Source organism: Lissotriton vulgaris, chromosome 9 (assembly GCF_964263255.1).
Source record: "Lissotriton vulgaris chromosome 9, aLisVul1.2, whole genome shotgun sequence".
Taxonomy (NCBI): domain Eukaryota; kingdom Metazoa; phylum Chordata; class Amphibia; order Caudata; family Salamandridae; genus Lissotriton; species Lissotriton vulgaris.
Genome location: NC_141697.1, coordinates 1016396545 through 1016540723, shown reverse-complemented (window position 1 = coordinate 1016540723; position 144179 = coordinate 1016396545).

Here is a 144179-nt window from a genome sequence, read left to right as displayed (position 1 = left end):
ATAAATAACGGTGATGGATCAAGCCCTGATCTTTGGACTGGGTAAGAGTGGTCTGTTTAACTCAGACACTCTGTTCATCACCACCCCCTTTTCTAAATCGTTTTTGGCCACTATAGGTGTGGCAGGGTATACTCAGACATGAGTCCCTTTCTCACTGCTCCATCAGGATTCAATCAAGCAGGGTCGAAGAAGGCTGAAATGCCAGAAACCGGTCCCCGGTAGCTTGTCTCCTTTCTGGTGAAGAATTGGCTTGGTAGTTTAGTCTGCCCTGTTCCCATGATGCACTGGGCCAGGAACAGACTGATTTGCATATAGCCAGGTTCTGAGCTGGGATGGGGCAGTGAGATAAATAACGGTGATGGATCAAGCCCTGATCTTTGGACTGGGTAAGAGTGGTCTGTTTAACTCAGACACTCTGTTCATCACCACCCCCTTTTCTAAATCGTTTTTGGCCACTATAGGTGTGGCAGGGTATACTCAGACATGAGTCCCTTTCTCACTGCTCCATCAGGATTCAAGCAAGCCGGGCCGAAGAAGGCTGAAATGCCAGAAACCGGTCCCCGGTAGCTTGTCTCCTTTCTGGTGAAGAATTGGCTTGGTAGTTTAGTCTGCCCTGTTCCCATGATGCACTGGGCCAGGGACAGACTGATTTGCATATAGCCAGGTTCTGAGCTGGGATGGGGCAGTGAGATAAATAACGGTGATGGATCAAGCCCTGATCTTTGGACTGGGTAAGAGTGGTCTGTTTAACTCAGACACTCTGTTCATCACCACCCCCTTTTCTAAATCGTTTTTGGCCACTATAGGTGTGGCAGGGTATACTCAGACATGAGTCCCTTTCTCACTGCTCCATCAGGATTCAAGCAAGCCGGGCCGAAGAAGGCTGAAATGCCAGAAACCGGTCCCCGGTAGCTTGTCTCCTTTCTGGTGAAGAATTGGCTTGGTAGTTTAGTCTGCCCTGTTCCCATGATGCACTGGGCCAGGGACAGACTGATTTGCATATAGCCAGGTTCTGAGCTGGGATGGGGCAGTGAGATAAATAACGGTGATGGATCAAGCCCTGATCTTTGGACTGGGTAAGAGTGGTCTGTTTAACTCAGACACTCTGTTCATCACCACCCCCTTTTCTAAATCGTTTTTGGCCACTATAGGTGTGGCAGGGTATACTCAGACATGAGTCCCTTTCTCACTGCTCCATCGGGATTCAAGCAAGCCGGGCCGAAGAAGGCTGAAATGCCAGAAACCGGTCCCCGGTAGCTTGTCTCCTTTCTGGTGAAGAATTGGCTTGGTAGTTTAGTCTGCCCTGTTCCCATGATGCACTGGGCCAGGGACAGACTGATTTGCATATAGCCAGGTTCTGAGCTGGGATGGGGCAGTGAGATAAATAACGGTGATGGATCAAGCCCTGATCTTTGGACTGGGTAAGAGTGGTCTGTTTAACTCAGACACTCTGTTCATCACCACCCCCTTTTCTAAATCGTTTTTGGCCACTATAGGTGTGGCAGGGTATACTCAGACATGAGTCCCTTTCTCACTGCTCCATCAGGATTCAAGCAAGCCGGGCCGAAGAAGGCTGAAATGCCAGAAACCGGTCCCCGGTAGCTTGTCTCCTTTCTGGTGAAGAATTGGCTTGGTAGTTTAGTCTGCCCTGTTCCCATGATGCACTGGGCCAGGGACAGACTGATTTGCATATAGCCAGGTTCTGAGCTGGGATGGGGCAGTGAGATAAATAACGGTGATGGATCAAGCCCTGATCTTTGGACTGGGTAAGAGTGGCCTGTTTAACTCAGACACTCTGTTCATCACCACCCCCTTTTCTAAATCGTTTTTGGCCACTATAGGTGTGGCAGGGTATACTCAGACATGAGTCCCTTTCTCACTGCTCCATCAGGATTCAAGCAAGCCGGGCCGAAGAAGGCTGAAATGCCAGAAACCGGTCCCCGGTAGCTTGTCTCCTTTCTGGTGAAGAATTGGCTTGGTAGTTTAGTCTGCCCTGTTCCCATGATGCACTGGGCCAGGGACAGACTGATTTGCATATAGCCAGGTTCTGAGCTGGGATGGGGCAGTGAGATAAATAACGGTGATGGATCAAGCCCTGATCTTTGGACTGGGTAAGAGTGGTCTGTTTAACTCAGACACTCTGTTCATCACCACCCCCTTTTCTAAATCGTTTTTGGCCACTATAGGTGTGGCAGGGTATACTCAGACATGAGTCCCTTTCTCACTGCTCCATCAGGATTCAAGCAAGCCGGGCCGAAGAAGGCTGAAATGCCAGAAACCGGTCCCCGGTAGCTTGTCTCCTTTCTGGTGAAGAATTGGCTTGGTAGTTTAGTCTGCCCTGTTCCCATGATGCACTGGGCCAGGGACAGACTGATTTGCATATAGCCAGGTTCTGAGCTGGGATGGGGCAGTGAGATAAATAACGGTGATGGATCAAGCCCTGATCTTTGGACTGGGTAAGAGTGGTCTGTTTAACTCAGACACTCTGTTCATCACCACCCCCTTTTCTAAATCGTTTTTGGCCACTATAGGTGTGGCAGGGTATACTCAGACATGAGTCCCTTTCTCACTGCTCCATCAGGATTCAAGCAAGCCGGGCCGAAGAAGGCTGAAATGCCAGAAACCGGTCCCCGGTAGCTTGTCTCCTTTCTGGTGAAGAATTGGCTTGGTAGTTTAGTCTGCCCTGTTCCCATGATGCACTGGGCCAGGGACAGACTGATTTGCATATAGCCAGGTTCTGAGCTGGGATGGGGCAGTGAGATAAATAACGGTGATGGATCAAGCCTGATCTTTGGACTGGGTAAGAGTGGTCTGTTTAACTCAGACACTCTGTTCATCACCACCCCCTTTTCTAAATCGTTTTTGGCCACTATAGGTGTGGCAGGGTATACTCAGACATGAGTCCCTTTCTCACTGCTCCATCAGGATTCAAGCAAGCCGGGCCGAAGAAGGCTGAAATGCCAGAAACCGGTCCCCGGTAGCTTGTCTCCTTTCTGGTGAAGAATTGGCTTGGTAGTTTAGTCTGCCCTGTTCCCATGATGCACTGGGCCAGGGACAGACTGATTTGCATATAGCCAGGTTCTGAGCTGGGATGGGGCAGTGAGATAAATAACGGTGATGGATCAAGCCCTGATCTTTGGACTGGGTAAGAGTGGTCTGTTTAACTCAGACACTCTGTTCATCACCACCCCCTTTTCTAAATCGTTTTTGGCCACTATAGGTGTGGCAGGGTATACTCAGACATGAGTCCCTTTCTCACTGCTCCATCAGGATTCAAGCAAGCCGGGCCGAAGAAGGCTGAAATGCCAGAAACCGGTCCCCGGTAGCTTGTCTCCTTTCTGGTGAAGAATTGGCTTGGTAGTTTAGTCTGCCCTGTTCCCATGATGCACTGGGCCAGGGACAGACTGATTTGCATATAGCCAGGTTTTGAGCTGGGATGGGGCAGTGAGATAAATAACGGTGATGGATCAAGCCCTGATCTTTGGACTGGGTAAGAGTGGTCTGTTTAACTCAGACACTCTGTTCATCACCACCCCCTTTTCTAAATCGACAATTCAAGAAGGGCATCAAGGTTGTTATTGGATGTTCGCTTCTTGGATAGACGTGTGATTCGCTCTGGATAGTTCTTTTCCCGAAGTTGTTCTGCTAGTTTAGCAGAGTGTACCTCGAAGGCCTCTCTACTGGAACAATTTCTCTGGACCCTCAGGAACTTCCCAAACGGTAAATTGTTCCTGAGGGCCCTAGGATGGCAGATTTCGTAACTCAGTAGTGCATTGCGGGCCATGGGCTTCCTGTACAACTCGGAACCCAGTCCTTCTGCCGTGGCTCTGATTGTAAGGTCTAAAAAGGCCAGGTATGTCTTGCTGTATTCCACCGTAAATTTGAGATAGATGTTACGTGAGTTTAGCCACTGGTGGAACTCGATCAGATTCTCCACTGTGCCTCGCCAGACAACAAATATGTCGTCTATGTATCGCTTCCAAACTCAAAGCGATACAAAGAAGGGGTTAGTAGGTGTAAGAATCTCAGCTTGTTCAAAATGATGAACATAGAGATTAGCGAGACTAGGAGCGAAGACACTACCCATACTGGTCCCAGATGTTTGTAGGTAGGTAGTGTCTTCGAACCTAAAGTAGTTCTCCTTCATCGCTATCTCTGCTAGATTCATAATGAATGATATTTATTTTATTTATTTATTTATTTTGAAAGTTTTATATAGCGCGAACAAGATCTTTGCAGATATCAGAGCGCTTTACAAAGAATGGGTACGAACAGGAGAGTGAATAACAGTCCAATAGGCATAGCGGTAATAATTGGGGTGGGGTAGGTACATGAGGGAGCATAGTCAAACAGAAACATCAATAATGCTAATAGCTCAAATAAGTGGGAGCATAGACAATCAGGTGAGTTGCTAATACAAGTAATACAAATTAGCAAAGAGATCGAACAAGTAGTACAGATCGGTGCAGAGTCTTTAAGAATCCACAGTGATAGTTCAAGTACATCTAGACATGAGTATAGCTTTTACTTCTTTTTTAAAAAGTGTTGTGGAGGAGATGAGCCTGGTTTCAGGAGGGAGTGAGTTCCAGATCCTGGGTGCCATTCCTGAGATGGAGCGTTTATAAGTTTTTTCCTTCCGGAATCTTCAAGGCTTTAGCTGAAGATTGTTTGTGCCCGTAGTGTTTCTTGAGCCACCAGAAATTGTCAGCTTCTGAGCGAGGTATCCGGGGGAGCTCAGGTGTACAGCCTTGTGCGTCATGCAGGCGATTTTGATATGTATTCTGGCTTCAAAAGGCAGCCAGTTCAGGGCTTTCAAGTCAGGGGAAATGTGTGAGTGTTTTTTTGACCCAGTGATGAGTCTCGCTGCAGCGTTTAGAGAAGCTCTGAGGGGTGCAGTAGTAGTTAGAGGGAGACCGCAGAGGGTGACGGTGCTGTATTCTATTCAAGGAATGACTAGTGCTTGTACTGCAGTTTGGAAGTCTTTGGCAGGGAGCAAGGGTTTAAGTTTTCTCAGGGTATTGATTTGGTAGTTCGCTCCCTTAGTTGCTTTGCTGATATGTTGATGCATGTTGAGATTGGTGTCAAGTGTTATGCCTAAGGATTTTGCTGAGTCCACGATGGTGGGTTGAACATTGAGTGCAGTTAGGTGTTTAAGCCAAATTTGAGTGGTGGAGATCTTCGCGGGAGGTGAGATCAAAAGGAACTCTGTTTTCAGAGCATTGAGTTTGAGATGATTATCGGCAAGCCAGGATTGGGTGTTTCTGATCGTTGAATTCAGGAGCAAAATGTCTTTGGGGGATTGTAATTTGAGATATAGTTGGGTGTCATCGGCGTACATGTGAAAGTGTACATTGGATGCTTGTAGCAAGGTGGTGAGAGGCTCCATGACTAGGTTGAACAAAGTTGGGGATAGGGAGGATCCTTGGGGGACGCCTAACGATACAGGTACTGGCGAGGACATCAAGTTCTTGCTCTTGAATTTCTGTGCCCTGTTGTGTAGAAAGGAAGTAAACCACTTGAGAACAGTCCCAGATAGGCCCATTCTTGTGTTTAGCAGTTCGAGTAGATTCTCATGTTTGACGGTGTCGAATGCAGAAGAGAGATCAAGAAGGATGATGAGGCAAGTATCGTTTTGATCTAGGATTTGAAGGGCGTCGTCAATTATGTGAGTCATAGCAGTTTCTGTACTGTGTCCTGCTTGGAAGCCTGATTGATGAGAGTTGAGGAGATCAAACTGATTAATGTGTTTAGTCAATTGTAGTTGAGCGCATTTTTCCAACAGTTTGGCGAGAGTGAGAATATTGGTAATGGGACGGTAATTGTTTAGATCAGAGGGGTCGGTTGTAGGTTTCTTTAATAAAGGTGTGACTTGTCCAACTTTGAGGGAGTCAGGGATGGTTCCTTGTTGAAGTGAGCTGTTAATAATTTTAGTCCAGAGTGGGAGGAGCAAAGGGGTAAAGTTTTTGACAGCGTTCGCAGGGAGGGGGTCCGTGAGGTGATTGGATAGTTTCAGGGTGTTGAGCAGTCTGCCAATTTCTTCTTTCGAGTAGGTGCAAAAGGATGACCATGTAGCATTGTTTTTGTTTCAGTGGGCGCTATGCAGTGGGATTTGGAGTAAAGGCTTGCGTCAATGAGGAGATTGCTCTTTATGTTGTCAGTTTTTTGGATAAAGAAAGACGCGAAGTCTTCGCAGGAGGGTGCTTCGCGCATAGTGCTGAGTGGTTGGGGTTGTTCCTTGGATTGTGTTCTGATTAGCTCAAACAGTTTTCTTGGCCAGTTTTTTGCTTGGTCGAGCTGGAGGCTGAAGAAGTCTGATTTTGAGCATTTTATTTTCCTGAAGTAGGCGTTTCTCTTTTTCTTAAGGGTTTTTAGGTGCAGTGCAGAGGGAGCTGATCTCCAGGTGCGCTCTGCCATTCGCATGGCTCGTCTATCCTCATTGAGACTCCCGTCGTACCATGGATTGGAAATTTTTGTGGAGACTCTTTTTAGCTGCATAGGTGCAGCCTCATTAATTATTGTGGTCATAGCGTTGAGATAGTGGTCAGTCAAGGATTGGACGTCCGTAATGCTGGTAGGAGGAAGAAGGAGGTTGCAGCTGTTAGGGGGTAAAGAGTTTGGGATGAGTTTTTTCAGGTCTCTTTTCCAGACTTTGGGCTTGGAGGATTGAACCGGGTTAAATTTAACTTTTTCATTGATGAAGTATGTGACAATATGATGATCTGACCAGTCACAGGGTTGGATAGATTCGAGTTGGATAGAGTCCTCTTTGGAGATGATAAGGTTGAGGATAGAGCCTTTCTCGTGGGTCGGGCTGTTGCATATTTGGGTGAGGTCAAAAACATTGAGGAAATTTTTAAGACTATTCACCACCGCGTCATTGTGATCGTTCCAGTGGAGGTTGAAGTCACCAAGGTATATTTGTGTGAGCTGTCGTCCGGAATTGGTTGAGATCATCTCCATGATTTGTTGGGATAAGGTAAGGTTGTCCCCGGGTGGGTGGTAAATGCCGTGAAGAGAGCATATCGATTTGCCCTCACTGATAATATTGAGGCAGATGTATTGACAGGAAGTTGGGGAGGGTAGGGAAGGGGAGGTAACTTTCAGAACAGAGAGGTTGTTCCTGTATATGCATGCGATTCCACCACCTATTTTGCCAGACCTGTCAAGCCTAATGATGTGATAGTTGGGGGGAACCAGAATGTCCATTATAGGTGTAGAAGATTCAGTTAGCCAGGTTTCAGTCATGATGATTAGGTCAAGGTCCAATGTTAAGATGAGATCAGCGATGGCCGAGGAGTGTCTAGAGACTGATCTGCAGTTGAGGAGAGTGCATTTGAGACGGGGTGTGTCGGGGGTGGTAGAGGGTTCTAGAGAGAGGGGGACTTTTCTCAGATTAGGGATGGAGATTATGTTGTTTAATGTGGGGGTCTAAGGGGATTTGAGTGTATCGTGGGTATGGCTAGGTGTGTGGTGGTTGTGTGGTTTAGGGGAGCTGGGTCGTAGGAGCGGGGGAGGGTGAGTGTGTCGAGGTCCGAGAGAGGGTTGTAGGGGCGACGGGGCGGCTGTTGCGATTGTGAACAGGGATTGAGGTCCAGTGTGGGGGGTGTTGAGTGGGAGAGTCATCCGGAGGGGTGGGGGACCTGTTTGTAGGGGTGTTGGTGGTGGTGGGTGAGGGGTGTCTGGGGTGTGTTAAGAGTAGTTCTTTGATGGCATGGATGTCTTCTTTGAGCTGGAGGAGGGTGGCCATAATCTTGTCCAGTGTGGGATAGGTGTTGGTGGTGGGGATGGAAATCCGGGGTGGGTGACTGACCCGGGGATTAGCGTGCGAGTGGGGGGGTGGGCTGGTGTTCGTGCAGGGCTCCGTGGCGTCCGTGAACGTGTTGGTGTTAGGGAGGATAGAGGGTTTGGGAGGGATGGGTGTGGATGACGAAGGGAGGAGGTTGGTGGTATAGGTGAGGGCATTGGTGGTAGGCGGGAAGAGCAGGGTGGAGGATGAGTGTATGCTAGTGGTGATGGGGGTGCAGGTAGGGAGGAGGTTGGTGGTATAGGTGAGGGCATTGGTGGTAGGCGGAGAGAGCAGGGTTGAGGATGAGTGTATGTTAGTGGTGATGGGGGTGCAGGTAGGGTAATGGGGGCTGAGAATGGGGGGGAAATGGGATTGGAGATGGTCCTTTTTTGGGGCGGGGGAGTTAAATTAAAGGAGGTGGTGTGTTCAGCGTCATTAGTTAGAGGGTGGTAGTGGGGACTGAGAATGTGGGGGGATAAAGGGTGGGATTTGTCGTTGTGCGTGTTGTTCTGGTGCTGAACTAGGTTAAACGGGTTGTGGGTGAGAGCTGTGGGGTCAGGGGTGAAAGGAATGGGAGTGGTATGAGTGGAGGTCTGAGTGTTAATAGGGGGGGTGGGGGTGCGGCTGGTGCATGTGGGGGAGAGATCTGTATCTGTGATTGAGGAGTGTGGGGTAGCTACAGCCGGTGGGTGATTGACTAAGGTGCTGGGGGTAGAGTTGAGGTGCGTGTCGTTCTGGGGCTGAACTAGGTTAGAAGGGCTGTGGGTGGGGGCTGTGAAGTCAGGGGTGATAGGATTGGAGGCGATATGAGTGGGGGTCCTAGGATTGGAGAGGTGCTCTTTGAAGGTGGGGAACAGGTTGTCTAGTAGTTCCAGGTTCCTGTCTGTGGATTGGATTAGGACAATCCCGTTATTGTAGATAGTAATGGTGGTTCTGCCTGGGAAGAGTTGGGATGGTGTGATGGAGAGTGTTAGTCCATGAGCGGATTTCCTGGTGATGGAGACGGTGAGTAAGGTGAGGAACGCTTTTCTCCATTGAGCTCTGCGTGTAGTGTGGAAGATGATATCAGTGTTCAGGGATCCACTGACCGGTGAGAAGTAGGTGTCTGCAAAGGGGGTTTCAGGTGTAATTGATTGCAGGTCCCTTTGTTGTAATAAATTACCGACTACCTCAAGTGTCTCTGTTTGTGGAATAGACGTGTACAATGATTCCACGTCAAACGAGACGAGGAGATCGGTGGCCATATCAAATTCTATCTCAGGGAGCATACGTAGGACTTCTTTGGTGTCCTTAAGAAAAGTAGGCATTTCCCTCACCATCGGGTTCAGGAAATGATCCACGAAGGTGGATAATGGTTCTAAGATTGAACCAATTCCCGAGATACTAGGTCTCCCTGGGGGAGGTCTCTGAGGTTTATGAACCTTCGAGAGGCAATAGAAATAAGGGATGGATGGTTGAGAAATTTGGAGGAATTGACCCTCCTGAGATGTAATCCACCCTTCAGATGTAGTTTCCTCCACTAGATGGCCAATAATCTTCTGCAACCTCTCTGAGGGGTCCTCTTTTAGGGGACGATATGATTTTTGGTCCTGCAAGTGCCTCAAACACTCATTATGATAAGTTACAGTGTCTAAAACAACAAAGGCACCACCTTTATCGGCAGGCTTCACTATGATACTTTCGTTTGATGTAAGTGAACGCAAAGCTTGTTGTTCCTTTCTTGGTAGATTGACATAAGAGTTCTTCTTTTTGGTCTGGAAGAGGTTATTGATGTCGTTCTCAACCGGCTCTTCGAAAGTAAGCACCTTTGCAGGAAAACCAATATTTGGGGGATTAAACGTGGAGGTTTTTTTTAAACCAGTATTTTTGTCCACGGATCCTATTTCTATATTGGTTTGTTGTGCAAAAAAATAGTAAAGTCTAACCTTCCTAAAAAACTTGGCCAACTCGATCTGTGCCACAAATGGGTCCCCATTTTGAGTGGCTACAAAGCCTAATCCTCTATTCAGGAGATTTTCTTCATCGCTTGTTAGTGTGTAAGAGCTTAGAATAATCACGAGACTGTCGCATTTGTCCCGCTGCTCGTCCCTGCTGTCTCTTGGGGTATCTTCTTCCCGCTCCGTAAGTCCATTGTGGCTTGTGATGATACACCCCAATGGACCCGTTGTGCCGACCCCTGCCTTCTTCTGCCCCTTGTTCTTCTCGGGCCAAACCCTAAAAAAGGCGGCATACCGGGGCCCTGCTGCATCTGTGTGGGACAGAAAGGTCATATTTGTTGGGGAAAATTGGGACCATACATCCATGGGTTAGGCTGCCACCATGGCTGGAATTGATTCTGGTTGTGAAAATTCCCTCTTCAACCTCTTTTGTTTCCTGGTCCTCTGTTCTTATTTAATATGTTGTCATTCTAAGAGGTATCGGAATCACTGGAGATCTCTTCTGAACTAGAGGTAGCATAAGTAGACCCTCCTCTTTGTCCGTTTCGGTTGAAGGCTGGTGCGACGTACGTCTCGCTCGTATAAGGGTAAATTTTCTCTGTGGAGAACTTAGCTAGATCTTTCCTAAATTTTTCTAGCATAGAAAATAAGATCGAATCTTTAAATTTGTTGTTCTTCTTGTTGCTGTCCTCCTGACTATGCTTAAACGGTGTAGATTTAACTGTTGTTTTTATTTGGCCCTCCAGAATCTGTATTTCGACCATTATTTTGTCTGCCACTCGTTTTGCAGTTTTGATAATCAGGACTAGCCAGTCCCTTGTGCACCTCCAGGCAATCATTGACCAATCCTTTATAAACTCTTTGTCATCCAAGAAAAGTCTTGGGGCATTGGTCACGAAAAGTCCTGAAGGTGCACAGTTGCTACCTAAGTATTCTGCCATGCACTATAGTCCTAGAGTGTGATTTCTTCAGCACAAGTACCTTAGCCCACCCATCTTCATTACTACTAACTACCACTGGAATACATTCTAAAATTCTTGGATTTTCATCCAAAATATTCTGTACCTCTGCGTCATCAAAAGACAAACCCCAATTGGTGGCCATCCTTAGGTAGGACAGATGTAGGGGAAGTTGGTTGATCTATCTGGTCTTGTCTTTCTGTTAATGGGGGTATCGTAATCATAAACAACTCCTCTGGGCAATTCAACAAAGCTCAAGGAATGTCATATATGAAAAATCAGTTGTAAGCGGTTTTGAGACTAATCCATATGTGGACTCTTTAAAACAGTTAACGGACCCGCAGCCTCAGCTGCTCTATAAATACAACACACAATTTTTAGAACGGGGGTCCAAGGGCAAGTTTAGTGACCCAAAACCAGATACACGCCCCCACTACTATCTTCAACAACAAGAAGTATCTAGTGGTCAAGAAAGGAAAAAGGAAAAAACTCAACTCACAATTTATCCTCGATGAAAACCCATTTTTTTAAAATAAAAAATAAAATTGTGAAACCCAAGTGCTCAATTGTGCAAGATTCAATACACATGGGCAAAAACCTCAAGGGTAGATGAAGTTTTCCCATCAGTTGCCGATCTGTACCGCCCTTTTTACATCATCTGGGGACTCCTTACCCAGGAGTAAATGTGTCCACAGTCTAAAGTTGTAATAAAGGCTGTGGCAACCCAGTTACCAGTTAGATTAACAAATGGGTGGTGCAGATGTAAGATTAATGTGATTAGGCAGCTGAAAAAGCAGTGCAAATGGTGTAAGTAGTGATACAATAAAATTGGATAGAGCTGGGTAGAAGTCTAATCTTTAATATTTTCTCTCAGCTCCTCCAAATCTAAAATTAAGTGAAAAGAGAAAAGAGAACAGATTTAACAAAATATCTGTTCAGCAATGGAGGTCAACATGTTTCTGCATGAATGGCTTTTACGCCTATGCTTTTGTCAGAACCTAGGTTGTTGCTACTGCTGTATAGTGAAATAGTAACAAAGAAAATAAAACTTATATCACCTGAAATTACAGGCTAAATAATCCACCACAATCCTGTTGTAGCGACATGTCCGAGGTAAAGAAGTGAGGAGAAAATAGAACACATTAGAAACATATCACAATACATTGCAATGTGACAGATATGCCATTCCCAAATTTGTCAAATGGTCATTACTACAAGTTTAAATAAACACTCACCAAATCTTTGTGAGGATAGCGCTTCACCCCACCTGGCTGCAGCTCAGGTTTAGAGGATCACCGCTCTATTTAGAAACAACATAAAGACATTCAATATTTTATTGAGTTCGGATTTAAAAATTACCCACGCAATGTTTATGACTGGGCTTGATATATTTATAAGCAATGGTTTGGTGAGTCACAATTTTGCCTGATTCCATTGAAAATGAGTACTTTAATGGACATTTGTTTATTGTAAAGAGGTTCCCTTTGCCCCCTGGTACACTCCTAATTTAAAAGCTCAGAAATTTATTTGTAAGCACTCTGAACGGGAATGGAGGAAGGGTTATAAGGCAGAGGATAAAATTAAACATAAAGAAAGTATACGGACCTATAAGCAGCTGCTGCTCACGACTAAGCAAGAATACTTTGCTAATCAAATTGAACTAGCGGAAAACTCCGCAAAAGAACTTTTTAAGAATGTCTGTAAACTAGCCAATCCACAAACATCACAAGTGGCAGAGAGCCAGGAACTTTGTGATAAAATCGCCAGTTACTTTTTAGACAAAGTTGACAATATTTTTTCAACCTTCAACAATGCCAACAATGGTCTTTCATATGAATCCGGCACGGATAGGAATACGGCCTCTGCTAGCTAACATAGACACTACCATGCTTTTGCAAAATTTGAAATCATGCTCCCCTTATGACCCCTGTCCAATTAAAATTGCCAAATTGATCCCTAAAATCTTTATTGCAGCTCTTACCCCTCTTTTTAATACTGTACTGGAGGTAGGCAGCTTTCCGGCATATTGGAAGACGGCCTCTTTGATTCCTCTGCTAAAAAAAACTAATCTAGACTCAAAAGATGTTCGCAACTTTAGACCCATTTCTCGCCTACCTTTTCCGGCCAAAATTTTGGAAAAATGGATTAATAGTCACCTGAGCAGATATCTTCAGGATGCTGAGGTGCTTGACTGCACTCAATATGGCTTCCGGGAGGGCCATAGTACGGAAACCGCCCTCTTAAAATCTACAGATGAGATTAGGAAAACTCTGGATCAGGGTGGTAAAGCAGCAATGATTATGCTGGATCTCTCCGCAGCGTTTGGCACGGTCCATCATGATCTTCTGATGGACCGTCTGTCAGCCTGCGGAGTACAGAACTCCACCTGGAAGGTCTTAGAGTTTTTCCTCTCTTAGTGTCGTCAGATTGTGGCCCTTGGAGAGTTCTGCTCGGCCCCTTTCCAACTTCATTAATCTCTATTTAATGTCTACGATCATTCCTGGCTCCATTGATATGATCTTTTGGTTCCCATCTTACCTCCTATGTGGACGATACGCAGTTAGTGGAATCACTTCTTCCAGGATCAGAAGGGGCTGTGAGCCACAAGCTACACGATTGTATGGAAGCGGTTGGATCCTGGATGTCCAGTAATTGTGTTAAATGATACTCAGACAAGACTGAGGTCATTCTATTTGGGAATGATGTTAACTTGTGGACTCGAGAATGTTGGCCTGACTCTTTGGGACCCTTGCCTTCACCCTCCACACAATTGATAAACCTGGGAGTGTACTTAGATGACAGATTGGACATGAAAAAGCACGTTAACGCCATTGTGTCATCCACGATGTTCACCCTTAGAACCACTAAGAAAATTCTCCCTTTCCTGCCTAGGGAGAGTCGACAGACGGTGGTTACGGCATTGATTATGTCACGACTGGACTATTGCAACAGCCTCTATTTAAAGATCTAAGAGAGGCTGTTGCATAGGCTACAGATGCTGGAACACTGCGGCTAGGCTGATTTCTGGCATACCAAAATTCTCTCCAATCTCCAGTGAAATCCGTAGGCTTCACTGGTTGCCAGTGAGGCAACGAGTATATTTTAAATCCATGTGCCCCATTTTTAAGTCACTCCAGAACCAGGGACCACGTTATCTACAAGACCAACTTCGATGGTAGCTACCAACTAGGCCTTTACGCTCATCAGCTCAAAAATTGGTGAGAGTCCCACCAGCGAAAAAAGCCCGATGGGGTGGGAAAAGCTTTGTGGTAGGTGCCGCAAAATTGTGGAACCAGCTTCCCTTTCACCTGAGGAACTGCACAGATTTGTTACCATTTAGGAAAATGCTCAAAACATGGATGTTCTTGTCTCACCCTCAAAGTCCCCCACTCTCAGGATAGCAGATAGCGCCAGGACACCCACGGGTAACAGATGCGCTTTACAAATTAATTAACATAACATAACATAACTTAAAGATGTGCATGTGGAATTTGAACGGAGCTTGTTTGACTATAGAAAGCAAATGGAGCTCACGAAGGAGTGGGGTGATGTACATGCAATGTGGTAGACTTAGTCCGATCTTAGCTGCTGAGTTCTGTATTGCTTAGAGATGCTTGGTCAGTTGCATGCTGATTCCAGCATAGAGGGTGCTCCCCTAGTCAAGCTTGCTTGCAATGAGGGCTTGGGGAATGGTTATTTGGGTGCTAATGGGGAAGATGTACTTCAGCGTCCTCAGGGTGTGGAAGCAGGAGGTGTTTACTTTGGCAGTTTTGGTGAGTGGATCGTCTATGATAATTCAGGGTTTCTTGAAATGTGTGGTGGCAGTGGGTGTGAGTCTGAGTTGTGCCACCAAGTGGAGTCTCACAGTGAGGAGTTTTTGCCCAAAATTGCAATCTTTGTCTTGTTGGTGTTCAGTTAGAGACAGCTAGTTTTCATTCAGTTATTGACTTTAGACACACAGATGCCGCAAACTTGATCTGGATGTTAGATCTGAGGAGAGGATGTGGCGTAAGGGCTAGAGGTGCCAACTTTGAAGTCAAGGATCCAGGTTCAAGTCTCAGCATTGGCTCAACATCCTGTAATTCTTGGCAAATCACTTAATCTACCTGTGCCTATGGACAGCGCCTGGATACCCTCACAGGTGATTAACCGTGCTCTACAAATCCAAGATGTTCGTCTGAGAGGGATGTGTGTCCTCGGCATAGGACAGAATGGTGATTGCATGGGTGCTGATGATAGTGACAAGTGGGATCATGTAGCTGTTGAGGGTGAGGCTGAGTGATGAACCTTGCAGTTTTGCACAGATGTAGTTGCAGTCGCACGAGCAGTAAGGGGCAAGGCTGACTAACTGGGATCGCCTAGGCATGAAGGCGAATATTCCATTGAGTATGGGTTCTTGGACTCCAGCTTCATTCAGACATTGGGTGAGGATGGGGTGGTATATTGTGTCCAGGAGGACTCCAGTGCAGAAGAGGGCCATATTTGTGTTGCATCTCCAGGACTTTGGTCAGGTAGGGTATCAGGGAAAATAAGCCTGTAGTTGCTCTAGCGTTGTTGGTTCAGCAGAGAGGGAAGTATTATGGTATGTTTCCAGGCATCATTGTAGGTGGTTGTAGGACTTGGCCCTTTTTGGCTAAAGTCCCTAAAATGTTTGCTTTCCCCCTAGACCATTTCCTGACATAGTGTTGCCAACTTAGATGCTTTGGACACTTTGCCACTGCTAACAAGTGTCAAAGTGTAAGTTTTCCTTGTATAAAGTAATGATAATTGGTATTGGTTATACATGATTGGGTTGTTTGCCTTGCTAGTGAAGTCCTTAGTAAAGTGCACTATGTGTGCCATGGCTGGGGATTCAAATGCTGCAAGTGGGCCTGCAGCACTATTTGTGCCACCCACACAAGTAGCTTTAAAAAGGGAACTCAGGCCTGTCATTGAATGGCCTGCATGCAGTTTGTGAAACAATCATGTTGTTCTGTCAAGTACACTCACTTGCCAGATCTTAACCTTCCCTTTCTGTGCACCTAAGGCACCCCTATGGTAGGTCTAGGATCCCCCCTGGACGGGGTGTAGTGCATGTGAAAGGTAGGACAGGTAACAGGGTGTGTGTCATGTCCTGGCAGTGAAATATTCTTCATTTCGTTTTTCACTGTTGAAAGGCTATCTTGCCCATAGGAAAGAATGGGAGGGCTATGTATTATGTTTTCCAGCCTGTCCTTCCAAAGTCTTAAAATGGAAAGGTGAAGTTTAGGATGCCTGAACTCACAATGTAATAACACATCTTTTTATGTAGGTGGTTTTTGCATTGTGTGTTCAGAAGCCACTCATTTGAAAGTGGCTGCGTGTTTGTGCTCTGACATTTCTGTATGTTTCTACTTGGCTGTGCATTGACTGCCTGGATTTGAAAGCGATAGGATCTGGGGAATGTCTTGACCCAGGGGAGGAGGTGAGACAGCAACAGGCTGACCTGCATCTGGAGTGTAGGGGGAGGAGAAGCCCTTAGAGGTGAAGAGGCCTGGGCTGCTGCTATAATAAAACAATTGTCCCGTCTCCTGCTGAGTGATTGAGAATCCAGTCCCCCACTAATCAAAGGAAGAAGGTGTCACTGGCAGGGAGGAACCCAGAACTGGTTTGAGCAGGGATCAGTGCCCCCTGAAGCACAAAGACTTTAAAGCCATTGAGGGGTATAACTAAGAGAAATGAAGCCCCTGAACTTTGGAGAATGGCATGATCAAGTGTGACCAAGACTGGAGCTACTTCGTGGTCAAGAGAACATTTGCGAAGGAAGAAACAACTGAAGAGACTGATGGATAGGACTGCGCTTGCTTTGTGATCTGGGGCTGGCTTGCAGTTTGCCGTTTCAACCAAGGAAAGGCTAAAGGGATTGTTTTAAGTACTGTGTCTCCCTGCTTCAAGGACTTTGCAGTGTGCTGTGTCCTGAAGTAACTATCCCCAAGGGCCTGAGGTGAGCTGGCACTCTGTTCGGAAACACAGGAACACAAAAGTTTCTAAAGAAGACTCCTAAAAACACTGTGTGCATGTGCTCTGTCTAGCCTGAGGCCTTCGTAAGGCATGCGTGGGATTGTGGCACCTGGAGTCCTATTGTGTATCTGAGATGCTGTGTGCGTGTGCTCTGTCTAGCCTGAGACCCTTGAATCGTGTGCACCGGAACCCAAGTGAGTCTCAACGCCATAGTGTGCAGATGTGTTGTGCACCATGAGACCTTTGTTAGGATTTGCCTTGTTATTGTGTGCACCTGAATCCAAGTGAGTCTCAACGCTGTTGTGTGCGGATGCGTTGTGCCCCGTGAAACTTTCATGAGGATTTGCTGTATTATCGTGCGTACCGGAGTAAAGTGTGTCTCAGCGAGGCTATACGTGTGATCTTCGTGCAGCTGGAGACTTGTGTGTGGCCAGTGATCATGCACTCGAAGTGAAGGAAAATTCAGCGACGCTGTGTGCGTGTGCTTAGTGGCAGCCTAAGATCTTCGTAAGTGAAGCAGCCCAGACCGGCAGTTGCGGGGAGCTGAGTTGCCGCCCCGAGCTGCCGTTGCCATTCCACAAAGCTGCTAGGAGGCCCAGCCACTGGACGTGGAGAGGAGAGTGTGTTCGTGCCCCCCAGGTAACGTGTGTTAACTCCTGGGGCGGAGCGTGGGATCGGAGGGAGCCGCTCTCGGCCACTCGCTCATGTTGGCAGTGCGAGCCTCTGCTTTGGCTCGTATTGCAGCCCGTATTGGCAAAGGGAGTGGTAGTACCGGGGCTGGAGTGCGAAGCTGCACTTTGGAATAACACCGTACTGTGTTGGGGACAACTGTGAGAGGCTGACTGAAGGTCAGAAAATGAGTCGGAGAGACCGCCTAAGGCTTGGTGATCGGGCCCTGAGTGTACTACGTAGTATTCCATTTCTGAGAGCAGAGTACTTGACTGATGTATTACACAGTGCAACATTTCTGTATAACGAACTACGTGATTGTCGCATTATCCATTGCCTTGTTCCTGCATAACGAACTACCTGATTAGTGTATTGCACATTGCATTAGTCCTGCATAACGAATTACCCGATTAAGTGTATACACATTGCCTCATTATTGCAGAACGACGTATCCAGTAGTTGGATTACGCATTGCATTGTTTTACCTTGTAAAAAGCCTGATTGCTGTGTTACCCACTGCATTCTTTTCATTGCAGAGTTTCTGATTGCTACGTTACGCGTTACAGTATTTTTTTACATTGCAAAAGTACCGGATTCTAGCATTACGAACTGTATGACATGTGATGAGGCCACAGGAGAATGTTTAGAAGTGCTCATTGACAATGCCAGAACTTACAAGGGCTGGCTGGCCTAACAGCCATCCAGGAGAAATATTACACAACCTCATATGTTGGTTTGATATTTTGTGGTCTTATCATATATCTTTTTACATACAGTTTATACTCGTTTTTACAAAACTCATCATTTGTGGTGTCATTATTGGGTTATTGTGAATCCTTTACATATTTGCCTTGAAAATAAACCAGGCTGCTCGTGCCTAGCTACCGAGGGGATGAGCGGGGCTATCTAAAAAGGTGACCTTCTGTTCCCTGACGTTGGAATGCGGGTCCCTACTTGGCCTAAGGAACCTACCTCAGTCAACAAGGGATCGCGAGTCTAACAGTGGTTATTGTGATGGAGGTGCTCAGGATCAGGGTGAGCACTTATCGTATGAGCCATAGTCCTTTGAAGATTATGTAGTGGTGAAATGGGTCTGAGGGTGCCCTGGCATGTATAGACTGCATGATGGAAGCAGTTCATTCTGTGGTAATAGCTGGGCAGGTCGTTGTAAACGTGGTTTCTTTGGTTGATAATGAAAGGCTCATTGCAAGGTTGGTGGTGTCCAGTTTGGGGTTGAACTTGTCATATATGCTAGTTATTTTGTTGCAGAAGAACTGGGATAGCTTGGCCCAGAACTCCTACTAGTGGTGATGCGAGGAGAGCAGGCTTAAAGGGGAGGTGAAATCTTTCATGACAGAGAAGAACTCTTTGCTGTTGTTAGTGTTTGCATACATGCATGTCTGTGAGTGCGGAGTGATTCATGGTGCTGATCCATTGGTGGTAATGTCTGAGAGCAGATTTGCAGGCATTCCTGCCCAGGTTGCCTGGCTCATTATCCATCCGCTCTCCAGTTGCTTGCAGTGGTGCTTAGTCATCCTGAGCTCCTCGCGGTACCTACTGTGCCAGCTACTCTCCTCTGAGCACTCTAATTGTTACCCTAATGTAGATTACAGTAATGTATTTTTCTAGACAGAGCTGGACTTTGTTAGGTTAGGAACCTGAGCGGAAAGAAATATGGCACTCCTGCTTCTTCTAGTGAATAAAATGAGGCAGCAGGGACCCCATTTTATATTCCCTAGTTAAACAGAGACTGGCCTCTGAACATCACCATCCCATTTCACAAAATCAATCACAGCTTAGCTCTGTCACACTGGTGAGGGTGTTGTTGTGTGTGTCAGCATGGGTGAAAGGGAGAAGGGAGACCAAGGTCTGTGGCTAGTGGGTGTTAAAATAATCACCTATCGAAAGATAATAATGGATTAAAGTCACATGTTACTCAATCACTGAAGCCAGGTATGTGAGAGGGGTACTGCTGTTGGCATAATCCTAATGCCCACAGCTCCATGCGCCCCTCTGAAGAATAGTGCCCAGGGCTTGGGGCCAGTTCGCCCAGGCCAAAAACCTGTCCTGGTCATAGTAATCGTTTTACTTCTGTTGTTTATGTTAGAATAGCACTCTTCTACACATAGGAAATGTAAGGTATTACTTTAGAAGTTGAAAAATGCAGGCAAGTGTTATTGCTCCAGCCGTAATTTTTATACCTACAAACAGGATCATTTGAACATACATTTGGCTGTTTCTTTTTAGTTGGCAGAAAAACACAACTCCGTTTTCCATCCTGTAGTTCACATTTGCCTATGCCTTCATCTGTGCTCATTTTAACTATGAATGCTAGTTATGGTACTTTAGTAATGGAGGTTTATTTTGTCCGGATACAATGTTTGCACTTATCCAAAATGCAGACAAAGAGCTTTAAGTGTTGAGCAACTCCTGAGCACATGTTCTGTATGATCACCCACTGTTACATTTCCTGGCAGGGGCAAGGTACAGCATGGCTCTTCAACAATAAAGTGAACGATATAATTCATAAATTAATATTTTTGCTGGTGGCTGTTCGACTTTTAGGAATGTATTATACAAGTAAATATATTTTTGCTCAACGGGTGGGCACCAGCACAGCCAGAAAAATGTAATTGTTGTCTTGGTTCCATTTAAAGCTGTTTTTATTTCCACCGAAAATATCTTAGCCCGGATTTGGACGAATTTAAGCGTCCCAAATCCAGGGACCTTGTGATTACGCCCCGTTCGTGATTTGCAGAAGGAACAGCTCGAAAACCCTGAGCGTGGTTACTCGCTATTTCTGAGTTACAATGTCTGGAGCCAGTGAACTACTTCCTGAGACCGTATCCTTATCCTATTTAGGCTGCACCAAAGCATAAATGGGTTGCTCTTTCCTTTTTTTTCTGTTTCAGCACATACATTAATTTGAAAATGTGGGACAGCAGGGGTGGTATCAGTTCAAATGCATAAGATGGAGTTTCTATGACTTATTGCATACACTTAAACAATGAGCAGAGTTTGCCTCGTTCTGTTTCCCAGTTGTTCTATCAGACCTTTGAACTTTAGACACCTCACTACGAAAGAAAGTGCTCAACCCATCATGATATTGCTCCACATCTAGAAAAAATGTAGAGACAATTACCACCCTGTGGGGCATATTTACAAGGTCCCTGTGCACTTTTACGCCAGAGGCGCAGTGTGTCGGCCCATATTTACAAGACCACACATAGCCACCTTGAGTGGCTTTTCGTGCACTTGAAAATACGGAGTAAGGCAATGCCTTACTCTGCATGGAAGGAGCATTCCTTGGGTATTGTTGTGGGTTTTCCCATGCAACACCCATGGTTTTTGACACTGCCCCAGATTTACAACATAGCAAAGATCTGGGATAGTGCCAAAACTAATGCCTTCCAATAGCAGGCATAATGAGGAAACATTTTTACATTTATTTACATTTCCCCTCGTTATTTCCTCTTTCCACATGTGCTGCAACACAAAGAGAATGAGGAAACTGCCTCCTTTGATTGGTTTTGTACAAGAAGGTGCCTTTTTTGCACAAAAACAATCATGCTAATAACACAGACAACCTTGCGCCATGCTTTGGCGCACAGCTACAGTGTGTGTGCCGGCAAAAAGGACTAGAATGCACCATATCTTGTAGATATGGTGTATTCCTGCCTTTTTCTTTTGACGTAGGGCAGTGCAGCTAGAAGACTTGGAGTGGTGCCCTATGCCAAAATATTATAAATATTCCCCTGTGTCTCTGAGCTCTGTCACCAACAGCACATGCACTAACAAGATTTTTCATGGTATTATGTGCACTGCAGATGGGAAAGAGAATGGCAAGGAACCCTTCTGCATTGCCACTGCAGACCTGCCAACTCACAGAGTGCCACCATTTGACACACCATATTGACTCCATTCACAGGGTCACACAGTGAGGAGCTGATATCACATGGTGGTAGTGAAAACGAAATGAAAAGATTTCAGCTAGTTTTCCGAGGCTTTGAATTGTCCACGTCCATTAATTGGTGTTAAAATTTCCCAGGACATTGGAACCAGCCTCAGCAAGCTTATTTCTGGTTTTTTTTTTGGGAGTTGTTTCTAAACAGCCCCCAAAAAGTTTTCCTGAAACTACAGACGCTGCAAAATGCATAATAACTGCTACTCCTGCGAATCCCTAAGTATCAATCTGTGTCCTGGGCTTGGTCAAAGTACATTGGCTACCAAGTGATAAAACAATCATGTTTAAATAATTATATGTAGCCTTTAAGGAGCTACATAACGTTGGCCCAAACAATTTGAGATATCACTTTACTTGGTATACTTCTTCATGAAATTTAGATCAATGGCTGCTAAGTTCTTTGGTGGCCCTCAGAACTAAAAGAGATTATTGGGGCGGAAGAAGCTTCCTTGTAGGAACAGCTAAGCTATGGAACTTTCTCCCCTTAACACTAAAATACAGTCCCAAACAATGGTCCTTTAGAAACATTGTAAAAACTGGGGGCATATTATCAAGGGGGTTTATCTCCACTTTTTTGGCTTTAAAAGCCAAGAAAGTGGAGATAAAATTATCTCCCTATTACCTAGTTGTTGCTAACACCAGTTAGCAACAGCTAGTAGGAGATAGCGACCATCTTGGGCCCCACTTTGCATGTCAGTGATATTTATCACTAATGACATGCAAAGTGGGCGTGCCAAGATGTTAGCGAATGAAAACAGTTGCTAACATCACTATCTCCTATTACCAACTTTTGGAGATATTCGCGCTAAGCACGAATATCTCCAAAAGCTAACACCTGCCCTGAGCAGTTCTTAGCCATGTTATCCAATGGGAGGTGGATAACATGGCTAAGAGCATTAGCTTGGTAATGCATGAATATCGCTGACTTTTCAGCGATATTCATGCATTGCGGTGATTTTTATCGCATTTGCGATAAACCTTGGTAATACCAAGGTTTATTTGCGGTAAAAATCGCCGCAGCTCAGCGGTAAATGTTTCACGCTAACCAAGCAATAGCGATAATTATCGCTATTGCTTGGTAATATGCCCCCTGGCCCTTTAACAACTAGTACCAACATCTTTTAGCATCCTGTATTATCCTAATATTAGAAGTAGTGCAAAGATGTCTCAGAGCATTTGAGCGGTATACAAAAATAAAAAATATTACAAAACTTCTTCAACATACATTAAAAAGAATAATACCTGCCATCCATTCCATTCTTATAGCTTTGGGCAGCCTGGATTAGTCTGACTTGTCAAATGTGTAGGATTTGGTTAATAGTTGTGTTGGTACTGTCATTGGCAGCACTGGCAGGGAATATGAGTGTTGTATACATTGACCTCTGGAGAAGGGCCCTGGCACTTACCTTTTTACAAATTAAACACTGTTGACAAGGTATTGTTCTGCTAAATTGATTGTGTGATTACCCACATGCAGTGAATTTCCCAGCAGAATTTGGCTCAGTATTAATTTTAAGAACACTTGTGTTTGAATTCCATCTATTGTTTCATACTTTGAAAATGGAGCCAAGAAGGAGCAACTTTCAGAAGATAGAGAATAAGCAATTGCTTGACGTATCGAGCCTCTTTTGCGAAGAAAACTGCATATTGTGGCAAACTGATACAGTTTAAATGCAAAGAAACTGGACACACAGTAGCCATCTGGACAAAAAGGCATTAGCTAAGTCAATAGTTTTGGGCTTCTCGATCACAAGCAAAACTCATTGGCTTGGAAATGTTTTTTCCTTATGCCTTTTATTCAGCCATGAACTGGAGAGCAAAATCATATGACCTGAATCACAATGCTAATTGTATAATTCATTTCAACATATGCTTGTGAAAAACCCTTTCATCAATACCCCTGAAGATACCATTGAAGGGTATCTACCTTAGTGAGCAAAAATGGTTCAAAGTGGACATCATAACTTGCATCACATTTACATAATTTGGAACCCGGTGACAATTCCACATGCCTAATTGTTGAACGTCTTGAATGCCTGAAAGCACGACTGTCGAGTTTTTCACATGACTACTCCTGAAAATATCTGAGCAGTCCATAAACAATGAAAATTTGCTTCAAAAGTAGCAGCAATTCTAGTACAGCCAAAGGTTGGCTTCTCTACTGGACCATTTGTGAATCAAACCCTAAGGCGGTCAATACGATGTCAGTCGGATGAGTTTCTGAATGACACCCTTGTGGGAATGGAACCGCCCGACTATCAGTCAGCAGTTCCACCCGCAGTATTAGGATGCAACTACCTTATGGACTTTTGGAAACATCCATTTTTCTAATGCATCTTGTGAGTTGGGTGGAAAAGCTGCAATAGAAAAATGGATGTTTCAATCATCCAGGCACCATTGCCTGCCACATGGTGCAGGGATGTTTAGGAGAGAACCACAGGTGCCCAGGCCAGGGAGGAAGGGGCTTTGCTAGGGACCCCGAAAGCAGGCCCGGCTCTAGAATGTTTTCTTTGGGAGGGCCTTAAAGAAGCATGGGTGGGCCATGAAGATGAGTGGGTACTGGCCAAAATAAAACAAAGTATGTAATCGATCTAGGAATTGGTATGTGTCCGCGCTTGCCATTTTTGACACAAGAATCAGAACCCAAAGAGCAACATACATTACTTCCTTTCATGTGTTTCTGAATTTGTAAGATGCAGAACTTTAAGACTGCAGCATGCTCCTGGTCATGTGCAGCAGTAGAAATGTGTCTGCTACCATACAGAGCCACTTCAAAACTTTTCATATTAAGGAAAAAAACGTTGGCAGTTTTTTACTTACCAAAGCATTGAAGTTTAAAAATTCGATGCAATAGGACAAGAATCATAATTCATTTTTCAGAAAATTCATGCTGGTCATTTGTGCATCATAGCAGCTAATAAACTCTTCTGACTTCAAACCTCTCCTCAGGCATGAAAGTAGCCTATATAAGAGTGTTAATCATTAAAATAAACGATAAGGGAGAGCCCACAGGACTGCATGTCCTGTGAAACATTAGGGTGAAAAACGCTTGTTTTTCCATTCTGAATTCCCTTGGGTGGGCCAAGGTATACTTTGGGTGGGCCTGGCCCACCTGGCCCATCATCTAGAACCGAGCCTGCCCGAAAGTCACTTTCTGCCTGTCTTTTCATCACGGTTGGACTGCCATGAAAGGGCAGGCGGAAAGTTGGAGTGTAATCCCCACGGTGGTGCCTGAGAAGGCACCGCCTCCAATGTTGGGTATGCGATCTGACCGACCACCATATAAGCGCCTTGATGCCATCGGAATCTGTTAATTGTTCCCTTCACATCTGCAGTCCGGCCAACCGCATCTTAATGCGGCTGTTTGACCACAGACTCAGATATAGTGAGACCGATACCGACATGCCATCGGTGTTGGTCTCACTGACATCGTAATGAGGCCCTTAGTTCTCAATTACGGGTGGCAAGGGAGTAGACAGAAAAATAAAAAAACCCCACTTGAACCATACCCCTTATCACACTAATTATGCACATCAAACAAACCTAACTCTCCTTTTTTCCCCAAGGGATTCTTTATTAATGTTTTTTTTTTTAATGGACTGAGTCGACAAACACTAATCGCTTACATAGAGATGTATGACTACAACATTTGATCAATAGCACATTCCCCCAGTCAATATTTTCAATCTGCTGATCTGCTTCTGCTTCTACCTAGCACTGGGTAGAAGAGGATCACTTGACTCAATTTTAATGTAATCAATCAGAAGGACCACAATTTCCGAACGGAAAGCTGTTTAACCTGGTGGAAGATAGAGTACTAGTGGTAAATCTATGCGATTCTTACTTGTTTTGGGTTATTTGACGGCATCCTTCCCTATTCACCCACTCCCTCGTCTGAAGCTAGGCAGGTGAGCCACTTCTGTCCCCACAGTTCATACCTGTCCGCCATCCTTACTCGGCTTGTGAATGTGATCCCTTACAGGAAGGAGCCCTTTTCAAGAATGTTCACGGTGGTCTGTCATCGGTTTTACAAACCTGACCCTCCTTTGGAGAGATCCATCCATCCATCTACTCATCAATATATCTATGTATTCATCTATCCATCCTTTCACTCTTCACCATCTGTCCATTTTTCACCCATCCATCCATTCACATGAGTGCTAAATGACGACCCCCATACAAGCCTCTGGTTGCACAATTACGGGATGTATGACGTTACAACGCATACTTTTACCACGCATGCCTTTACAACGCGTTTTTTACATCGCAAACCTTTACAACGCATAGCGCTTTGGGGCGCTGGATAGTGAAAAGTTTAATTTACTATTCCAACTCCAGTCCCCGTGGACACTAGGGACGGTGTTGGATAGTAAATTAAACGTATTCCCTATCCTAGAGCGCCCCCCAGCGCAATGCGTTATAATGGTCGCGTTGTAAAAGTTGCTTCGTAAAAGCACTGCGTTGTAAAAGTTATTCACCACAATTACGAATGGGTCGGACTTTTCTGAACATTCTAGAGTTTGACACATATAAATAGCAGCTCAAACCTGTATATATTTAAAAATGCAAAAGGGCCTGGTGAGTAGGGCAACTTGTTGATTTTAGTACAAGAACACCAGCCTCTGTATGGTATTTGTCATTAGAGATAAACTTATGAAAGGAGTAATATTTCGCACGCATTAAAGCCCGAACCCCAGGGTGTTGATATTCAACGTATGATATATAATTCCTGCTATTTGGAGGGTCACGTGATCAAGGACTTCGTGTGCTGAGATTGCCTCGGCCTATAAAAAAAATATATATTTTCTGTTTGTGAAAAAGGACTGAGCAAGAAACACAAGACACTAGCTGCTTAGCCATAAGCTGTTTCTAACAAAATATATTTATATTTCGGCCCACACTGCTGACGCCGCCAAAAACACACTCTTCTCGGAATATGATATACTTCGCACAAAACGCATTTAATACATTTTTCTGGGAGTGGGTAAGGAATCCTACACTTTGTTTTGACTTGGCGATGTGAAAGAAAGCTCATATAAGTCGGGATTGTTTTATTTTCTTTTAATCATTTCTAGAAAACAATTCCTCATCGGTATATTTTTCTTGCATCCTGATTCCTATTGCAATATTTTACACTACCCCGAAGGAAAAAGAATTCGTGACAGCCCCCGGCGCTAAAACCAAAAGAGCTCTGATTTCTATTGACTCCGGTCGAGAAAAGAGAACGTGATATATGCAAAAATATTTCAGACAGGCACTCCGATGAGGATTTCCACAAAATCTCGTCCTATGTAATTAGGTCGAGTTACTAATTATGCACATACTACTTAAATGTTAAATAGAGGAAAATGTTTGGTTAGCAATGGCTGAGCAATTCAACGAAATCAGCATTGGCCATGACCCTTTAAAGGCCAACAAAATCTGGATAAGTTTACATCATTTCATAATGTTTAATCAAGCATTTCGGGCCAAGCATGATTCTTTAGCGCACTCCAAGCTGTTTTTTATTAAAATGCCTGAATTATGAAGATGATAACCCCCGAGGGAACCCCCACGGAACGTCCTTCCTTATTATCTATTGTCTGGATTAATGGGGAGGTGCGGGCTAATAGAGCAGGCCGCTCGTCTCCTGCACTCATACAGTTTCGAAAACACTCCAGTCAGATATTGCAAACAAGTACATCTGCAAACGATATGGGAATGAAAAGAAAGCCTTTTTTTAAAACGCATGCTTCCATTTAGTACTAAATATCGAAATCGGAATAAAGTGGAGACTAAATATCGATGAAAAAACATTGAAAAAATATTGGCTGGTAAGTAAGTAGAGATTTTCTATAGCTAACCCCACATCCATGTACCTACCTAGTACATATATCATAAAGGTAGGTAGATAGATGGACGTCGATTCACCATAACAGTGGAAGTGACATCACACACCCTTTGACCTTGTTGACATCAAAGGAAGTGACATCATATGACTCGTGACTCTGAATCTTACCAGGGAGTGATGTGACTTGACCTTCACCCGGATGGTATCGCAATAATTGACATCACTGAAGTTAGATTATAACTGTGTCATTAATGTAAAAATACATCTCTAATATCTCTTTTGGACCCAGGTATATCAGGGCGTTGACATAACCTTTAAAAGTGGTGGAGTGTAATACAATACATGACGTAAATTGTATTGAACAAAGCAAATGAGCTAGAGATTTTTTTAATGGATTCAGGGATAAGGGGTTCTTCCCAGAAGAAAATGTTGAACAAATGGACCAAGAAGTGCTTTTTAAAGCAATCTTTTCACATAAATCTGCTAAAAAGCTGTGGGCACTTGTTAAATATATGTCTGTTTTCATGATGCCCCAACACTACCAAGAAGGGGGACCCCTGGCAAGATAGAGGGAGGCAGGTTTACCGGGGAATAAAAGAAGCACCAAAAGCAAAAAAAATGCTACCTGCCCCAAATTTTCAAACAAAGCCCCAGGACGGGGTCCTTCAATAGACACTCTATCACCGGAGGTATGGGTCTGTTTGGTGAATCTTGGGAATATTTGATGGATTGAATGTGGTGTATGCAACAGGGGTGTGGGACCTGATGAATTGGAGTATGTTGTTATTGATTCCGGATAAATAATTTATTACTATCCTAAGTATTCAACTATTCTGAAATGTTTGTTAAAAATTCAATAAAATTACTATATATTTTGTAAATCTTGATGTGATCAGTTTTTCCTTGCACTTGATTTGCTCCGGTGATAGAGTGTCTATTGAAGGACCCCGTCCTGGGGCCTAGTTTGAAAATTCGGGGCAGGTAGCTTTTTTGCCTTTGGTGCTTCATGATGTCCCAAGCCAATGAAACCGGACGTTCCACAGGAGTTGACCCCCCTTGTTTTGGAAATTTCCTATGGGTGCCTTTTTATGCCAACATTTACATACAATATTCAAGTCCCTGAATTATGTTATTATTGTTATCTATTTACCATGAGTGACCCTTATCTCAAAGTCTTTCTCTGGTATGATAGAGCCAGCATTGTGTCATGTTTGTCCCCCTCCTATATGCCACAGCCGTCATCCTTTATGCCAAGGATCATCTACAAAGTGTTAGCATTTTGCCATGTCTCATACCATACCAAGAATTACTTCCAGTATGCCTGCTCCAGCCTTTTTGCGTGAATGTGTCATATTGATAAGCGTGGCTCAAATCCACCCGAGTGACTTACCGCACTCACCTATAGTAACTCTGTAGGAAGTCAGCCGGACAGTGGAGAAGAATAAACAATAGTCTTTATTAGGCCAAACAACACTCATATGAGAGGGCCCTGTCCGACCTCACTCCTAGGAGTGCGAACGAGAGGACTGACTCTCTGCATCACAGCAATACATTATAATGCAACACAGTTCATTAGGGTACGCCCCTTCTGGAAAATTACTGAAACCCAGACCAGTGAACAATGCCATCATGCAGCAGGCATCTGCACCTGCAGAGGATACATCGCTATCTTTACTCAAGGCCATGGAGCTAGGCTTCAGCGTCTCTGGGGCATGAGAACATTACTGATAAAGAGACTTGTTAGTTTCGGCCACAGTAAGCTGAGAAACGAAAACTGCTGTCTTAGTGAAATTCTCTATTCCTGCGGGAGGGGCAGATGAGCGAGTGAGGCTCGCGGACACCAAGGGATACTCAAAATGGCGGCACACAAGCTAAGCTAAAGAACTAATATCGTCACACATACATTTGAATAATAAGATAGCAAACGAGAATAATTCAACATGAGTATATATACGCACTCCATTAGTTAGCCATATGATGCTAACTTACATATGAGAAAGGGGATGGTTGGGGCATCGGAAAGTGAATTCTATCAGACCCTCCTTTTAGCATCATTGGCTAACTGCGGCCGCATGTATTTGCCAAAAGGTAGCGCTGACACATCCATTCTAAGGGAAGAGCATCATTTTTATTCAAAAACATCATCTGCAATAAACATCAACCAATTTGCATCGGGAATATCAGTAATTATTGAAGCAGTATATTGACCCAACACCTTCTTGTGGGGTCGCAAGTTTGTAGCACACATTGAGCAACATGGAGGGAGGCAATATACACAAAGACAACATGTCAGTATTACGCTCACCACACCAACCAAACCTATCAATATTTTCCAACCCCAGGAGGAGAAAGCGCCCCAGAGCCACCCTTGCAAGGACCATGTCCCATTATCTTGATGGAGTTCAGTCGCTAATCTATGGAGTTTCTGTACTGCCAAGTTAACAGTCGGGGCTGAGTCTGGAATATACACGCAACAAGACGTCCCGATGACGCGACAGGCCCCGCCCCTATCTGCTAGGATGACGTCAAGCACCATCCTGTTCTGAATCGTGAATAATCTCATAGCCTGAATCTCAACGGACATGTTAGTCGCAATGTCAGCCTCAGTGAGGACTACCTTTTCCATCACCCTGGACAGTCGTCGAATGGCTCTACTATTAAATATCGGACCCCAGAAAGGCAGGAGACCCTTAAAGAAATCAGTCCATTGCTGTAGAGAGGTGTCCGTCTGGTCAACGTCATCTACCTGAAGGTCCCTCCTTTTACGCTGCTCTTGTGGACTGGGAAATCTACGATGAGTCTTGTGATAATCAGAAGGCGCCACATATACAGGAGGAATCATATAGGCTAAGTAACACACCCCACCCCAACCCTCGGGCAACCATAAGTATCCATTATCTCCGCACACAAAATAGATGCTGGGCGGTGTAACCAAAGAGGGGCTGAGAGGCAAACGTATCAATGCCGTCACATTACAAGAACTATTACCAACCTTGATAGGGCCCCTTCCCTCTATACAGAAAAATGGTGACGGACCCACTACAGCCAGAGGTATCAAAGACTTAACACTGTCATTTCCCTTTGGTGGGTGTCTGTAAGACAAGGAGGAATTCAGTTGCAGAAAACTTTCCCTAACTTTGTCAGTGTCATTCGGAATTAAAAACCGGTCCAACTTCTTCTCACACGTCTCTATAAATGTCTGATCAAAACGTCTGTCAGTATATATCCGTCCAAGGGAAGAGGGGGGTAGAGGACGTACTCGCATTGTCATTGTCGATCCCCTATTCTGTAGTCGAGGTGTCAGAAAATCTGGCTGCTGAAAGTACTTGACAAGACCTATTAGAGTATACCACCCCACACAACTATTCACAGGTGTCAAAGGAAGTGCTAGAAATCTATCTTTCTTGTAGGCAGCAGAAGGTAAGAGGCCACAGACCCAACAGTCAGTGATGTTGGTAGTGATATGAGCATGGTGCAAAGTCTTTATAAAAACATTTTCTTTGTATCCTCTCCTAAGCATTCGCTCACCATAATCCACAGTAATCATGTTATGTTCAGGGACAGCAGTAGGTGTGGGTGCAAACACATGGACAGGATAGGCTTTATCCAAAAAGAACAATATACCAAGGGTCACTATAAAGGCTATTAGTACTATAATGAGGAGCACTATTTTCCCTTTTCGGGAAAGGGCCTACCAGGGGGAATCAGGCACGGGTCTCGGAGGAGCCGCAAAGGGCTGCTCCTCATCAGGGATGGGGCGACCAAAAGGGTACATTCTTTTAAAATTGTTCAAAAATATATCAAAAAAATGAAAAAACACTTCTAAAAAAATTGTCCCAGACTGTCCACGAAACCGGCCAGAGGGGTTCTTCAACCCTAAAAGAAGGGATCTTCTCCCTGTGTCCTTCAAAGCCTCACAGGCAGGCTTTTACCGTCCATACCTTATTCCCACGTCGCTCAACACACAGCAATTGAAACAGAGGAGCACTTAATATGGGCCCTGCACCACTCTATAGTCTCACAGAATCGGCTAAACACCAGGGCTCTTACAAGTCCATCCCTACCACTAAATCTTCATTACTAGGATGTTCACTAAGCCCTTCTTCCAGTGTTTAGTCCATCACACTTGTCACCTTTTTTTTTTTTATTTTCTTCGGGGCCGCAGATTATAGCGAGGGCTCCCTCGCACTTCGGGGTCAGTGAACAAAACAGGTGTATCTATGGCAGGTGCTGGACTCTCTGATGTCTCTTCACTAGTAGCAACGGGAGTAGCAGAGCTCACTGAAACACTTTTTCCTGCACGTGACTTTGAATTCTCTGCGCAACTTTGCTCTTCTCCCATCAGTGAAGCATCTGAGAAGGGAACATATCTGGGTATTTGCTCATGTTCCTCATCAGCAATGCCGTCTTTTATCCATTGATCGTAGGGCAACGGCAGCGGGACTCTCTTCACGTGCGAGGCGTGCGTCCACGCCTTCCTGCCTTCCACTCGCAGCGCTGTACGGGTGGTGAGGAGCACCTGTCGCGGCTCTGACCACCTAGGCTCCAGACAAGACTTCCGTTGATATCTTCTGACGACAACCCAGTCCCCTGGGTTGATGGAGTGTCCAGGCCCCTCCGGCAACGGCTTCAGGGTGTCTGCTACCTGCTGATGAATAGAACGAAGATCTTTAGTCAAAGCATACAAGTAGTCTGTCAACAAAGGATACTGAATTTCGGAAAAGCACTTAGGCCTGGGCACTCCCCAGACATTGGCCGGGCGGCCAAATATCACTTCGTGGGGGGAGATGCCCGTTTTTGAATTGACTGTTACTCTCGTGGAAAGCAAGGCTAAAGGAAGGGCATCTGGCCAACGGAGACCTGTACTCTCCTGTATTTTGGCCATTTTTAGTTTGAGCGTTCCGTTAAACCGCTCCACTAGTCCTGCGGCCTGAGGATGTTGGGCCGAGTGGAACTTTTGGGAAATCTGTAAGCCTTTACATATTTGCTTTACTAATTCCGCATTAAAGGACTTACCGTTATCACTCCAGATCACCCTAGGTAATCCAAAGCGAGAAAAGTACTCCTTTATTAACACTTTTGCAGTATAAATGGCCAAGCAATCTTTTGTTGGAAAAGCCTCCACCCATCTGCTGAAAGCACATACAACCACAAGAACGTATTTAAGATTGTTGACCCTTTCCATTTCAATATAATCCATCTGAATCACCTCAAAAGGGAAAGAGGGAGGTGCAAAATTTCCCACTGGGACAGGGGTACCCTTTCCAGGATTGTGCCTCAAACACACCATGCACTGTCGGACCAAGTGAGTCGCCACTTTGGAGATATTTTTATTGCTCCACACTGGATCCAACAGTTTGCATATGCCTTTTGCGCTAATATGTGCAGGCCCATGGGCCATCGTCACCACTGGAAGAACATATGCATTCGGAAGTAACCATCGTCTCTTATCGGTCACGTCTGTCCAACATTCATCCGCATCCAATCGCCCCTCACCATCCTTCCATGTCCTCAATTCGTCTGCAGTCGCTTTCTCTTGTATATTTTTTACACTCTGCACAGTATCTGCAAACATGTTAACATCTGGGACCCATCTAGCTGGTCCTGCCACAAACATCCGTGGTAATTTTGTCCGAGCAGTCTCTTTTGCTGTTTCGTCTGCAAAGGCATTGCCTCGTCCCACATCATCCACTATTGTCTTGTGTGCGCTACACTTTATCACAGCCAATCTCTTGGGTAACGTCAGTGCTGCTAACAGTCGTAATATCAGTGGACCATGCTGTATGCGTTGTCCATGTGAAGTCAAAAATCCCCGTTCTGCCCACAGTCGCCCATAATTATGAGCCACGCCAAAGGCGTATTGGCTGTCAGTATAAATGTTCACGTCCAGCCCTTCACTCAATTCACATGCTCTCAGTAAGGCTATGATCTCGGCAGCTTGGGCCGAATTGTAAGGTATCCTAGAGGTCTCCACTACCGTCTGTAATGTCGTTATTGCATACGCTGCTGTCGATGTACCATCTGCCAATTTGAAACAAGACCCATCCACATACAACTCCCCGTCCGGTTCGTCTAAGGGCTTGTCTGTCAGATCCACCCTCCCCTTTGTCTCTTCCTCTGTCCTAAACAGACAGTCATGTATGTCATCATCCTTTGTATCTGTGGGGATAGGTAACAATGTGGCAGGATTCAATGTAGCACACCTTTTTATTGTCACATGAGGTGCAAAGAGGGTCATCTCATAACCAGTAAGACGAGCACTAGTTAAATGCTGCGTCTGTGTTCTGTTTAGTAAAATGTCCACAGCATGCGGTACCATTACTGTGAGGTCTGAACCCAATACGAGCCCTGCCGATTGTCTTATAGAGACCGCAGCAGCCGCCGTGGCTCTCAGACAACTCGGCAGCGCTCTTGCCACATTGTCAAGCATTGCAGAGAAGTAAGCGTAGGGTCTCTGTTTCCCTCCGAAACATTGTGTTAGTACAGACAATGCGCAACCTTCCGCCTCATGTACGTAAAGAACAAAAGGCTTCTGGTAATCAGGTGTTCCCAGAACGGGCGCAGAACATAAAGCGGATTTTAGTGACTCAAACGCTTCCTGGCATGCAGGGGTCCAGGGTAAGGGTTCGCACACTTCTTTGGTAGTCAGATACAATAGGGGTTTTGTTAGTAGCGCATAATTAGGTATCCACTGGCGACAATACGATGTTATGCCCAGAAATGCACGCACTTCTCGCTGCGTATTAGGTACCTTCATATTAGTAATCGCTTTTATGCGCTCTGGCGTCAATCTCCTCCCCACTTTCGAAAGGAGGTGACCGAGGTAGGTAACCTCCGTTCGACAGTATTGAAACTTTGGAAGGGACACCTTATGCCCCCTTTTTGCCAAATGGTGTAGTAATTTAATGGTAGCATCTCGACAACCCTGCTCGTCGTCCGACGCTATCAGGATATCGTCCACGTACTGCAACATGACGTTGCCAGGTGGAAGTTCCAGTTCATCCAATTGCGCTTTCAGTGCCTGACTATATATGCTCGGACTTTCAGTGTACCCTTGGGGAATTCTCTTAAACCTGAAGCTTCGGCCAGCCAATGAGAATCTGAATAGATAACGGGTGTCTTCATGTACTGGAATACTGAAGAAAGCATTTTTCAGATCCAGAACCGAGAAATATTTAGCAGAAGGGGGAATCATTGTCAATATCGTAGTAATGTCTGAGACCACCGGGTATTGGGGTTCCACTACTCTATTCACATGGCGCAGATCAATCACAAACCTATATACATCAGGAGTATTATCTGTAGCTTCAGGCGACCGTCTCTTAAGGATCGGTAGTATAGGGCTGTTACATATGTTCGAATCCGTTTCCTCCACTACACCAGACCTAATCAAATCTTGTATTATCTGTAGAAGGGCTTTTTCTCCCTCCCTAGGAATCCTGTACACTGGAACCCTGGGTAGTTTCGCTCCCACCTTTACCCTTATTGTTACCGGGGCGATATCCATTTTACCTACATCGGTATCATTGACAGACCTCAAACTGTTAGGTATCCCTTCAAATTCAGGTGGTAATGGGTCATCTTTAGAAAAACATTGTAGTGGGCGAGCAACAGTCGGGCCCAACGTGAGGTACACGCCGTCCGGGGAACAATAGATGGTGGCGTGTAACCTCTTCAGTAAGTCTAAGCCCAGTAAATTTTCTCCACAATTCAATGTCAATAGGAACGGTGAATCAACAGTGAAATGACCAATCGTCAACGTAAGGGGTTTAGAAATGGGGCTAATCACCGGGGTACCTGAAAAACCCACAGAGATATTGCTCTTGCCAGACAGAGTCGCCCCGGGGACCCGAGAATGAGCTACTGAACTTTTCGTTGCACCCGTATCCACTAGAAATTTTTGCTGAGACCCCAATAAGTCTGCCTCAACATAGGGTCCCCTCTGATCAACTTCCACAGGCACTGGTCCCTCGCTCTGTCCTACGCTGTCCTAGTTATGGGAGAACCCTGTCAAATCGTCTACGGAGTAATCGTCATTATAGTACTGACCACCACCCCTCTGCAGCTGTTGCCTGTCTGCACCATTGTCGAAGTAATTACCTCCCGGCCTCCCGCCTCCGTCTGACCGTGCGTTCTGTCTCCCGAAGTCACCACTACCTCTTCCTCGTCCTCGCCCTGAACCAGCATTCGACTGAAACAGTGGGCAATCCCTCCACCAATGCCCCTCTTGCTTACACTTCGCACACTGATTTGGTCCCAATCGTTCTCTACTTTCACCTCTCCCATAGCCGCCACCACCACGTCCTGGCGCTGCACCTCTTCCTCGGCCCCTCGACACTTGCTGTAACAAAACCCTAGTCTTCAAATCCTTAGCCTTCTTTTCCTGCTTGTCCTTACTCTCATTTTCTCTATGTTCATAATACTGCGCCATACTGAGGATACCAGAAGGAGAGGACGTTGTCCATGTGCTCTCTGACGCTTGCAATCTTGCTGAAATCTCGGGCAATAAGTTCATTACGAACCTATTAACAAAGAGTCGCAACCCCCCATCCTGTGACACATCCTGCCCACTGAAATCCATAAACGTCTCTTCAAACCTCGTGAAGAAGTCCGAGACTGCCTCATCCTTTTTCTGCTTACAAGCCGTCAACTTGTCCCAGGCTACCTTCTTCGTGGGAATGAGAGAGTGCATGTATTTTATTATGCGCCCCGGTAAGGCCAAAATTTCAGCTTTCGGCTTTTCTCCTGGCTTACGTTCTTTATCCCAATCCTGCAACTCCTGCCACGTACCCCCCAACTCTTCCGAATGATCTGTTCCTTTCACTTGCCGCCGCACATCAACTGGGACCAAAAGCCCAAAAAACAATTCAACATCAGCCAAAGTCATTACAGTGGAAGACGCGGCTTCCGTTAACTCTTTGTAGTATGCAGTAGGGTTCTTCCTAGAATCTGGCAACTGAGCCTTTAAGGCTAACACCTCACTTCTCTTCCAGGGTGTATACACCCATTGCTCCTGAAAATGTGCATCTACCCTATTCCTGGTGACAGCGTTCGTGACTGGATCTACCATCTCAGGAATCTCGGGATGAAAGATAGGATGCACCTCACGCATTGGATGTATACCTGGAAAATGGGGCATACCTGCAGAGGGCAATTAATTTCTGTACTGTAATAAAGCGCGTAAACTACGCATCACCTCCTTCACCCCAGTATTCGTTCTGAAGGCTCCACTCTGTATATCTCGCAAAGTCGCCGGAGCCACACCTCCATACCCCTGTTCCCATAGCGGTATCAATACATTTGACATATGCCACAAAGCGTGCTGTTGCATCAAGGGCTCAAAATCTTTCATTGTGGACCAAATATCTTCAAACGAATAAATATTATTCCTAGCCCACTGGCATGCCTGATTAGCCACCATACTCTTCTCATCTAAACCAACGGTAGAACGCGTAAGCAACTTCCGTACCTGTGAGAACAGTCCGCTACCTGCGCCTCGACTCGGCGTTAACATCTCCTGACTAGGAGTGGTGCTAGCTGAAACAGTAGGGAGTGCTAAAGAGAATTGGGAGGGTGCAGGCGAAGTGGTCTGGAGCAAGGAAACGAGAGGTGTCGGAGGCGGGGAAGCAGAAATCGCTGCGCCATGTTGGTGTGGGGCACTTGCCGATAGATCCGGAGCCCCACTAGTGGAGGCCGGAGCTGGCAGGGAGGGGTACAATGACTGCGGGGCATAAGGAGGAGGGGGTCGGGTACTCAAAATGTCCTCCATCTCATCTTGGTCATCCTCTCGCACTACATAACTTTTATTTTCTTTCAGCCTGCAAAGCCTATCTGCGCGCTCCAAACGCTGCTCATTCTCATTCTTAGTATGTTCTCTCGCTTTCTGTGCCATAGTCTGCGCGGACTTTTTAAAAGCCTCTTTCTCTTCTCTCATCTTACGTTTCCTGGCTTCTTTCTGCCACACTCTTAAAGAATCAAACATGCTTTGACGGCTACGCCTAGCAAACAATTTGTCCTGCAAATAATCCAATTTAGCTTCTTCGAAGGAACCTGTCAAGGGCCATTGTAAATCCACATTGTCAGCGGTGTACCGGTGCCATAAAGTGCCAAACAAAATCGGGGGCAATCCATGCTTGATATATATATATCAAAGCTTGGAGTGCCCTCAGGGGGTGCAGGTTGGCTCTCGGCCAGCCTAGTATCTGAGGGGCGACAACAGCATCCAAAACATCGTAACTTACTGAGACACGGCATCTCTGCCTTGGTGTGAAAGAAACACTTCTCCACAAACTTCGTTACCTTGAATCACTAGCTCGAGCTCATTCGTACACACATATAATTATATGTTGGGAAACCACACACACATATACAATACCTCCAAACACGTGTTATCAAATGGGACAAGGCCCGTCGACCAAGTCCTGGGGAACCTGGACCCTACCGCAGACCGAACAGTACGCTAACTGTTCTGAGGATGGGGAACAAATCCGCTCCCCGTGCGGCACTACGGATCACTGCGCACTTTACCACGGGAGACCCAGGACTCACCTCCACTGAACCGCCACTCTAGGAGTTCAGGGTAAGTACCGGAGTCCACCCGCAATGAGCCACGCCTTCACCACAGTACCACCCGGTCGGATCACTACCAACAATATATCTAGATATTCCCCCAACCTCGTCAAGTTTGTCAGAGCGCCTGCTCGCACTCTGAGTTCCCCGGAGCACACTAGCCCCAGGAGCACACCGGCTCCTCAAACCACTGGAGACACCCTAGTCTCCCGGAACACTACAGTTCCTGAAACAATCACAGGTGGACCACTCACCTTCCGTAGGCGGCACCGACCTCTACCGTTCTCCACCACCGGCTGCCAGGACCAACACGGTCAGCTTCGAGTTCCGCCTTCTGGACCCCGGCGTAAGATCCGAACCGGGACCTCTCCCGATCAGCAGGGTGGGGCAGCGCTGCGAGAACCAAGCTCGGCATCAGATGGGTACCCGGGCCCACCGTGCCGACCAGCGGGTCCCCGGTCTTCTGCTACCCACTTATGGGTGAGAAAGATCTTTATCGCGGGGTCCCTATTCGGGCGCCATCTGATAAGCGTGGCTCAAATCCACCCGAGTGACTTACCGCACTCACCTATAGTAACTCTGTAGGAAGTCAGCCGGACAGTGGAGAAGAATAAACAATAGTCTTTATTAGGCCAAACAACACTCATATGAGAGGGCCCTGTCCGACCTCACTCCTAGGAGTGCGAACGAGAGGACTGACTCTCTGCATCACAGCAATACATTATAATGCAACACAGTTCATTAGGGTACGCCCCTTCTGGAAAATTACTGAAACCCAGACCAGTGAACAATGCCATCATGCAGCAGGCATCTGCACCTGCAGAGGATACATCGCTATCTTTACTCAAGGCCATGGAGCTAGGCTTCAGCGTCTCTGGGGCATGAGAACATTACTGATAAAGAGACTTGTTAGTTTCGGCCACAGTAAGCTGAGAAACGAAAACTGCTGTCTTAGTGAAATTCTCTATTCCTGCGGGAGGGGCAGATGAGCGAGTGAGGCTCGCGGACACCGAGGGATACACAAAATGGCGGCACACAAGCTAAGCTAAAGAACTAATATCGTCACACATACATTTGAAAAATAAGATAGCAAACGAGAATAATTCAACATGAGTATATATACGCACTCCATTAGTTAGCCATATGATGCTAACTTACATATGAGAAAGGGGATGGTTGGGGCATCGGAAAGTGAATTCTATCAATATATCAAGCATTATCTCTAGTATACTAGGTCCCTGTCTGTTAATAACTGCTTTTAAGTACAGGGGCAATAAGTGATTTTCCCGAATCACGGGATATTGATCTGATGTCGAAACTATTACCTGGGTCCTCAGTTCCAAAGTCAGAAGCTTTGGCAGTTACGCCACATCTTATCCCCAGGTTCATGCTCCTGTATCCCATCTTCTGTTCCCAGCTTCTTAACCAGCCAGCCAACACCTACGTTTGGCTATCATTTGTAAACTAAACTCCACGGGCTGGTGGGGTACAAGCATTGTACAAAGCTCCTCCATCATTCCCTTGGCCTCTGACCTGGTCCATCCCATCCTCTCCTCTTTCAACATGTTGAGGCAGCCTAAGGGCTCCATAACGTTGTTTATAAATAACCAATAAAAGCAGCACACCATCACATTTACATAAGGTAACTAAATGTGAAGTGAAGAGACTTTTAAAGAATGATATTTCTTTTAGGAAAAATACAATATAACATACATGCCACGAAACAAAAATACGTAAAAATACTGGATAATGGTACACATTGTGCTATGTAATCTTCTTAGTCAGTGTCATTCACATAAAACCTACCTTTTTAATACCAGTTAAGAGCACAAAACATTCAGACTATGATTCTTAAAAGTATCTCAAAGTACTGTAAGACGCCACGTTTAGTGCAATGGTAACGAAACATGTATAATAGTACTGTACAAAAAACATGAGGTCATCCAGAATGATCATCAATGCTTTAGATCACAAAACAGGACACCATCCAGAAAGAGGTAAGGCAATGCAGCCCTTTTGATACTTTCAGTTTAGGTCTGGCTGAGAGATGGCTTTCTTGGCTTGCCTGAATTATGCATTTCTACTTTGTATATGCATATATAGTACATAAGTATTTAAGTACAGTTATGGTGGTTACAAATTAAAAGCACTAGCAATGGCATGTAAAGAGACATGAAAAAAGACATGCAAAATGTTGCAATTTTAGGTCTCGTGACCTACAATGCACGCAAGCGCATTGAGGGAGCGAGAATTCAAGTGCTCAAAATCCTCGTGAAACCACGGGCTTTTTGCTGCGGTTTCATTAAGTTCATGTGGCCACAGGCATGCGCTTTTGGGCCATAAACTTGCATTTCTCCTCCCCCTCCCCAGCCAGCTTCCCCCAGGCCGTAGCAGCACTCCTCCCACACCTTTGAAGTGAAGCTTAGCTTCACTTTAAAGGCCCCTGCTGCTTCACACCGTGTCGCATTTCTCCTCCCCCTCCCGTTCTCTGCCTTCCCTCCGTCTTGTTTTTTTTCGTTTCTCTTAACTCACAACATTTTCTTATCAACACAAAGGCTATAGGTCCACAACAATAAGCTAGGAAGAGCAGTGGAGAAAAGGAAGGAACAACAGGCATTGATACAGCTTTTGAGGTGATACTTTCACTGAAATATATAGGTTGGTGTTTTACTGAGTGTCCATTGAATATGCGAGTTTTCGACAAGCTTCCTTATATAAAGGCAACATTAGCGTGAGAGTCTCTTCATTACATGAAACACAGTCATAAATAAAACAAAAATAGGACACTTTCTTCTTCTCTGAACCGTGCGCAATTTTAGGACTCGATAATAGAGACCAATGCCACAATACTTTTTTATAAGTAACCCCTATCGTTTGAAGAAAACAGACTAAATCAAAAACAATACTTTATTTAAACACAATCACAGACTAGGTCTTCTGGTCCTTGCAGGCCACCGCCCCTTTGATTGTTTACCATCAAATTGAGTTGCAATTTGCAACTAACCAGAATTTGGTGAGCCGACCTTACCGTGCATAGGTCCGTTTACAGATTCCATACTGATCAAGAGAAATACTTGCAAGCAGACTGCCACCAGTTTTTGCGATCAGTATTATAGTACATCTGGCCCCCCATGCAGGAGACATCCAGTCGGCGGCAGGTCACGCGACGTCGTGCAAAGCCCGGACCCGAGGGTGGAGTTCAAGTGACATGCCATGGTCATCCTGTGCAACCCACAGACCATAATGAGAATGTGTAACAGTCACGCCACGGAAAATGCTGTGCAATGGACACTAGAAAGGTTTTTAAGCGTACAGTTTTCTTCAGCCCTCTAGCGCTTTGAAGTAACAGCAAGACACTTTATAATACCTATAAATGGTTGAAGATAAAGGCTTGCAGCGGCACATGTGGAAGCTGAGTGTGCACGAGACACGGACACAGAACCATGATAAGGAACACACGGCTTCAATGCATCGCCCCACAGTGGGAGAATACACTGCACGCGCGGCGAGGGAACGAGGAAATATTCACTCGCTGTGGGGAGCACTGTTCACGCGTGGTGATGGGCAGATTTGCACGCGGTGGTGTCACGGTACGGGCAGAGAAGAGCGCCTAGATGGGTAGGGGGTTTAACACGGTTCCGATGTGGGATGGCAGCGAAGTCTGCACTTCGGCAACCCTTTAATACGCTATGAACCGGATCTCACACCCAACAGAATCAATACTGCACGCGAAGGGCGACTCCAACACCAGCTGACTTTGGAACATTTTTTAATGGATTTTTTTTTTGTTTGGACTCAATTTCTTTGATGATGAAAGAGGACAACTGCGCAACAACTATGCCAATGTTTTAAAGAGACGATCACGCGACGTATGATGTATAATGAGAGATAGTTTCTAGAATTGTAATAAACCTTGTTTTACGGTGCCGCCTTGCCGTGCGCCCTGCATACTGTTGACACCTACAATCCTATGTTGCTTTAGCCCACCTCCCACACTCCCCACGTTGTGTCCATTTCCCCCATCTTCCTTTGTGCTACCTTAGCCAACAGTGCTTATTTTATCTACTCCAGAAGGATGAACGGGTTGGTTGACCGTGCTTGTATCTGATCACTGGATCTTCAAATTGAATGCAGATTATTGTAGCAGGAGCGTTGACCAACTGAGCAGCCTTACTTTTAGAATGCTGCCTATAAGATCATCCAAGCCCCCAGTTGTTTGTTACTCTAAGAGCTTTGCAATGGGGGGGACGCGCGAGAGAGGCACAAAGGGAGGTGGCTCTTGACTGGAATTGCAAGAGCACGTCAATAAACCCTGTTTTACGGTGCCGCCTTGCCGTGCGCTCTGCACACGGTTGACACCTACAGTCCTACGTTGCTTTAGCCCACCTCCCACATTCCCCGCGTTGCGTCCATTTCCCCCCATCTTCCTTTGTGTTGCTTCTAGGTCCCCCGTTGCTTGTGAAATAGAAATCTTACCACCGGCAGCTTTCAAAACGACAAACTCGGCTAACTATTCATCTCCACCTCTCGAATTTTGCCCAGATGCTTCCAGTGTTTTCTACATCTTCAAGGACCACATGTCGCTAGCAAAATAAAGACAACCAAATAAGAAATTCGAATGTTTTTTGTGTCGTGACCAGGCGCTTTCATTTGACACGTTCGTTGACTATTCTCCACTTGAAAGACCACAACAGGGGTGGAGGTATGAACTTTTTTCATACTTTAGTGACACCAAACAAGACATGATTATAAAAGACGACCGATCCCGCGTTGTTCATGGCGAATGTTTAGTGCTTTTTTAATAGCAGCCTGTGCAGACACGACACCAGAAGTACTCTGCATTAGCAGTTGAGATCGCTGCTTAAAGAGATTTGAGTGCCTATTTTTGGCTATTACCACGTTTAGCTTCAACAACGGATGACACCCCGTCTTTAATTTTCCCCGTGTTCCTTTGTGTGTTTGTTTCACCCAAAGTGCTCCTCTCCTCTGTGTTGCTTACGCCCACCTCCCGCCCTCCCCGCGTTGCCTCCATTTCCCCAGCCTTCCTTCTGGTGTGTTTGTTTCACCTACAGTCCTTCTCTCCTCTGTGTACGTATGTGGTGTGCTCACCGACAAAATTAGGCTTTTTTTTAAAAAAAAAACTTTAATCATGCTGTATAGCATCAAAGATAAAAAAAACTTGGCAAAGCCGTTTCGTCACAAAGGCAAAATCTATTGGCCGTGCAAATGCTTGTTCATTTACCTGCTACCATACCTCTTGTGATCCATGGAATAAAATATTTTCATTTTATTTCTTTTTTGGGAGGGCCCAGCAGTTGCGAAGCCACTCTATATTTCAAAAAACACTTTCAGATTACTCGGTTCCTCCTTCACTCACTGCTCTCTGTTAATTAACCCCACATGTGGTCCTTTCGGTAAATGTTTTAAATTTTAAATTTACTGCTGGGTTGTTCGGCATTGCAGGTAGTGCTTTCATGCAAAAAGAATTACAGTTATCAATCCAAGTGGCAAAAGCCATCAGGACCGGTAAATAAAAAATATAACAAAACAAGCACTGGCGTTGCCAATAGGTCTTGCAGTAGGAAAGTTGGAGCTATTGGTTTTGTAAATGACAAAGCCCTTTATGTTTTTAAAATGAAAACAAAAAAAAAGGCATTGTTATTTGCAATTGTAATAGCTCCAACTTTCCTACTGCGAGACCTATTGGCAACGCCAGTGCTTGTTTACTACCTGTGTTTATTGTCTTAGCACATAGAAGCCAGTCTGCCACCTTACCCTGCACTCATAAAATGTAGACTGCTTGGCCTACACTCACACAAGCAGTGCTCAGCATACACTCAGAGTGCTCATATTGCACTCACAGATGTTAGACACAAAGCTCATGCTATACACACGCACATTGAGCTCACCCTATCCTCGCACAGACACAATATTCACACAGGTACAATGCTCTCCTGACACTTTCAAAGGGATAGTGACTGTCATATCCTCACACACAGCAGGCACACTGCCTTATGCTCACATAGGAGACGATACACTCATGTTCTACGCAGTCGCACAGGGACACCCAGGTTACGCTCATTCACACAGGGCTCACCCTACAGTCACATAACTCTCTCTCTACCCTCTTGCAGGCTCAGCACTCACCCTACCCTCATACAGGCAAAACATCCACCCAATCCCCTCACAAGCATAGCACTCACCCCGTGATCAGGTAGATATTAGGCTGTCCGCGTTGTCTTTAATTAGAAGGTATAAGTACTCCTCACCAGCTACGCACACGGAATGAAAAGACAATGGCCCTGGTGCACGCGTGTGTGGCACTGGTGGACTTGGTGAAGCACCCGCTTGAGGACACAGAAGACACACTGGGGGAGGTGGACGCAGCACCGGACAACTGAATCCAGAGGTTCCTCGCAGGCTCGAGCATAGCATGGGGCCTGGGAAGGACTAGTTGAGGGCTTCCTTCCACTCTCTCCACGATATTGAACCCTGGGGTTCAGGATGTAGGGGACATGGAACGCGGTGGATGTGTTAGGTGGCTACGAATTGACATTTTAATGAGACAGTGGCATGCCTGAGAGGGCGGGATGGGTGCTGGGAGTTTCTAATGGAGTTTGGGGAGGGGAGGCCGGACGGAGGGTGGCATTCACATGAGGAACCCTGCTGGGATGTCCATTATGAGGAGGTGCTCTGTGATATTTACATAAAGCTAGGCATGGGGAGGGGAAGTGGAATGGTGGGGGGCGTACCTGTTGTCTACCCAATGGGAGGATTGATACTGGGTGGGGAAGGCAGACCTTATGACAATGGGCAGGGGGATAACTGCACTGAACTTTAATTGCACCGTTTGATCATCTGTTGTGCCCTCTGGGCTGTTTTTCCTATGATGTCACCTTGAAAAGCCAATAAAAATCTATTTGCAAAAAAATAAAATGGTTACTCCTCACCAGGAGAGCTGCACTTTCCAGAGGTATGCACAGTAAGCAGACCTTAGCTAACAGCTTTGAAAGAGCAGCATGCAAAGGAAAGGGGAAGCATTTTCACAACAGTGGGAAGCATCAAGAAGAAAGAGGGCACTCCCAGGAAGCATCAACAGTGGGCAGGGGTTAAAGCCTAGTACAAAGAGAAGAGGGCACTGAACATGGAAGGATAGCAGGTGCACAACATTCCCAAGGCAGAGCCATCTGGTAATCGTGCTCCCAATGAATCATTAGTTGCTTCCCAAAAGGCACTCTATAAATCTCCTTTTTATTAAAAACAAGGACTCCACTCCAGGGTATCTTGATCATTCAATGATTTTTATTCTCATGAATTTTATCTGTTATTTTCATAATTTTTCTTAACTTTTCAGAAACATCATATCCATTGAATTATCATTGCATTAATCCATAACTCCTATGCATTTCGGGCATTATGACGCCCTTCCTCAGGGAGTAGCACTGCAAATTCAGAAGAAAAACATATGTACTAGTAGCAAAAGCATATGTATTGATAGTCAAAGTAACATGTACTGTTAATGATGCTCATAGTGCATTCGAATTGTGCCGTAAAATCATACCGTGAGTGTACAAGTGAAAAAACGAATGTGAGCATGCGTGAAAACGACGTGAAAAAAATAATCTGGTGTTCAGCAAAAACAAACACTTACATGATAAGACTGTTCGCGATGTATACCTCGCAATCTGAAAACAGACATCCCAAGTTAGTCTCATAGCCACTTTGAGAAAAACAACATATTCTCAATGCCTCGCTGTCAATAACACTGACCTAATTCCATAAATATCGCCAAGTATTCAATAATCCATGTTCTTACATTCTCCATCAACCGGACGCTAGCCGCGTTTCGGTGTTAAATCTCACCTTCGCTCTCATTGGATAATAAAACCATCACGTGATGCAATGAATTTAGACAACAGACTCTCCTCGTGAAACGAAAGGTAACCACTGCTAACTGAAAACGGTGCTACAAAAATACAGTATAATTCCCGGTAATCATAAAAGTTCCGGGAAATATAGGGGGACCACTGATCGAAGAAAGTTATCAAAATGACCTGAAAATTTGACCCAAAAAAATCCGCCGTGTATACTTCAATGGGATGTGTGAATATGTTACAAGTCTAAATAAAGTTGCATTATACAAAATACACGATATCATCATTTTTTAGTTTCATGTCACATAATTATAAAATCGTAGGCATATAGCACAGGACATGTCAAGGGAGGCAAAGAAAGTCAAAATTATAAAGTTAATCATAAGTAACATGCAAATTCGATTCTGTCATTTAGCCCATGGGGCTTGCTTGAACATAATTTTTGAATCCAGTAATTTTCACGCTGCAACAAGTATTTATTATTGTCTCTTCCTTCTCTCAATTCAACACACTCTAATATTAAAAAATTCAACTGAGAAATGCTGTGGTGAGCTTCCAGGAAATGAGTTGCTACAGATGATTTGATTTTTTTGTCCTGATGTTCGATTTGTGTTCTGTCAATCTTGTTTTGATTTTGAGAGAAGGAAGAGACAATAATAAATACTTGTTGCAGCGTGAAAATTACTGGATTCAAAAATTATGTTCAAGCAAGCCCCATGGGCCAAATGACAGAATCGAATTTGCATGTTACTTATGATTAACTTTATAATTTTGACTTTCTTTGCCTCCCTTGACATGTCTTGTGTTATATGCCTGCGATTTTATAATTATGTGACATGAAACTCAAAAATGATGATATTGTGTATTTTGTATAATGCAACTTTATTTAGACTTGTAACATATTCACACATCCCATTGAAGTACACACAGCGGATTTTTTCGGGTCATATTTTCGGGTCATTTTGATAACTTTGTTCGATCAGTGGTCCCCCTATATTTCCGGGAACTTTTATTATTACCAGGAATTATACTGTATTTTTGTAGCACCGTTTTGAGTTAGCAGTGGTTACCTTTCGTTTCACGAGGAGATTCTGTTGTCTATAGTCATTGCATCATGTGATGGTTATATTAACCAATGAGAGCGAAGGTGAGATTTAACACGGAAAAGTGGCGTCCGGTTGATGGAGAACGTAAGAACATGGATTATTGAATACTTAGCGATATATATGGAATTAGGTCAGTGTTATTGACAGCGAGGCATTGAGAATATGTTGTTTTTTTCAAAGTGGCTATGAGACTAACTTGGGATGTCTGTTTTCAGATTGCGAGGTATACATCGCGAACAGTCTTATCATGTAAGTTTTAGTTTTTGCTGAACACCGGATTAATTTTTTTCACGTCATTTTCACGCATGCTCACATTCGTTTTTTCACTTGTACACGCACGGTATGATTTTACGGCCCAATTCGAATGCACTATGAGCATCATTACCAGTACATGTTACTTTGACTATCAATACATATGCTTTTACTACTAGTACATATGTTTTTCTTCTGAATTTGCAGTGCTACTCCCTGAGGAAGGGCGTCATAATGCCCGAAATGCATAGGAGTTATGGATTAATGCAATGATAATCCAATGGATATGATGTTTCTGAAAAGTTAAGAAAAATTATAAAAATAACATAAAATTCATGAGAATAAAAATCATTGTATGATCAAGATACCCTGGAGTGGAATCCTTGTTTTTAATAAAAAGGAGATTTATAGAGTGCCTTTTGGGATGCAACTAATGATTTATTGGGAGCACGATTAAGGTGTCATAGATCCAAGCGTCACAGGTCGCGAGACGCTACCAAAAGAGCACCTAAGATTTATGAACGTTGAATTTGATACTATAACATTACCTACACTAAAAAATTTAGGCAGTGCATCTGGAGCGCATTGTGTTTGACCCATCTGGTAAGCATACATAAGGCAAAGTGAGCAATGGCTGAGCAGGGCCCTTGCCCTCACTCTTACCCTCACACCATCATTATCACTCATCCTTTCTCACACATACTCAATAACATTTAAATTAATGTATTGCCACTCCTATCACTGACTACCACTTTTACTCACACACACATGCTCATATACACACATGCTTGCACATAAACACTGCCTTTATCACAAAAACACAGTCTCATCTGAACACAACATACATTTTAAAAACATGTTTTGCCTGCCTGGTGCTTCAGTTTTTACATTAACAGTGAATAATCTACAATTATTCACTGTTAGTGTAACATAAAATGAGCTGAAATCAAGGAGGACAAAGTCGCCCCTCTCTTCTTGCCACTGATTTTGCAACCACTGAGACCAGGGATAGCAAAGGCAGTGCCAGGGGTTGCAGGGAGCAAGCCGGGGATCGCAGCTGCGACCCCTGGTGACTCCTAAATGATGTCCATGGGTAGATGTGGAGTTAGGAATATAATCTATATTCTATGAATGCACTAACCTACTGATATTTAGTCCCTCTAAATTCTATCCCTGACATTCTTGTATGTCGATATTCTTCATGTCGCTATTCAGTAGTACAATCACAAAATGATGGGGTGGGCTGCAGAATGTGATGAGGGGCCCCAAATCTCCCATATCACCCAGGTTTTCCTTGTACTTGGGCAGAATGGTGGTTCCCTGAAGGACTGTCACTCCCTCCTCCCTTCTCGCATAGGCTTGTTTCAGGGGCCTGCGTTACTCCCCTAGAGGTTAAAGTCTGTGTTGTGTTGTTATTTTGCTGAAACATAGCTTGTACAACACTGATTCAATGTTTGAGATGTGCAAATTGCCAAAGGAGGTGGGAGGAAACGGGTACACCGAAATTGCAATCCTGTTTGCAAATTTTCCTTTCTGCTCCAGCAAACATTGATGGACAGAATACATCATAATTGTTATGAACTTAGAACGTACACCAGAATAGATCCTATGAATATTTGCAGTTAATCTGCTCAGGAGAAATATTGATGTATTAGCATTTTTGGCCACAAACTACTTAAAATAGAAATATTTGAAAAGCATATTAAATTTGATGTGATGTGCTGGAAAGCTTTTTTTTCACTAGCTGTGCCTCGGTAGCAAACTGGTCCAGCCAACTTACAAACAGGAATGATTTGATTGGTTGGGCTAGTAAGTGGTTTTTGCTGTGTAAGCCTTTATGATATTTGTAAACCAGTGCTTGAGTTAGACCGATTGGTACACGTTGTATCCAAATGCTACACCATTCACAATGAGCCCACTGTGTGTGGCTGAAAGCAGGGACACTTTGCACAGAGAGCAGACGAAGACCAAGATGTGCACCCAGAAGCTGCAGAGTGTGTCGCAAGCCAAGCCTACATGGTTAAATGCATCCCCCAGAGCCATCTGGGCATACCCAAAGGGAAGGAACATGTTTTTCTGGATTTAGTGACTAGCGTACAAGCACATTTTAGTCACTTGATCAAGTTTCTTCTAATAAAATCCAAAAAGTGAACAAAATTACATCAAGGTACCTTATGTTTAATCACTAAGTTCAGTAACTTAACAATAGTATAATAAAGAAAAACAGAAGCACACCCTTGCAATTAAAAATAAGTTACTGTTATGCTCAAAGACCTTAAAACTGCGATTAGGCAAAGTCTGGTTCATGACTTGGAACGTTAGAGGGCTGGGAAAGTTGAGGAGGGCTCGGGGCAAGATGGCGGTTGTGTGAGACCGCAGTGCGTACGGACCAGTGCTCTTAGAAGTGGAGATGCGGATTATGCTGATACATGTACCAATGTTTGACTAAAACCTAGCTGGAACATGCTGAGAACACGGCACTAAAAATCTTTGTGCTATACAAAAAAAACAAAAAAACTGGCAGGCGAGGAGGTGAGGAGATGGTGGCGGGGTCCTGTTCTGAAGGAAGGGAGCCGGTTAGAACCCAGCTACTGATTGGCCTCGCGGTACTCCGATACCTATGGAAGGAGATACCCAACAGTACTAAAGTACAAGAAAGAACAGGAAACGGAGCATACCTTTTTGTGAGTCCCAAGGGTGAAGCTGACGCTGATATGGCTCCAAAGAATGTGGCCACATCGGCTGCTGCCAAAGCGAGAGCAGCGAGACACAGCGAGAGATTGGCGAGCCGGCGGGCAAGCAAGGTGGTGGAGCCATGGTGGAGACTGCTCTAGGCTCCAGAATGCCAAAGCAGGGAGGAACTGCAGCCAGGAAGGAGAGTGCGACCGGCCATCGCTGGCGGACATGCTGCGGAGAACACCAGCTAAACTCCTTCTGGGTTGCGGAGGGAAGAGCAATGCAGGAGACCCGGCCGAACTGACTACCGCTGCATTTCTACCGGATGAACACCCTGATACTGCGGCAATACCGGCCAATGTCCCCAATGCTTCTGATACCCCTGGGAGGCCCAAGTTACCAATCCCAGAGGAGATCAAGAATGTGACACCTGAAGTGAGCACAAGCACGGGGGTACGGTGTGACTGCGATTTCGGTGATCTCGGGGATAAAGAAGGTTTGTCTCCTTCATTGCTCCCTACGATGGTAGACTCTGATATCAATACTAACATTAACATTAACACAGGAGATGAAGAAGGGAGGCCCAGCATTGACAATAGGGCTGGGGCTGGAGCTGGAGAAGCTAGTCAGCAACACGCTGGGGGAGGGGATGTTTATAAGCCTACAACGCTTCAAGTAAACCTAGTTGACCCCAAGACAGCGATCGACACTGGGAAGATTACTTATTAAATTTGAATAACATAGAAAGTACTGGTGTTGAACAAGACAAAGACCCCAATGATTTCTTTTCTTTCTTGGATGAACTTGAATTGTCTGACAAAGCTGAATCTTATTTGACGGATGAGAGCGACAGTGGCGAGAAAGCTGAAGATTCCAAGGTCAAACCAAAAACTGTGCTGAGACGCAAAAAAAGCCATCATGGGGCAACAGAATTGGCCTGAGACTCTACCCCGTCTACTCAGCTTGCTAGTCCATCTGGTTTGGCATCCGGTTCGGCAAGCTTACCACAGCACCTAGACTGCTCAGCATATTCAAATCCTACTACGCCGAAACTTGACACTGTGCTTCAAGCCATCGCTGCGCACCGTGAAGAGACATTACAAGATGGGGGTAAAGCTGAGACAGCTCTACGAAAGGTGCAAGGGGTGGTGCGCAAATTGACTAGAACTGTCAACACGCTTGGGGATCGAGTGACCGAACTGGAGTCCAGAATTGTTTCCAACGAATCTGAGATAGCCGTGAACCAGGAGCGGGCCGAATCTCTTGAGGTCGAGCTGGCAGATGTCAGATGGAAGCTAGAGGACCTCGAAAATCGCCATTGTAGAAATAACTTATGCATACTAGGTGTTCCGGAGGCGGCAGAGGGGGAAGATATCCGATCATTTGTGGTGGATCTTCTTCGTGACTCTTTGCCGGAATTATCCGGTTGGAACTGGGCCACAGAAGTTCAGCACGCACACCGTGTACCCATCATGCTAAAACAACCAGTGAAACCTGGGGCATATCCCTGGGCCATTCTCGTTTTTTTGGGTAATTTCCTCCTCCTCCAGGCAACCTTTGAGAAAGCTAGGCCTGAAGCTAAACATGCTAGAGGTGGGATCTCTTATTTTGTGCGCCCCAATTTCTGCCATACCACCATCGAAAGGAGTTGGAGGCTACACCAGCTAATTAAGCCATTCCAGGAAAAAAAGCGCAGGCATATCTCAATAATCCTGCTTGGCTCAAAGAGATTTATGGGGGCCAAATGAAATTCTTTCTCTCGGAAATTAAAGCTAAAGAATACCTTGACTAGCTTAAATAGATTTAGCAAGTGTTGGCAACAAGTATAACCGCATAATCTATAGCATGACTAAATCGATCGAGGGCAGGGATTAAGAAATGGGACTATATAGGGAATTAGTACAATTCGGTATTTGTATGTGTTAAAATTATGTAGTTTTATTTTATCTGTATGTTCAAGGAGTTAGGGGAATCAAATTGAACACTGGTCTGGAGACGCATATCCATCACAAAACAGACTCTTATGGAGTCTGAATGCCTCACTTTGGGTGTTGGGGGGAGGGTGGGGAGGCGGGTTTGGAGGGGGTGTGGTGGTAGAAAGGCAGGGGGAAAAAGCAATTAAAAAAACAACTCCAAGATTAAAAATAAGAAAACAACAACATGGATAAAATGGTTAGAGGATATGCAAAAGATCAAGATGCCGGAAATATTTGTAAAATTGAGAAGAGCACAGATCCCATGGGAACTAACATGTAAACCGTAATGGGGAAAATAAAGGTATGTTCTTGGAATGTGGCTGGACTTAATGACAGGGGCAAGAGAGATAGATTATATGAGATGATTAGACAAAACTCGTTTGATATACTCTGCCTCCAAGAGACTCACCTGCCTGGGGATAAAAGGGACCTATTAAAAGTCCCAGGATATAATCTGCTTGCCTCTACTACACAAACATCGAATACTCATGGGGTAGCCATTGTAGCTAAAATTCCCCTTGGACAAGCTACACACAAGGCAGTTGACATTCATGGAAGTTGGGATATTATAGAACTTGAAATATTACTGTCTGCTCAGTTTATGGGTCAAATCAGGACGACCCACAAATATTTGAAGACTTAGAATCAGAACTTGCCTCCTGGCCAAGAACGCTTATATTCTGTGGCAACTTTAATATTTCCCTGGGGCCCACATGTAGAAGGCAGAGGCAGGATATATATACAGGACGTAAACCGAAGGTGTTTAGAGCCATTAGCCAACTTAGGGATAGTTATGATCTCATAGATATTTGGGATGTTAAAAATCAGTCTGATCCTGGGTATACATATTTTTTGCACCCCCTTAATAAATATGTAAGAATCGACTATATATTGATAACAAGAGACTACTCTACTCAAGCAGAAATTATTAAATGCCCGAAGACAATCTCTGATCACAACTCACTGATCCAAACAATCAATATAGCGAATTTCAACAGGCTGCGTTCAAACTGGACATTTGATAGAACACTCTTGATTAACAGAGACTATATAAAGTATATAACTGCCTGGACTCGGGTATTTTTTGAGAGCAATCGAATAGCGCATCTAGGGGGATAGTGTGGGACTGTTCTAAATCTGCCCTCAGGGGAGAGACAATTAGCTATGTAGCTAGACGTAAAAAACAGCAAGAGAAGGCTAACTACCAATTGATGCAAGATCTGGCTAGAGCAGAGGAAGAACATACCACATCAATAGCTCAGGGTGAAGACGGGGGACTAACCATGCGCCGAATGTTAGTTATTAAAACAGAGCTTAACAACAGGCTTACACAGAGAGCAGCAGAAACTTTTCAGTCACACCAAAATAATATTTATGAAAATTGGGAGAGGGTAGGAAAGCAGCTGGCACTGCGTACTCATCAGAAGAAGTCCTATCATACGATCACCACTATTAAGTTAGAGGGTCAAGAATATACTAAACCTGGTGATATTGTTGAAGTATTTCGGCAGTATTATCAAAAGCTCTATCAAAGTGACGGGATAACTGACTCAAATGAAATCAGAGAATATCTAAGGGAATTGTTAATGGTCACCGGGCTGAGTAGGGTCATTGATGATATGACTAGGGAAAATCTGGAAAAAGAGATCACGGTCACTGAGCTGCAATTGGCCCTATCCAGCCTGGCCTCAGGGAAGGCTGCAGGTCCCGATAAACTTCCTCTAGAATTGTATAGAATTCTAGGAGATTAAATAATACCTTTCTTATTAGATCTGTTTATTGGGATACAGTGGAGCGGTACCCCGCCAGAGTCATGGAAGGAAACTAGCATAATTATTTTCCCTAAAAAGGGAAAACCGCCTGAGCTTCCATCATCATACCACCCAATCTCATTGATTAACTCTGATTCAAAGCTCTACACAAAGATCTTGGCCAATTGGCTCGGGAGGGTCATCGAACATCTGGTCTCCCCCTGGCAACATGGCTTCATTCCCGGCAAGGGCACAACGGATCGTACACGTAGAGTCATCTCCCTTTTTGACATCATGAGCGGGACTGGGGGCCAGATGTCAATGATCCTCCTTGACGTTGAGAAAGCTTTCGATCGAGTATCATGGGAATTTCTATGGGGAGTGCTGGAGCTCAATTATTTTGGGCCCGACTTTGCGAAATCAATCAGAGCAATGTATCAAGACCCTAGAGCCAAGCTCCAAGTGATGGGTATTGAATCCAGCTCAATTAATATTTAGAGGTACAAGGCAGGGATGTCCATGTTTCCCGATATTGTTTGCCATGTACATTAGCCCTCTGATTTTAAAACTAGTACGATCTCGGGAAATAAAACCAATCGTCGTTGACACTTATGAAACTAAGGTACTCGCCTATGCCGATGATGTGGCGGTAGTAACACCAAACCCCGCTGAGGCAATCGCAGAAATAGAACATATTACCCAGTTGTTTGGCCACTATTCTGGGTACCCGCTTAATCGAGACAAAATAGCGGTTCTATGCACCGACAATATTGAATATGTAGATCCTAGGAAAGCAGATAAAGCCACATATCTTGGAATATGTGTATTTCCAAAGGTTGAAAACATTAACAAGCTTAACTACGAACCCTTAATGAGGGTCATAAAAAAGGATCTTACTAGGGTAATAGCCTACATCTGTCAATCATTGGTAGGGGAAACTTCTTAAAAATGAATCTACTTCCCAGGCTACTATATCTGTTTCGAGCTATCCCTCTAATTGTAAAGGATAATCTCATCAAATCCATTGAGTCACAAATGTCTAAGTTTGTTTGGCAATACAGAACAATTAGGAGGGCTATGACATACCTATCTTCACCTCAATATAGGGGTGGTTTAGCAATTCCTAATATGATCTTTTACCTCTGAGCTGCTCTAATTCATCAAATGGCACCGCTATTTAATACAATGTCACTCACTGAAAGCACACAGAGCAGTGAAATACCACCTATCTATGAGCTAGCAATTGCAAAAAAAGCACAAGGCCTTTTGCTGAGACAATTAGAACCGTCTTATTATAAAAAAGTTACGTTTAAAATTATCATCAGTGCTTGGAAAATATGGAAGAAGTCTTCAAGAATTTTGGCAATCCCAAAATTTAACAGATACACTCCACTATGGCACTCTTCCTTATTGTCAATACAAGCTAACAACAATATTGCCAAAAATTTGGAAAATATGTGGATTACCACAGTGTGGGATATCCTGGGTGGTGATTCAGATACCAGGTTTCTGAACCTTCAGACAAACTTTGCTATCCCTAACACTGATTATTTTAAGTTCATCCAAGTTAATACTATTCTTAATTTAAAAATTCCAAGAACTACACTTGAGAACATTCCATTCTTTGATAATATAGGTAAACGCTCAACTAGAATAGGAACTATCTATGATATGCTTTTGGAAAAACTTAAAGATGGTTTGGAACATATAGAGACATCATGGGCAGGTAAACTTGTTAATCTTTTTTTTTTAAATAAATTATTTTTTTTCTTTGCCAAAATAAATGAAAGTACAGAAACATCACATCGAATTGAGCCCCCCTCCCAGCCCCCACCCCCCAAGTGAAAAGAGAACTACGTGTAATTGGAAAGAAAGGCACAACAGAAAAAGAAAAGAGAAAAAGAAAAATAAAGAAATGAAAAAGGAAATAATTGTCCATCCACAATCTAGAGTCCTGTGTTTGAGATGGCATAAAGTTGAAGAAATAACAGGAGTCAACTACTGGGAGGAGCCAAGATTCAACAGAGAAAAATCGTCATTAGGAGGTAGAAAAGTAAACAAAATTATTCTGACTGTTTCAGCCAAGAAGAAAGTTTTTCCCACACCTCAAGGCCCTTTTTCCGGCCCTTGCGCCCCTTTTTGGCATAGACAGCTGTTTCTAAGTGATAAGTAGCGACGAGCCTAGCAAGCCACTGAGAAAATTAAGGGGGCTCTGGGTTGAGCCAGGCAGTGGCCACACAGATCCTCCAGACTGCCATCACGGTAAAAATTAAGCCCTCTCTTTTCACCCACGAAGTTTCTGACTGTGTGCCTAACATAATAATTGTGGGATTTAATGTTATGTGCAGAGTGGTGACTTCCCTTAAGAATTCCTGTATGCGGTTTAGTGTTGAAGAGAGCTTTAAGCAAGTAGCAAATATATGAATAGAATTGGCACCAAATTCCGAGCAGCGTGGGCAAAGAGTGCCTTGGCCAGCCCCCACTTTACAATCTTGCTGGGAGTAAGGTACAAAAAAATGGTTTTAAAGTGTTGAGCCTGTAATTTGGCTGACAGTAAAATATTTTGCGACAAGGCGAGTGAGTTAAAGAAAACACTGTTGGGGGAAGCAAGTTTACTGTGCCATTTGCCTGCTATGGTTTGTAGATCATCCGGGGTCTGTCAATTTATGATGATGTATAGCAGACCAATTCGAGGGGCCAAGGGGCTTCACAGTGTGTTAAGAAGATCTACTTCCATAAATCCTATGGCCCCCCGACCTTCCTGGAGAGGAAATCATGAATGGAGAAATATTTAAAGGCATCTTCGTTCTTTAGGCTAAATTTGGCTGATAGCTCAGTGAAGGGTATGACTCCCTCGCTGGTAATGAGGTCTCCCAATTTCAGAATGTCGGCCTTGTGCCAGTCCGAAAAATAGGACTTTCCAAAGATGGCAGGAAGGTTGTCATTATTGAAAGTTAGAGAATAATGGTTACATCTACCCAGCCCGAAAATTCTGCGGATACTACGAAAAACTTTAAAAGAATTCATTAATGCCTTAAATCTCACCCTTTTATAATATCCGAAAGAAGTCTCTCGGAGTAAACAACTACAGAGCTGTTCACCCAATAGAAGTTGGAAAGTCGAGGCAAGCCCAAATATTTGGGGGAAAGGTGACTCTCTTACCAGTTCGGAGCTGTACTGTAGAACCGAGGCCCAGTAATATAGCGTAATGTTAGGAAAGGACCAGCCTCCTCGTTCTTTTGGTAGACATAACTGCCTTAGTGCCCACCTGGGTTGGGAGTATGCCCAGATAAACTGTGTGAATATTTGTTGGAATTTCAGCAGGTTTGCTTTGCTAAATTTCAGGGGTATTGTACGAAAAAAGTAGAGAAGTTTGGGAAAGTATGTCATCTTTATAACATTACATCTGCCAATAAGGGTTAGGTGTAGGTTGTTAATTTGTTTCAATGCCTTCCTGGTGTGTATGGCAAGTGGAGCTAAGTTGTCTGTAACAATCACGTCCAGGTTGGAGGAGATGGAGACTCCTAGATATTTTGCCTTAGGGACCACCCTGTAGTCAGCCCAAGAAATGTGACTATTTTTTATTATTTGTGTTTTGTTTTTGTTCAGGGCATAGCCAGAAAGCCTTCCAAATTTTTGCACCTCAGTTTCTAAAGCCACTATGGAATTTGAGGGATCAGGCGAAGTAATAGCCAGATCGTCAGCGTAGGCCATGATTTTAATATTACTGCCATGGAAACTGACTGCAGGGATATTAAGATTTCTTTCAATTTGTTTGATGAAGGGGTTTAAATAAAGGGCAAACAGCAAAGGGGAGCATGGGCACCCCTGCCTGGTACCCCAGGACATGTTGAATAGCCCAGTTAGTTGTCCATTAATGGAGACACAGGCTGTTGGTTTCATATAAGGAGCTTGTACCGCCTGTGTGAGTTTTGGCCCAAAGCCTATCCTGCTCATGACGGCCCACAGAAATCGCCAGGAGACCCAGTCAAAGATTTTTTCAGCGTCCAAGAGTTTTAATGACATTGGGTCTCCGGCCGCCTGTGCGGCGTCGAATAGGGCAATGGCTCGCCTGACATGCTCTGTTGTGCCTTTTTTCGGGATGAACCCCTGTTAGACGGACCGGGAGGGTCGGCCGAGGATAAGGGGAGAGGTCTCCGGGGAGAGCCGTCTCCAGCGATCGTACAGACAAGTAACTTCCCCCCCACAGACGGACACCACACAAGGGTAAAGTTCAACGATACTTTATAGGCAATTCTTTAAGTACGATGGAATGGTACAAGGAGGTCTGGACTCAGGGGTCCCCTCGATTCTGGTCTCTGGTTTGGGAAAAGGGTAGCGGGACAGTCTTGTTACCAAAAGGTGGAGATAGCTCTCAATCCTCGAGCTCGGCGTTCTAGATGATCGGGCCGCGGCGGAGCCAGCAGGTCCCGAGATGGACGAAGGAAACGACGGTCCGCGGCGGAGCCAGCAGGTCCCGATGAGATGATGGTTGCAAACGGTCCGCGGCCACGCCAGCAGGTCCCGACGACGATGAAGGATTGGAAGGTTACGAAGGTTGCGGCAGCGCCGGCAGGCAAGACGAAGGTGCACGAGGCAGAGCTACGGCAGCGCCAGTAGTCCGTCAAGGATGAGTTCTTCTTTGCGTCTCTCGACTCCAAGATACAACTGCCCTCCTGCTCTGGAGCTGCCCCAGTTATAGGGCTGATGTTCTTTGATGTCCGGACCCTCGCACCTGGAGGTCGGGAGGTCCGGGATGAGGGTGTCCCGACACCCAGCAGGGGGGTGGAGCCAGCGCCCGGGGAGGCGATGGCCGAGCGGCACTTGGCGGGGGAGAGCCATCGACACCTCTTTCTCCCATTGACTTGCCAAGTAGCCCGCTCACCTCCTGGGTGGATGGTGGTGCCGGGGTGTCTGAGGCCTGGCTAGGCCCAGGGTTGAGGTCGATCGGGGGCCAGGCGGCCTCGTGGTGGAGTGTCCAAGATGGCGTCCCGGATGGGCGCGCGGGCCAGCAGTGGATCGGGCCGAGGTTGATATGTTCGAAGGCAGGGGTCCCTGAGGGGACGGAGGACGTGCAATGGTGGTGTGTGGTACTAGCGTGACCGGGCTCGGGCCTGGTCGGGCCGGGGGAGAGCGGCCCTTCATGTGGCCTGTCCAACATGCGTCCCCCCCAGCTGAAGGCGGGGAGAGTTACCCATCCTCTTGGGGACTCTCCTCGTCGAGGCGGAAAAACCGGGACAGGCCATCTGCGTTGGCGTGATCTGGCCCAGGCCGGTGTTCAACGGTGAAGTCCATCCCTTGTAGGGAGATGGACCAACGTAGTAGCTTCGGGTTTTCCCCCCGCATCTGCATCAGCCACTGCAGGGGTCGGTGGTCGGTCTGCACCCGAAAGTGTGTGCCAAAGAGGTAGGGCCGGAGCTTCTTGAGGGCCCATACCACCGCGAAGGCCTCCCTCTCTATGGTGCTCCAGCGTTGTTCTCGTGGTAGGAGTCGTCTGCTGATGAAGGCCACTGGCTGATCAAGGCCCTCGGCGTTCACTTGAGACAGGACTGCCCCAATGCCATGGTCGGAGGCATCCGTCTGGACGACGAACTCCCTGCTGTAGTCGGGGGCCTGGAGCACAGGGGCGGAACACATGGCGGCTTTCAATTGCTCGAATGCTGTTTGACAATCTGCGGTCCAGTTGACTTTCTTGGGTTGATTTTTGGACGTAAGTTCTGTGAGGGGCCCCACTATAGTACCATAGTCTTTCACAAACCTTCGGTAATAGCCCGTGAGGCCCAGGAAGGCTCGTACCTCGGTCTGGGTGATGGGGGGCTGCCAGGACTGGATGGCGGCAATTTTGAGCTGCAGAGGGGCCACCAGGCCGCTTCCCACCTGGTGTCCGAGGTAGGTTACAGACCCTTGACCAATTTGACATTTGCTGGCCTTGATCGTGAGGCCAGCCTGCTGAAGGGCTTGTAGCACTGCTCGGAGGTGGTGGAGGTGCTCGGGCCAATGGTGGCTGTATACAGCGATGTCGTCTAGGTAGGCGGCGCTGAACCCTTCGAGCCCCGCCAGGACCTGATTGACGAGCCGCTGAAATGTTGCGGGGGCATTCTTCATGCCGAAGGGCATGACCTTGAAATGGTAATGGCCATCGGGGGTGGAAAAGGCAGAACGTTCTTGGGCCCGGGGTGTGAGGCCGATTTGCCAGTAGCCCGCCGTCAGGTCGAAAATACTGAGGTAGCGGGCAGCTCCCATGCGGTCAATTAGTTCATCTGCCCGGGGGATGGGATGTGCGTCTGTTCGGGTGACCGCATTCAAGCCCCGGTAGTCAACGCAGAACCGGAGTTCCGGTGTGGCGCCTGGGGCGGCCGCTTTGGGGACCAGTACTACAGGGCTGGCCCAGGGGCTGTCTGAGGGCTCGATGACCCCGAGCGTGAGCATTTTTGCTACCTCTTCCTGGACGCAGGCCCGTACCCGATCTGGCACGCGGTAGGCCCGGTGGCGGATAGGGGGGCTGTCCCCCGTGTCCACATCGTGCACACACCAGGAAGTGACACCTGGGGTGAGGGAGAACAGGCTGGCGAACTGTGATAGGAGGGCCCGACACTCCTGGCGTTGCTCTTGGGTGAGGGCCTCTGAGAGTCGGACCCCGTCCACGGAGCCGTCTTTCTCCCGAGTCCGTAGGAGGTCAGGGAGGGGCTCGGAGTCTTCTTCAGCCCCATTGTCTGTGGCCATCAGGAGGCTGAGTTCGGAACGCACAAAGTGGGGCTTCAGTCTGTTAGCGTGGAGGACCCGGAGGGGGTTCCGGGAAGATTCCATGTCGATGAGATAGGTGGCAGGACCCTTGCGCTCGACTACTTTGAAGGGCCCCGTCCACTTGTCTTGCAGGGCGCAGGGTTCGGTGGGGGACATCACCCATACCTGTTGCCCAGGTTCAAATTCGATGGAGGAGGCATTCCGGTCATACCACTTTTTCATGTCTTCTTGACTGGCCTCTAGGTTGGCTTTTGCCAGCTCTCTGAACCGCCGGGTCTGGTTGCGGAGGGTTAGGAGGTACCGGAAGACATCTGGTGGGTTCTTGAGAGGGGGCATCTCCCAGCCTTCCTTGACTAGGCTGAGCGGCCCCCGTACTGGGTGTCCATACAGCAGTTCAAACGGGCTGAAGCCCAGGGACTTCTGGGGGACCTCTCGATATGCGAAGAGGAGGCACGGCAGCAACACATCCCACTGGCGACGGAGGGGCTCTTCCAACCCCCCGATCATCCCTTTGAGCGTGCGGTTGAACCGCTCAACGAGTCCGTTTCCTTGAGGGTGATAGGGGGTCGTGAATCGGTAGGTAACCCCGCACTGTTGCCAGAGGGACTTCATATATTTAGAAATAAAGTTCGTGCCTCTGTCGCTGACGACTTCTCGGGGGAAGCCCACACGGGAGAAGATCCCCATTAGGGCCCGGCCGACTACCGGGGCTGTCACAGTTCGCAGGGGAACAGCCTCGGGGTAGCGGGTGGCGTGGTCCACTAGCACCAGGATGAATCGATGGCCTTGTTTTGTACGCGGGTCCAGGGGCCCCACGATGTCGATCCCGACCCTCTCGAACGGGGTGGTGACCACGGGAAAAGGTTGCAGGGGGGCTTTTAGTTTGCGGCCGCTCTTTCCACTGGCTTGGCACGTGGGGCAAGATCGGCAATGCTGGTGTACATCGTTCCTCATTTTGGGCCAGAAGAAGTGGGTCACCAGACGACTGTAGGTTTTATCTTGACCCAGGTGTCCCGCCAGGGGGACATCGTGGGCCAGGTTCAGCAGAAAGTCTCTAAAACGGAGGGGCACCACTAGTACCCGGCTGGCCCCCAGCTCCGTGATTCTTTGCTCACTGTAAAGCAGATCATTGTCCCAGTAGATCCAGTGTGTTCCGGAGGTATCCCCTGCGCTTTGGGCGAGCGCTTGCTGGCGGAGTCCCTCGAGGGAGGGACAGGTCTTCTGCTCTTGGCGAAATTGTTCTTGCGTGGGCCCCCCCTCTTGAGGCCATTGGTCGAGGTTAGCGAGGTCTGGAGATTGAGCTGGTTCTGGGGGGACGTCACGGTCGGTGGTTTCGGCCGGGGCGACCGGAGGCGGCGGCGCCGGCCATTCGGGTTCCTCTGGGCGGGGGTTGGCACGGGCGGCCATGGACCGGGTGGTGACACACGCCCAGTCCGGGACGCCTAACATCCCCAGGTGTTCTCTTCGTTCTACGGCTGCCCACGGAGAGCTTTCAAGGTCATTCCCCAGGAGGCAGTCTACGGGGGCATCGTCTCGGACCGTTACCTTCAACATGCCGGAGACCCCTCCCCACTCGAAGGGGACGCAGGCCATCCGACACAGGCTTTCTGAGTTATCGGCTGAACGTACAGGGCAGAGAATGTTCGGTAGATACTGTTCTGGGGTCACCAGGTGACAGCGGACGGCTGTTACACTGGCCCCGGTGTCACGAAGGGCTTCGGCCCGGCGTCCATTGATGCTCACCCACTGGCTGTACTTCTGGGTGTTAGCGGGTAGGGGGACCCGCGGGACCATGTCTTTCCCCCCTAAGCATGCTAGGGCCATGGCGGCTGGCTCCCATTCTTGATGTTCCTGTTCATATTCCTCTTGTTCCTCTGAGATCTGTTCCTCCCCCAGAGCAGCAGCTGCTACTTGGCGGGGTTTTGGGCTCTGGTACTGGGGGCAGTTTGGGTCGTTTGCATAGTGGCCGACTCGTTGGCATCGATGGCACGTAACATTGGCTCGGTATCCCGGTCGCGCCGGGGTGCTGCCCCGGTTGGCCGGGGGGGTGGTGCTGGTAGCGGGGGCGACCGGGGCGTTGTCTCTTCCTCGTCCTTGGCCCCCTCCTCCTCCTCGGGGACGGTGCTGACCGTTGTTGTTCCTGTTCTGTTCGTAGGACCCATTCCGGCCCACTCTGGTGATTTCCCACCGGTCAGCTTCGGCTGCGAGCTGCCGGGGATCCGTTAACTTGCTGTCGAGGAGGTGCTGGCGGAGTTCAATGAAGCAATTGTTCGACAGGTGCTCCCATACCATAAGATTGAACAGTTGTTCGTAGGTTGTGACCTTGCTTCCTTTGATCCAGCCCTCGAAGGCTCGGCTAAAGTAGTTTACATAGTCCACCCAAGTTGTACCCGGGATGCGGGTGCAGTCTCGGAACCTCTGACGGTACATCTCGGGTGTGAGGCCATAGCGAGTGAGGAGTGCAGCTTTCATATGGTCGTAGGAGGTCATCTGGTGGTCCGGGAGCTGTAGCAGGGCGTCGCGGCCCTCATTGAGGAATCTCCCCCATAGACCGGCTCCCCAATCGCTTCTATCGATCCGGTGTGCAGTCATAGCGATTTCATAGGCCTTAAACCATTGCTGGATGTCGTCCTCTCGGAAGTATTCTCGAACGACATCTTTGGGGATGTGTACCTTTTTCTCTGTTGCCCCTGGGGTGTGGGGTTGCTCGGACACCCCTACTTCTTTATTCTGCTTGCGTAGATCGATCTCAGCTAGTTTTCGCTCGTGTTCATATGCCAGTCTCTTTTCCTCGAGCTCCCTTTGTCTCTGTTTCTCCTCTCTTTCTTCTCGGAGACGCAGGTGCTCTAAGTTGATTTTTTGTTCGGCCAACTTAAGTTCAATGTCCATTTTGAGTCGGGCCATTTCCAGCTCGTGTAGTCGGGTTTTTTCTCGTTCCTGGATCTCGTCTTGCGAGAGACCCGTTCTTCGCTCTTCAGGGGCCGTGGAGGTTTTTGCTGCGATGCTTTGATCAGGGGTTCCGGCAGCCCCGGTTTCTGCCCAAGATTCTAGGGCATGCTTAAAATCGTCTTTGGTACTTAGTCCGGTGGTAGCGATACCTAGTTCGATGCAGAATTGTTTTAGTTCACGATGGCTGTACTCGTCCAATTTCTCCATCTGGAATTTCTCGGTTGCTCCGCTTTCTTTAGTCGTCATCGTGATTTCGCCGTGGGGTGAGCTACTCTCTGTACGGTTATGCGGTGATTCGGATCGCGCCGCTGGCCACCAATGTTAGACGGACCGGGAGGGTCGGCCGAGGATAAGGGGAGAGGTCTCCGGGGAGAGCCGTCTCCAGCGATCGTACAGACAAGTAACTTCCCCCCCACAGACGGACACCACACAAGGGTAAAGTTCAACGATACTTTATAGGCAATTCTTTAAGTACGATGGAATGGTACAAGGAGGTCTGGACTCAGGGGTCCCCTCGATTCTGGTCTCTGGTTTGGGAAAAGGGTAGCGGGACAGTCTTGTTACCAAAAGGTGGAGATAGCTCTCAATCCTCGAGCTCGGCGTTCTAGATGATCGGGCCGCGGCGGAGCCAGCAGGTCCCGAGATGGACGAAGGAAACGACGGTCCGTGGCGGAGCCAGCAGGTCCCGATGAGATGATGGTTGCAAACGGTCCGCGGCCACGCCAGCAGGTCCCGACGACGATGAAGGATTGGAAGGTTACGAAGGTTGCAGCAGCGCCGGCAGGCAAGACGAAGGTGCACGAGGCAGAGCTACGGCAGCGCCAGTAGTCCGTCAAGGATGAGTTCTTCTTTGCGTCTCTCGACTCCAAGATACAACTGCCCTCCTGCTCTGGAGCTGCCCCAGTTATAGGGCTGATGTTCTTTGATGTCCGGACCCTCGCACCTGGAGGTCGGGAGGTCCGGGATGAGGGTGTCCCGACACCCAGCAGGGGGGTGGAGCCAGCGCCCGGGGAGGCGATGGCCGAGCGGCACTTGGCGGGGGAGAGCCATCGACACCTCTTTCTCCCATTGACTTGCCAAGTAGCCCGCTCACCTCCTGGGTGGATGGTGGTGCCGGGGTGTCTGAGGCCTGGCTAGGCCCAGGGTTGAGGTCGATCGGGGGCCAGGCGGCCTCGTGGTGGAGTGTCCAAGATGGCGTCCCGGATGGGCGCGCGGGCCAGCAGTGGATCGGGCCGAGGTTGATATGTTCGAAGGCAGGGGTCCCTGAGGGGACGGAGGACGTGCAATGGTGGTGTGTGGTACTAGCGTGACCGGGCTCGGGCCTGGTCGGGCCGGGGGAGAGCGGCCCTTCATGTGGCCTGTCCAACAACCCCTGTTGCCATTCTGATACTAGAGACTCGACCACGGAGGAAATTCTAATTGCTAGTACCTTGGAAAAGATCTTTGAGTCACAGTTAATAAGTGTCATAGGTCTGTAGGAGCTCATCTCCAAAGGAGATTTGTCTTTTTTGGGGAATATTTCTATTCTGACTTTGGACCAGGAGGTAGGAGACAAAGCCCCATTAAAGATAGAAGTTACTACCTCTGTAAAAATCGTTTTAATTTGGGGGGCAAAAATCTTATAAAACTCTACTGGGATGCCATCCAAGCCGGCGGCTTTCCCATTGGGGTGGCTGGAGAGGGATTCCAGAATCTCCTCCCAAGTTGGGGTTAATTCTAGTAGATCACTATTGCCTGGGGTAAGTGTTTATAGATCTATCTCACTAAAGTAACGAGAGATCTCGCTCTCAAGTGTTTCATTCAGACCAGGATTTTCCTCAGTATATAGCTTAGAGTAGAAATCCTGAAAACCCCTCCGTATGAGATCAAAGTCGTTGGTCTCACTTCCCGATGGGAGTTTGATTGTATGTATCTTGCTGCTGGAGACCTGTTGCCTAGTCCTGACAGCCAAGTGGTGCCTGATACTATCACTGCACTTGTAATTTTTCTCACGTGAACTTGCCCACTTTGTAGCAGTTTTCTCCGCAAAAATCGCCCCAATTTCAGCTCTGGCCAGAACTAATTCCTTCTGAACTTTCTCGATATCTTGTCCTGTTTGAATAAATTAGAATAATGTAGTTTCGGCTATCTTTAGCTTCCCCCGTAGGTTACTTATCAGGAGCCTCGCTTTCTTATTTTTACCAACTGAAAATCTAAGGGTCTCGCCCCTGATCCCTGCTTTTAACGTGTCCCAAACAGTCATTAAGGAAGCCGAGCCAATGTTTATTTCTAAAAATACCTGTATCCATCTTTGCATATGTGTTTGATACGTCAGGTCCTGTAAAAGAGCTTTCTCGAAACTCCAGGTAGAAGCCTCCCTACATTTGCCAAGCCCCTTGAAGTTAAGGATAAGAGGATTATGGTCGGACATGAAACGTGGTGCTATTTCAATGGTGCATTTGTCAATGAGTGAAAATGAAAGGAAAAAATTGTCTAGCCTAACAAGGGTGTGATGTGGGGCGGAAAAAAGGTGTAACCGGGCTGGGATGGAATTAGTCTGGCCAAAGAGTCTCTTAATCCATGTGCCTGCGCAAGGTTGGCCAGGGCCTGAAGCACCAAGGGCTTCCTACCCTTATATTTCCAGTTGCTGTCAGTCTCCCAGTCGCAAGGCAGATGTAAATTAGGGTCACTGCAAAGTACAATGAGGGTGGGCCAGTGCGCTAGTTCACCTGAGACCAGGTTAATGACACCAGAATCATCTGTGTTACTGCCATAGATTGAGCAGAGGCTGAAGGGGGGGCTATCAGAGAGATGGCACTCAGTTATAACCCATCTACCAAGAGAATCAGTTTGACCCGTTGAGTATTAAGAGAAAGTCTTCTCTCTGCCAAAATTCCAACCCCCATAGTTTTAGAGCCCTGTGTAGTAGCCCCCAAGACTTTGAACCCCAGGGTATCTAGTAGGTGCTTCTGAGAGCCTTCAATATGGGTTTCTTGCAGACAGTTGATGTCCCCCCCAAAGAACGGAGCCCCAACGCCACACTTTGTCTTTTAGAGTGATCATTAAGCCCACAGTTGTTGACAGAAACGATTCGTAATGTATCTATCTTAGCCATTTATAAGAACAAAAAAAAGGGAAAACGATAAGTAGTCAAACTCCCACAATCCTGTATAATGCCATAAAGGATAAGTTTTAAGGATGTGTGTGTGCAAAAAATACAAAAAAAGCAAGTAATTACATTTTCTGTGACAGTCTTTTCGATTAAGGTGCCTCGCCCGCCCCCCCACCCTCCCACCCCTTCTTCGAGCAATCAGGTAAGACCTGAATGATGGCAATCATCATGAGCCCCGACTGCCTGCCACACCGGAAAAAAATGAAAAGGCCATACCATATTTTCCAGACGGCTAGTAGCCCCTTGTGCATAAATATATGTAGAACAGAAGAGGAAAACAAAGAGAGAAAGAACCGTAAAAAAGCAGAAAAGGCAATGTCAGGCAATGTCAGGAGGCGTCCAGATAATCTTGACAACACAACGAGCAGGATGTTCATCTGTTGCTTCTTTTGGACTTCAGCTACTCCAGATACTCCCCAGCTTTTATTTCAGAGAGAAAGACTTTGGTGGTCCCGTTAGTGATTACTTTGAGCCTGGCGGGATTCATGAGGTAGACTTCGGCTCCCTTCTGCTGGAAAGGGGAGATTAATTGTCTCAGACGCCATCTTCGTTCAACTGTCTGATGACAGAAGTCTGGCTTGGCAGAAAATGGTATTCCATTGGCTCCTTTCTTGGAGTTGAAGCGAGCCTGGTCGTATATCATCTGTCTAAGGAGGAAGTTTCCGTAGTAGATGAGGAATACCCTTGGTTGCCCTCCTGACGAATTACCACTGCTGTGTTGCCGTTTCTGGTGGAAAGGAAAACGGTGCGCCCTCTGTACTTAATGGTCCCAGTCCCAGCCCAGGTGGTCTGGAAAGGAGTCTTGTAAGAATTTGGCAATAAAGCGTCTTGGATCGTCCCTCTCCTTCCCCTCCGGAATGCCAAGCAGGCGGAGGTTGTTCCTGCGCTGGCAATTTTCCTGCTCCTCCATTTTAGACATCAGGTCGACCATGCAAGCTGTGTTGGACTCCCCCTGCTGTTTACTGGCCAGAAATTCTGATTCCAAGTGTTCAGTTCAAGCTTCCACCATGGTGACCCGGTCGCTGATATTGGCACAAGTCTTGTTCAATCGCCTTAAGCCACCCTGCAACTTCTTGGCAGCGTTTTGGCCACACGATTATCCGCCTGAACCTCTTCATGGAACTCCTTAATGGAGGCTAGTATGGAGGCTAGAGAGGGTTCGTTAGTGTCTGCCTGCAGGCTTTTTGAACTTCCCCACTGAGTTGAGTTACGATCGTCTTCGTCAAGGGGATATGACATATGAGAATCAGAGTAATCCCACTTCAGCTGGCTGCGGTGCTTACTCTTGCTTATAGGTTTTTTAGGGCGCTGAACAGTGCCTGCGTCCTTGTGAGAGACCTCGCTATCACCTTCACTGGCGTCCTCAGACCCACCCTCGTTGGATGAGGTAGGTGTACTGTCTGAAACTGAGTAGAAGTGTTCCAACCCTGTCTCGAGAGTCCAGGGAATTTGTGAGCCGGGGGGCACCACTAAGCTTTGGATGACATTATTTGTCCCTGCCAACTGCAAATCAGGAGTAAGACTGGCATCACTACATCCCTTATCCGGTGCCTGTATTTGAGTTACAGGGAGAGTCTGGGATTGGATAGAGTCGATAGCTGGTTGAGCTAGGGCAGGGGCCTGGGAGGGGATGTCTTGGTCCCCTATGGGCTTGGTTGTTTCAGTAGAGTATTCAGCAGCAGTTAAGTTCGGGCTGGTGGACAAAGTTCCACTAGGCCTGCTTTCCGTTGTACTCCCCTCTTGCTGCAATCCCAGCTTGGATTTCCCTGAGGGTGTAGTCCCAGTGGGGGATACGTGAGTTTTAGAGTTCAGCTTAGCGCCTCTTCGTGCCCCGGGCGCTCATGGCGCTCCTGTCGAGTCTGCCAAGTTTGCTTCCTTTGAAATTATGGGAAGGCAGGGTCCGGCTGCGTAAGGATCCGTTGGCAGCAGTGAAAACAGCGGGAGTGACCGGAGGGGAAGAAAGTATTGCTGCCACGATAGAATAAAAGACGGCTCGTACTTTCGGATCGGCAAGAGTGACAGCTAAAATCAGTAAAGCCTTGCGGGTTACTCCACTGAAGTTTTGCCAGCTACGAATCGATTGAAAGTGGGCCCCTCCACGGGAAGATAGCATCAGAGCTCCATTCAGCCTCTGTACCCAACGTGCGTGACAGACCGGCATTACTTTGAGAGGCGCAGGGTGGCTAGCCGATCATAACGCATCCGGCGTGAGCAGCCGAGCAGCGAGAACTCATGCTGACTCCATCTTGCTCATCTCTAAACTTGTTAATCCTAATGTAGGTATTGATATGTGTCTGCTGTTAACATCGTGATTACTCCTATCTTCCAATTTAAAAGCCCAATTATACAAAAATATTTACGATTTATATTATACTCCTACTAAGTTACATGCATGGGGCAAAAGATGAAATGATGAGTGTCCGAGATGTGGAGTAGGCCCTGCCACCCTAGTGCACATGTTTTATGAATGTGTTAAATTAACACCATTGAAAAAAATGTTATCAGAATTCTGGGAGGAAGTGTTTGGCCATAATGTGGCGGAATCGCCTACCTTTTTTATTCTTGGTTATGATAGTACTCTTGGGCTTAGCACGGAAGAGGAAACATGTCTATTCCTAGGGACAGCAGTCTGTAGAATAATACTGGCAGCCCGCTGGAAGGACGCGGATTCCCCAAGTTTTCAAATGTGGCTAGCTCTTTTTTGGGGATTTATGATCAAGAAAAAGCTATCTATGCGGCTAGAGGGAGAAATTCTAGAATACGTGATAGTAAAATTTGGTCTCCAATTGCTGCCTGGAGTAGGGATGTAAGAAATGTATGAAGATGAAATGTTCCTATTCTTGCTTTTTAGGGCTCGCAAGCAAAGCGAGCGAAAAGCCCTTTTAGTGTGGTTTCAAAAATGGACCTTGAAATTCCACACAGCTCATGCATGTGCATTTCAAGGTCCATTTTGATTGGGCTTTGCGTGAGTGCTGTTTTTTAACAGAACACGCAATAGGCCATAGGCGATTGTGTTGCTTGCCCATGGCCTATTGGTGTCTGTTACGTGCACCAAAGCCCATATGTCTTCAATCATCGCGGTCAAACACACCCGCGATAATTGAATACATATGCTCGCAGTGGTGTGCGTGCGCGCGCCACTCGCAAGCTTCTTTTTTTTTTTGGATCCATTTCACGGCGAAGCGCTGACGTCTTGTTTCCTTTACTTCAACCTCTGGAACGCACTGGGATGAAGGGGAGACTAAATAAATCCAACTTTATGCTGGGATTTTTACTTCTGTGGCACATTTCAGGAGACCTGTCTAGAGGAGAACGCACTGATGATAAATATTACCTACTTTCCATGAGTATACGTGTGCTCGCACTTTTCAGACGTCTAAAATCACAGCAGCCATTAAAAAGTATGAAGGTGCATTAATGATCCATTTCAGAAAGGTAAACATAATTGGCACGCCTGCTGGTCCATTCGAAAACACACTTGGAAGAAATGTGTGTCTGCAGTGTTTTAGCAGCAGCGATTTACAGTGCATGGCTTATTTACACAATTCCTCAAAATGCTTGTCATAGTTTCGCAAAATATTGCATATGTGTTGAGAGACTGTCACTCGAAGTAGCGGGCTCTCGTAACGCCTATTTATTCAGCTGCCCTGTCATTTTCTTGCCCCTGCCCCCACATTCTGCAGGACCGGGCTGCTGCACCCACGCGCTGGCTGTGTGGTCCTTAGGGCGCGCACATTCGGTACCTCTCGGACGCTCAGCGTTCCCAGGAAGTGCTGCGCGCTGTCCATTTGGCATGCCATGGACCCTGGGCAGCATCTAAAATTGCTCAGATCCTAATTAAAGGTCCCCAGGGTAAGTGGCCCTGGCCTGTATCCGGATGATCAATGGCTTTTAGTGGCAATGTGTTGGTGTGTTTCTCCAAGGATCGCTATAATTGCATATAAATAGCAAATGCCAATCAGGCGACGTGCTAGACGGATGGAGGGTCCCGTGCTTCAATCACAATTAATTCACGTCCCTCTGAAGTTGGGGGCCACTTCGTATGATTCTTTTCACGGGGGTGGCTAGAGTTGGGGCAATACTTAAACTGTATGCGTCGTACACCTTGAACTCAAACTTCACTTACATTTTTTTTTTTATCAGAGCTGGTATTATCTATGCAAAGCTCCCCTCCCCAAGATAATTCTGCTAGCCAACTGCTTTTCGTTAGGAGGTTAACACTTATCTTCTGATGCCAAAATATCTGAGCTCGACTTTTCCCATTGTGGGGATTACTAAAGTCATTGTTTGGTTGTGGAGCTAACTCTTAAAGGCATTGTCACTGTGTCCACCTCAGATTCTATCTTGTCACTTCCAGGTCCCGAAAAGTAAATGGGGGAGCAGGATCTTTACCTTTACCCCCACCAGACTCTGGAACTCCATTCCAGTAATACTAAAAAAAGAAACAAATCCGTTAAAATTCAGAAAGGGTCTAAAGACTTGGCTTTTCAGAGGGTGAGTACTAGTTAACCCTGCCCAATCCTATCGATCTGATGGTAGCGCCTAGACACCTCCGGGTATATGCAGCGCTGTATAAATGCCTCATTTCATTTCATTTTCATTTCACCATGTGTGGTATCCTGACATGGGGACATTTGTTGAAGCGCAGACCACACAACTCTGAGCACACCACACTCAAATCACCAAATCCACCACAGACGTGAACGTGTTCATCAACTCTTCTATGGTGAGAGATCTGACTGGCGGTTCCCACAAGTGTATTTTTGTCCATTAACGTTTAGAACAGTCTATAAGTAATCTGCCTGCTACAAGTGAGTTATCCTCTCATCCCACTGCATGTTTGTCTGGAATATCTGCAATTCATGGGGTCCTTCAGCTGCTTCTGCAAAAAATGCAGCAGTTGCAAACAGTCTTGAAAGATAAAGCTTTATGAAACGACAGCCCTTGATTCTGTCACAAACTCTGACGATCGTAGGTTGGAATATGTGGGGCTATGTTGTATACGAAGAACTGGCTAAAGTCCCGAAGACATCAAAGGGCATCCCTCAGTGAGTCCCAATGAGGCATTCTTACATAAATTCTGAAACATGGTGCCAGGTAGCCCCGCTACACAAAGGGTATCCAAGGACTCGGTGACTGCACAGTGCCGCTCTCCATTGATGCCACTTAGAGGCAAGCACTGGCAGAACAAAGCCAGGCACACAAAGACTAAGAGAGGAGAAAGAGACAAGTCAACTTGTCAGGTCCGCACAAGTCTTTCAGTTTTAGGGGGACTTGAAGGGAAACTTGGTTGACTTAGGGGCAGACATATAATTTATTGGCTACACAGCGTGTTCGCAGTGACTTGTTTTATTTACATGAAATCACAGCTGCTGTGCGTCTCTCACAACTTAATGGATTTTTTATAGTTGGCATTTACCTCTGTGTTTCTTTATTTTGTATACTACCATCACATATTGCCATGCAAACTGCCGCACGTATGTAATGTTTCCCAATATTCATTTTCCCATAGTTTATGTTCCCAGGGGACTCACCCTCACACACTCTACATGCTCACACACTCTGCACCCTCACACACTCTGCACCCTCACACACTCTGCACCCTCACACTCTGCACCCTCACACACACTGCACCCTCGCACACACTGCACCCTCACCCTCACACACACTGCACCCTCACACACCGCACCCTCACACACACTGCACCCTCACACACACTGCACTCTCACACACTGCACCCTCACACACACTGCACCCTCACACACACTGCACCCTTACACACACTGCACCCTCACACACCACACCCTCACACACACTGCACCCTCACACACTGCACACACTGCACCCTCACACACTGCACCCTCACACACTGCACCCACACACACACCGCACCCACACACACTCTGCACCCTCACACACTCTGCACCCACACACACACTCGGCACCATCACACACTCTGCATCCTCACACATGCTTCACCCTCACACACTGCACCCTCACACACACTGCACCCTCACACACACACTGCACCCTCACACACACTGCACCCTCACACACCTCACCCTCACACACCACACCCTCACACACCGCACCCTCACACACACTGCACCCACACACACTGCACCCTCACTCACTGCACCCACACACACACCACACCCACACACACTCTGCACCCTCACACACTCTGCACTCTCACACACTCTGCACCCTCACACACACTCTGCACCCTCACACACTCTGCACCCCAAACACTGCATCCTCACACACTGCACCCTCACACACACTGCACCCTCACACACTCTGCACCTTCACACTCTGCACCCTCACACACTCTGCAATGGAACATACACTCCAAATACCACACAGTGAGACCTTTGACCCTGTCCTCAGGTCACACCCCCAGCCACCACACGGTCCTCCAGTGAGGCTACCCCTGCTGTTGCTGTTTGCCGCCGTTTTGCTCCTGCCGCTGCCTGCGGTCTCGTGAGTGCCCTCTGCCCCCTCTGACCTCTATACCTCGTTCTCCTGCTGCCCTTGACTCTGTATTGATTGTATTTGTATTGGATTGTATTTTTTGGACCGTTGTGCCCCTCTGCCTTCTGTGCCCCCTTCCCCCGCATTGCCACTGTGTCCTTTCCCCCCTTTTTTCTTTCTGTGCCACTATTTCCCGCTGGTGCATCCCTGCAGCCCCGCCACCCGCTTTCCCAGGCGCCGCCCTGCTCCCGCCTCCCAGCTGCTCCTCCCTCCCACTCCCACTCATATGGAGGCCCCGCAGCGGGCGAGCACAGCGGGCGTGCGCAGCGGGTGCGCTGCTGGCGCGCCTAAGGCAAGCCCGTCTGTGCCCGTCCGCGCCTGGACCGTGCTCAGCGCCAGATCCCCTGGCCTCCACCAGAGCCACGCTACCTGACTGAAATACCACTCCGCCACCCTCAACGCACTCAACACCGGACGAACACCCACCGGCTACCAAGCCACCCCGAAGTGAACCCAAGGACCCTTCACCTGACAATCTTGCAACTACACCTGCCTTCGAACCTACAGACCTCACACCGGGCCTCGCAACAACAACAACCATCTCAATTGTATCCTCCTCAACACACGCTCTGTCCACAAGCACGCCATCAAACTATGGGACCTCGTTGACACAACAGTGCCAGACGTCGCCTTCCACAGGGAAACCTGGTTGAATGCCTCCTCGGCCCCCGACATTGTCATAGCCATCCCAGACGCCTACAAGATCACCCGGAAGGACCGCGTCAACCAAACAGGAGGAGGAATTGCCATCTTCTGCAAGAACACCATCAACATCACAACCAACGCCGAACACACACTCTCTGCCACCGAACTCCTGTACTTCCAGATTCACACCAACCCCAAGACCACCCTTAGAGGAATCTTCATCTACAGACCCCCGGGCACACAATTCAGCGAAACCATCGCCGACTTCATCAGCCCGCACGCACTAGCCTCACCAGGATACATCCTCCTTTGGGACCTGAACTTCCACCTGGAGAAAAACAGCGACAACAATACCACCACCCTGCTCGACAACCTCGACGACCTCGGACTCAAGCAACTGGTGAACACCCTCACCCACATCGCGGGCCACATGCTCGACCCCATCTTTTCCGCCAGCAACCACGTCTCCTTCAGCCACTCCTCCGGACTACACTGGACCGACCACAGATGCATCCACTTCACCTTCAAAAAGACTACTTCCCACCACCGCACACAACAAATCCCCCGCAGATGCTGGAGCAAAATCACCACGGACCAGCTCCACTCATCGCTGAACCAGAACCCGCCAGCCGACACCGCCGACACCAACGACGCAGCCCACAACCTCGCACAGTGGATCACCAAATGCGCCGAGGACCTCGCACCACTGAAGAACCCCCCCAGGCACGACCGGCAACAGGAAAGCTTCATGGTTCACAGACGCCCTCAAAGATTCAAAGAAAACCTGCTGAACCCTTGAAAAAACCTGGTGCCATGAACGAACCTCAGAAAACAGAACAGCCCTGAAGACCGCCACCCGCGAACACCACCAGCTGATCCGCACCACCAAAAGAACCTCATTTAAAGAGCGACTAGACAAAAACACCCACAACAGCAAAGAACTCTTCAACATCGTCAAAGATTTCTCCAACCCCAGCGCCAGCAACGACATCACACTGTCTCAAGAACTCTGCAACTCCCTCGCCACGTTCTTCCACCATAAGATCGCAGATATACACGACAGCTTCAGACCCCAGACTCCGCCTCCAGTCAAAAAACCAGCAACCCCCACCACCACCCTCAATGCCTGGACCCCCACCAGCACTGAAGACACCACCAACGTCATGAACTCCATCCACTCTAAGCATGGGCGAATTTTGCGAATCTCGCGTTCGCGAATTTTGCGGATTTGCGAACTCGCAATCCGCAAAATCCGCGAATTCCCGCGAATTTGCGGATTTTTTTTTTTTGTGTTCGCGCGTGTTTCTGCCAGTTCGCGAGGGTTTTTACAATTTCGCAATTTGCGAACTTACCTGTCGGGTCGCAAGTTTTGCGAACTTGTTGTTTCTACGTGTCCAGCCTGTTTGGGACACTCTTCTTCATCACTGCCACTCTCTGTCACCACTGCCACTCTCTGACTACTCATGCCACCCTCTGGCCCACCCATGCCACCCTCTGTTTCATCACCACACCCTCTGGTTGTCCAGTGTACATTATTTTCGGCAAAGCAAAGCACACCTTCCCTGCCTCAAGTGACCTGAATTAATTTGGGGCTGATTAATGTGTCACAGAATATTTTTTTAGCTGGCACCTGCTTCCTTAGTGCTTCCTGATTAGTGATCTTTTGCACTTGCTAAGTGCTTTCATTGTTGCAAAATTAGTTACAACACCTGCCCTGCCCCAACTGACAATAATGAATTAGGGGCTGAATAATGGATTTTAACTTCCAGCCTGGCTCCTGCTTGTCTCCCTTAGCTGTAATTCAGGACCTTTGTGGCATATGTGTAACTATTCTGAGGTTCAGAGCAGGGTCACATAATAGTTGCAACTGGCAACTGAACTCTGGAGGGGCCCCTCAGGAAGCACTACAGGAAATGGCTACTAATGATGAGCCTGAACTTTTGAACCTGGTAAGTAGTTTCAGTTTTGCTAAGATCGTATTTCTGCAATTTAGCACTTACTCGCGGGGTGCGAAGTTGTACTGGCAAGCCGCGAACTCACGCGAACAGTGCGAGCAAGCCATAAAATCCGCTGCTCGCGGATTTGCGGATTTTGCGGGAGATTCGGGGATCTCGCGGATTCCACGGGAAGATAGCATCAGAGCTCCATTCAGCCTCTGTACCCAACGTGCGTGACAGACCGGCATTACTTTGAGAGGCGCAGGGTGGCTAGCCGATCATAACGCATCCGGCGTGAGCAGCCGAGCAGCGAGAACTCATGCTGACTCCATCTTGCTCATCTCTAAACTTGTTAATCCTAATGTAGGTATTGATATGTGTCTGCTGTTAACATCGTGATTACTCCTATCTTCCAATTTAAAAGCCCAATTATACAAAAATATTTACGATTTATATTATACTCCTACTAAGTTACATGCATGGGGCAAAAGATGAAATGATGAGTGTCCGAGATGTGGAGTAGGCCCTGCCACCCTAGTGCACATGTTTTATGAATGTGTTAAATTAACACCATTGAAAAAAATGTTATCAGAATTCTGGGAGGAAGTGTTTGGCCATAATGTGGCGGAATCGCCTACCTTTTTTATTCTTGGTTATGATAGTACTCTTGGGCTTAGCACGGAAGAGGAAACATGTCTATTCCTAGGGACAGCAGTCTGTAGAATAATACTGGCAGCCCGCTGGAAGGACGCGGATTCCCCAAGTTTTCAAATGTGGCTAGCTCTTTTTTGGGGATTTATGATCAAGAAAAAGCTATCTATGCGGCTAGAGGGAGAAATTCTAGAATACGTGATAGTAAAATTTGGTCTCCAATTGCTGCCTGGAGTAGGGATGTAAGAAATGTATGAAGATGAAATGTTCCTATTCTTGCTTTTTAGGGCTCGCAAGCAAAGCGAGCGAAAAGCCCTTTTAGTGTGGTTTCAAAAATGGACCTTGAAATTCCACACAGCTCATGCATGTGCATTTCAAGGTCCATTTTGATTGGGCTTTGCGTGAGTGCTGTTTTTTAACAGAACACGCAATAGGCCATAGGCGATTGTGTTGCTTGCCCATGGCCTATTGGTGTCTGTTACGTGCACCAAAGCCCATATGTCTTCAATCATCGCGGTCAAACACACCCGCGATAATTGAATACATATGCTCGCAGTGGTGTGCGTGCGCGCGCCACTCGCAAGCTTCTTTTTTTTTTTGGATCCATTTCACGGCGAAGCGCTGACGTCTTGTTTCCTTTACTTCAACCTCTGGAACGCACTGGGATGAAGGGGAGACTAAATAAATCCAACTTTATGCTGGGATTTTTACTTCTGTGGCACATTTCAGGAGACCTGTCTAGAGGAGAACGCACTGATGATAAATATTACCTACTTTCCATGAGTATACGTGTGCTCGCACTTTTCAGACGTCTAAAATCACAGCAGCCATTAAAAAGTATGAAGGTGCATTAATGATCCATTTCAGAAAGGTAAACATAATTGGCACGCCTGCTGGTCCATTCGAAAACACACTTGGAAGAAATGTGTGTCTGCAGTGTTTTAGCAGCAGCGATTTACAGTGCATGGCTTATTTACACAATTCCTCAAAATGCTTGTCATAGTTTCGCAAAATATTGCATATGTGTTGAGAGACTGTCACTCGAAGTAGCGGGCTCTCGTAACGCCTATTTATTCAGCTGCCCTGTCATTTTCTTGCCCCTGCCCCCACATTCTGCAGGACCGGGCTGCTGCACCCACGCGCTGGCTGTGTGGTCCTTAGGGCGCGCACATTCGGTACCTCTCGGACGCTCAGCGTTCCCAGGAAGTGCTGCGCGCTGTCCATTTGGCATGCCATGGACCCTGGGCAGCATCTAAAATTGCTCAGATCCTAATTAAAGGTCCCCAGGGTAAGTGGCCCTGGCCTGTATCCGGATGATCAATGGCTTTTAGTGGCAATGTGTTGGTGTGTTTCTCCAAGGATCGCTATAATTGCATATAAATAGCAAATGCCAATCAGGCGACGTGCTAGACGGATGGAGGGTCCCGTGCTTCAATCACAATTAATTCACGTCCCTCTGAAGTTGGGGGCCACTTCGTATGATTCTTTTCACGGGGGTGGCTAGAGTTGGGGCAATACTTAAACTGTATGCGTCGTACACCTTGAACTCAAACTTCACTTACATTTTTTTTTTTATCAGAGCTGGTATTATCTATGCAAAGCTCCCCTCCCCAAGATAATTCTGCTAGCCAACTGCTTTTCGTTAGGAGGTTAACACTTATCTTCTGATGCCAAAATATCTGAGCTCGACTTTTCCCATTGTGGGGATTACTAAAGTCATTGTTTGGTTGTGGAGCTAACTCTTAAAGGCATTGTCACTGTGTCCACCTCAGATTCTATCTTGTCACTTCCAGGTCCCGAAAAGTAAATGGGGGAGCAGGATCTTTACTTTACCTTTACCCCCACCAGACTCTGGAACTCCATTCCAGTAATACTAAAAAAAGAAACAAATCCGTTAAAATTCAGAAAGGGTCTAAAGACTTGGCTTTTCAGAGGGTGAGTACTAGTTAACCCTGCCCAATCCTATCGATCTGATGGTAGCGCCTAGACACCTCCGGGTATATGCAGCGCTGTATAAATGCCTCATTTCATTTCATTTTCATTTCACCATGTGTGGTATCCTGACATGGGGACATTTGTTGAAGCGCAGACCACACAACTCTGAGCACACCACACTCAAATCACCAAATCCACCACAGACGTGAACGTGTTCATCAACTCTTCTATGGTGAGAGATCTGACTGGCGGTTCCCACAAGTGTATTTTTGTCCATTAACGTTTAGAACAGTCTATAAGTAATCTGCCTGCTACAAGTGAGTTATCCTCTCATCCCACTGCATGTTTGTCTGGAATATCTGCAATTCATGGGGTCCTTCAGCTGCTTCTGCAAAAAATGCAGCAGTTGCAAACAGTCTTGAAAGATAAAGCTTTATGAAACGACAGCCCTTGATTCTGTCACAAACTCTGACGATCGTAGGTTGGAATATGTGGGGCTATGTTGTATACGAAGAACTGGCTAAAGTCCCGAAGACATCAAAGGGCATCCCTCAGTGAGTCCCAATGAGGCATTCTTACATAAATTCTGAAACATGGTGCCAGGTAGCCCCGCTACACAAAGGGTATCCAAGGACTCGGTGACTGCACAGTGCCGCTCTCCATTGATGCCACTTAGAGGCAAGCACTGGCAGAACAAAGCCAGGCACACAAAGACTAAGAGAGGAGAAAGAGACAAGTCAACTTGTCAGGTCCGCACAAGTCTTTCAGTTTTAGGGGGACTTGAAGGGAAACTTGGTTGACTTAGGGGCAGACATATAATTTATTGGCTACACAGCGTGTTCGCAGTGACTTGTTTTATTTACATGAAATCACAGCTGCTGTGCGTCTCTCACAACTTAATGGATTTTTTATAGTTGGCATTTACCTCTGTGTTTCTTTATTTTGTATACTACCATCACATATTGCCATGCAAACTGCCGCACGTATGTAATGTTTCCCAATATTCATTTTCCCATAGTTTATGTTCCCAGGGGACTCACCCTCACACACTCTACATGCTCACACACTCTGCACCCTCACACACTCTGCACCCTCACACACTCTGCACCCTCACACTCTGCACCCTCACACACACTGCACCCTCGCACACACTGCACCCTCACCCTCACACACACTGCACCCTCACACACCGCACCCTCACACACACTGCACCCTCACACACACTGCACTCTCACACACTGCACCCTCACACACACTGCACCCTCACACACACTGCACCCTTACACACACTGCACCCTCACACACCACACCCTCACACACACTGCACCCTCACACACTGCACACACTGCACCCTCACACACTGCACCCTCACACACTGCACCCACACACACACCGCACCCACACACACTCTGCACCCTCACACACTCTGCACCCACACACACACTCGGCACCATCACACACTCTGCATCCTCACACATGCTTCACCCTCACACACTGCACCCTCACACACACTGCACCCTCACACACACACTGCACCCTCACACACACTGCACCCTCACACACCTCACCCTCACACACCACACCCTCACACACCGCACCCTCACACACACTGCACCCACACACACTGCACCCTCACTCACTGCACCCACACACACACCACACCCACACACACTCTGCACCCTCACACACTCTGCACTCTCACACACTCTGCACCCTCACACACACTCTGCACCCTCACACACTCTGCACCCCAAACACTGCATCCTCACACACTGCACCCTCACACACACTGCACCCTCACACACTCTGCACCTTCACACTCTGCACCCTCACACACTCTGCAATGGAACATACACTCCAAATACCACACAGTGAGACCTTTGACCCTGTCCTCAGGTCACACCCCCAGCCACCACACGGTCCTCCAGTGAGGCTACCCCTGCTGTTGCTGTTTGCCGCCGTTTTGCTCCTGCCGCTGCCTGCGGTCTCGTGAGTGCCCTCTGCCCCCTCTGACCTCTATACCTCGTTCTCCTGCTGCCCTTGACTCTGTATTGATTGTATTTGTATTGGATTGTATTTTTTGGACCGTTGTGCCCCTCTGCCTTCTGTGCCCCCTTCCCCCGCATTGCCACTGTGTCCTTTCCCCCCTTTTTTCTTTCTGTGCCACTATTTCCCGCTGGTGCATCCCTGCAGCCCCGCCACCCGCTTTCCCAGGCGCCGCCCTGCTCCCGCCTCCCAGCTGCTCCTCCCTCCCACTCCCACTCATATGGAGGCCCCGCAGCGGGCGAGCACAGCGGGCGTGCGCAGCGGGTGCGCTGCTGGCGCGCCTAAGGCAAGCCCGTCTGTGCCCGTCCGCGCCTGGACCGTGCTCAGCGCCAGATCCCCTGGCCTCCACCAGAGCCACGCTACCTGACTGAAATACCACTCCGCCACCCTCAACGCACTCAACACCGGACGAACACCCACCGGCTACCAAGCCACCCCGAAGTGAACCCAAGGACCCTTCACCTGACAATCTTGCAACTACACCTGCCTTCGAACCTACAGACCTCACACCGGGCCTCGCAACAACAACAACCATCTCAATTGTATCCTCCTCAACACACGCTCTGTCCACAAGCACGCCATCAAACTATGGGACCTCGTTGACACAACAGTGCCAGACGTCGCCTTCCACAGGGAAACCTGGTTGAATGCCTCCTCGGCCCCCGACATTGTCATAGCCATCCCAGACGCCTACAAGATCACCCGGAAGGACCGCGTCAACCAAACAGGAGGAGGAATTGCCATCTTCTGCAAGAACACCATCAACATCACAACCAACGCCGAACACACACTCTCTGCCACCGAACTCCTGTACTTCCAGATTCACACCAACCCCAAGACCACCCTTAGAGGAATCTTCATCTACAGACCCCCGGGCACACAATTCAGCGAAACCATCGCCGACTTCATCAGCCCGCACGCACTAGCCTCACCAGGATACATCCTCCTTTGGGACCTGAACTTCCACCTGGAGAAAAACAGCGACAACAATACCACCACCCTGCTCGACAACCTCGACGACCTCGGACTCAAGCAACTGGTGAACACCCTCACCCACATCGCGGGCCACATGCTCGACCCCATCTTTTCCGCCAGCAACCACGTCTCCTTCAGCCACTCCTCCGGACTACACTGGACCGACCACAGATGCATCCACTTCACCTTCAAAAAGACTACTTCCCACCACCGCACACAACAAATCCCCCGCAGATGCTGGAGCAAAATCACCACGGACCAGCTCCACTCATCGCTGAACCAGAACCCGCCAGCCGACACCGCCGACACCAACGACGCAGCCCACAACCTCGCACAGTGGATCACCAAATGCGCCGAGGACCTCGCACCACTGAAGAACCCCCCCAGGCACGACCGGCAACAGGAAAGCTTCATGGTTCACAGACGCCCTCAAAGATTCAAAGAAAACCTGCTGAACCCTTGAAAAAACCTGGTGCCATGAACGAACCTCAGAAAACAGAACAGCCCTGAAGACCGCCACCCGCGAACACCACCAGCTGATCCGCACCACCAAAAGAACCTCATTTAAAGAGCGACTAGACAAAAACACCCACAACAGCAAAGAACTCTTCAACATCGTCAAAGATTTCTCCAACCCCAGCGCCAGCAACGACATCACACTGTCTCAAGAACTCTGCAACTCCCTCGCCACGTTCTTCCACCATAAGATCGCAGATATACACGACAGCTTCAGACCCCAGACTCCGCCTCCAGTCAAAAAACCAGCAACCCCCACCACCACCCTCAATGCCTGGACCCCCACCAGCACTGAAGACACCACCAACGTCATGAACTCCATCCACTCTAAGCATGGGCGAATTTTGCGAATCTCGCGTTCGCGAATTTTGCGGATTTGCGAACTCGCAATCCGCAAAATCCGCGAATTCCCGCGAATTTGCGGATTTTTTTTTTTTGTGTTCGCGCGTGTTTCTGCCAGTTCGCGAGGGTTTTTACAATTTCGCAATTTGCGAACTTACCTGTCGGGTCGCAAGTTTTGCGAACTTGTTGTTTCTACGTGTCCAGCCTGTTTGGGACACTCTTCTTCATCACTGCCACTCTCTGTCACCACTGCCACTCTCTGACTACTCATGCCACCCTCTGGCCCACCCATGCCACCCTCTGTTTCATCACCACACCCTCTGGTTGTCCAGTGTACATTATTTTCGGCAAAGCAAAGCACACCTTCCCTGCCTCAAGTGACCTGAATTAATTTGGGGCTGATTAATGTGTCACAGAATATTTTTTTAGCTGGCACCTGCTTCCTTAGTGCTTCCTGATTAGTGATCTTTTGCACTTGCTAAGTGCTTTCATTGTTGCAAAATTAGTTACAACACCTGCCCTGCCCCAACTGACAATAATGAATTAGGGGCTGAATAATGGATTTTAACTTCCAGCCTGGCTCCTGCTTGTCTCCCTTAGCTGTAATTCAGGACCTTTGTGGCATATGTGTAACTATTCTGAGGTTCAGAGCAGGGTCACATAATAGTTGCAACTGGCAACTGAACTCTGGAGGGGCCCCTCAGGAAGCACTACAGGAAATGGCTACTAATGATGAGCCTGAACTTTTGAACCTGGTAAGTAGTTTCAGTTTTGCTAAGATCGTATTTCTGCAATTTAGCACTTACTCGCGGGGTGCGAAGTTGTACTGGCAAGCCGCGAACTCACGCGAACAGTGCGAGCAAGCCATAAAATCCGCTGCTCGCGGATTTGCGGATTTTGCGGGAGATTCGGGGATCTCGCGGATTCCACGGGAAGATAGCATCAGAGCTCCATTCAGCCTCTGTACCCAACGTGCGTGACAGACCGGCATTACTTTGAGAGGCGCAGGGTGGCTAGCCGATCATAACGCATCCGGCGTGAGCAGCCGAGCAGCGAGAACTCATGCTGACTCCATCTTGCTCATCTCTAAACTTGTTAATCCTAATGTAGGTATTGATATGTGTCTGCTGTTAACATCGTGATTACTCCTATCTTCCAATTTAAAAGCCCAATTATACAAAAATATTTACGATTTATATTATACTCCTACTAAGTTACATGCATGGGGCAAAAGATGAAATGATGAGTGTCCGAGATGTGGAGTAGGCCCTGCCACCCTAGTGCACATGTTTTATGAATGTGTTAAATTAACACCATTGAAAAAAATGTTATCAGAATTCTGGGAGGAAGTGTTTGGCCATAATGTGGCGGAATCGCCTACCTTTTTTATTCTTGGTTATGATAGTACTCTTGGGCTTAGCACGGAAGAGGAAACATGTCTATTCCTAGGGACAGCAGTCTGTAGAATAATACTGGCAGCCCGCTGGAAGGACGCGGATTCCCCAAGTTTTCAAATGTGGCTAGCTCTTTTTTGGGGATTTATGATCAAGAAAAAGCTATCTATGCGGCTAGAGGGAGAAATTCTAGAATACGTGATAGTAAAATTTGGTCTCCAATTGCTGCCTGGAGTAGGGATGTAAGAAATGTATGAAGATGAAATGTTCCTATTCTTGCTTTTTAGGGCTCGCAAGCAAAGCGAGCGAAAAGCCCTTTTAGTGTGGTTTCAAAAATGGACCTTGAAATTCCACACAGCTCATGCATGTGCATTTCAAGGTCCATTTTGATTGGGCTTTGCGTGAGTGCTGTTTTTTAACAGAACACGCAATAGGCCATAGGCGATTGTGTTGCTTGCCCATGGCCTATTGGTGTCTGTTACGTGCACCAAAGCCCATATGTCTTCAATCATCGCGGTCAAACACACCCGCGATAATTGAATACATATGCTCGCAGTGGTGTGCGTGCGCGCGCCACTCGCAAGCTTCTTTTTTTTTTTGGATCCATTTCACGGCGAAGCGCTGACGTCTTGTTTCCTTTACTTCAACCTCTGGAACGCACTGGGATGAAGGGGAGACTAAATAAATCCAACTTTATGCTGGGATTTTTACTTCTGTGGCACATTTCAGGAGACCTGTCTAGAGGAGAACGCACTGATGATAAATATTACCTACTTTCCATGAGTATACGTGTGCTCGCACTTTTCAGACGTCTAAAATCACAGCAGCCATTAAAAAGTATGAAGGTGCATTAATGATCCATTTCAGAAAGGTAAACATAATTGGCACGCCTGCTGGTCCATTCGAAAACACACTTGGAAGAAATGTGTGTCTGCAGTGTTTTAGCAGCAGCGATTTACAGTGCATGGCTTATTTACACAATTCCTCAAAATGCTTGTCATAGTTTCGCAAAATATTGCATATGTGTTGAGAGACTGTCACTCGAAGTAGCGGGCTCTCGTAACGCCTATTTATTCAGCTGCCCTGTCATTTTCTTGCCCCTGCCCCCACATTCTGCAGGACCGGGCTGCTGCACCCACGCGCTGGCTGTGTGGTCCTTAGGGCGCGCACATTCGGTACCTCTCGGACGCTCAGCGTTCCCAGGAAGTGCTGCGCGCTGTCCATTTGGCATGCCATGGACCCTGGGCAGCATCTAAAATTGCTCAGATCCTAATTAAAGGTCCCCAGGGTAAGTGGCCCTGGCCTGTATCCGGATGATCAATGGCTTTTAGTGGCAATGTGTTGGTGTGTTTCTCCAAGGATCGCTATAATTGCATATAAATAGCAAATGCCAATCAGGCGACGTGCTAGACGGATGGAGGGTCCCGTGCTTCAATCACAATTAATTCACGTCCCTCTGAAGTTGGGGGCCACTTCGTATGATTCTTTTCACGGGGGTGGCTAGAGTTGGGGCAATACTTAAACTGTATGCGTCGTACACCTTGAACTCAAACTTCACTTACATTTTTTTTTTTATCAGAGCTGGTATTATCTATGCAAAGCTCCCCTCCCCAAGATAATTCTGCTAGCCAACTGCTTTTCGTTAGGAGGTTAACACTTATCTTCTGATGCCAAAATATCTGAGCTCGACTTTTCCCATTGTGGGGATTACTAAAGTCATTGTTTGGTTGTGGAGCTAACTCTTAAAGGCATTGTCACTGTGTCCACCTCAGATTCTATCTTGTCACTTCCAGGTCCCGAAAAGTAAATGGGGGAGCAGGATCTTTACCTTTACCCCCACCAGACTCTGGAACTCCATTCCAGTAATACTAAAAAAAGAAACAAATCCGTTAAAATTCAGAAAGGGTCTAAAGACTTGGCTTTTCAGAGGGTGAGTACTAGTTAACCCTGCCCAATCCTATCGATCTGATGGTAGCGCCTAGACACCTCCGGGTATATGCAGCGCTGTATAAATGCCTCATTTCATTTCATTTTCATTTCACCATGTGTGGTATCCTGACATGGGGACATTTGTTGAAGCGCAGACCACACAACTCTGAGCACACCACACTCAAATCACCAAATCCACCACAGACGTGAACGTGTTCATCAACTCTTCTATGGTGAGAGATCTGACTGGCGGTTCCCACAAGTGTATTTTTGTCCATTAACGTTTAGAACAGTCTATAAGTAATCTGCCTGCTACAAGTGAGTTATCCTCTCATCCCACTGCATGTTTGTCTGGAATATCTGCAATTCATGGGGTCCTTCAGCTGCTTCTGCAAAAAATGCAGCAGTTGCAAACAGTCTTGAAAGATAAAGCTTTATGAAACGACAGCCCTTGATTCTGTCACAAACTCTGACGATCGTAGGTTGGAATATGTGGGGCTATGTTGTATACGAAGAACTGGCTAAAGTCCCGAAGACATCAAAGGGCATCCCTCAGTGAGTCCCAATGAGGCATTCTTACATAAATTCTGAAACATGGTGCCAGGTAGCCCCGCTACACAAAGGGTATCCAAGGACTCGGTGACTGCACAGTGCCGCTCTCCATTGATGCCACTTAGAGGCAAGCACTGGCAGAACAAAGCCAGGCACACAAAGACTAAGAGAGGAGAAAGAGACAAGTCAACTTGTCAGGTCCGCACAAGTCTTTCAGTTTTAGGGGGACTTGAAGGGAAACTTGGTTGACTTAGGGGCAGACATATAATTTATTGGCTACACAGCGTGTTCGCAGTGACTTGTTTTATTTACATGAAATCACAGCTGCTGTGCGTCTCTCACAACTTAATGGATTTTTTATAGTTGGCATTTACCTCTGTGTTTCTTTATTTTGTATACTACCATCACATATTGCCATGCAAACTGCCGCACGTATGTAATGTTTCCCAATATTCATTTTCCCATAGTTTATGTTCCCAGGGGACTCACCCTCACACACTCTACATGCTCACACACTCTGCACCCTCACACACTCTGCACCCTCACACACTCTGCACCCTCACACTCTGCACCCTCACACACACTGCACCCTCGCACACACTGCACCCTCACCCTCACACACACTGCACCCTCACACACCGCACCCTCACACACACTGCACCCTCACACACACTGCACTCTCACACACTGCACCCTCACACACACTGCACCCTCACACACACTGCACCCTTACACACACTGCACCCTCACACACCACACCCTCACACACACTGCACCCTCACACACTGCACACACTGCACCCTCACACACTGCACCCTCACACACTGCACCCACACACACACCGCACCCACACACACTCTGCACCCTCACACACTCTGCACCCACACACACACTCGGCACCATCACACACTCTGCATCCTCACACATGCTTCACCCTCACACACTGCACCCTCACACACACTGCACCCTCACACACACACTGCACCCTCACACACACTGCACCCTCACACACCTCACCCTCACACACCACACCCTCACACACCGCACCCTCACACACACTGCACCCACACACACTGCACCCTCACTCACTGCACCCACACACACACCACACCCACACACACTCTGCACCCTCACACACTCTGCACTCTCACACACTCTGCACCCTCACACACACTCTGCACCCTCACACACTCTGCACCCCAAACACTGCATCCTCACACACTGCACCCTCACACACACTGCACCCTCACACACTCTGCACCTTCACACTCTGCACCCTCACACACTCTGCAATGGAACATACACTCCAAATACCACACAGTGAGACCTTTGACCCTGTCCTCAGGTCACACCCCCAGCCACCACACGGTCCTCCAGTGAGGCTACCCCTGCTGTTGCTGTTTGCCGCCGTTTTGCTCCTGCCGCTGCCTGCGGTCTCGTGAGTGCCCTCTGCCCCCTCTGACCTCTATACCTCGTTCTCCTGCTGCCCTTGACTCTGTATTGATTGTATTTGTATTGGATTGTATTTTTTGGACCGTTGTGCCCCTCTGCCTTCTGTGCCCCCTTCCCCCGCATTGCCACTGTGTCCTTTCCCCCCTTTTTTCTTTCTGTGCCACTATTTCCCGCTGGTGCATCCCTGCAGCCCCGCCACCCGCTTTCCCAGGCGCCGCCCTGCTCCCGCCTCCCAGCTGCTCCTCCCTCCCACTCCCACTCATATGGAGGCCCCGCAGCGGGCGAGCACAGCGGGCGTGCGCAGCGGGTGCGCTGCTGGCGCGCCTAAGGCAAGCCCGTCTGTGCCCGTCCGCGCCTGGACCGTGCTCAGCGCCAGATCCCCTGGCCTCCACCAGAGCCACGCTACCTGACTGAAATACCACTCCGCCACCCTCAACGCACTCAACACCGGACGAACACCCACCGGCTACCAAGCCACCCCGAAGTGAACCCAAGGACCCTTCACCTGACAATCTTGCAACTACACCTGCCTTCGAACCTACAGACCTCACACCGGGCCTCGCAACAACAACAACCATCTCAATTGTATCCTCCTCAACACACGCTCTGTCCACAAGCACGCCATCAAACTATGGGACCTCGTTGACACAACAGTGCCAGACGTCGCCTTCCACAGGGAAACCTGGTTGAATGCCTCCTCGGCCCCCGACATTGTCATAGCCATCCCAGACGCCTACAAGATCACCCGGAAGGACCGCGTCAACCAAACAGGAGGAGGAATTGCCATCTTCTGCAAGAACACCATCAACATCACAACCAACGCCGAACACACACTCTCTGCCACCGAACTCCTGTACTTCCAGATTCACACCAACCCCAAGACCACCCTTAGAGGAATCTTCATCTACAGACCCCCGGGCACACAATTCAGCGAAACCATCGCCGACTTCATCAGCCCGCACGCACTAGCCTCACCAGGATACATCCTCCTTTGGGACCTGAACTTCCACCTGGAGAAAAACAGCGACAACAATACCACCACCCTGCTCGACAACCTCGACGACCTCGGACTCAAGCAACTGGTGAACACCCTCACCCACATCGCGGGCCACATGCTCGACCCCATCTTTTCCGCCAGCAACCACGTCTCCTTCAGCCACTCCTCCGGACTACACTGGACCGACCACAGATGCATCCACTTCACCTTCAAAAAGACTACTTCCCACCACCGCACACAACAAATCCCCCGCAGATGCTGGAGCAAAATCACCACGGACCAGCTCCACTCATCGCTGAACCAGAACCCGCCAGCCGACACCGCCGACACCAACGACGCAGCCCACAACCTCGCACAGTGGATCACCAAATGCGCCGAGGACCTCGCACCACTGAAGAACCCCCCCAGGCACGACCGGCAACAGGAAAGCTTCATGGTTCACAGACGCCCTCAAAGATTCAAAGAAAACCTGCTGAACCCTTGAAAAAACCTGGTGCCATGAACGAACCTCAGAAAACAGAACAGCCCTGAAGACCACCACCCGCGAACACCACCAGCTGATCCGCACCACCAAAAGAACCTCATTTAAAGAGCGACTAGACAAAAACACCCACAACAGCAAAGAACTCTTCAACATCGTCAAAGATTTCTCCAACCCCAGCGCCAGCAACGACATCACACTGTCTCAAGAACTCTGCAACTCCCTCGCCACGTTCTTCCACCATAAGATCGCAGATATACACGACAGCTTCAGACCCCAGACTCCGCCTCCAGTCAAAAAACCAGCAACCCCCACCACCACCCTCAATGCCTGGACCCCCACCAGCACTGAAGACACCACCAACGTCATGAACTCCATCCACTCTAAGCATGGGCGAATTTTGCGAATCTCGCGTTCGCGAATTTTGCGGATTTGCGAACTCGCAATCCGCAAAATCCGCGAATTCCCGCGAATTTGCGGATTTTTTTTTTTTGTGTTCGCGCGTGTTTCTGCCAGTTCGCGAGGGTTTTTACAATTTCGCAATTTGCGAACTTACCTGTCGGGTCGCAAGTTTTGCGAACTTGTTGTTTCTACGTGTCCAGCCTGTTTGGGACACTCTTCTTCATCACTGCCACTCTCTGTCACCACTGCCACTCTCTGACTACTCATGCCACCCTCTGGCCCACCCATGCCACCCTCTGTTTCATCACCACACCCTCTGGTTGTCCAGTGTACATTATTTTCGGCAAAGCAAAGCACACCTTCCCTGCCTCAAGTGACCTGAATTAATTTGGGGCTGATTAATGTGTCACAGAATATTTTTTTAGCTGGCACCTGCTTCCTTAGTGCTTCCTGATTAGTGATCTTTTGCACTTGCTAAGTGCTTTCATTGTTGCAAAATTAGTTACAACACCTGCCCTGCCCCAACTGACAATAATGAATTAGGGGCTGAATAATGGATTTTAACTTCCAGCCTGGCTCCTGCTTGTCTCCCTTAGCTGTAATTCAGGACCTTTGTGGCATATGTGTAACTATTCTGAGGTTCAGAGCAGGGTCACATAATAGTTGCAACTGGCAACTGAACTCTGGAGGGGCCCCTCAGGAAGCACTACAGGAAATGGCTACTAATGATGAGCCTGAACTTTTGAACCTGGTAAGTAGTTTCAGTTTTGCTAAGATCGTATTTCTGCAATTTAGCACTTACTCGCGGGGTGCGAAGTTGTACTGGCAAGCCGCGAACTCACGCGAACAGTGCGAGCAAGCCATAAAATCCGCTGCTCGCGGATTTGCGGATTTTGCGGGAGATTCGGGGATCTCGCGGATTGCGAATTTACCGAAAATCCGCAAAATCCGCGAGCGAAACGGATTTTCCGCCCATGCTTAATCCACTCCGGCTCCCCCTCGGACCCTTGCCCCCATCATATCTTCAACAAAGCCGACACCATCATCGCACCACATGTCCGGAACGTCATAAACATCTCATTTGCATCAGCAACCTTCCCCGAAAGCTGGAAGCACGCAGAAAACAACGCCCTTCTGAAGAAACCCACAGCGGACCCTGGACTTCTTTATACCCATCTGGTGGTGCACTGTGCTGTGCTGAGAGCTTATAACGCATAAAGGTTGGGATAGCGGTTGTGATGACTTTGTAGAGGATGTCGTTTTGAACATTCTGTTGATTGTTAAGGGGAGACACATGAGTTGTATAAGGGTGGGATTGATGTTATCAGATTATTCTTGATGATTCTGGTGCAGCATGTAATGTGCCCTTAGAGAAGGCCTGTTTGGAGTGTGAGAAGATGTGCAGAAGGCACCAACCAGGCACAAGAGTTTGAGACCTTGAACAGCTGTTCTGAAGTCACAGTCTTGGAGGAGCAATGTTACTTTCTTTCATGGAGAGAGCTGACACCAGGTGCCTTGTTTCTCCTGGCCACATGTTCCTTGAGGGTGAAGTCAGTGTCCAGTGACTTGGCATTGAATGATAATTGGGGCTCTAATCTACTAAAGTTCACATTGTTGAGGCAGGTTTGGACTAACTGTTGCTTGTTGTTTTTGGTAAATACCAGGAATTCTGGTTTGATGTATTATGGTTGAGGTAGTTGCTGGACATCCATCATTGACTAAGGTGCCACCAGTGTTTGAGTCACTGGATGTCTGCAGTAAAGGGCGCTTTCTCTGTTGGCATTCTTTTTCCCCAGTCACGGCTAGGTATGGCACTGAATCAGTCTTGAATTTTCAATTATACTCTATGAAAATGCCAAAATGTAAATTCTGGGACATCCTATTAGTTACTCCTGCTTAATCAAGCTGCCTGTAATGTTCAAAGACCAAACAGAGGACAACATATTTTGTTGTTGTTGGTATATTTGAAGCAGATCTGAAATGCAAGGCCAAAGTAATAAGCAATAGAACCCACACATTATTTATAGCTGTACACAATACTACTATGCACCAGCAACTGCAGTAAATTATCCATTAAGGCATGGTTGGTGTAGCCCCACAACTTCCAGATAACCCTCTAAGAATTCAATATTTAAGCTGAGTGCCAATATCATGACATCACTTCAGCTAATGATTGCCTTGCATGTGTGCTCTACATGTAGACAAAGTGTGGCTAAGCCGCATACCTTCTTCAATTTACTGTGAGAATGTAAAACAAGCCTACTACTTTGCCTTACATTTTGGCAGGGGAAGCTTCAGCCTTCATTCAGGAAAAGACCACACCTTGTTCATTGAGTCTTTTCCTGAATGGCAAATGAGACAGGGAACAGAGTGAGATGAGCAATAGCTGACAAGCAAAACTGATTCTATCTATGCCTGCAGCATGATTATTCCTGAGGATCTACAGGCCTCAGCAGAGGCAGATTAGGTTTTATTACTTTTCAGCCAGGCCTAGAAAGGTAAGTGAGTAGAGAATGTAAAGTCAATGTATGATTATGGATGTGCATGCGTGTATGTGAGCATGTGAACATGTGACTAGATGTGAGTGACTGATTGGGTGCGTTTGTGGAAGGAGGTGAAGGATAGGGTATGCTTGGTACAGTGTTGGTTCACCCTGGCCTAACAATTACAAAACTGCATATACCTGATATTTTGTGGATATTTCTATTGACATTCTGGCTAGCCATATCATAATAGTGGCCGATAATGGCACAAAGTACTCGTTGTTGACATTCTGACTTTTCATGGTGTAATTGTGGTACACTATTGTCACAGTGAGGTCATTCTTCACGAGACTCCCTGGCATAATAGTAGGCTATATTTATACAGTGACATTCCAAATGGCATATTTACTCTCTCTGGACTAACAGTGGTCATTCCTTGTGATATTGTTAAGCATTCTTTGTGACTTTCTGGATCTGGGGTAAAGACTGAAATTCTCCTGCCATTCTGCCAAACAACAGTGAAAAACAATGTTTTCTGGCCTTCCTCTTTAGGTCTGCAACCCACACCAAAGCCAAGTGTAAAAATGTTCCAATAATATTTAAGTCTGATTCAACAATAGAAGAGCAGGTTAAGGGAGTGACTAAGACCTGTTTACTTCAGTTGTGATCCTAAAATGGATTATTCACCTTTTGATCAACCACAAAACGTACAGAACATGAATGATTAAATATATCTGCGAGGCTGGACTATTGATAAGCAACCTATTTTAGCCTCCCGGGCTAAGTTGGCAAATAAACGTCAATTGGTGCAAAATGCATCTGCTAGAATGGTCCTAAATATTAGCAACCAAGAATCTATCATCCCTGGTTTAGCCAAACTTTATTGGGCCGCGGTTCACCCAAAAATCAGTTCAAAGTCTCTATGTTGAGTCCACAAAGTGTTGTTTGAAAATGGACCTAATATTCTCACTGAAAGCTTCTCTTTTTAGGTTCCTAGGTGGAATCTGTGCTTAGAGAATGCTGCATTAGTTAGCCCAGCTGTTGTCAAACCACTATGTATTGTTGATCTTCCTTAGAGGCCGCAGCAAGACTGTGGAAGATCATTGATGAAACTTAGAAGAAAAAAAACTAAAGACACAGCTCTTCCCTTGATGTTTGCAGCATTCATACAATGATTTGTTTGAGTGTCTGTAGGAATTCTAGATCTTTTAGCTCTAAGATGGCAGCAGGTGGCTGTTGTGCTTTATAAATGTCAAATTAAATAAAATATCCCTAGCAACATGGTGGCACATCTGCGGAATACTGAGTACACCATTTGCAACATTTTGTTTATAACAGACACAACTGTGACCCATTCCTATAATACTGCGGACATTCTTTGTTCCATTCAAGCTATGCATGTCATCATATTGACTACCATCTTGCTATCCCTACTATTTTAGTGCCATATCCTTAGTATATTATGACAATTTGTGACATCAGGATGGCAATCCCCGGCATAACGGTGGCTGTGGTAGTTCGTGACAATATTTTGGTTAACTATTGCATACTGGTGGTGAAAATCCCTTTGATATGAAGGACATTTTTGTTTTTGATGTTGACAGTCAGTGGCAATTGGAGCATGGAGATCAAACATAGATTTACTAAACCTGCCAATTAGGAATTTTAGGACAACAGTAGTTTTTCATGAACATTGCATGCTTTTGTGTGAATGAGCGAAGCTTATTTGTAAAAATTAGAATGTTGTATTCCATTGCCTAATGTGTGTATTTTCCGAAACTGGCAAGCCAGTGCTTGGGAACCTATGGCCTGACTACGATGACAGTGGGACTGCCACAGACAGCCCGTCGGTGGTGGTTCCACCACCATCGGAACCATATTTACCTCCTGCCATATTACAATGGCAGGCGGATGGTTGGCAGTCTGAAAGACCGACCGCCATGTACCCGACGGGCTTCTTGAGCCTGCTGGTGCGTGGGAGGGAGACTCAATCCCAACAATGGTGGGGGTGCCTGCCAGGCACAGCCGTAGGGATTATGGTGTCTCTGTCCGCCAGGTGTTTCATGGCAGTTTAACAGCCATGAAAAGGCTGGTAGAAAGGGACATTGAAGGCCCGTAATAGGCCCCCCTCTACCCCTGACCCTCAGTTATGTGCTTAGGGGGAAGCTATGGTGCCCTCCATTATATATCCCTGCACCATGTGGCAGGCACTGCATAGTGTAAGGATATGGTAAAAGTACAATTTTTGTACTGCTGTATGTGCTGCAAGCCGCAGCACACGCCGCAACACAAAAGATACACTTTGCGACCACCTTGAAGGTGGTCGCATTGTAATACCATTGGCGGGACCAAGCTGGTCGCATTGTAATACCATTGGCGGGACCGCTGACAGCAAGTCAGGTGGTCCCGTCTCCAATATGACGGCAGTCGAATGTAAGCCTAACCGCCATCATGATGAAGCCCAAAATTACTACATTTCTGAAGTATACTTAAATCAGGAGTGGGCATTTTCTCTACACAATTTAATGAAAATTACATGAAATGTTATTAAAGGAACTTGGCTGACATCTCATGTAAAATCTGAATGTAAAGGTAGATCTTGTGTTTTAAGGTCATCTGGTACACCTGCAGAAATTCTGGGTTACAGCAAAAATGGCTCTCCGTAGCTGTCATACAGTGAGAAATGTTTTGCTTTAGTCAGTCCCTTGCTGAGGTATGCCTTTGCATTCAACTAGTGGCAGTGAATTTCAGTGACATTTATTGAATTATGATTAATGTGAAATTCACCGTTTTTGCAAGACATCCTCTAAGTTGAAACACTTTGCTCAAGCAGTGTAATTTAAATCTAATGTTTGAAGAATTAATTAACCTGACTCTGGACTGTAGGCTTACTGCAAATTTTGATTCTCTTGTACTTGAGGCACTTGTCGTTATTTCTATTTGTAGAATGTACATAACACTGGGAGGATATATTGGAACCTGTGAAGAGATTAGAGAGCCTGCATGGGGGCCTATCTGAAAAGCCAGGCTTTCAGTTTCTTTCAGAATTCAAAAATTGAGCTAGCATCTCTGATGTGGTAGAGTTCCCGGCTCTGGGTGCGACAGAAGCAGGAAATGTGGTTGAGGGGTAGGTTAGCTGAGTGGAAATGTCTGACAGTTGACCAGCTGGGAGTTGATGAGTTTTTCCATGGCTCTGGCTAGCTAGGGGAGTGGGTGTTTGAGGTGTTGATTTTGTTGAGAGCAGATACTGGTTAAAGCCAGGTTTTGGTGAGAAGTACAAGGTCCAGTAAGAGGTCCTCTTCTGATCCTCTGAAGATATAGAACATTTTCTTATTGATGTGATTAGAGGTGCCACCGTTTTGCCTTGGATAACTCTTAGGCACCCCCTAACCAATAGGGTAAAAGTTCCTAGGGGCAACCCTACACACTTTGTATGTTGATGTTGTTTATCTTACTACAAAAAGGTCTATAATGCTATGCTCCAGGGAATTTTAAAAATGGTGGCACTAAATTTGTGGTCAATGCACTATGGTAATCGCTGGTAATCACTGGCGTCCTCTCAAGTCTAACATTAAAATCCAGTTTGAATCAGGCTCTGTACCCACAACAAAATAGAAGATAAAAGTCTGGTTGGACAAAGGCGGGATGCTATAGCACCAAGGCAGGGAATACTTGTGAATGGTCCTGGCATCCTTCCTTTCAAGAGCACCAAAGTGTAACATACCTGTCAGACAGGATTTGACACGGTTGGGCCAGGAGATTGACCCCAGACCCCACCCTGAATCTACTTCTGAGCTCACAGGAGTCATCTCTACCAATTCAGGTAAACCTATTGTGTAGCTCTAGGGAGGAAGTTTACACCTCGTTCACACCTCATTCAGGGCTCAGAATAGACTGGGAGTTGGCAGATGCTATTTCTGAAAACTTGGTCAGGTAAAGTGTAACTTTCAAAAAGTTACTTTCCTTTGTGTTTAATAAAATCTGACTTCACAATTGAATTGGATGTTTAAGAATGTTTAAATAGTTTCAACAATAGTCCCTATTTTAAAAAAAGAAGAATTTATGTCCGCGAAATGTTATTGACCCATTTTGTTCAATAATAGTACAGTAAAGATTTTGGGAAGGATACATTTTAAGGTCTTGGATAGATCAAAATAAGATACTCTGTCCTTATCAATATGACTTTAGAACTGGGCTTGGCACAGTTGAGCAACCTGCCCCTGCCCTGTAACTGGCCTTCATGGATCTCTCAACTGCATTCAACTGAGTAAACTGTCCCAAGCGCTGGTTGATGTTGTTAAAGATAGGGGTTGATAAGGGTTTAGTTAACCTTTTGTTCTCTTTACATGAAGACTTGCAGCCAAGTTTCTAATCGGCCCAATGGGTGAGCTGACCAACTCCTTCCCTTTAGACAGAGGGTTACGGCAGGGTTGTATCCAGGCCCCTCTGTTATTTATTATATGTATTAACAACCTGAGTCCCTTCTTGGCTGCCACCACGCATGATATTCTGAAAATAGGGAATATGTCCATACCTGCATTACTTTGCTCAGACAATACAGTACTTATGGTAGGAACCCCAAGAGCACTTTGCATGTTGGTGGCATCCTTTGTAAACTCAAGAGTAAGCTTGACTTAGTCACTAATTGTTGGAAGCACATCAAGGCTTGTGACCATGGAAGGAGAAACACTTTTAAATTAACAATTAATAATCATTTGTTGGGACCAGTGAATATCTTTTGCTACCTGGGGATATTCTTTGACACCTCCGGTTCTTGGCATACGCAGTTTAGAAAACTCAGTTTAAGTCTTAGCAGGTCAGCAGGAACAATTTAAAATCTCCCCCAAATGGTAGAACTATCTTTCCTCAAATTAATATATGTAAATATTTATTTTTATTTTTTATTTATAAAGTTTTTATTGGTAATACAAACTAAGATGACAAAGATACAGCATTGTCCCTTACATGGTCATACAGTACAGAAGTAAAAGGCATATCATAATTACAGTACAAAATAATGAAAATGGAGCATATTCCAGGTCTGTTGCATGACATTTATGTTTGAATAGGGTGCATAGCTACTATCAATATATGCCCTGATATGATATATAACATCAGGTGTCTACTGACTGCAGAGATATAGCAGTGCTCAGTGCCTCCCCATCTAGTATGCCCCGCTTTTTTATTGGGATTGTGTTGCGGCGTTAGTCCCCTCCCCCGTCATCAATAGGTAGCTTTGGAACGGTTGCCAGATGGACTGGCAGCTGGTGGTTGTAGTTGAGCATATGTATCACTGATAGCGTTACAGTATGTCATGCTCCGTAACCAGTCCTCCAATGTGGGAGTTTGCTTACTACCCCAATTAAAGGCAATTTCCTGCTTAGTAATAAGGAGAGCAATAGCGACAAAACGTAGTTTAAAGATTTAGGGAGACTGTATATGTATCCAAGTAGCGCCATGAAGGGTGAGGATGTGACTTCAATCTTGACCATGTGAGATATTTCTACAAAGACTGTCTGCCAATAAGTCCCTATCTTGGTGCACGTCCATGTAATTTGCACAAAATCGGCATCCAGGCAACCACATCGAGAACATATGTTGGGACAAGAGGGATCTATATGATGCATTTTACTGGGTGTTTTATATGTCCGCCAAAAGAATTTAAAATGCAACAACTTGTGGCGATGGTTGGGGGAAACCCGGCGTATTTGAGTGCGGCACCGGTCCAACAGCGCACCAGTGATTGGGTGTCCAAGGTTTCACTCCCATGCCGCCCTCACACCCACATCCGGACTAGGAAGCAGAGAGAACACTGCCTTGTACATTCTCGCTGTGCGATGGCTACCATCCCCATCTTTAATAACCCCTGTGAATATTGTAAAATATGATGGTTCTAATGGGTAGCAGGGCAAATTTACATGTAATGCCCTCTGTAGTCTAAGCAGCACGAAATGATCCATTACGGTAGCATCACGGAAACGGGGATCTTCGGTGCACAAAAAAACGTGACCCTTTGGAAAAAGATCGCCAAACCTCACTAGGTGAAACTTGGCCAGAATACGCTTCACTAAACCTTCCTGTAATATAGGGATCCAGCCATTCCCCGCTAGTGGCAATACAGGAGAGGACAGCAGATGGAATCCTGTCAATGTTTTCAGCTTATGCAATGCCCAGCTAGTCGTGGATTATGTTTGAATATTGTGCGGATCTCATGGGTCTCCAACCAGCAGTAGAGTGCTAAGAGGTGCCGGCAGCGCCAAGTCTGCCGCCTGTGAATGGGGATCCTGACATCAATATGATACCAGTGACGGGCAAAACTAGTCTGCGCCACCAAATAATAAACCTCGGCGTTCGAGACCACAAACCCACCCTTCTCATATGGGAGCATGAGTGTGTCCCAGCCGTTGCAAGGTTGCCTCCCCCCATACCAGCTTTATCACCAGTGTACGAAGTTCTGTAAAGAAACTATTATACAATGGTATAGGGATGTTCTGAAAAAGATACAGGAATTGTGGAAGAACACCATCTTTATTATGGCTATTCTTTCAGCCTTTGATAAGGGTAGAGATAACCAACGCTCAATGTTAATGCCCTAATTTTTCCATAACAGGGCCATAATTCAACTGCAAAATGCAATCCTTCTCTCTATGGAGGTGAACCTTGAGGTATTTCACCAACTCATCACACCAGGTCAGCGGGTATTCCACTGATCTATCGCAAGATGCTATTGTTAGGGGAAAGACTTCCGATTTTTCCAGTTGATATGCAACCCTGACAGGACGCCGAACCTAGTCACTTCGCGTAACAGCGATGTCAAGTTATCATCCAGGTTTTTCGTTTATAGAATAATATTGTAGGTGTAGAGTGTAAGGAGTAGGGTCCTGTGTTAAATTACAGACCATGATGACTATGCTTATCCTATAAATGCCGTACCAATGGGTCGAGAACAATCATGAACAATAATGGGGACAGTGGGCAACCCTATTGCGTACCCTGCGTAAGCCTAAACTGATAGGTCAGAGTTCAATTGAGGCTTATGCGAGCTGTGGGCAGCGTGTACAATAGTTTAACCTCCACCAGGAAATGCTCTGGCACCCCAAGTTGTCCAGATGTAGTATACAAAAATGCCACTCCAACAAATCGAATGCCTTTTCGGCCACAAGCAGTACAGTGACTGCTGGGATCGTTGGTGCTGTTCTATGCAGCGTGGCAAACAATGTGCTCGAATTGAGAGTTGTAGATTTATGAGGAATGAAACCCAACTGTGCTGGTGAAATCAGTTTCTCAACAATAAGTGGCAGCTGAGTCACCAGTACTTTGGCTAATATCTTATTGTCAAAGTTTAGCAGTGACAATGGCCGGTAGGAGCTGCAATACTGCATGTCCTTCAATGGCTTTGGCAGCAATGTTATTAACGCCTCCCTCAGAGTCTGCGGGAGCACTTCCACCTCCACTGCCTCTTGATACATGTCAACATGATAGGGAACAATTATAGTCTTATATTTCTTATAGAAACACCCTGTGAATCCATCAAGCCCAGGCACCTTTGAGCCATCCAGCACATCAATGGCCTCACTAATTTCATCATCCGAGAAGGGCTCAGAAAGGAACTCCAGATGTACCTTCTCCATCCGCACGAGAGCTATCTCATCGAGATATCCGCTATAGTCTGCAGGGCACCCGGAGACCCAAGGCTCATACAATGTGGTATAGTAGGCAAGCACCTCATGAAAGATACCCAAATCACAAGTTACGTTTCCCCCCTTATCCACTAATTCCGCTATGTATGTTGATCTGCGAGACTGTTGCATTATTTTAGCTAATGTTCTACCGGGCGTCTCGCCCTCCTCGTACCGTCTGGCAAATGCGTATTTTCTGAGGTAATGAGCTTCACGCTCAGCTGCTTCCTGGAATTCAGACAAAAGCGTTGCATGTTGCTGCAAGTCGGGGGGAAATAACCATGATTGCCTCAATGCGATCTAGTTCAGTGAGCTGCCCTTCTATCTGTGCTAGTGTTCATCACAGATCTTTAAGTACTCCAGCACTTTTGGATATGCATACACCTCTTATGTATGCTGTAAAGGCCTCCCATAGTACAGCCTTGGACTCCACTGATCCCTCATTTAAGGAAAAGTATTTTGAGACCTCCTCCCTAGTTCAACTGAAAAGACAGTGTCTCTTAGTGCCATGTCAGGGAACCTCAAGGGGTGTTCTACCCCACTAGCCCTGGGGATATTAGCTGGGTCAGACAGCGTCCGCGGTAGGTGACTAACAGTGTCTATCCTCAATGCCACCCCTTCTGAAAGACACCAATAATCTAAGCAAATATATATAAATCTTAGTGGGTTCCTGCTGCTTGTTACTGTGCTGGAGTTTGGGGGTATTCTAATGCCCATCCTTTAGAGACTAATGAAAACCGGAAAACTGGATATGTAGACATCTCCTCCGCCTTGGCTCTACTACCTCCCCTTATGTTATTCATTCGGAGCTTGGTTTTCAATATATTTCAGAGAAAGCCAAACAGGCCCTCCTTTTGTTGTGGGTTAAGATTTGGGTTAATAAAAAGTGCAGTCTGAATAGGGATTCCATTCGGGATTGCCTCAATTTGGAGAAGGCTTGTCTATCATTTGGTCGTTGTTTGTCCAAAGCAAATTAAATGCTCTTGCCTTATCTGACATGTTTGAATCACCCCTAATTTTGGTTAAAAGCGATAAACAGGTGGCCAAGTGTTGGTTCCAGGACCTTGGTAGATCACAGGGCTTAGATGTAGAATACACCAAAAGCTCCATACAGGACTATATTAGGCTTTTGACTCAGTAGAATCTATTAGGCATTTAACCTTGGATTTGTCCTATTGGAAATATCACTCCTTTTTAGTTTTAGATTGTGGACGGAATGGGGGTTCTTGTGTTTCTGGGAGAGTCAGAGCACCTGTGCTAATAATGCTTTGGCCTGCTCTTGTGGTGGGCAATTCGTACAATCATTGCTCCATTGTATGCTTCTTTGTACATTTTACACACTTGTCTTCCTGCTTCGCTTAAAGCCTATTTTGAAGTTAATGTTGATTCATAAGTGCAGGGTTGCCCTTCATTATAGACAGCTCTTAGGGGACCCTGTTGTTTGCAGGAAATCGGTTCCTTTTTAAAGGCAGCATTAAAATCTCAAAAATCTATTGAGGAGTGACTGTCAGATGGTTTTTAGTCTTATTTGTGTGTCACAAGCTTAAAGGTCTTAACGTATTGCTTATTTTTACATATTATATATATTAACATATGTTTTAACATTTTTGGTTATAATGTTTTTAGCTTATGTTTTTTTTAAGTATGCACTGTAGTGTTTTTTTTATGATTTCTTTGAAATGAAATAAAGTTGAAATGAATTGAATATTAAAATAGTGGTTTAATTATTTTTGAAGTTGGTCTCATTTTAGAGTTAGCAGCATTATGATTTTAATCATCTCCTACGCCGACGACACCCAGCTGATACTCGCCCTCACCAAAGACCCAACCACCGCCAAAATCAACCTCCAGGAAGGAATGAAGGACGTCGTGGAATGGATGAAGCTCAGTCGGCTGAAACTGAACTCAGACAAAATGGAGGTCCTCATCCTCGGACAATCCCCATCCGCCTGGGACGACTCCTGGTGGCCCACAGCACTGGGCCCCACACCGTCACCCACGGACCACGCACACAACCTGGGATTCATCCTGGACTCCTCGCTCACGATGACCAAACAAGTCAACGCCATCTCATCCTTCTGCTTCAACACCCTGCGCATGCTCCGAAAGATCTTCCGGTGGATCCCCACTGAAACCAGAAAGACTGTCACGCAGGCCCTCGTCACCAGCCGACTGGACTACGGAAACCCCCTTTTCGCAGGAACCACAGCCACACTTCAGAAACAACTTCAGCGCATACAGAACGCCTCCGCAAGACTCATCCTCAACATTCCTCGCCGCAGCCACGTATCGGCCCACCTGAGAAACTTGCACTGGCTCCCCGTCAGCAAGAGGATCATGTTCAGGCTCCTCACCCACGCACACAAAGCACTCCACGACATGGGCCCCGAATAACTCAACAACCGCCTCTCGTTCTACTCTCCTACCCGCCAGCTCCACTCCGCTAGCCTCGCCCTCGCAACCGTTCCACGGATCCGCAGAGCCACCACCGGAGGAAGGTCATTCTCCTACCTGGCCGTCAAGACATGGAACTCCCTCCTCGCAAACCTATGACTGACCCAGGACCATCTAACCTTCAGAAAACACCTCAAGACCTGGCTATTTGAGCAGTAGCGCCCCCCTCCTCACTTCAGCGCCTTTAGACCCTCGCGGGTGAGTAGCGCGCTCTATAAATGTATTGATTGAATCTATACTCTGGTTTTCTTAATAGCACAGCTAGGCCCACCATAGCCTACCAATGTGAAAATAGCTCTATGGGTGGTGTCACTGAAAGGACAGGGTAATATTTATTTTTCTACTTGTTATAAATGGCACCCACACTAGCACGTGGGCTACAAGGCCTATATAGGGATGAATTGCTAATATTCAAAAGGTGAGTCTTTAGCTGTTAAAAAGGGTTATATTGAAAGGGCGCACTGCAAGTTTTACATAACAGCAGTATGCATGTAGCCACGTTTTCACTGTCACTGTAGTGAATGTGGTGGATGGCTCTAGGTGGATTTTATCCAGCATATACTAGTGACACAAGCCAACGTAACCTTGTCAATCAGGAATAAGCCAATTTGGCTATGTTTAAAGTGGAAGAACAGGGCTTTTAATGCTGGCTATCGCCCAGATATTATACCCAGAGTTCTAAATCATGCAAAGCAGATAGAACAAAAGACAGGGGATGTCATGCAATAGATGTTTTTATCTTGCAATTATTATGAGGCAAATAGGCATTATCCATTCCTCTTAGGATTGTACTAGACCTCATTTGGGATGTGGTGTGCTCACACTGCTCACCATTGCACTATAAATGATTTTCCAACACGATGCTCATAGACTTCGTAGCTTTCAACATGACATCACAAAATACTCGATGGAACAAAAAGTTCAATTTCAAACAGTAAGGATTATTTCTATTCATAAAGTTTGAAAGAATTTGGAAATTCGTAGGCTTGATGTGTTTTCCTGCGCAGTCAAGTACACATTGTCAAAAATCTAGGAATAACTAGTGAACCAATTAACATCAATATAAAAATGCAAATCAAACTGGGCTCCGTTTCTAAGCGACATTTGGAATAATTTCGGACAACAGCTTTGCCTGTTTCGGGTGGCAAAATCCCGGTTTGAGTTCAAATATACTCATCCATCTTTGGGACCCCTTATAAATTTGCCCCACCCTTGTCAAAACAATAACTCATTTTAAAGCTTGATAGTTTGTTGTGAAGTTGTAGTTGCATTCATTAAATTGGTGATAAAGTAATATATTAAACAGTGTGGGACTGATCCCAAGTTATGATTAAGTTCAGACTATTGTGGCATCACATAAGGCAATACCTCAGTAATATTTGTATGTATTTAGAAGTGTGAAGGGGTTCATAGCGTGGTCAGGAGCTCTCTTTCTTAAAAGCTGTGGGCTATGCATTATAGAATGTATAATTGGAGGAAAAGAGTTGATAAACTGTAAGAGACTCATCTTCCTCTGTCCCATTAGATCATGGAGAGATAGGGGACAGCTAGTTAAAGACTTTCCCATTATGTAGTTACAAGGTAGAGGTTGATTTGTGAAGGGTAACGTTTTTCACTATGTTCACTTGACCTTTACCAGAGTATTATGAGCCCACAGCTACATTAATAATAAGCTCTTCATGAGATGGCAGTGATTATCCAGAAAGGGTATGTTGTACCAATATGGATAGCATTCCTTTGGAAAGTGAAAGTGAGAGTAAAATTATTGTTTGATTTCTTAAAATCATACAATGTGTACTTATAAAAATATTCACATATAATGAAACAAGTTTACATTAAAAGTAATACATGTAAGCACATAAACATATTTTCATATTACAAATCAAAAAGTCCTTGTTAGGATGCCAGGGTGATCACCGCAATACATTTCTAACTTAACTCCTTCTTGCCGAAACCATTATGAGAAAAAGTGCATGTCTTTTCTAGTTCAGGCCATAATGTGCAAATTAGCCTCTATGCATACCCAATTTGTACCCCCTATAGACATAGTTCCGTAGATTCAGTCAACCGGGTTTACTGTGTCTATTCACAGGAGTCTAGTTTCCTTTTTGCCAGTAACACACATTTTACAAAAGCCACGTTCAGAACTATATCTGTTGATTTAGGAGATCTTTTTCAGAGCTTGTCTGCAGGATTGTATTCCACAAAAGTTACAATGTCTCTTTAATAGTTCCCTTCTGTCTTCCATCAGGTCTGGGCATATAAAAACTAAATGGATTATGTTTTCTTCTAAATTTTTGCATAAACTGCAGGACATGGGTTTTATTGAACTCAGCCATGGCACTGAATGAGATGTTAAAGGGAGAAAGCCAAATCATGCTTTGATAAGTGTGTTTTTTCTAGTTTTGTAGACAAAGTAGATTCTAGGTAAGATTGTGATTTAGAAGTATTGTACTCATTCAAAAGCTTCCACGGGTGTGCTCTTTTTGAAAATGATTCTTTGTCCTTCAGCATCGACAAGTGTATTGCTATTCTGTTGATAACTTTTTTGACATAGACATGTCCCAAATTGAATGCACTAAAGTACTTGTCTAAAGCTGTTTGTAGAAACTTTCAAAATTGAGAGTTTTGATTCACTTGTACTTCTTAGTAAAGCGATTGACACATTGCGTTGGAAATATTTGTTTTTTATTCTTTTCCATACCTTTATATATTGACCTCCCCTTGCAATGAGCTGGTTGGGTAATCCAAATTCTAACCTAATTTGGGCTGGTGACCCAACATAGAGAAGTCGGAAAATAAACGTAAATGTCTTTGTGGGAGCATTGTTTAAGGTTAGAGAATCCCTACCTCTAAGTGCCCCACTATCACAAGTAATACCAGGCAACAATTTTGCATTTATTACCTTTAAGAGTGAGAGATAACTTGGTACTCCCAGGAACACCTGTAGAGTTTGGAATGGCATGAGTAAGGTGTTACCTCTCCTTTGCAGGTCCGCCTTGTGCTACTGAAATTAACGCTTATTTTCAAATAGTACCCCCAGGTACCTGTATGTCTTCACTTCCTCCAATTGAGGGTTTTGCAGATAACATTTATGATTGTATTTTGTGTGTTTCTTGTTATTAACTTCCATTACTTTGGTCTTAGCCTTGTTTATTACCATGCTATTTACAAAAGAGTAATTTGATATTCTGTTTATAAGGCATTGTAACCCTATCTTTCTTTGGCATGGTAGAATAACGTCATCAGCGTATAATACATTTCATATATGTCTTCCTGCAAACGTAAGGGGATGAACATTCAAGTTATCCAGGGCGTGTGTTAGGTTCGATAAAAACAAGCTTAATTAAATATGGTGCAAGAACACATCCTTGTTTTAATTTAAAAGAGGTGCTAATTTTTCTTGATAGGTGGGAATTGTCACCTATTCAAACTCTAAACCAAGTGTCGGAGTCCAGTAATTGAATTACATTGAGAAGGTTAGCTGGTGTTCCTTGTTTCTCCAATTTTTCCCAAAGGATTAATCGGGGCACACAATCGAAGGCGGATTTAAAATCCACAAAGCATAGGTATAATGGTTGCTTCCAGGATTTATATTTGTCAGTTAGTATTGAGAGTACTAGAATATTATTTGCTGTAACGAGCCCTTGCATAAAGCCTGATTGGTTTACAGGAATCATCTACTTCTCATGAGAAACAGGATGAATAGGGGCAAGGCTTGTCCTGCGCAAAGGGTTTTCAAGTGTTCCTCTTTATCTGGTACAAACTATTTATATTGCGTGCTCCAAGGATGGAGACAGCCACTAATACCCCCCAAAAAAGGACTAGTAAACCAATCCAATATCAAAGACAAAAGAATGTCCTGAGCATAACACCACATGTATCGTAAAATAAAAAGTCCAATCAAATCTTCCTTATCCACAATGACTTTATTCTTGCTGTTTGATAAAATCTTCTCCAGATCTGATATAACCAACACGTGTTTCGTCAGTTCTGATGCCTCCCCATCTCTGACTTCATCAGGGCTATAAACAAATTAAAAACATATGTCTGAGTCATACTAGAAGTATTCACACATGGTCACCTCCACCACAACACCCATGTTCTCATAGGTGATCAGAAATTGATCATAAGTCTTCATATCGATTAATGAACCAGCATATTAACATGCAGTCCTCATATAAATATGTACTTTATCAAAGAGAGGCAATTGTAAACACTAGTACAGTCATCTACACAATAATAGTCACATATCAAAGATCAAAACATTGTGCATAGTCAAACAGAAAAGTCAAGTGTTCAATGTGTGGAACATAAACCACACCTTACTGCCCTTAAACACCTATGTCGATGTCCCAAGACAATGAGCTCACCTAATAAAAATTCCATCAAATCCCAATTATAAAATCCACCGTAGTTCAGACGTCAAAGGCTTGTATTAAGCAAAAGTATGTGCTGCAGTATAGGAAAAAATATAATAATAAATATATCTAACCATTACGTTCCATACCAACTCATGCAGGTCACATCATGCATCACAAAGGCTTTCTATGCACCCTTATCGTCAGTTTTTCGAAGTCTTCGTATACAGGACAAAAAGGGTAACCACATTGGGTTATCTGAAGCCTGCAGGCAATAAACATGAACAAGATAGTATAAGTCTCATATTACGGTCTATTTAAAATCACCACCACAGCACCACAACAATGGTCCTTGACGGTCAAGTATACTGATTACTGTTAGCTCCGGTTCTCATAGTAAAGGAACCAGCAAACACAAGAAATGTCACCCGAGTACATACAGTAAAGCAAAAAAGCAACTGTATAACATGCCCAATATTAAAAACAATCTCCACATTGAATATGCTATTAACTTTGGCTCTTCAAATACACGAGCCATACAGCTAAAACGTATAGCTAATGTGCATGCTGAAAAAGCAGCGAAGCACCGATGTATCATGCACAATCTTAAACAATTCTCCATAATGAATATGTGAGTCAGATTTCTCTCTATAAAAATGTTTCTTTCACTTACCAAAGAGGCAGAGAGTACTCCCAACTCGATTATACCGGCGTCTTGCTCGAGCACCATATTGGATATTCCTCTTATATAGTCCCAACCAATGATCCAAAACCACATCTATAGAGCCTTAATAAATTAATTATGCATCCTAAAATAATCAGTTCAAAATACAGGCATGTAACCTGCTTAATGCGGAATTATTGATTTCAAATTACTTGAAAACGGTAGTCTTACACGTAACTAACCATTGACAATAGGGTCACCACAGGCTTCAACATAAACAACAAAGTTCGATTTAAGCGTATAGTTAGCCACGGGACCATCATTCATTGAACAATAATGCTTTATTGTTCTTGAGCACAAATACCTGTATTATAACATCAGTCAGTAACTACGTATTTAATACACTCTTCTACCATTAAGGACCAAATATTATCGAATCTTACTCAAAATATATGGTATAATTCAGAGATAAAAATCCAAATCAAAGACAACAATATTAATGGAGCCGCATATTTATAATGCTCATCTATTCATTTTAAGTCCTGACCAAAAGTTACTGCACTACAAGGACCTTTAGCCCACATTATCAGGCGTCAACAGAACCATTAAAACACCAATCTCATTATTAACAGAATAATCTTCAGATATTTCATCATAATTCGAGTTAGGCTTCACCTAATATATCGAACAAATGGCAAGCGCACTCTTTTTCACAATACATGTCTATAGTTATCTACTCGAACTCGACTTCTAAAACGTTATAAATCCATTCGAAATACAATAATTACAAAACCAAATGGTGAGCTCATTACCTGGAACATTAACATACATAAAACCAAAATGCAATTACATATCCATATATTCTATAAAGACTGATAAGGATTAGAAAATTATTGTAGATAAGCAATTGTAAGAATTTGGAAAAGGCAACCAAATATCAGACCAAAACCGTGTACATCAAAATACACAGTAAGTCAATATTTCTATAACAATGTTGGGAGCAATGCACATAAAAATCAAGATTCCTTGTTCATCAATCTACATCATAAGGGGATACAGATACACAGTTCTTTATATTTAAGATATTAATTCTGTCCTTATACATTACTGAAATGGTTGGTACATGTTAAGAGTTATATTTTCCAAGCTACACCATTGTAGACAATGTTAAGTCTAATAACATTTCTTTCCCGTCACTCAAATGTATCACATATATGGAAGGAGATATATTATAACCTATGACATTAGATGTGGCCACTAGAAATATAACCTGACTTCATCCATTTCATGTGCCCAGAAAATATTGCATTTCATGATCTAAATTGAGTCCATGTTTAACGGAGTCCAATGTCATTATCCATCGAGCCTCATTCTGCCGCAATCTCAACGACCTATTTCCCCCTCTCCTGTCCATAGGGGTTGCTTGTATACCATGAAATCTAAATTGCAGATGTTTACCCAGGGCATTACAGACATTCATTTGTTGCGCTAATGGGTATCTGCTACCTCTTTGTTTTACATCTCTGAAGTATTCCATAATTCTCTCCCTCATGTGTTGGATGGTACTTCCAACATAAATCATTTTACAGTTGCAGATCAATACATATACTATATATTTTGTCATGCAGTCAATGTGACTCTTGATTTTAAAAGTTTTGGAGCCATTGAAGTTGAATTCCTTAATACCACCAATGGCTAGCTTACACATACTGCACCGGCCACATTTATTTGAGCCATTACTCAAAGTGTGTAGCCAGGTTACTGATCTCAGTGTTGGAGGGTAACTAGGGCTGATAATCCCCCGTATTGTTGTACCTTTCTTATACGTTTCTTATATTTATTTATTTATTTATTTATTCATGAGGTTTTATATAGCGCTGCTGGACCCAAGAGTATCAGAGCGCTTTACAAGGTAGGTAGACATATTAAGAAATAATATACAATTTACAATGTGCAGAAAAATTCACAAAAGGTAAAACATTGAATTGAATGAGTGAAGGGGCAGTGAAACAAAGGGAATAAGAGGGATAAAAGGGAGTTGAAATTAGGGAAAGAAGGGGGTGTAGAGAAGGGGAGTGAGAAAATGGAAAGAGGGAGAGGGGATGGGTAAAGTGTGAATCATAGTAGAGCGGTAATGAGCGGGGTCAGAGTCAGTAACTTTAGGAACCCCAGTGTTTGTTGAGGAGAAGTACTTTGAGTCTTTTTTTGAAGAGAGGGTAAGAGGGGTTGCAGAGAAGGTCTTTGGGGAGAAAATTCCAAATTGTCGGAGCAGTACCAGAGAATGCACGAGATTGAGTCTTTTTACATTTTAGTCTAGGAGGGATCAGCACAAGGGAGTTAGTGCTCCTCAGGGACCTGGAGCATCCTGCTTTTTGTAGTTTGCTTGAAAGGTAAGAAGGGGTGTTTTGGTGAAGAACTTTGTGCGTGATACAAGCAATCTTATATGTGGATCGTCCTTCAACTGGAAGCCAGTTTAGGTTTTTGAGGACAGGGGAGATGTGGTCAAATTTTTTACAATCAGAAATAAGTCTGGCAGCTAGGTTGAGAACAGATTTGATTGGTGAAAGGTGGACTTTAGGGGTGCCAGTAAGAGTGGCGTTGCCATAGTCGATCCTGGAAAGGACAAGTGATTGGACAACGGTTTTGAAATCGACAGCTGGAATAAAAGGTTTAATTTTTTTGTGGTGGCGAAGGGTAAAAAGAGCAATTTTGGCTGCATTTTTTGTGTGGGGTATGAGATTAAGATTCTGGTTGATGCTGATGCCTAGTGATTTGAAAGAATTAGAGGTGGAGAGGGTGCAATTGCGTGCTTTGATATCGTTAATCCAGAGTTGAATGGGAAGGGGGTTATTTTTGGGAGTGAACAGGATGATTTCTGCTTTTTTAGGATTAAGTTTGAGATGGTTGAGATGGAACCAGGTTTGGACTTTCATCAGAGTATCATGAGGTGAAGGATCTCATTGTGGGATTTGATCTTGTAGTAAAGTTGAGTATCATCGGCATAGAGGTGATAACTGATTTTGGCTTGTTTGAGAATGAGGGTGAGTGGTTCCATGAAAAGATTGAATAGGGTTGGGGAGAGGATAGATCCTTGGGGGACACCGAGTGAGACAGGTTGAGGTTTGGAGAGGCAGTGACCAAGTTTAATTTGTTGAGATCTATTTTGGAGGAACGAAGAGAACCAATTAGGGACAGTGCCTTCAAAACCAAAGCGATCTTTGAGGGTAATAAGAAGGGTGGGATGGTGGACAGTATCAAATGAAGCCGAGGCATCAAGGAGGATTAGAAGAGAGGATTCACCTTTGTCCAGAGAGCGATAAATGTCGTCAGTATTATTGAGCATAGCAGTTTCGGTACTGCATCCCTCTCTAAAGCCAGATTGGAAAATGTTGAGGAGATTGAAGGAGCTGATATGGTTATCTAATTGGGATAGGACGCATTTTTCAAGGGCTTTAGAGAGGAAGGGAAGGTTAGAGATAGGGCGCAGATTGTTAAGGTCATTAGGGTCAGCAGAGGGGTTTTTAAGAATGGGGGAGATTTGCCCTAGCTGAAGGGAGTCAGGAACACAGCCAGTAGAAAGTGAGGAGTTGATGATATCGGTCCAAATTGGGGCTATGATAAATTTGAGTTCTTGAACTAAATGGGAGGGAAGAGGGTCTTTGTAGTGTGAGGATGGTTTGAGTTTAGAAATGATGTTGATGATAGTGGTTTCAGAAATTGGACTAACTTCACTCCATGAAGCCTTGTTTTTCAAAAGGTGTCCCGTCCGTGATGAATCGAGATGGGGGAGGGCAGGGAGGGGTTAAGAGGGGTCGAGGTGTGGTGGAGGGGAGGATGAAAGTGAATTAGGAATGATAGGGAGGATGCATTGGTTAAGGGGAGGTTGGAGAGAGAGCGGGGGTAGAGAAGGATAGTTTGATGTTATTGATTTTATTCATAAAGAAGATGGCGATTTCTTCGCATCTATCCACAGAGGCTGCTAATTTAGGAGGGCCAGAGGAAGTTTGTTTTTTAACGATATTAAAGAGTTCTCTGGGGCGGTTTCTAGCCTGGTCAAGTTGAGAAGGGAGGCCTTTTCGTTGAAGATATGTTTTTTATAGTGGGCTCTGGTAGTTCTCAGGAGAGCCAGGTTATCAGAGGTGAGATGACTCCTCCAGGCACGTTCAGATTGTCTGAGGGTCCGCCTTTCATTATTAAGTTCGGCATTGAACCAGGACTTGGGAGGGATGTATTTTTGTTTTTTGAGTTTGATTGGGGCAATTAGGTCGAGGGCTTATTGTAATGGTCAGTAAGGTCGTTGGTGTTAAGAGAGGGAGGGGGGAGAAGTAAGCAAGTTTTAAGTGTAGATTCCAGTTCGCCAGGTGGAATAAGGTGAAGGCTGCAAGTAGGTTTCACAGGTAAAGTGCTCACATGGGTGGGGCGAGTAATGGGGTTATTCAGGGTGAAGAGGATAAGGTGGTGATCAGACCAGTCTACAGGAAGTATATTGGAGAGAGAGGCCAGATCCTTGCTTGTCAAAATAGCATTGAGGGTGGCACCTTTAGAGTGAGTCGGAGCATGGCAGAGTTGGGTCAAGTCAGTGATGTCCAAGGCTTCTTTAAATAGGATGACACCAGGGTCATCAGTGCTGTTCCAGTTAATGTTTAAATCACCAGGGAAGAGATTCTTGGAATGGGAGAGTGATGCTTGAATGATAAGATCAGTCATCTCTTCAGTAAAGGGGAGGCAATTTCTGGGGGGGTGGTAAATAGTGCGTAGCCGAGTTGTGGGAAAGCCAGGAAAAGTGAGGTCGGTGCAAAGGTATTCAAAGATGAGGGGTCTTGGAGCTGAACAAGTGAGATGTCAAGTTCATCTTTAAAGATTAGGGCAAGGCCTCCTCCTATTTGATCGATTCTATCTTTCTTAATGATAGAGTAGCCTGGTGGGATGAGCAAGTCGAGGATAGGAGTGGAGTGGGCATTGAGCAAGGTTTCAGTAAGGAATGCGATGTTTATGTTTTCATTAAGAATGGTTTCCGCAATCTCAGTTGCGTGGCAGGAGGCGGGTCTGCAGTTTATCAATATGCAGCAGAGGGGAGAGGGGACAGGTAATGGGGTGGGGGGACAGGGGGGGGGATAGGTCTAAGTAGTTGGGGGTCTGGGAGAAGACAGAAGTGGGGGGAGTCTGTTCGTTCCTAAGAGAACTGGGTTAGTGGATTGACTGGTAGGGGAGATAGTGGATGAGGCAGAAGAGAGAGAGACAGGGGGGTTCCTAGACAAGTTAGCTCCTGAGGTTATAGAGCAAATATCACTTTGAGGAGGGGAGCTCATGTTGATATTGCAGGGTGGGACGCTTAAGGAGGGTTCAGTGTGTTTAGATCTGATAGTGTAGTTACCAGGGAAGGGGGAAGTATTGGTGTTGGTGATACAAATAGGAGGTCTGTTTGTGGGTGGATTGAGACGAGTGTCGATGAGCGACAGTAAGGTGTGTTGTGAGGCGGTTGATGTGTGGACAAGATCTGAGGGGAGGGATTTAACAAGGAGTGAGATATCGTTTCTGAGAGAGGAGAGTTCTAAAACGAGGGATGAAAGGAGAAGTTCGACCTTAAGGAGTAATTGAGTAGGAAATGAGGAGAAAAGTGTATCAGTAGTTTTTGGGTGGTTGGAAAGGTAAGGGTTATCAAGAGGGGGATAGTCAGGGGCGGAAGGGGGGAAATCCTAGAGGAGGGATGAGGGGGGAATTGTAATGGGGGAGGATCATTTTTGGGGGTAGGGGTATGCAGGAGGTAGACTTAAGAGTGGCATTCAATTTAGGAGGACATATAGTTGAATGAGGAGGAGAGACAGTAGGGGTTGGCGTGTCTGGTATATTGTGGGATGTTAGGGCGAATAAGGGAGTGTGAGAAGGAGGTATCGGTGGAGGATATGGGGGCTGTTGGGGAGGTGTGGGGATGGTTAATCGAGGGGGGGAGAGTATGAAGTGCAACAGAGGGTGAGGTGGAGTGGGAGTCAGAGGGAGGGAGGAGAATAGAAGAGAGAAAGTTATTAGAATGGGGGATATAAGGGGGTAAGTGGGGGAGGCAGGAGGCGTCACTGAGGCATTGTATAGGGTGGAGAAAAGGGGGGGATTGTTCAGGAGGAGATCAATAGGAGGGGAGTGTGTAGCCGAGCAAAGGGAATTCGGGGTTAAAGAGGTAGCCCGAGTAGGCGTGGGGGTAACAGGGGAGTTGAGCAGTTTGGGGCAAACATTAGGTGGGGTGAGAGAGTCATGGGTGGAGGGGGAAGAAAGGGGGACATGTACCTTGTAGGACTGGGAGACTTTAGGGGACTGGGAGATATTAGGGGACAGGGAGACAAGGGTGTCGCAACAAGTTATAATGTTGAGAGTGGGGAAGGTAAGTAGAGATTGAGAATAATCCACTTGATTGGGGAAAGAGGAGTGTGAGATGGTGAGAGGGTATAATGGTGGAAGAAGGTGAAGGGAATCAGTGTTTGTAAGGGAGATGGATGCAGGGGAGGTCAAATGCTGTTGGGTAAGGGTAACGAGGTGGGGTGTACAAGAGGGGGTGGGTAAGTTAGTGAGAGGAAATAAGGGGGTAGGGGAGACGATGGGTGAAGAAGGAACTGAGAGATGGGGTAAGTCCGAGAGAGGCAACAGGGGGGCAAGGGATAAGATGGAAGGAGTTGGGTTTAGGGGTTCAGGAGGTGAGATGGAAGGATTCAGGGATTTAGGATTATAGTATCACATATAAGAAAGGTACATGAGATTGGTGTTTTAATGGTTCTGTTGACGCCCGATAATATGGGCTAAAGCTCCTTGTAGTGTAGTAACTGTTGGTCAGGACTTAATATGAATAGATGAGGATTATAAATATTCGGCTCAATTAATATTGTTGTCTTTGATTTGCATTTTTATCTCCGATTAATACTGTATATTTTGAGTAAGGTTCGATATTATTTGGTCCTTAATGGTAGAAGAGTGTATTAAATACGTGGTGACTGACTGTGTGAGACTGATGTTATAATACAGGTATTTGTGCTCAAGAACAATAAAGCATTATTGTTCAATAAATGATAGTCCCGTGGCTAACTACACGCCTAAATCAAACTTTGTTGTTTACGTTGAAGCCAGTGGCAGCCATCTTGTGTATGGTTAGTTACGTGTAAAACTACAGTTTTCAAGAAATTTCAAATCAATAATTCCGCATTAAGCAGGTTACATGCCTATAATTTGAACTGATTATTTTAGGATGCGTAATTAATTTATTAATGCTCTGCAGATGTGGTTTTTGATCATTGGTTGGGACTATATAGGAGGGAGATCAAATATGGCGCTCGAGCACAACGCCGGTATAATCGAGTGGGGAGTACTCTCTGCCGCTTTGGTAAGTGAAAGAAAATTTTTTATAGAGAGAAATCTGACTCATATACTCATTATGGAAAATATTTTGAGATTGTGCATGATACATGGGTGCATCGCTGCTTATTCAGCATGCACATTAGCTATATGTTTTAGCCGTGTGGCTCGTGTATTTGAAGAGCCAAAGTTAGTAACATATTCAATGTGGAGATTGTTTTTAATTTTGGGCATGTTATACGGATGCTTTTTTGCTTTACTTGTATGTACTCTGTGACATTTCATGTGTTTGCTGGTTCCTTTACTATGAGAACCGGAGCTAACAGTAATCAATATAATTGATCTGCAAGGACCATTGTTGCGGTGCTGTGGTGGTGATTTTAAATAGACCGTAATATGAGACTTATATTGTCTCGTTCATGTTTATTACCTTCAGGTTTCAGATAACCCAATGTGGTTACCCTTTTTGTCCTGGATACGAGGACTTTCAAAAACTGACAGTAAGGGTGCATAGAAAGCCTTTGTGATGCATGATGTGACCTGCATGAGTTGGTATGGAACATAATGGTTAGATACATTTATTATATTTTTTCCCTATACTCCAGCACATACTTTTGCTTAGTACAAGCCTTTAACATCTGAACTACGATGGATTTTATTATTGGGATTTGGATGGACTTTTTTCAATTGAGCTCATTGTCTTGGGATATCGACATAGGTGTTTAAGGGCAGTAAGGTGTGGTTTATGTTCCACTCATTGAACACTTGACTTTTCTTTTTGACTATACACAATGTTTTGATCTTTGATATGGTGACTATTATTGTGTAGATGACTGTACTGGTGTTCACAATTGCCTCTCTTTGATAAAGTACATATTTATATAAGAGCTGCATGTTAATATGCTGGTTCAATAATCGATTTGAACACTTATGATCAATTTTGGATCACCTATGAGCACATCGGTGCTGTGGTGGAGGTGATCATGTGTGAATACTTCTAGTACGACTCAGATATAGGTTGTTAATTTGTTTATAGCCCTGATGAAGTCAGAGATGTGGAGGCATCAGAACTGATGAAACATGTGTTGGCTATATGAGATCTGGAGAAGATTTTATCAAACAGCAAGAATAAAGTCATCATGGATAAGGAAGATTTTACGATACATGTGGTGTTGCGCTCTGGACATTCTTTTATCTGCTTCTTTGTTGCCCATTTTGATAGCTCAGTCAGGACAATTCCTGCAAAGAGTTTAGCCTGTGTATCTCGTAATGCAATTAAATGATGTTTGGCAGGATGTGCCCAGTCACACTTTTATATATGGGTGTTATTACAGAGCCTTTCCATGACTCTGGTATGATTTATGATTGAACTACTTTGTTAAAAACTCTAGACAGGTATTCTGTCCAAACACTAGGGTAATCTTTATTTAAGGGCAAATGTAAATCCGTTTCGACCTGGAGCTCCATCTTTTCTCTGTTTTCTCTATTTTCGTATGAGCTTGCGCCCTTGGTCTTCAGTATTATTTAATTCCATGTCAGGATTCCTTTTTCTTTTTTTCATCTATAGTAATCTGACCTATGAACACGTGCCAATTAATAACAGAGGTGGGTGTAGAGAATTAGCTCTAAGACAAAAAGAGGCAAAGTGGAGGCTGCATGCTATAAAGAGCGGCCATAATACGGATAATGAATTTCATTACTTTTTAACTTAAAACCTGTATTTCTGCCATCACCTGACCAAGTCTGCTTAATGAGCTTTCCTGCTCTGATTTATTTAATGGTATTTAATGTTATCCTCTAATAGATCTCCAATTTGCTGTTGGTAATATGACTATTTTACTACTATGCTCCTTTTTCACCTTATATAGGGTAATCATCGACCTTGGATCTGTGCATTGATAATGTGATTTTGGAATATATTTTGTGAGGTATCTCCCCAGTTTGATGTGTAAGAACTTGTAAGAGTATGCTCAAAGGTAGAAGAAATTTTGTTGAAATCTCAACTATGACAACGGCTTTACGAAATTCGGTTGTGGTTTTACATCTCGCTTTTCCTGTTCTTTTTCCTTCTCTTCTACTTTTACTTTCTTCATATATTCATGTATTTCAAATTTCTTTGATTGATATATTGGATATAATACAGGAATGTGATATGTGGTGGAGGGAGATGTGGATGGATGACTAGTTCAAGCAGTTTAATATTTGGGGAACCTAATGCATGATAGTTCATAATGATGGAACATTCCCTAATTAAAAAAAAAAAAAATATATATATATATATATATATATATATATATATATATTGATTAGCTCATTCCGTAGTTGTATATTGCTATAGAAGGTATTATCCTCAAACTTTTGAGTAAAGCTACAGCTGAGTCAATTGGACCACCGCTAGAGATTTATAAACTGCAGGCACGAGGGGCGGTAATCTACGGTGGTGAATTGTGGGGCACCAACTGTGCACCAGCAATGGTTATTACGGAAAATAAGTTTCTTAGGCAGCTGGTTTCACTGCCACCAAGTACGCCACTGCTGCCCCTAAGGCTAGATTTGGGCCTCAGACCTCTAAATGAGGAATTGGGCCTTAAACCGCTAAACTTTTGGAGGTGACTCTGGGTCACTCCAGAACTTGATAATTATAGGCAAGAGCTAATGGAGGTTCTAAAATTGCCCAATGCGTGGAAGCTCTCCTGGTTAAAATACATAAGACAGGAATTTGAGAGGCTGAGCCTCCCTCTTATGTGGAGTAACCCGGAGCAAGCTTGTGCAAGTATATCACGCAAGCCGTTGGCTAACCTGTATTTTGAATATAATTGAACTGCCCGTTTAGCGAGTGCCCAATCAGCAACCTTAACTAACACATTCCTAATTACGAAAGACTATTATAAATTGGAGACTGTTCTGAATGATATCAGCCCCCCAAGCTATAGAAGGCTCTATCTCCAGTGGAGACATGGCTCTCTGCCAATCAGATCCCTTACAAGTAAATGGTGCCCACCTACCCCAAATAATTGTCCAGGCTGTTCTTCGGATGCAGGAAATGAATTGCATGTAGTTTTTTTCTATCCTGCATATCAGACCCCACGGAAAAAGTGGATAGTTCCAATTTGTAAAAATTTGGGGATTAGACAGTGCTCTGAGTCATTCCGAATACTGAAAACTGATCTCTCCCCACTAATCGTTTTTGCTGTAACAACATTTTTAGCAGCAATGTGGATTAAGAGACGGACCAATCCGAATGTTTGGTCCAGTGGGAATAGATAAATACAAGCACATAGCCACTGAGAGTTTAATGAATTCCTAAACCAACGGCGGAGCGAAGTGACGATCATGTTTTTATATGTTTCTTTTATGGATTTTGTACTTCCCAGTGATGTTTTAGCTCAATGGCTACTCCCTGATTGATGTTTTTAATCTAATGCACTGAACTGAATTGTACTATTTTATTTTATATTGTGGAATGTAATGTGACTTCTTTTATGACAATGTTGTCGAAATAAAGATGATAAAGAGGTATTATCCTTTTTAATAGATGGGTTGTGGAAATTTGCCATGAGGATCTGGTATTGAATTTAGTATTGATTTACTAGGCAAACACCTTTTGTTCACGTTGCTTCTTGAAGGGGCTTTACAGTTGGATTCTGGAAATCTGTTATGAGGATCACTTATTGGTCCTTGTACTGATTTACGAGGCAAACCCCCTTTATTCATGTGGGGTCTTAAAGGGATGATGCAGCTGTGTTCTTTTATACGATGCACCAACTACTATCAGATTCTGCCACTTAGGAAGGCAATGTCAGTATAAATAGAATCAACAATTGGATAGCTTTGCATTTGTTAGTATCGCTTTTTTACTGTGTTACGATTTTTTGTTGTTAAAAATATATAGGGGCGACGAGGCACCTGCTATTCTAATATGTTACATGATTAGGGGCAAGATGTAGGTAAATAGTATTTACCGATACGTAAATACCGAATTTTACCGATTCGGTATTTACAAATCGGTAAATGCCATGTAGGTAAATATTCGGTAACATTTACCAAATCGTTAAGATTCGGTAATTACCGAATTGGTATTTACCGATTTGGTAATTGCCATTGATTCCTATGGGCCTTGAGGCCCATAGGAATCAATGGCAATTACCGAATCTGTAAATACCGATTCGGTAAAATTACCGAATTGTCAATGGGGACAGGGTGTCACTTTAACACCCTGTTGCACCCCTGACTCTGGCTTGTGTGCCATGTGACACTAGGGCATGTTTGTGTGCCACATGGCAGATGTGTACATGCACAGATGTGCATGTACACTGGAATTCGTTATTTACCACGAAATATTATTTCGTGGTAAATAACGAATTCTTAAGGGACTGTGGCACTGTTTTCAGTGCCACCTACATCTAAATTTACCGATTCGGTAAATTTACCGATTCGGTATTTTACAGAATCAGTAAATTTACTGAATCGGTAAATTTACCGAATCTGTAATATTTAGGCCCCATACATCTCACACTCCAAATACCGGTTGTTAAAGGCGGAAATCGGCCGTTACCGACCGGTATTTGGCCACCTACATCTGGCCCTTAGTCTTTAGGGTGTATTAGTATGTAAAACGGGATATGGGATTTCACTTAAATATGGGGTAATTATTAATATAATACTATATGATTATCCTATTTATTAATGTCTATGTGTCTCCCTTTGATGTCAACCACACACATGGCAGATACCGCTCCAATTTTTTCATCTTGGTTTACATTTGCGTTTTCAACACACTTTTTGTTATTCTAAGATGGCGCCCAGTACGAGATGGGTCGACTATTGAGTTTGAAAGATGTTCAAAGCACTCCTCATTATGGCGCTGATCATCTATGTCTGTACGAGCTAGCTTCTGCATTTTATTAATGACGTTATTTTCAGTTATTTTCCTTTCTTCTAAAATGATGAGACTGGCCTTCCAAGTCCATGCATATACCACACTAATGATAATGCTGAATGTGGTGAAATTCCTATTTGGTTTGTGTCGGATCGCGTTTTTAAAGATAGCGCTTATGGATTTCCTCCTTTTGTATGCGTGGTTCACAGGTGTAACCAATTCCACTTATTTTCAAAGTATGTAAAGCCAGCGGAGAAAGGCAATGAAAGTTCTCTGCTTTTGGATGGTGTCGGTGTGGGACGTGTAGACGATAGCTTACTAAGGTACGTCTCTTTGTGAGCGTGGGCGTATTATCTCATCTTATAGGGCTGAGGGCCTTAGGTCTCCAACAAACTCATTTCTGGGGTTTGTTTAAAAATTCCTGTATTTCAAACTTAGTGTAACGGGCAATTCATATCTGGGTTTAGCTTTTTGCTTGCTTAGGCATTTGCCTCTGCAAGCCCGGAGGTGTTATTCTCCTTTCTGTTGGTGCTGAGCTAAAGATTTTGATAAACATACCCATTAGGTTTGGACCTCCCCACCCCCGATTCTTTGCATTAAATTGTACTAAGATGTGTTTGAGTTGCACGCCATAACAGTGTACCGGTTTTGATGTGCTACTGTGATGTTTATTTCTCACTTTATTTATTGTGTGTTTTTAATATTTAAATATAAAGCATATGTGGATGGCAATCTTTTCTTTCTAAAGAAGGGGAGCCTACTGTTAAATATGATGGAGTGAAGATGTAATAGATGTACGCTGTGAGACAAAGGTCCTTTTTGTAATAGTTGGGCAAGAAAGGGAGAATTAAGGGAGAAATCCCTATAGTAATGGTGTGTGTTTGCTACATATCGTGCATCTTTGATGTCTTTTCTCTTCTTATTTTTAGGCGGTGATTAACCCACTAGGGATTATGAATATTGATTGAGGGAACTTATCCTTCTGCTCACATTTACGACTCTTGGTGCACTAACTGACCTGGTAAGTCCTTAATAGGGACGATCAAATCAAAGTTTTTTCTTTTTGGATTAGTTTGTAGGTACTAACCTTTATAACATTGGTTGTTTTAGGTTACCCTGCTTTTTGGTCTACTAAATGTTGGTTCTAACAAAAAGCAACCTCTACTATTTACTATAGATGTTGAGTTGACAATATACTTTGGCTGATTGGCTATTTATTTACTCAGCATATGGATTGCCTAAAGATACCTATAGTGGAGTCCCTTTGCCTGATCTAATGAGGTGTAGGTGATCAGCTTTTGATTTGCATTTTGTCCATCATAATTAGTTTCTCCTTCCTGTTTTGGGTCGATCAATATATGACATTTTCTTTTTGTGTGCTTTTTTAAATACAATAAAAAATTAAAGAAATAAAAAAATAAATGTATATAGGAATTGTGATTATTAAGAAACGCTAAAAGACAACAAACTTATGTATAATACTTTTGTATTATTTTAAGAATTTGTATTTATGTCAGCCAGTCAAGTTATATAATGTTTTGTCTATATGTTTTATGTTACTCTATTTGCAGCCGTAAAGAAGTTCTCTTTGCTTGTTGCCGAATTGACCCAAGTGCTTTGGCTGCCTTTTTGTGAAATCTTATATGGATTTGAAAATAAAGGATTTAAAGGAAATATATAAAAAGACTGAAAAGTTTTTTTTGTTTAGGTGCACTGCTCTTTAAGAAATATAGTTTGTGAATCTGTGACCAGTGGCACCAAAGGGGAACAGGTGACAAGAAGTGTGCATGCACCATTACTCTAATGGGACGACAGCACAGTCCTGAGGTGCTTTTCTACAAGTTCCTTCCCCAGTGTCTTTTGGATTAATCTGACATATGACTTTGCTTAACTTCTGGGTTGTAATTCAAATGTGTTGTTAAAAACCCTACACAGTTGGCTTCCATTAGTGTTGATGTTGTAATTGTCGTATTGGTTCTATTCAAACTGTGATCATTTTCCAGAAGTCTCTTGAGTTTTTCATTTTACTGGTAAATAATTTGCTTGCCCAGAGTGCTTGTTTTACTTGAGATATTGATTTTGAGCAGAGGTCTAGGTTATCAGGCCACTTTGTCATCTGTGTCAGTATTCTGTTGTGATTTCTTTTCAGAATACAACTTCTAATAGATAGTTTAATCCTGGTTATTGCTTTTGATTGACTGCTTGATTGTTGTTTATTATAATTTTTCAATGCATAAGTGGCCTATAATTTCTTTGTAAAAAGTCCCCATATTGCTGTTACAGTATGAGAGTCCCCTTCAAAGCATAGCTCAACCAATATTAGTGCTGTATTAGTAATTGAGGCTTTGGAACCTTCTTCAGGACAGCCTACTGTAGTTACCATTACTGTCTCCCCCGGAAATGACTTTAATTTGTGATGTCTCATACATTCTAGTTTAATCTAAATTATTTGTTGGCCGTGATCAATCCCATTTGTTTTTGCAACCCAGTATGAGGATATCATCTGAAATAAACTCAGTGATACTATTTAGTAGTCAATCCGGGATTTGTCTTGGTAGGTCCATGCTGGTGGTTTGTCTTGTAAGAATCTCCCATTTAGGATCCTCAAACCAAGGGATTCCAGGACTTTTTTTTTTATTTATTTATTTTAATATTTTTTTGTATTCCTCATATACCAATTTTTTGGGTGTTCTAGACGGAGAACCTCTCCCCCCCCCCCCTGGCATCTCGATGTTACGACCACAGAATTCGATGCCAGTGAAGGCAGGAAAAGATACCCCCCTCTAGTGTTTACTGTTTGCTTTATCCACCTCAGCCTCTGTGACTTGGCGACCCCCGGATTGGTTGAGGACTAAGCACCAACAGTACCCAGGTGAAATCATCGGAATACTCTCATCTGTTCCGCCATGCCACAAGGAGCTCCCAGATCTTGGACTCTGAGGAATTATCACATGCTATATCAGACTCAGTAATATATATAATATATCTTAAACATTCAGAAAAAGTGGGAGCATCTTCAGATTTCCATACTTTACATATTTCTCGTCCTGCCAATAACATCACATAGAAAATAAATTTAGTCTGCAGATTATCGAGGTGGTAATCCGTCTCCAGACCGAACAGAATCATTACCGGTGACACCACAATCCGTGTTCCTAACACATCCACCAAAAAACCCTCAATTTTTTTCCAAAACAGGTTAAGACTAGGACATTCTACAAACATATGTAAGTCATCTGCCTCTAGAGATTTGCACCGTGGGCAGCTATATTGCAGGTTTGTGATCCTTGTCAATCTTTTTGGGGAAAAATACACCCTGTACAGTGTGAACAGATGGTTTCGTTTAAGAGGAGCTGACTTTACTATTCCGTTCACCAGGCTAAAAGAATCCCCCCACAAGTCTACCAGTTTGTTACTATCCAGTCCCTCAACATTTCCCCAGAGATTCTGAAGTTCCAAATCAGTAACTCCCTCTTTTTCCATCAATGCCTCATACCAAAAAGCGAGCTCTTTATCCCAACGCCCCTTTCTATTTACAAAATCAAATTTCGGGTTAGATGTACAATCCAATATTTCAGTAGACCACCAGCTTGACAGCTGGTAATATTTAAATCTTGTAAGGGTTCCTCCAGTCAACATGAAGAGGGAATCCCACCCCAATAACTGTTGGTCATTTTGTAAATCTCTCCATTGCATTAGCCCTGCTAATTTGAGAGGGGTTGACAATTGGTCTCTAAGACATTCTGGGGTCCCTGGAGAGTCCCATATTGGGGCCTGAGGAGCATAGTATGGAATTTGTAATTTTTTCCTGAAGAAAACCCAATTCTTCAGAGCCGTAACTAAAACCTTTACTCTGACCTTTTTATAGAATCTGGGGTCTCCAAACTTAAATCAGAAATATTCGTAGCCTTGGGGGATACCATGCAATATTGCCTGAAACAAACGTCCCAAAAAAGATGCATCTGCCTTACCTGCCATAACTCTGAAATTTTTAAAGTGGAAGGAATGGCCATAATGCAAGATGTCAGGTAGCGCCAGTCCTCCCATTTTTAATTTTCTTCTTAACTTTTTAGCAGAAATTCTGGGCATTTTGGAGTTCCAGATAAATGAACCTATTTTTCCTTGTAGTTTACCCACCGCCTTTGTATCAAAAGATAAGGGTATTGAGTTAAACAAGAAAGTTACCTTTGGCAGTATAATCATCTTTATAAGATTGACCCTCCCGAAGATGTTTAATGGGAGCCCAGACCAACGCTGTAATTGTCCACAAATGTCCTTATACACCTTGTCCAAATTAACTTTCGATATCTGAGTAATGTCCTGGACTAACTGGATCCCAAGGTACCTCATCCTTAATTTTGCTTCAGGCAACACTACCTCCTGATTCCATTGCATGATTTCTGTTTTTTCCTTATTTATTCTATATCCAGAGGTCTCTCCAAAAGCTTCTGCATGTTCAAAAAGTCTAGGTTTTGCTACCTCATGATTGTAAGTGAACATTAAAAGGTCATCTGCATATAGGGCGAATTTTAGATCCAAATCGGTTATGGAAAAGGGTTTTATTAAATGATCTGCCCTTAATTTATTCACTAATGGCTCAATATATAAATTAAACAATAAGGGGGAAAGGGGGCACCCCTGCCTAGTACCCCTTGATATTTGAACCCAGTCTGTGAGCGACCCATTTACAAAAATCCTTGCCTTTGGGTTCAGGTACAGTGCTTTTATAGAGGTGATGAAGTTAGTTGGTAAGCCGAATCCGGACAGTACATCCCAGAGATAATCCCAATTTACTTGATCAAATGCCTTTGCGGCGTCTATTGCTACAATGGTCAACGGAAGTTTCTTATCAGTAGCATAGTCTATTGCTGTAATGGCCTGAAAAGTCAACTCGTTAATCTGCCTACCTGGCATGAAACCCCTCTGATCCTCACGTACAATAGTTTTAATTACTTTGGCCAGCCTCGCCGCCAAGACTCCTGCAAAAATTTTGTAGTCAGTGTTCAGCAGGGAGATTGGCCTATATGATTCAATAGTCAGGGGGTCCTTATTCGGCTTCAGGATCAAAGCAACTGAGGCCTCCAACCAGGTCTTTGGAATAGGTTCACCAGTCTGATATATTTTGTTAAACAAAGAAGTGAGAACTGGGACAATTATCTCCGCACCAATTTGATATACCTCCACAGGGAGTCCATCCGGGCCCGCAGCTTTTCCTTTTGCCATCTTCTTCATCTGATTATGTACTTCCCCCTCTTTTATCTCAGATCTTACAAAGTCAAAGTCGTCCTCCTGACACTGCGGAAGTCTGACCCCCTCCAACCATCCATCTACATCCAGATTAGATTTATCCTTGGTTTCGGAATATAGGGTCTGCATGTATCTTCTTGCCTCTTCCGATATTACCTCATTAGCATAGGAGACATCTCCAGAGCTTTGCACTCTAAGGCCGTTGATTTGATTTCTTGCTCTATCAGACCTAGGCTTCCATGCAAGAAGGCGGCCACATTTTTCCCCATATGAGAAGTTGCTAAGTTTACTTGAATCCCATTTTTCTTTGATGATCTTATCAAGATTCGCCTGATATTTCGCTTTCAGATTTTCTAACTCTTGTTGTAAGATGTGTATGTTAGCATGTTGTTCGAGTGAAGCCTTCTGCAGCTGTTGCTCCTTTTGCTTGATCACCTGTAATGAATTCCTCTCTGTTTCCTTTCTAATCTTACTTCTCTTTATCATTATAGTGGTAAATAGACCCCTTAAGTAGGTCTTGAAAGCTTCCCACACTATTTGTTCTGGAGCGGTGGCCTTGTTAAACATAAAATATTCCTCCATTTGTCTCCTCAGATCTCCCCTGATTTCCTCCTGTTGTAGTATCGATCTGTCTAATGTCCACCTTCTGGCCTGCCCTCCCTGTGGAATCTTTATAGACAGGGTTACTACTGAGTGGTCCGATAATATTGCTGGAACATAGGAAGTGGTCGTGACTTTAGATAAGAGCTCTTGATCAATTAAGAAAAAATCTATACGCGAATGATGTTTATGCCTGTGGCTGTAAAATGAGTAATCCCTATTTTTCTGGTTTTTGACTCTCCATACGTCTAAAAGACTAAATTCTTTCATGATAATTTTAAGCTCTCTCTTCGATTTAGGTAGAGAGAGAGAGACAGCCCTAGAAGTACGATCAAGTTTCGAATCAAAAACTAAATTAAAATCACCTCCTAAGATAATAGGTGTATCTTGCTCCAATAGACTAGATTTTAAGCTAATTAATGCATCTGGACAATCCTGGTTTGGCCCATAGTACACTCCACATGTCAACCTTATGTTATTAATAGTTAGGAAAGCAGTCAGCCATCTTCCCGTGTCATCAGTATCATACTTTTCCACCCTTATCCCACTATTTACTCTAACAATGATAGCCACACCCCTAATTTTGCTGCTTTGATTGGAGCAGAGGAGATCTTGTATCCATCTTTGATTTTTGAAGGCTATTTTACATTCTTTCTGGTCTAGATGTGTTTCTTCTAGCATAATAATATGAGCATCTGATTTTCTCAAAAACTCGCAGATTCTATTAAGCTTTTTATCCTCTCTAAGCCCGTTCACATTCCAGCTTATAAACTTTAAATTATCCCCGCCATTAATCATAGAGAAGAAACAAGAAAAAGATGACCATCACTGCGTTTATTCCAACCCTTCTGTCGTCATTATTTGCTATTACTATAATTTCCATAGCCATTTCAGATAACATTGATATATGAGGAAAATTTTCTTTTATATTTTTTAACCCCTCCCCCCCTCCCCTCCGTTGAGGAACCCCCCCCTTGAACTTTGGCGATCTTATCGCCATTGAGAGCCTTATCCCTGGCCTGGTCTCTGCCGCACCTTCGTGTATTTAAATATAATGTGTCAATGCCTCTATCTCCACCTCATATCTGTGTATTTAAGTGCAAAATAAAAAAAAAATAATGATAAATAAAGTTTTTTCTTTCTTTTTTCTCTCTTTCCCTTTATCTCTCGATATATATGTTAAATATCTCTTTTTTTTTTCTCTTCTCCCTTCTCTTCTTTCCTTTCCCCTTTCTTCCTCTTTCCCTCTTTCTCTTTTCCCTTCCTTTTTTTTTTTTTTTTTTTTTACTCCTTTTTTTTTTTTACTTCCCCCTTTCCTTTCTTTTTTCTTTTCCTACCCTTCCCTTCTTCCTATTTTTATTTTTTATTTTTTTTTCCTTCCTTTCTTTGTTGTATTATTTACAATGTTTTTTTACAATGTTTTTTACATTTATTTAGTTTCGAGCCTCTCTTTGCGCTTGCTGAACTTCTTGGTGATCCTTCATAGCTTCAAGAAAACGGTCTACTTCCTGTGGGGAAATGAAGTTATAAGTCTTGTTGTTCCAAACAACTCGTAATGATGCTGGGAATTTCATCATTTACAAAAGGGGTGGTGATGAACAGAGTGTCTGAATTGAGCAGACCACTCTTACCCAGTCCAAAGATCAGGGCTTGATCCATCACCGTTATTTATCTCACTGCCCCATCCCAGCTCAGAACCTGGCTATATGCAAATCAGTCTGTCCCTGGCCCAGTGCATCATGGGAACAGGGCAGACTAAACTACCAAGCCAATTCTTTACCAGAAAGGAGACAAGCTACCGGGGACCGGTTTCTGGCATTTCAGCCGTCTTCGGCCCGGCTTGCTTGAATCCTGATGGAGCAGTGAGAAAGGGACTCATGTCTGAGTATACCCTGCCACACCTATAGTGGCCAAAATCGATTTACAAAAGGGGTGGTGATGAACAGAGTGTCTGAATTGAGCAGACCACTCTTACCCAGTCCAAAGATCAGGGCTTGATCCATCACCGTTATTTATCTCACTGCCCCATCCCAGCTCAGAACCTGGCTATATGCAAATCAGTCTGTCCCTGGCCCAGTGCATCATGGGAACAGGGCAGACTAAACTACCAAGCCAATTCTTTACCAGAAAGGAGACAAGCTACCGGGGACCGGTTTCTGGCATTTCAGCCGTCTTCGGCCCGGCTTGCTTGAATCCTGATGGAGCAGTGAGAAAGGGACTCATGTCTGAGTATACCCTGCCACACCTATAGTGGCCAAAATCGATTTACAAAAGGGGTGGTGATGAACAGAGTGTCTGAATTGAGCAGACCACTCTTACCCAGTCCAAAGATCAGGGCTTGATCCATCACCGTTATTTATCTCACTGCCCCATCCCAGCTCAGAACCTGGCTATATGCAAATCAGTCTGTCCCTGGCCCAGTGCATCATGGGAACAGGGCAGACTAAACTACCAAGCCAATTCTTTACCAGAAAGGAGACAAGCTACCGGGGACCGGTTTCTGGCATTTCAGCCGTCTTCGGCCCGGCTTGCTTGAATCCTGATGGAGCAGTGAGAAAGGGACTCATGTCTGAGTATACCCTGCCACACCTATAGTGGCCAAAATCGATTTACAAAAGGGGTGGTGATGAACAGAGTGTCTGAATTGAGCAGACCACTCTTACCCAGTCCAAAGATCAGGGCTTGATCCATCACCGTTATTTATCTCACTGCCCCATCCCAGCTCAGAACCTGGCTATATGCAAATCAGTCTGTCCCTGGCCCAGTGCATCATGGGAACAGGGCAGACTAAACTACCAAGCCAATTCTTTACCAGAAAGGAGACAAGCTACCGGGGACCGGTTTCTGGCATTTCAGCCGTCTTCGGCCCGGCTTGCTTGAATCCTGATGGAGCAGTGAGAAAGGGACTCATGTCTGAGTATACCCTGCCACACCTATAGTGGCCAAAATCGATTTACAAAAGGGGTGGTGATGAACAGAGTTTCTGAATTGAGCAGACCACTCTTACCCAGTCCAAAGATCAGGGCTTGATCCATCACCGTTATTTATCTCACTGCCCCATCCCAGCTCAGAACCTGGCTATATGCAAATCAGTCTGTCCCTGGCCCAGTGCATCATGGGAACAGGGCAGACTAAACTACCAAGCCAATTCTTTACCAGAAAGGAGACAAGCTACCGGGGACCGGTTTCTGGCATTTCAGCCGTCTTCGGCCCGGCTTGCTTGAATCCTGATGGAGCAGTGAGAAAGGGACTCATGTCTGAGTATACCCTGCCACACCTATAGTGGCCAAAATCGATTTACAAAAGGGGTGGTGATGAACAGAGTGTCTGAATTGAGCAGACCACTCTTACCCAGTCCAAAGATCAGGGCTTGATCCATCACCGTTATTTATCTCACTGCCCCATCCCAGCTCAGAACCTGGCTATATGCAAATCAGTCTGTCCCTGGCCCAGTGCATCATGGGAACAGGGCAGACTAAACTACCAAGCCAATTCTTTACCAGAAAGGAGACAAGCTACCGGGGACCGGTTTCTGGCATTTCAGCCGTCTTCGGCCCGGCTTGCTTGAATCCTGATGGAGCAGTGAGAAAGGGACTCATGTCTGAGTATACCCTGCCACACCTATAGTGGCCAAAATCGATTTACAAAAGGGGTGGTGATGAACAGAGTGTCTGAATTGAGCAGACCACTCTTACCCAGTCCAAAGATCAGGGCTTGATCCATCACCGTTATTTATCTCACTGCCCCATCCCAGCTCAGAACCTGGCTATATGCAAATCAGTCTGTCCCTGGCCCAGTGCATCATGGGAACAGGGCAGACTAAACTACCAAGCCAATTCTTTACCAGAAAGGAGACAAGCTACCGGGGACCGGTTTCTGGCATTTCAGCCGTCTTCGGCCCGGCTTGCTTGAATCCTGATGGAGCAGTGAGAAAGGGACTCATGTCTGAGTATACCCTGCCACACCTATAGTGGCCAAAATCGATTTACAAAAGGGGTGGTGATGAACAGAGTGTCTGAATTGAGCAGACCACTCTTACCCAGTCCAAAGATCAGGGCTTGATCCATCACCGTTATTTATCTCACTGCCCCATCCCAGCTCAGAACCTGGCTATATGCAAATCAGTCTGTCCCTGGCCCAGTGCATCATGGGAACAGGGCAGACTAAACTACCAAGCCAATTCTTTACCAGAAAGGAGACAAGCTACCGGGGACCGGTTTCTGGCATTTCAGCCGTCTTCGGCCCGGCTTGCTTGAATCCTGATGGAGCAGTGAGAAAGGGACTCATGTCTGAGTATACCCTGCCACACCTATAGTGGCCAAAATCGATTTACAAAAGGGGTGGTGATGAACAGAGTGTCTGAATTGAGCAGACCACTCTTACCCAGTCCAAAGATCAGGGCTTGATCCATCACCGTTATTTATCTCACTGCCCCATCCCAGCTCAGAACCTGGCTATATGCAAATCATGCCAGAAACCGGTCCCCGGGAGCTTGTTTCCTTCCCAGTGTAAGAATTGGCTTCTGTAGTTTGGTTTGTCCTGTTCCCATCATGCACTGGGACAGGAACAGACTAATTTGCATACAGCCAGGTTCTGAAACTGGGATGGTGCAGTGAGCTAAAAAACGGTGTTGGATCTAGCCCTGATCTTTTGACTGGGTGAGAGCTTTCTGCTTAATTCAGAGACTCTGTCCCTCACCACCCCTTTTTGTAAATATTTTTGTCCACCCTAAGCGTGGAAGGGTATTCTCAGATGTGAGACCCTTGCTCATTGCACCATCAGGATTCAAGCAAACCGGGCCGAAGACAGCTGTAATGCCAGAAACCGGTCCCCGGGAGCTTGTTTCCTTCCCAGTGTAAGAATTGGCTTCTGTAGTTTGGTTTGTCCTGTTCCCATCATGCACTGGGACAGGAACAGACTAATTTGCATACAGCCAGGTTCTGAAACTGGGATGGTGCAGTGAGCTAAAAAACGGTGTTGGATCTAGCCCTGATCTTTTGACTGGGTGAGAGCTTTCTGCTTAATTCAGAGACTCTGTCCCTCACCACCCCTTTTTGTAAATATTTTTGTCCACCCTAAGCGTGGAAGGGTATTCTCAGATGTGAGACCCTTGCTCATTGCACCATCAGGATTCAAGCAAACCGGGCCGAATACGGCTGTAATGCCAGAAACCGGTCCCCGGGAGCTTGTTTCCTTCCCAGTGTAAGAATTGGCTTCTGTAGTTTGGTTTGTCCTGTTCCCATCATGCACTGGGACAGGAACAGACTAATTTGCATACAGCCAGGTTCTGAAACTGGGATGGTGCAGTGAGCTAAAAAACGGTGTTGGATCTAGCCCTGATCTTTTGACTGGGTGAGAGCTTTCTGCTTAATTCAGAGACTCTGTCCCTCACCACCCCTTTTTGTAAATATGGGAATTTCATCATGACTTGAGCGCCAAAACTTCTTAATTCCTGCATACGTGATCCTAACTCCCACTGTCGCTGAGCTGTTACCTTGCCTACATCTGAACGAATTGAATATTTAACTGAGTTGATCTGCAATGATGTATCTGTAAGTGCCCTGCTCAGAATCAGCTCCTTCACCGAGAATGTTAGGAAATTTACTAAGATTTTCCTTGGTGCATTCCTCCCAGGATGTTGCCGAAATGGATCCCTGTGTGCTCTTTGGATCTCCTTTTCCAATTCAATGTCTGGTCTGTCTTTCAATACACCTTCTCACAGTAGTTTGCATACTAGGGTCTTCACATCCCCATTTTCTACTCCCTCCGGAACTTTTAGAAACTTCAAATTATTTCTCCTGGAATGGATTTCCAATCGCTCCAAATCTAGTTGCAGAGACCTGTTCTGCTCTTTCAATTCAGTTATGGCCTTTGAGTGTGCCTCATAAACTTTCGTGAGGGTAGCAACCTCTCCCTCTAAGGCCTCCGTTCTAGTACCTATCTCATCCATTTTATTCTCCAAACTGGTGCATTTTCGAGTGATCTCACTCTGGTTGGCTTCCGATGTTGCAAATTTAGGGAGCAAACTCGCCAGGAGATCTTCCCTCAGAGTAAGTAAAAGGGTCTCTAAGCTTTGATTCTCTTTCCGCGGTTCATCTGATGATGCTGACGCTGACATGGACATGGATGCAGATATGGGTATAGAAGAAGATATAGATATGGGTGTTGTCTCAAGCTCAAGCTCTTCTGGGGTCCCCCTTAAATCTCCCAGGTCAGTCTCAGGGTCCAACAGCAGAGGGGCATATTTGTTCTGGAGCGTAACATTTGATTGTGAAGAATTTCCCAATACATTAGCCGGGGGGGCCTGTCCTGTACCTGCACCAGTACTTGCTTGCTCCACTTGCTCCATTTGCCCACCACTCCCTTTTGGACCTGATCCAATGTTTGATATAGGACTGGAGACTGTCTTCTCCATTATTTTAAAGTAAGATACCAAAGAGGGAGGAGGTTTTGTTGTTTTTGCAATATTACAGCCTCTCTTCTGCTTTTTACAATCCCCTAGTTTACTTTTTTCTTTTTTCTTCTGTTTCGGGGTTAAGGGGGTTAATGTGGCTGGGCAGCCTGGTCCATTACTTCCTGAGAGTAGCAGCTCTTTATCATGTAAGGAACGTAGGAGGTATCTATTCCTAACTACTGGGGGGCAATAACTCCTGGAGCTTGTTTCAATGTTATGCCTGCCCCTCCGTTTTTCTGACTCTCCTGGCCCCTTTGACCCTTCTGACTCCCCTGCAATGGACACAACCTCTCCTCAATGCTAGTTATGGTTGATGCTGTCACAATGTCCATTCCTTCGGGGCTCCTATACTCTGCTGGAGCCTGACCCTTTAACTCCACCACTGACGCTGCACTAAACCGCTCCCAGTGCTCCACACTTTCCTTAGACACCCATATATCATTCAGCAGCCCCCCTCTTTGCTTTCCATGAGGGGAACTGATCACGCTCACCGTATTCACCGCTAACCTGCCTCTACCACTGCCATGTAGGTAAATCCTCGCCGCTGCCGCTCGCGTCCTGTACCAAACTCTTGCCAAACTCCAGGCGCCGCGCTGCTCTACAGCTGCCCGTAGCGTCGCATCTTTCGCATAGCTCTCCCGAGGTCGTCCCATGCGTGCGCAAGGTCCTAGCGCCTCTGGGTTCCCACTCGGCAGCAGTATCTCGAAGAAAAATCAAACAGAACCGTCAAGATCCCGAGCCATTATTTTCTAAACAAAAGCCCCGCATAAGCTCACCGCTTAGACCACTGAATCTCGCTCCTGCCGGCACTGACACCGCAGTCTCACTCGGCAGTCTCTCCCAGGTCAAGGACGTGCTCTCGCAGCCGGCGTTAGCCTGCCGCCATCTTCGGATTCCAGGACTTTTACTAATTTCTTGCCAATTATACATCCTGAACCTTTGGGCTCTGGGTTTAGCGACTGATTACTAATAGCCCATAGATGGTCCTGTTGTAATATGACTTCTTGTCTGGTATGTCCACAGCAGGTTCTTGTTAAAGTCACCTGAAATTATAATTTCAGAGATTATCTCTTTATTCAATTGGTGTAGTAAAATATTTCTAAGGTTACTGGCCATTTGTCTCCTTTTACTGGTGTCAGGATATATGTAGACGTTTAATAATAGCAGAAGCTTTTTTTTTCATTGTAACATAATTTTACCATTAGAATGTTGTCACCATTTGTGATCACTTGTTCACTTTCTAATTTTAAGTCTATTGCTATGAATTTTGCTTGGCCCCTGCTGATTCACCCATATTTACTGGCAGGGACGAAATACCCAGTGAAATCTTCTAGCATGTGAGGTTGAGTTGCCCAGCTTTCTTGCAGCAACAAAATCTGAAAATTACTAGCCATGTAAGTCAAGTACACATTTTGAATCTTGGCCCGCACACCGTTTATATTCCAAGAACATATTTTTATCACTTCCCTTTGATCAAACGATTGTCTCTGGGCACACTGGGGTTTATCCTATTAGGCCTGAGATACCCCATGTAGGACTGCTATTAACCAACCTTGATTAGGTTTCATAGCCTTTTCCTCGTTGAGTTTAGTAGTAACTGTTGGTGGTAGGCTAGTTGTTTTGCCAATGAGATTTTTCAATATTGAGAATACTTAACTGTTTTTGTTTTTGTTCCCTTGACAGTTAGGAAGGTTCTATATTCCTCGGGGATTTGTTTTGGTAGGTGGAAAGAATTCCACATTACCAGTATGAGTTCTTGATAAGCATCTAAGTTTAATAAGAATCTAATAGATTCTATGTTCTCACTTTTAATTTTTACAAGCAATGGGATTGATTTAACGAGTCTTAAAATACTTCCTCCAATTCAAAATGTCATGTTTTCCTCTAGAATGGTATTCTGGTTTAAAGATAAGTTGTCTCTTTCCTTATTTATGGTCATAAGTTGTACTCTTTTTATCACCTAAGTCAAGAGTTGTATACTCTTTTATTGATGAATGCATCAACTGATTTGATGATTCTAATATTTGGTATGGTTCTCCTTAAGTGCTAGATGTGTTTTCTCTAGTTTGTTGCTTAGGTGATTGTTGAATCGTAATTGCCCAATAAATTGTATCTTCTATATTGTGTCCTTCTGATTCCTCATTGCGCACATCCTAATTGTTTTGCTGGTGTTTCGATATTCCTAGTTTATCTAGTAGAGCTATTATGTTTTGTAGGAATATTGCTATCTTTTGTTAATTTACAGACTTCAAGAGGATAGATTTTGTCATTGATTCACTCATGTTTTTTTCCATCTAATCCCACCTTCAAACTGAGGTATTGAGTATCAATTTTTACGTTTTTCGGGTTGTGGTGTCCTTGTTGTTCAGCTTGGTCAATTATTTCTTCACATTCCTCAGCGGGAGTAGTATCACCTGGGTTTTTGTTGAACAAAGAATGATACTTTTTTTCCTCTAGCTTTGCAATATTTGGAAAGATTTGTATTGTTCCCCATTGTTATTGTTTTTCTTTGAGGCAAATTCACTATTATGCTATTTTTTCTCTTGTTTCTTGCTTTACATTGTTTTTCTCTGTTTTTTTGTCATTAAAAGGGAGGAGAAATTGGTTGCTTTACTACATTATCTTCCGTTATATAACCCAATCCGTTCATATCATTTTGAAGGATTATCTTGTTGCTTGTGCTTGTATCCTCCAGTTCTTGCTTCTTGGAATTCTTGTTGTTCCTAAGATTTGTAAATTCCTTTTTAAGTCCTCAAGTATGGTGCTCAGGACATGAAGGATCGTGGCAAATTTAGTTAATCAGTGGTGTACGTGTGCAGTCTAAATATCGGGCTGTTGATTATGTTGGTGCTCGTATTATCAAGTTGTTTAAAATGGCCAGTTCTAGTCTATTCCTGCCACTGAATTCGTCATGGTGTTGAGAAAGCCATTTAATTGATTGTTATGTAAGAGCTTCTCTTGACAGCTGAGAAGTTCTAAAAAATATGTCCCACATTGCCCATGAGTCGTGGTTATAGAAACCGTTGACCCTTGTTCTTGAAAGCACTCAGGATTGCGTTAAGTAGCACTTTTATTCACAAATGAAGAGCTTAGATGTTCTCCCTCTTTCATTTTTGACTGGGTTAACTGAAGACTGGTGTTATGATTATTACTATACTGACAAACACAGTGTTCAGATAGACCATTTCTTAATTAAGCATACAAGACTTCTGTGCTTCGTTCAAAGCCTGTGTATTTTTTATTTGACTTCTTTTTGTACTTTTTTCAAACAAGATTCAACCATTATTCTCATGTCATCTTGTTAGGCCACACATATTTTTCAAATAACTATTAAACATTCAAAACAATAACCAGTAATGTAACACTACAAAATGCAAAACAAAATACAAAGCACTTACGTAGATTATTGCCGGGTTGGCGATGCAGCTCGCACAAGGTAAATTGTTTTATTTATTTAATTACTTACCTTTACTCCTGTCCTTCATATGTTGGACTCCACTACCCCCCCCCCCCCGCCACTGAAAATACCAATATCTTCACATGGCGCTAGTACTAGATTCCTCTGCGACCCAGGAGGTATCTTTACTTTACAGGAAGAAACCTTATGCTTGAGTTCTAGGACCAACTAAATTGATCCTTTGCCACCTTAAGGGGAAATTAATGTGGGACAGAGAGTGGCTTAGTCTGGGGTGGTGGACAAAATATCAAATATTATGATACAAAAATATTCTGACAAGAATATTGGGATGACAAGAATTTCATGGACAGGCATATTGAAGGTAAGAATGTTGTTTTAAATGTTGTTTTAATATCATTTTAGAGAATATTGTTGTATATATTATCGTTTGTAAGTGTTATTTTGCATGTATTTTATTGTAGTGTGTTTGATTTTATATGTTTCATTATTTTTTCAATTTGGGTGTTTAGTAAGATATTTTATTAATTATTACATTTTTACTATTTGCATCTTTAGTTGTATTAATGTGTAGAAATTAGGTATACATAAATGTTTTTAAAATAGTGAGGTGCTGGATTTTTAGGGGATAGGGATGGGGAGATTTTTAAATAGTGAATATTGTAAGTTAAATTCATTATTTTTTTTAAACATAAGTTTCTATATTTATTTAGAATCGATATAAATAAAAATGTAAATGTTTGTTTGTTCAAAATCGTAAATCTCCAAAAGTTCTTCACCGATTGCTTTGAAATTTTGACACAACATTGGATTTGAATACGCGCCTGTTTTTATATACACAACGCTGGATTCGTATACGCGCGTGTCGAATACGCACGTGTTTCTAATGGAAAGCCCGAACAGACACATTAAAATGTCAATGTTCGTTTGTTCAAAATCTTAAATCTCTGAAAGTTCTTCACAGTTTGATTTGAAATTTTGACACAACGTTGGATTCGATTAGGCGCAAATTTATATATACACAACGTTGGATTCGAATATGCGCGTTTCCAATACGCGTGTGTTTTTAATCGAAAGACCGAACAGACCCTATTGATTTGGTTGCTGCGCAACAACTACAAGGGACGCATAGAAACAATAGTCTACATATATTAGGATGGACAGTTGGTGTCAGGATGGCAGACCGGGAAGTGGGTGGAGGGAGGGGGAGGAGTTGGTTCACTTTGCAACATTAAGAAAGAATCCATAGAGACAATAGTCTACATATATTAGGATGGACAGTTGGTGTCAGGATGGCAGACAGGGAAGTGGGTGGAGGGAGGGGGGAGGAGTTGGTTCACTTTGTAACATTAAGAAAGAGCGCATAGAGACAATAGTCTACATATATTAGGACGGACAGTTGGTGTCAGGATGGCAGACCGGGAAGTAGGTGGAGGGAGGGGGGAGGAGTTGGTTCACTTTGCAACATTAGCGCATGTTTATATATACACAAAGTTGGATTTGAAAACACGGGTGTACAATACGCGCGTGTTTTTAATTGAATGGCCAAATAGACCAAATCGATTTGGTTGCTGCACAATAAATACAAGGGACGCATAAAGACAATCGTCTACATATATAAGGATGGACAGTTGGTGTTAGGATGGCAGCCGGGAAGTGTGTGGAGGGGGGGGGAATTGGTTCACTTTGCAACATTAAGTAAGGACGCATAGAGACATTATTCTACATATATTAGGATGGACAGTTGGTGTCAGGATTGCAGACCGGGAAGTGGGCGGAGGGAGGTGGGAGGAGTTGGTTCACATTGCAACATTAGCGCGTGTTTATATATACAGAGCGTTGGATTCGAATACACATGTGTACAATACGCGCGTGTTTTTAATAGAAAGGCCGAACAGACCCTATTGATTTGCTTGCTGCGCAACTACTACAAGGGACACATACAGACAATAGTCACAAAAACATATTGTATACCCACAAGCATTGTGAAATTAAACATATTAGAAACGTGCGCTTACTCTTTTCCTTCTATTCAATTTAACCAGACTGAGCCACAGCAACTCGTGGCCGGGTACAGCTAGTGTATATATAAATATTGACAAATGTAAAACTATCGTTTTTCAAATATTAAAATAAATATTTAAATCAGAAAATTTGGTAACATTTAAAATATATCAAATTTAATTTTAATAATGTAAAATGCTTGTAAGTTTATATTATACAAAAAGTTATTCTTTATAGTTTTTAAATTAAATTCTTTAAAAATCTTAACTTTTTTAAATGTTGAAAACAATGATGTAATTGTAATAAAATTATTGGATACATTTTTAATTTTTTTATACACATTTATTGTAATAATTGATTAAATATCTGATTAAATGATGACAATAGAATAAACAAGTTTTATCTATGATGTATAAATTATTATGTTGTTATATATTTATATGTTATAGGTTTATTCATGAAAAATGTAAACTTTATTTTAATAAATACACTTTAAATATGTTTATTATTGGAATAAGTTCTCATGTTGGGAATATATATTCCAAAATGTATTACTTTTATGCAAAAACATTTTTAACATTACATTTTAAAATTAGTTTCATATTGTTAGGTCTCGCCTGTCGAGCTTGCGAGACTATGGGGGCTTATCCACTCTTTAACCCAACTTGCAAGGAATCGTGGCGATTCCTTGCAGTGCACGAGAAATTTAAGCTCAATGCGCATGCGCATTGAGCTTAAAAGCGCGTGCACATGCCCCCAGCCGCCTGCCTTGCCTACTCTCTCTCTCACACTCCCCCAGCTCCGCCCCCTCACTTCTTGATTGCACGGCCGCTAGGCCGTGCCTCCCCTACTCTCCTCCCCCCTCCCCCTCCTCCTCCTACTCTCCTCCCCTGCCTGCCGTGTCGCCCCTCTCCCCGCTCCGCCCCCTCCCCTGCCCGCCGTGTCGCATTTCTCCTCCCCCCTCCCCTTATCTTCCTTCCCTCCGTCTTGTTTGTGTCGCATTTCTCCTCCTCCCTCCCCTTCTCTGCCTTCCCTACTTGTTAACTTTACCCACCGGATAATGTGACATCATGTTTTAGTGTTTGTGAGAGAAGTGCAAGCAGTGACGTCCCATAACAACCCTTGAATGCTTTGGATATTTCTGTTCTGTGATGATTTATAGCGAAATGAAGTGGACCTGACTAGATTAGAAACACTGCTCACGTTTGGTACGAGATTAAGGTACGCACTTGATTTGTAATGAGCCACAATACTGCTGTGTGTTGTAGGTCGGTTCATGAGCGGCATGCTTTATCTTTAACTTGCAGCTTCAACACTGCATCTCACAGTGGGGTGCCTTCCCTCCCACCACCAAAGAAATGCCTGTAATGCAGCAGAAACAGTCCTCCGTGGTCTCGCAATACTCCGCACAGGCCTTCTGGAACTTTGCTCCCATTCGCGTTATAAACTCTCCCCCACCACAAATGCAGCAAAAACACTGCTCCAGTGGTCTGTCCATGCTCCAAGCAGCCCTCCTAACTCTTGGCTCCCAAGCTCTACCATCTGCCTCACCCGGTCAGCAGATAGTCAGCTGCTTTGATGGCTGTCATTATGGAGGACACTGTATGCTCAAATGAACAAGCATTGGCATAGCCAATAGCTCTCGCTTGTTTTTTTGTTGCAAAAATCTGTATTCTGTCACCGTTGAACTGTTTAGAAAACAGACTTCCCACAGAGCAGTTCAACATTGTGTGCACACGCGCTAACCTTCCAACAAATATACAATAAAAGTAAACGTCTATATGGAGAAACATTACCCAGTAATAAACACACTTTCCTGTGCATAGTGAGGGGCCGTCATTTCAAGATATCTGACAATAGTAACAAATAACACCGGTAGGATTGGGAGGAAACCCACCTTAATGAATGGATTAATTGCCATGTTCATGATGTCATGGTGTGTGCAACTGATGGAAAATGTGAATATCATACGTTTGTTGTGGCGTCATCTTCCATTTTTACAATTTCTCTTGTTTATTATTTGCGAGCCTTGCTGCTGGGACCCTTGGCTGTAGCTTGGGTCACCGCTGCCAGCCCTGCCCCGTCTGTGGTGCACTTGAGCTGGTCCAAAGCTGCAGCGGTGGGACCCTGCCCTCCGCAGCCTGCTGACAAGCACACAGCCACAGGCACTGCACTCACTGCTACAACGATGCACACCCCTTCCTGTTCCTCAACCGAGGTCAACCGGACTCACATCACACATACCTGCTCTTCCTTGAAAGAAGGGTCGCACAAACAGCTGCAGCTCGCTGTGCTCGGTGCTTGTCAGACCTGCCTGGCGCCAGGCATCAACATGTGTTTTCTAAGGGTTTGTTGCATCGTTCCCCCTCTCTCTCCCCCCCAAAAAAAATATATATACTCGGACGAATGCAAAGCCCCTGTTCAGGGCTGCAGGCACCACAGGTCTCCAAGGGCTGATCTAGGAAAAGATACATCATTTAGGTCTCCGAGGTGACACTATTTCTTGTCGTGTTTGCGATCTGTAGTAAGACTGGACAAATGCACAGCCCGAGTGTGTGAGCTACACTATGTATAACTAAACCATGACTTGTTATTGAAGAATTTTTATTTATTTAGCCCCCCATTAAACTTTAGTACATTTATTTTATCACTGCCCTGCGTGGAATTTTTTTGCTTAAACGCATTCAAGACTCAACCCATCACCTACTATGTAGCTTCACCCACAATGCATTTGAAAAACCCAGAGGTACGGGTTGAGCACTAATACAATAGCTCCGCCCCCTGCTCTACGCCCCCTCCCTTCTCCAACCCCTCCCCACTCTCTCTCCCAGCACAGCACCATCAAAAAACGCCAGCCAACAGTGCAATAGGTCTCGCAGCATTTGAGTTAGAGCTTTTAGAAATGTTTATGGCTTTTTTTATTTGTAATTCTTTAGCATTGGCTACAGGAAACAAAAATGCTAAAGATTTACAAAAAAAACCCATCAACAATTCTAAAAGCACTAACTCTAATGATGCGAGACCTATTGCATTTCCAATGCTTGTGTTTAACTTTTATGATTTTTATTTTTGAAGTACAATTTTTTTTCATGTTGCGTTTCGAAGTTTAGGAATTTTGTTAAATATTAATCAATTGTATGAATGATCAATAATGATTTTTTTTTTTTTTAAACTGTTTATTTGCAGGATAGTAAAATTGCACAATCGTTACAGTACATGCAGTCACTTGTCGTACATCCCATTGAAATACATCAGTTGTACCGTACTCGCTCATGTTGCCTTTTCCTATTTTCAACCTGTTACACTATTCCCAACTCAACCCCCCAACCCCCCCCTCCCAATATCCCTCCCCCGGCACTCCTATTCAGGCATAGTATGGGTTCAGACATGACGGTACAGTATGTACCCTATTCCTTGTTAATCCACCCCTTTGTCGCTATGCCATTCAGGTCCACATAAAGGGCATCACAGCCCAATTTGAGTTCTTCCTGTGCAGTGCACCTGTGTCCTTGTGTGGGCCACTGTCACATGACATTCGGGTACTTAGGGGAATCCAATGAAGCGGTGACCCCCAAAGCAATCAGCTCATTTCAATCACTCAAGGACGACCCCACAGAGGTAGCATCCTCATCCAACAGTTCAAAGGATAACATAATAGTGTTCCATTCGAGGGATATAGGAATCCTTCTCAAGCCTTTACGCTCTTCGGTCTGTATTGCCAGTCCCTCCTCCGCCTTGCCCCACCTCACCACCTCTGCCTTCCACATCTCCGGGTCAGGGGGCCTGCTCGACTTCCACCTCATAGTAATGGTACATTTTGCCAGTAGTATTGCTAGGTCAACAAACCTTGTGGCCACACTTTTCTTGCGTTCTGCAGGTCCCAGTCCCAGTAAGCTAGAGGATATAGTGTTGTGTTGTCTGTTGGGGGACACCCTGTGTAAGGCGGTGTGTACCGTTGCCCAAAAATAACCTAATTTCGGGCACTCCCATAACATGTGTATTATCCCCGCATCTTCCATGCCACACCGGGGGCATGAATCCAGTGTGTTGGGGAACATTACGTGCAATCGGTGGGGTGTGAGGTATGCGCGGTGTAGGATCATGAGTTGGATGAATTTAAATTTTGGGTTCCGCGAGACTTTCCTGGGGAATGCAAGGGCCCGCTCCCACTCTTTATCCCGAAACACTCGACCTGCATCCCTCTCCCACGCCTCGCGCAGTGGCTGCAACGACACCGCCCTCCCTTCACGTATACCACTTGTAATCCATTTTGTCAAATGGCTCCCTGTACCCATCAGGTATTGCATCGTGTGTAGTGGATTTGTATTTGGTTCTTTGCCGTCCGGTGCCCAGTGCCGTGTGATGTAGTCGCGCACCCCTGCATGTAGTAAGAACATTCCCCCAGGCGTATGGTGCACCGTGCAAAAGTCCGCACAGGACATCATATGTCCATCACTAAATAGGTCGCCCACCTGTGCTACCCCGGCATCAGTCCACGTAGCGAGTGCCCTGGTAGACAATATGCTTGTCCCCAGCGGGATCCCCAGCAGTGGTATCGTTGGGGCATAGGAAGAGGCCGGGGACGAGTATCGTACGGCCCGCCTCCAGCAGGTAATGGCCAACTTGAGCAGGGGGGGAGATTGCCCAGGGATCGCAGCATTAGGCAGCAACAGGGTGTGTATGACTCCTCTCTCCCTATCCGCTTCGGACATGCCTATTTCGTGCAGGTTGCGACCCGCTAGCCAATAGGCCAGCCATTGTAATTGGCATGCGTAGTAATATGCCAGGAAGTCCGGGACTCCCATCCCGCCAGCCGTTGTAGGCAGCTGTAGTTTCGCCAGGCTTATGCGCCGTCTGCCCCGTCCCCAGACCAGCTCCGTTAGCATGGTGTTCAAGGTTCGGAATACAGCAGCTGTCGCCAAGAAGGGCAAGTTCGTAAAGTAGTAAAGAAGTCTTGGGAGCACTACCATCTTAGAGATGGCCACCCTGCCCGCCACCGATAATGGCAGCGTGGTCCAGAATTGTACCTGCGACCTCAGAGCTGCCACAGCGCGGCCCAGATTACCGTCAAGCATATCTGCCGCCGTCCTATAGATCTGTATCCCCAGGTAGCGAAAGGTTGTTTCCGCCATTTCAAAACTGTGGGGCGGAAATGGTAGGGGGGCGCTCGTGTCGAGGGCATTAAAGCAGTACCCATACGACTTAGATTCGCTTATCGTGAGGCCGGAGAGTGCACTGAAGTCTTCAAAGAGCCCAGGGATGGGGTCCAGATCACCGCGCAGGTCTCTTAAATAAAGGATGATGTCGTCGGCGTAGGCCGACACCACATGAGTTACGCCTCCCCTCGTGATGCCCCTGTGTTGCGCTCGAAGCCGAAGCTTGCACAGCAGCGGCTCTAGCGCTAGTATAAACAATAGCGGGGATAGAGGGCAACCCTGCCTCATACCCCTCGCTATGTCCAACTGTGGCGATATGCATCTGTTCGTGCGGACCCTAGCAGTGGGGTGAGTGTACAGTAATCGGATCCAATCAATAAAGCCAGCCGGGAGCCCAAACCGTGCCAGTGCTGCAAACATATAATCCCACCGGAGTGAGTCAAATGCCTGACGCAAGTCCAATGAAATACAGCCCTCAGCTGACGTAGGTAAACGCTCGTGTAACATGAGCTGACTGAGCCTCCTCAGATTCATCGCAGTGCTTCGACCGGGCACGAAACCGCACTGGTCCGGGTGGACCAGGCTCGGAATATGTTGTGCCAGTCTCAGTGCCAACACCTTGCTCAGCACCTTGTGATCGGTATTTAATAGGGATAGCGGTCTATAATTAGCTGGCCGTAAACAGTCCCTGCCCGGCTTAGGCAACGAGACAATCAGGGCCTGCAGCGCGGACTGCGGTAACCCTTTGGTTTTCTTTGCTTCGTTAAACACCTCATATAGCCGCGGGGCCAACAGGTCAATAAACGCCCCGTAAAATTCTGCAGGTAGGCCATTGGTACCCGGGGTTTTGTTTCTCGGGAGTGCCCGTATTGCCTGCCTGATTCCCGCAACCGTTATGGGCCGCGCTAAGTCCTCACTCTGGGCCTGTTCTAGTCGCGATAGTTCCAGTCCCGTCATGAACTCTTCGAATGCCTCGTCCGACATGCGTCGATGTGGACCATACAGTGACTCGTAATAGTCACGAAAGGCAGTATTTATACCGATCTGTGTCACAGCCAGCCTCCCAGTTTGGTCCAGAACCTCCAGTATTGGAGTGGGGGCAGGGCTATCTCGCAGCAATCGGGCCAGCAAGGGCCCAGATTTGTCAGCGTGGGCATGTTGCCTACATGTATATTCCTTGTAGTCCAGGACACGCAGTTCCTCCAACAGCTCGGCGTGTTGGATGTGCGCCTCCTGCAAAGGTGTAAAAGGTAAGTTCGTGCCCGCAGCCTCCCTCTCCAGCATGGCCAGGCTGCCCTCCACTTTATTAAGCTTCTCTAAGACCAGGCGTCTCATGCCCGAGCGTGTGTTCATTGCATCCCCCCTTATGGTCACCTTAAAGGCATCCCATTCGATCTGACGCGTACTAGCCGTGCCGCCATTAAAATGGAAATGTTGCGTGATTGCCTCTGCTATAGTTGCCTTAAAAACAGTGTCTTCAAGCAGTTCCGGGGACATACGCCATGTCGGTATCGGTGTGGGTATCGTGCCCCATCTCAGCGTGACTTCCACTGGGTTGTGGTCCGAAAGGGTCTTGCCCATGTGTTCTGAGGCCACTACCCCCCCCCAGCAATGTTGTGCTACAGAACATGTGATCTATTCTCGTGTGTAGACCATGGGGAGGGGAGAAGTAGGTGTACTCTCTATCCGTCAAGTGCGTGCATCGCCAAGTATCCGCCAGCCCCCAGCCCATTGCCCACTGCGAGAGTGCTTCAGCCTGCCTTCTACTTTCAGTAGCCTGCAGTGGTGGGTGCGATCTGTCCAGTGATACGTCTAGAACTGCATTAAAGTCCCCTCCAATAATCCACACACTCTCCGACCATTCAGTTAAGACTCTGTTAAGCGCGGTCAAGAAAACCGGCTGACCCGTATTTGGCGCATACACGCTACCAAGCACAACAGGGGAACCATCCAACAACCCCCTTATAAGCACATACCTTCCCTCTGGGTCGATCCTTTCTTCCAGTATCTTAAAAGGGACAGAGTTCCTGATCTATATCGCCGCCCCCCGGGAGAACACTGAGTAGGTAGTAGCAAACAGCTGCCCCTTCCATTTCTTTAGCAGTTTCACACCTTCATCTCTATTCAAATGCGTCTCCTGTAAGTATGCCACAGCAACACGCCTCCTATTGAGCTGTGCCAGCACCCTATGCCTTTTTTGGATTGAGCCCATGTCTCTTACATTCCAGGTGCACATTTTGTATTCACTAAGGGACCCCATGACTGTTAGCGACAATTATATTCCGCGTGTCCCACCCTATTCCAATTAGTCTTGCGAAGGTTTCCATGAGTGCCCTAATTACAAACAATCCCAAAACATCAAGGTCCCCATTCAAAGAACTGTGAGGTCCAAACACTTGCACCCAACTGGGGTGCCAATTGAACAGAACCATTGCTGCGCCCTGGTGGGTGTGGGCCCGCTCTCCCTTGTCTGGGCCCCGCCGGAATC